Genomic DNA, 111,465 nt, shown 5'->3' with positions numbered 1-111,465 from the left:
TGCCTTTCATCCCACCAAGTTTCTGTGATTCCCACCAGATCATACCCTCCTATTCCCAGGAGAGCTTCAAGCTCTTCCTGCTTATTATCAATTATTATCATTATTGCAATGCTGTTTTGTATTCAAGATGTTTTGGTGACTACAGTAGTATTTCTTAGGTGTTTTATATGCACAGAAAGGTAAAATATATGCATATACTAAGACAAACATTTGACTTACTCATGTGACCTGACTTACATACAAATTCTTCTTAAGGGTATTCTCAGGAGGGGAACTTGTCCATAACCCAGGGACTACCTGTATTCACATTTTTTTTCACTTTCATGGGGTACCTGCACCCCTGATCCCCACAAATGTGGGGGGCTGACTATACAACTTACATACAAATTTGACTTAAAGATGAACTGGGGACTGCCTGTACTTATCTAAATGGCGCTGGCTTCAGCACTAGGGGTGTTCCTTGCAATGGAGACCTTTAAGATGGGAGAAATTGAGGCTGGCAATTGAAATTTTCTCCTTCTACCTCTGATACTTTTGGGGTGTTTTGTGCAAAGTGTCAGTGAGATGCTTATTATAACACCCAAATCATATGGTGCACAGTATATTGTTCTGCCTATAATTAGCTTTATTATTATTACATTGAATTTATATTGGACCTTTTCTTCTCTTGTGAGGAACCCAGCCTGGTTTACATAGCTCCATTTTATCATCACAACAATAACCCTGTGAAGTAGGTTAGACTGAGAGTGAGTGACTGGCCGAAAATCAAAACATTAGTTCTGCAGCTCAGATTCATGAATTGCAGATGTCCAAAGACATTCCATGAGAAGCATGTGGCTAAAATTATATATGAGTATTTACAGAAGCTCTAGAGGAATGGGAACCTAATATTTCCAAAGAGATAAATATTCATTGAGAGAGAAGATCAACCAATTCCAAATCTATAAAAATGGAATTTGGTAATGAGAAAATGCCAATCATTTTCTGGCTATTTGGAAAGAGCTAATGTATCAAAAGAAATGCAATGACCATTTCAGCTGAGAACTGCTGCAAAATGGCTAAATTTAGCTATTTCCATAGTGACTTGTGCACACAGAATTTAAATCTGAAGCTGAAAGAGGGCAGTTACCGTCGCTCAAGGGACCAGGGGGTCAGCATTCCCCAGAGAGGTCTTCACGCCTGCAACCTGCTTTGAGTAGCTGTTCCAGCTGTCTCTGAGAAAAGGCATCTCTGTTCCAGAAAATAAGATATACCTTGGAACGAGGCTGGCTAAATGCAGTGAAGCTCAGTCCCTTCCTGTCATCCACAGCCAGAGCTTGAACAAAAGATGCTACATCTCTCCCGAGATTCTGGGCAATCTTGTGGCCATAATATTCAGGGGCACTAAGGACTGCCGGGCTGCACCAGAGGACAGCTGATGGGGTGGAGGGTGTTGAAGAAAGAGGCAGGTGGTTTTAAAAAGGGATTCTTCCTTGTGGTGTGCAAGTTCATCTTGGTATTGCTTCAGGTATGTGTGCTTTATAGTATTGTTTCAGGAAGACCTCTGGTTCTTCCTAAAGGCTTCGGCAAATGGGGCGGCATAAAAATGTTTTAATAAATAAATATTGGGAAGCAGTGCCTTTCTCAAACTGCTTTTAACTCTCTTTACATGGATGGGTTGGATCCAAAGGCCTAAGTCCAGATGAGGCCCCTGTTGAGGGACTGCTAATTGTTGCTAACAGTCCCTTCAGTTCATCTCTATGTCTCCTTCCACTTTCCAGCGAACCCCTCAACCCTCTAAAGCAGATTTGCAGGGGAACCTTTTTATTTTCCCATTATGTTAATGTTTAATTGGTTTTAATGTGGGTTTTATTATATTGGAAGCATTGGATACTGTGCTCTATTTTGTTTCTGTTGCTTTTATTGTAAAACTGTCCCAAGACACTAGTAGTTGAACAGGATATAAAAGCTTTAAATAAATAAATAAACTGTTCAAGGGAGAGCATGGAAGGAAAAAGTCCTGTTGCCCCAGCACACTCTGATGATATTTCCCTGGTTACAATCCTATGATTTCTTTGTTTAGATTTTTTAACGTATTTAATTATATGCATTCATTTAAGCATGTATTTATATAAAAACTGAAAGGCAAGGCTCCGTAGAAAGAACCATGATGTACAAATAAGCAGCATTAAGAGAGGACAAGTTTTCCTGGCTCCATGGAAGCAAATATATTGAATACATGCATCATCTTTACTGTTCTGAGACGGCTGTCATAGTTGTGAGGCAGGGGTGTTCAAGGACCCATCCACCCTAAGGAGGCCCACAAGAGGCAGCCTATTCTGGAAATAAATACAGCGTGTGCAACAGAACTAGATACAAAGGCTCTTCTGCTTGCTTCTGTTTCTAATGATATGGTTCTTGGTTGAGGCAAAAGTTTAATCCATTTGGCAAGCCACTGTGGTGTTGTGGTTACGGTACTAAACTAGGACCCAGGAGCCTGGTTTCTAGCTCTCGTTCAGTCATAAAGCTCACTGGGCAATTTTGAGGTAGCCGCTGACTCTTCCCCAAGCCTACCTCATAGGGCCGTTGTTCATGGTCCTTCTCTCCCTTTTATCTTCACACAACCTTGGATTCCTTGGAGTACAGGTAGGATGTGAATGTAACCAAGAAACGAATAGGTCCAGATTCATTAAACCAAGTTTTGGAATTTGGGACGCAGGCCTGGGAATAAGGGCAAGCAGAACTAAAAATCCGATTTCAGTCTTCCTTCATCCTGCTAGCGTGTTTTCCCAGAAAAGCCCCCTACACCTGTGGCCACACCCTGCACTTCCACTCGTGACTCTAGAGTTGCCAAATTCTCCCCCCCCCCAAGCCCACCATTTCAGTAGTGTGCCCTTATGTGAGGATTCTGCCTTAGAAGTGCTTTGGCTCCTACAAAGGAGCCTTGTAGCGCCGTAGACATGCCATCTGGCAGTGGGCCAGCTCTGAAGTGACGGACAGGGCAGACATGAGACCCCAGCCTTCAAGCTCTCAGGCTGAGTGATGCTTTAATGAACACACGAAAGAAAGGACAGGGAAAGGCACTTCATGTCTGTGCAGTGACTGGCAGGCTTGTTTTCAGACAGAAAGCACCAGTAGATCACGGTTTGGCCTCTTGCCACTAGAATCATAAGCATCAGAGCAGACATGGGGGGAAATGGATTAGCCGCCATCTTGTCAGTGTTTCTCATGGGCCATTTGTGTTCACTGTAGTCTACGCACAGTCTAGACGGTTCTATTTTCATCCCATTGTTTTGATCCTTTCCTGTGATGAAGGAGTTTATGCTATTGTGAGGAATACCTTTTTATATGGATGCTATCTTTTTCCTTTTTTCTAATTTCATTCAGACACCCCTACTGCCACTGTGCAGGCAAGGCAGCCTCTTTTGGGTCTACTGGTGGCAGCAGTGGATGTGGGAGAAACATCCATATCTCAACGGCTCTGCTTCAGCCTTACCAAGGGGAAAATCAGAACAAAGAATCCATGCCTCCATGCCCAAAGCCTTGGTCTGGTGACCTAATTACATTTAATCCTGACAGAGTTTCCAGATTCATTGGCCTAAGGGGACAAATCATCTTGGATCAGCAGCATGTACTCTATAAAACAAAAACCACCCTCTCTCACACACACACTTAAGAAAACTTAGGGTGCAGTCATGTGACCTTCCAGGATTATCTGGAAAGTCACAGGCTTATTTGGAATCCAATATCCTACAGTCTGCCCCACCTCACTTTACCTGGAAAACCAAAAAATGTCCATCTAGACAGAACATATAGCATAAGGCGCAGTGGCAGCAGAAACTGCTGCCACCACACCTGATGCCACGCATAGGATGTATGCTGCCTGTGGAGGCTTACATGCACTGAGGGCAGGAGACACAGGATTGTGCCCTAAAGATGCAATCCTGCACATGTTTTAGACAGAAAAATGCTGTATTGCCTGTGGCGTGCCAGGAATTGCAGGCACTTTTTCTGTCTAAACATGCCTAGATTGAGACCTAAATTGCTGTAAAACTGAAAGGAGGGAGGAAAAGAGAAATCTCAGTGATATATTTAGATGGAAGAAAACAAAGAAGGGTTAACAAGAACATTAAATAATTACAATATAAAATAGATTTGGCTACTATAGCAACACAGAACACTTGGTTACAAAAGCAATTTCCATGAGGGCTTGACTGCAGGCAGGTATTCAGTGGTCGGAACTACACCTGACTCTGAAAGCCTCTGCTGCCTCCTCATTCCTGATACTGTTTGGGGCCCAGTTTGTACTCTGGGTGAAAGCAGTTGTGGTACCGACTCACCTTTCTGCACTACACTTTCCCACATCATTTGTCATTTCTAGTCTGTGGAGTCATTTCCAGTTCACGTCTATCAGGACTTTAAAACCAATGCCTGTTGGTCCACAGTAGCACAGCAAGTTCATAGAAGGTTACATTACACCTATCAAGTAATCCCTACATTCAGGGCTGGATTTCCAAAGGTGGGATTTCTGGATGCTCTGGGAGTTACAGGGGCAGAACTACCTGTCTCTTTTGAAAAAAGACCAGGTTTAGAGTTTGACACAAGGTAGCCTTTTCCCATAATTACAACCCTGAGTCTTCCCTCAACTTGGAAGGTGATCTTAAAATGCTTCAACCAAACTGTCCATTCTTTTTTCTTTTAGATATGATGACTCAACTGAAGGTTCCGCTTTTGCTCGGCTTCCTCTGCCACATAGCCTGTTTCCCCGTGTATGGCTTTCCTGCTGAGTCTGGAACGGAGTTCAGGTCGGCTTTCTCGGTTGCTAGAACCAGCAGCATGGAAGGAAGCACTGAAATGGTGATCACATTTGACAAAGTCTACGTGAACATTGGGGGTGACTTTGACCCCAAAGCTGGGTTGTTTCGATGTCGTATCCCCGGAGCCTATTACTTCTCCTTCACAGTTGGAAAATACCCCAAGAAAAACTTATCAGTCATGCTGATGAGAAACAAGAATGAGGTTCAAGCAATTGTATATGATGAACACCACCGTAAAGAGCGGAAGGTAGCCAGCCAGAGTGCCATGTTACAGTTGGACTATGGAGACACGGTCTGGCTACGCTTACATGGGGATCCCAAGTATGCGCTCTACAGCAATGTGGGTCCCTATACAACTTTCAATGGATACCTCATCTATCCAGACACATCCAGCTATTTTCAAAATACCGTTGGCTCCCAGGATCTAGGAGAACCTTCAGGGCCTCCTCCTCCTCGTGTGATTCAGCAACTTTCCATCAACCAGAACGAAGTCTCTGAGAGACACCTGCTTTCTGACCAACCAAGCAGATCACAGGATCCTCGCTCAGCATTTTCTGCTGCCCGTTCTGAAAGCCTCCTGGGGACAGATGAGAAGCAAACCCAGCACGAACCAATCACATTTGACACAGAGTTTGTAAACATTGGAAAAGATTTCAATGTCTCAAGTGGCATCTTCACATGTCGTGTCCCAGGTGCCTACTATTTTTCTTTCACCATTGGCAAGATGCCTTTCAAGACCATGTCTGTGAAACTGATGAAGAACCACAATGAAGTCCAAGCGATGATCTATGATGACAACCATTCCAAGAGGCGTGAGATGCAAAGCCAGAGCATTATGCTGCCTCTGCAGTCTGGCGATACCGTCTGGCTGTACAGCCACCAGCATGATGGCTATGGTGCCTATAGCAACCATGGCAAGTACATCACCTTCACTGGGTTCCTTGTCTATCCTGAGGCTAAGCCCAAACCACCCTCAGATGCCAACAAGTCTCCAGGGTCAAGGCTCTAAGCACAAATACAGAAAGAGCCTTAGAGGAGTCGAGATGCAGCAGACTCTGGTGCAAGTCCTGGACAGAGGTCATCCTTTACATGACAGTGTTAAGAGCATGCCATCATATGTCCAGTGCATTCCTTTCGCTGCACGCTTGTGTTCAACCTACAGAACCATTATTATTCTTCCCATTCATCCATAGAACGACCTTTGTGGGGTATGTGTGTTTCGTTCATTGTTGCTGTTCCATGTAAGCATAAAGCATGAGATAGTTTGGGGGAGTAGAAGCAATGGAATGAGATGTGAATAAAGGAATTGTGTCAGGAATGGAGCGTGGGGAAGGCTGCCCTCTCTACAAAGCACTTGGGAGTTGACAAGATCCTTTGCAAATGCAAACAAAAATTCCGAGAGAGGGGAAAATTGTAATGGAACACAAAATTCAATAAAGCCTGAGACAAAAGGTACTGGGTTTGCTTGTATGTTTGATGTGGTGGTATTCAATCTGTCTCACCCATTAGTTCAAGATAAAGGGTCATATTTGTTCTAGAACTATCAGTGATAAAAGAATGTTCAGCTGTTTGATCATCTGCATTTTAATCCATTAAAAAGCACTAATTTTATTTAAATAAATGTACGTGTTGTTAGTATCTCAGGATAAATAATGAAGGAAGTGTAAGTTAATAAACAAAAGCTGTCTACCATTAAGGGTCAAAAGGAACTATCTTTAATTTTCCCATGTTACCTACTTTGCTAAGGACTTCTCTGTGTGAGTCTTTTATTGTGTGCTCATAATCCCTCACTCATGGAAGTTTCACAATGTTGACATATTTCAGGGCCTCTCCCACATTTTCCAGGTATTTTCAGTTTTTCAGAGCACAAAAAGTCTGGTACAGTGGTACCTCGGCTCACAGACACCTCAGTTAACAACCAAATTGGGTCACGAACAGAAATTTCAGAAAAAAGTTGACTCAGGTCAAGAGCTCTGCATTAGGTGACGATCGCGAACGTGCCCATCTTCCCTGCGCAAGCGTGGTCATGCTTGGGGGGGGGGTGGCCACAATCGTGCTGTGGGGGGGGGGGGGAGATGGTTGCAATCGCAGTCACGCTCATGCAGGGAAGACGGGCATGATCACAGCCATCTCCCCCCCCCTCCCTGAGCACACCTGTGATCATGCCCGTCTCCCCTGCACGAGCGCGCTCGCGATCACAGCCATCTCCCCCTTGGGCATGAGCGCGGCCATCTCTGCCCCCCGCCCCCCGCACAATTGCTATCACACAATTGTGCTTTGGACTCTCCCTCCAAACAATAACCTCCCCCCCCCCACCTAGGTTAGTGTCCTCTACTGTACTTTGTTACTTTGCTCTTCTTCATTACTTTGTTTCAATTTTTTTGATTAAAAAATATTTACAAAATGGATTAACCTTATTTACATTGAACCTTATGGGGAAATTTGACTTGGCTCGTGACCAATTCAGGTAGCGACCAGAGTTGTGGAACGGATTAAGTTCATGAGCCGAGGTACCACTGTATCTCCTAAATACCACGATTATTCACTTGTGTATTTTCAAGCCTAGTATATTTTCATAATTCCACACTATACCACAATACCATCTTGTGCTGTGTACTATAAGTGCGTTTAGAAGGACAGAGAGGAAAACTGCCAGGAAAAAACAAAAAAACAAAAAACTCCCATGAAGGACACTGTGATCCTCCCATGAAAATAACGGAAGCAACAGCCTCGAGAAAGCAGGAGGCTACCTGCCTCACTTAGAGAAGCCCTAACTTAACTCACCAAAGTAAAATCATTCTGAAAAAACAATTAAATCTCTCTCTCTCTCTCTCTCTCTCTCTCTCTCTCTCTCTCTCTCTCTCTCTCTGTGTGTGTGTGTGTGTGTGTGTGTGTGTGTGTGTGTGTGTGGTTCACATGATAGTCTCTTGGTAGTAGCAGTCTTCAGCAGTGAGGTTATGTGCTTCCAAAGGAATAATAGACTTTGGAGGTGAATATATACTTTCTATAATTAATAGAATCATAGACTACTAGGGTTGGAAGTGGCCAGAGGGCCATCAGTTCCAACCCCCTGCTCAGTGCAGGACTCCAAGTTAAACTATCCCTCTCACATGGCTCTCCAGTTGTAGCCTGAATGCATCTAGTGTGGAAGGACCCACAAGCTCCCTAGGAAAGTGGTTCCATTGTTGTACTGTTCTGACAGTCAGAAAGTTCTCCCTGATGTTCAGCCAGAACCTGGCTTCCTGTGACTTGAACCTGTTACTCTGTGTCCTGCACTCCGAGATACCAGGAAGAGAGCTAAATCCACCTCTGTGTGACAACCTTTCAAGTACTCAAAGAGTGCTATCATAGCATCCCTCAGTCTCAAGCCTACACAAGCCCAGTTATTTCAGTCTCTTCCCACAGGGTTTTGTTTCCAGTCCCCTGATCATACTTGTTGCCTTCCTCTGAACCCTTTCCACCTTGCCTGCATCTTTCTTAAGCTGCAGTGCCCAGCCCTGGACGCGATACTCCAGATGAGGCCTGTGCTGAGTAGAGGGGAACTAGTACTTCACATGATATGGAAGTGATACTTCTATTAATGCAAACTAAAATACAGTTTGCTCTTTTTGCAGCTACATAGAATTATAGAATAGTAGAGTTGGAAAGGGCCAGAGGCCCACTGGGTCCAGCACCCTGCTCGGTACAGGACTCCAAGTTGAACTATTCCTCTCAGATGGCTCTCCAGTTGCATCTTGAATGCCTCTAGTGTGGGAGAGCCCATACCCTCCTGGGGTAATTGGTTCCATTGTTCTACTGCTCTAACAGTCAGGAAACCTTTCCTGATGTCTAGCCGGAATCTGGCTTTCTGTAACTTGTGCCTGTTATTCCGTGTCCTGCACTCTGCCCACCACTTCATTCCATTCCACTACTGGGCAGTCCTATTGTGGTTGCCTGTAGTAATTGAAAAGGACAGACCTTGTCAGGTTCCTCTACAGTGTATATATTTCTGCTGCCAGCATCCAGTGTTGTCCAGTGCTTAGATGATGGGACTGCTATGTCCGACACCCTTCCATTAATCAGCATATTTTATTCAACCCAAAGTTGCATTGTCTTGGTAAGAACTTGGATATTTTAGCACAGACATCTCTTAAAATTCAGTTCCGTGTGAAAACAAGCAATGAATGATTTAGTTAAAAGGTAAGAGTCATATGAAGGCATTTCTTGGTTCAGATTATACACATGTTTACATATTCATGTTTTAAAATAGCTATCAAAGATTATAGCAGGTTTCTGGCTAAACATATGCAACAGCCTAGCCTCATGTATTTATGAGCTACATCAGCTAATTCCATGCAGACGTCCAATCTAAAGGCACCTTCTTAATGATACATTCCAAGCTGAGGTCCCACAAGGGACTGATACCACACACAGTTATGATGCCCACAGCTCAGTTCTTATCACACAAAGCATTTCCTGCTCCTGCATGCTGCCAAGCAAGCTGCCGTGCATATGAGATCGGTTAAAGCAGTGGGGAGAGGAGAACACATTTTAAACAGGCTAACCCCTGCCCCTTCCTTCAAATTTCTAGGGTGATAAACATAGCGGAGCTCATCCTTGTGTGATGAAGTGGAGTTTCCAGTATATTTGCAACATGTCTGCCTATTACAGGAAGAAACACTGACCTGGAAAGAATCCCAGTGGATCTTTCAATCTAGCCTCTTTTCTGAACATCCTATACTTACTATAAGAACGGTTCACCAATGCAATGATTGTTTACCTAGCAGGAAGCTTTCACAAAAATGATGGACAAGTGCTAGTTAAGGCATCTTTGGCACTTGACCAGCGTTTTCTCAAAAGCTTCCTGCTAACATGGATCTACTTCTTTGTAATTTTCACTACATGTCAAACCACCATGTCTTCTCCAGCACCAGCTGCTGAGTAGGGCCAGCAGCATGTAGCACCATTTTAATCTGAACCACAATCCTAGTGTTCCAACGAGAAAAGTAAAATACTACCCGGGCTGCATATCCTATAGCGAAAGCAGTGACAGAATTCCTAGAGGTTTACCAATGAGCTAACTAGTAGTCATATAAACCCAAAAAGTATAGCTAAGAGGTTCCTAAAACACTCGTTTTCTTTAACAGGAAACAGGAAAGGTGGCATTTCTGGGCACATTCCTAGGTAATACTACAGACATTCAGAAAAGGACTTTTGCATACAAAACTGCATATCACGGAGTCGTAGGGCCAAGATCTGTCCTCTATGCATGTCTTTGGGTCGTGACTAGGCTGGATCGATACAACTTCTTCAGTGCACTGATATAGACAGGTATTTCCTGCCAGGGCCTGGAGGCTAGAAGCTGAATGGAATCCATAGATTCCTTGGGACAGAATTGTTTGCAGAGTTCATGGGTTATTTCAATGACCAACTGAGAGAAAAGGTTGATCCAGAGGTTTTTTTCTAGACCTTGGATGGAGCGAACCTGATAAGCACAGTAAACAGTGGTGAAGATGAGCTGCTCAAATTCCTTTGCAGTCAGAGGAGTGTCTGACTGAGAGAGATAGTCCAGGTGCTCTTCAATTCCTGTTGGATTCTTGGGAATCTCATGCTGAAGGATCCAGAGTAACCGCTTTGCAGGACGCAGGGAGGCCAACTCCTCATCCTGAATCTTGATTGTCTCATTGGCCATAATTTCAATCCCTCCCCAAAGTAACTGAAAAATAATGATTAGAAACATGAATGTCAGTTCATTTTCCCCCTCTTCAGGCTTCATATTTTGGGATGAAAATTAAATTTTATGCAGGGTAGATCAGCTAGTGACCAAGAGCATAGAAACTGACTTCAGCTGTAGCATGTAGCTTGAATCACCTAGATTGTGTTAGACTGTTTCTAGAACCATGTGAAATTTTATTTTTAAAAAGCATACATAAAACTCTTTGGACGCTCCTGTTCGTAGCACTCTACAATCTAGTTAAGGTTAATGGGAATAAGAAAATCCCCTTTGGACCAGAGGTTGGACTAAATAAACATTAGTTGCATTCTAACCCTGTGATTCTGTGACTGCCACCGATCCACCCTCATCCCAACCTGGTCTGCAGGTATGTTACTCATTGTTACACACACTTTGGACCTCTAGGCTTTCCACTGTGTCAGTTGTCAACCTATGCTTGACAACTGAACTATAGATAGAGCAATGGGTCAAAGTGATAATGTTGCTGCATGTGAGACAGGATTTACCCCTTTGTATAATTATTTAATGCTACATCCTTCTGCTCTTGGAAAGATTGTGTTCCTGTATTTCCATTTCCAGCTTTCAAACAGAGAGCTCTGGTATGGGCTACATTAAACTCAGGAGCAGGAGCAGGGACTGGTGTAGCTGGTGACACCCAGCAAGGGCACACTTCCAAAATTCCTGTAAAGTTATTCCTCATTTTCCCCATTGCATCTGCTTGCTCACCTTGGCTTTGCTCTGATCCAGACAATGGTGGTGGTGTACCAGAGGAGCAGTAGATGCCACTGCCTCCTGGCACTCTCTGCCTTACGAGCACACATAGAACCAGTGAATCAGAGAAGAACACAATTGGAAGGGGGCAGGGGGCCATGTGGTGACAACCGCAAGAAAGAGGAGCAAAGGCAGCCGCTGATGGCAATGCCGGTGAGCAGGCAGACCCGCTGAGGAGAGGGGTCCAAGGAGGGCGCCTTGCCAAAGGACCCTTCGAAACCGGGAGCCGGGACTGGGTAAACTCATGAGCATTCAGTGAAGACTGCACCTCCTTAAAACAGCTGGTGGGCATAGACCCAAAAATGGATGGTGGCCAAATATCAAGACAGAATGGTTCCGCTCAGCCTCGCTTAGTTTGAGAGAGAGAGTCAGACACACGGGGTGTGTGCTTGTATGAGTGAACAGTGATTTGAGGATTAGACTGGCACCCACTCAGCCCTGCAGAGCGCCGGGTGTCTTTGAGCCAGTCACTCACTCCCAGCCTACGCCGCCTCCCAGGTTTGCTGTGAGGATTAAATGAAGAGGAGAAGGACTGTGTAAGCTGCACTGGGTCTCTTGCAGGAAAAAAGAGGGGGCGATACATACATACATACAATTTATTGAACTTCTGTAACTCCCAGTAGCCAAAGCTTTACAGCAATCCATTAAAATACAATATAATACAATTATATTATATTATAAATAAAATAAGCTGAGTTTGGGCAAGCTTTCCTGGCTGGTTTATGAAACCAATAATGACCTTCTGGGCAGGGTATAAATATACTTAATAAGTACGATTTTAATCTTTATTTAAAAGAGTAATAGAAAGTCCAGTTCTGAAGGATGAAATACTGGAGCCAAACTAGTACGCAGTAAACAGTAATTTTTATCGTAGTAGCCCAGTAATGAATGTGTTCACTTTCAGTCATTGAACCCCCATGATTTGCCTGCTGTTCAGATCCTTTCCTTTTCTAAAGCAGGGCCAGCTATTTCAGTCTAATAGGCAAAACAGCCAAAGGGTGCCATCTTGTGGACCATTCTTTAGAGGAAATGAAGGCAGAGTGTCTCTGGTGTTCCATTTATCCTATCAGAAACTTCCGTGTCTGAGTGGAAGTAAAGGTGAATGGTGGGCAGGGGAATCTGTAGGTCTAAACATCTGGAGGGCCACAGTTCCTATCATCCCTTTGCATTGGCTCATCTGGCTAGGGCTGATGGGCATTATAGGCCATTGGAGAGCCTCAAGTTGCCCAGCCCTTCCAGAGAATACTTGGCATATTTGCCTCAAGCCTGCAGGGACCTTCCACTGCTGCCCCACCAGGATACTTGGCAATCATCTTCACATTTAGCTCAGTGCCTTTCCAGGGACCCACGTGGCTGAATGAGGAGGGTCCTCAAACACAGCAGAGCGGATCTATCTTAGTTTAAAGTGAGTAAAGAGCCAAGCCCATTCCCCAGCCATAAGACCATTGCATCTGGAGTCTACAATTACCTGATGACACCTCTTTGTCCTCCTGCCCCCCACAAAATCACTCATAGGGGCAGCTGCACATCAGAGGTTGGAACTGCCATGGTACAGGTAGCATGGATTGGACGGACAGCTGGGCCTCTGCACAGGGCAACTCTACGCCAAAGGGCTCTATTGGGTTCCCCGAGTCATTTCTGGTGTTATTGCTTTGTCTTAAATTACCTCTAATAGGATGTCTGCATTCTCCCTCTTGTTCACATCTGCAAGATCACCGAAATGTTGCTCATCTGCAAAACATTAATGGAAAATAACAACAACCCTAATCAGCTACCAAGTTTTTATAAGCAATATTTGTTTCACCCATTGCCTTTCACATACATCGCTGTGTCTATTTTATTGTTTGAGGGCTTTCTAGACACTGACATGGGGTGAAAATCACAGTTACAGCACTTTCACTGTAACATTTTAAGCAATGGTGCAATCCATTAAGATTGCACAGACCAAAGGAACAATACTTTTCCTTGTTTACTTGCAATGAGGTATAATTCTTTTTCAGTTTACAAGAGGTGAGCGTCCTGCCAAGGACAGTTCATTTTGGAGGGCATTCATTCAGGGGGTCATCACAAATCAGAGACCACTTGATGGCCCGTCACAGCAAAATCCTTTCTGTAGGCATTCTGTCTTCCTCAGCTCCCTAAGTAGAAAGCAGAAACTGACAGAACTGAGCAAATGAGTCAGGACTTCACACAAGAACGAACGTCTCTTTCTGCTGGCAGCCTCATTAGCCAATGCTCCAATACGACCGTCAGCAGCACCCTCCATAGGCAGACCAAGGCCTGTTTCAGTGTGTGGGAGCTACAGGCAAGATGGTTTTGGGCCTGACCTTCTCTGAGAACTCAAGGAAACCCTTAGCCGAGATTCACACAGGCACAGATACAGCTACCAGGGCTTACTGCAGTGACTGCAGAAAGTATCTGGAAGTTTGCTGAAAGGGAAGCAGTGTGTTTTATGGTCCAGCAGTTGCCCAGATTCACGCTCTTGCATGTTGTTTCCACTGTCTGTGTTCAATTCTATCAACAGCTTCTTCGGTCTTTTATTTTTATTATATGGAAATTCTTCTTTAGCCAGTTCAGTGGTTAATATTCTTGCTCTGTGTTTGTATGTCTTTGTTACAACCCACAAGCTAAAACAATTCAGTTGCATGAGTATAGACATAGCTACTTAGAAGATATCTAGGTTTTGCCAGCTTCTTGTATAATTGTTCCCAATTTTGCCACCATAAATGGAGTGGCATCTTCCTGTTTCTTATTTCCTTGTTACTTTTATATCCTGCTATTTCCTCTAAGGAAGCTAAAGCAGCAAACATGATCCTCCTCTTTCCTGTTTTATCCTCACAACATCCCTGTAAGGTTGGTTAGTCTAAAGACCAGTGATTGGCCCAAAGGTACCCAGTAATTTTTGTGGCCAGGTGGGGATTTGAACACAAGTTTCCCCAGGCATAGCGCAGCAATCTAAGCACTCGACCACACTGGCACCGTCCAAAATATTCCATGTCATCACATTCAGAAACAAGGATCCAGCATGGCTCCTTGGGAGATCAAATGCAGATAGCAGCCCATGCAAATATACTGGCTACTGATGGAGTCAAAGAGCAAGTGGGAGCTCCTGATCCAAGTTTTTCCATTTCTGGTACAGAGCTTGAAATGAAAATTCAGGATACTTAATTCACAGCTGAGAGTGCAAGTTATGCTTGGTGGGGAAAAGGACTTTTTGAACAAAGCTTTAGATCTGCCAGGTGCCTGTAATAAATATTCTGCAACAGTTCTGATTGTAAACAGCTTGCAGAGTTCCATTCCAAAGTAATTCTCCCCAATGAAGCAAAGTAAAGCTCACAGGAGTTGCTTTGAGAATTAAGAGAGTGCACATTTTTGCTCAGGGAAGCCTGTGCCTCCACCCAGGTTGCAGGCTCTTTGATCAATACCAGATGTCTGAGATTCCGGATTAAGCTTATTTTGGGCCTGCATTTATTTTTCCTTAATACATAGTCCAGCGTGACTTGTGGGACCAAAAAAGTATGATATAAATATTCTAATAAAGTAAGGTAAAATGAAAACATCTCATGCTTTACTAGGCTTGTCCACACAACTTTCAAACACCTTTTTGAAAAATGGATCTGCAAACAGCAGGCACTGCAAGGTATTTCATTGCATTTAACAGCTGAATGGCAGATGAAAATGGATTTCAAAATTTCTTGCACTGTGACCCTTGTAGAGGAGCAAGAGCCCCACATTCATACAGGAACTGGCAAAACTGTACCTACTTCCAAATATTTATCTCATAAACTCTGTCATATTGCCACCATCCATTCACAATCATTCTTCTGAGAGACTGATCTCAAGCCAACTGCAGGTAAAATTTAGTTAAACCTCTACACATTTTTTACAGATGCATAAATACACCCTGTGGAACTCTATGACAAGGCTTCAAGGTGGCTAGGTGGAGGGGATGCAGTGGATGTGATTTACCTGGATTTCAGCAAGGCCCTTGGCAAAGTGCTGCATGATAGCCTGGTTGAGAAATGGAGGAGTTTTGGGATAGACTGATGCACTGTCTAATGGATCTGGGCATGGTTGACAAACCGAAAGCAGAGGGTAACTATTAGTTGGGAATCACTGGGATGGTGGTCGGTGATGAGTGAAGCAGTGGCCAGAAGGGTGAACACTGCCCTAGGATGGGGATAAGGGGAGAAAAGCAGTGACAACTGAGTTTTGGTGGGAAAGGACATCCTTTTACTACTCTATTTTAAACTGAGCTGGAGAACTGTCAGTTCAGTGATTTTACAATGTTAATTAGGTGTATCCAGTCCTTCCACAACAGTGCAAACAAATACATAGTACGCTGGTCTATATTTAAAGGTGCAGAACAAAAGTTTAATACAGACTTCTTTACAGATCCTTTCAAGCCACATTCCTGTTAAGTGTGAGAATATAATTTTTAACTTCATCCATGAGCTTTTAAAAAGTAAGTTTATGGCAAAAACAGTCATTAGATGATGGTCACATGGAAAATGGGATTAATCTCAAGCCATTTCAGTTTTTAAATATGTATAGCATATATATTTAAGTAATTTGATTAATTTACTCAATTTCTGTGCTGCCCAACAGCTGAAGCACTGATTATAGATTTTATAATATTAAACTACGTTTTTAAAAACTTGGATCTATGCTAAAATTGTAGTTCTTGTTTTAAAACATTTATATACACATGTGCACATGTCATGCAGCACTATCTTATAAACGTTTTCTCATTCCACTGTGACTTCTTATGCATGTGATGGCAGTCTTAGCTGGAAATCCCTTAATTTAGTCTTCCCCACGCCTGTGCACACCAGATGTTTTGGAGACAATCCTCAGCAACTGGCCATGCTGACTGGGACTGATGGGCATTGAAGCCCAAAACACCTGGAGGGCACCAGGTTGGTGAAAGGTGCTTTAACTAGAGAACTCGTCATGTTTTAAATGACAAGTGACGAAATCTGAAATAGGAAAGCTTGACCAAACAGAGTTGTTGCTTCTGTAATGGCCAGCCTTCCCTTGAGACTGAGGCTCCTGACCCAAGCCTCTGGTGCTTTAAACTTTACAGAAACAGATATCCAGAGAGACAGACCTGGAGGGATTCCAGGCAGAAGGTGTAAGCACATTGTGCAAAAGAAAGATAATTTGATTCGATGACTAATATTTTTAGCAGGTGGTGAGCTGTGGAATACAGTCTTGAACTGATAAGGTTTCTATCATGGGAAAGAGATATTATTCCATTGGCCCTGCAGCAGGGACTGGAAAGCACCACGCTTTCATGGCTGCGTCTCTTGCTCTGCAAAATATGGCATTCTTTGGTTTTCTCTCACAGGGTCAAGCTGGATAGCTGCTCAGTATGTTACTTCAAGCACCACAGGTTTCTTTCTTTTTAATTGTCAGTAACCAGCACAGGAGGATTTTCATCAGGACCTGGGGGGGGGGGTTAGCCCTGCCCTCCCTGCTGTAAGCCTGATAAACATCTGTAGCAATTGGGGAAGAGACAGTTAACTTTCCCCACTGCCGCCTTTCAAAAGTCCCCTCCTCCCCTTCCAGTAGGACTAGCCCCAGAAGGCAAGCACCTCCTGGCACTCATGGAAACTTCCTTCTGTGTGGGTGCAGGGGATTTTGGCCAGGATTAACCTCCTGGGGCTGGCAAAGGTGTCCCCTGCAGCTGAGCACAGTGATTACTGTGATTACTCTGGTTCCCTGACAGTTCTAAAAATGCTGTTTTGGGGACTGGAAAATGGATGCAAATTTAATGGCAGGCAAGCAAATTTAGGGGAAATCTATAAAAAAAGAATGTTCAGAGAACAGCAGCTCTAACTGCTCCAACGAAGTACGACTTCTTTACTAGTGCCCAATATTCCACTCTCCCCATTCGGATTTGGTCCGAAAGACCAAGGAAAAGTGTGGGTGCGTGGAGGATAAATTATAAGCAAGCACAAATTGACACACTGTAGAATATCATTACTGATCGCAAAGCACGTCAGTTCAGGCGTCAGTCTTGGCTTCCAGTTTCCTGGCTTTTGGAAGTTTGGTCCAACATGAGCTAGCTTTAATCTGGTCTTTTAAACTAGCAGGGTTTTTGAAAATTGAAATCTCTCTCCCTCACACACAGTTGCACAGGGGGAGAGAAGGAGAGTGGGAGAAAGAGAGCGAGAGAAAGAGAGACAGACTAGCCCTCAGAAATTATTAAGTCCAAAACTATGCAGCCACTGTTAATAGAGCAGGAATGGAATGGGGAGCAAACCCATTAGAAGTAGTGCATGGAAACAAAACATACTGTTTCCAAAATACATATCTCGTGAGGCATCTGCTCTTGACAGATTTCTCAGATCTACCAGCTTCGTATTAAGACTACTGGAAAATTCCCAGATGATGCTAACAAACCATTAATTCTAGGAGAGGAAAAAGTTGTGCTGAAGCGTCCTGCACAAGTAGATGTTTATGCTGAATGTTAAACAAGATAAGCCACTGTCACCAATGGGTTCTCCAAGAAAGCACACAAAAAAGCCACTTGCAGCTCCTGGTATGCATGTGCGTGCGTGTGTGCATTTAAAAATAGGCAATGGCAAAAATTAACCTCCTTTTCCTAGAGTTGTTATTTTTCCTCTGTGTCATTTACAGCTGTGCAAGAGGCAGAAAAGCCAGAGGCGTTAATTCTCCTAATACTAAAACTCCATGTTGGGAAAAACTTCTTCTGTTAAACTTGGTCATGAAAATGGGAAAAGCATAGATCCTCCATTATGAAAGCAAAAAGGGTGCCTTTGCAAAATGCGGATTTCGTCCCCTTCCTTGCTTCTGTTAACATTGGTGGGGTCCGTTTGGCACAAGTCTATAGTATCTTAAACTCTGCATATATGGGAAAATGTTAGTAAATGCAGCATCTCTGCCAATGGTCACTTGCCAAACCTTTCTCATCTCAGCTGTGACTGATTGCACAGCAACCCCTTCTTAGGGTTTACCCCGTATCTTTAGTCTGGAATGAAACTCCCTTTAGGCACAAAATATTTGTAGATTTACAGCCAGCCTCTCTTGCTGAACAACTACACGAACAATGACAGGAATGCCTTGGCTATGTACTGCAAAGCTCCCTTTCCCAGCACAGGCGGGCATCCTACCTGTCTGTCCCCAGGATCCTGTAAACAGACTGAGAGCCAGAGCTGCCCACAGACAGGTTCCCAAGCTCAGCTGGAAAATCGGGGCCATGCCTGGGAGCAGCCGTATCCCTTCTGCGGATAAACACATGGGGTGAAACTGATGTTGTTTACTTCAGCCTCTTTCCCTCCTCTCCTTTCAGTCCCAGAAGTCAGTGCTGGAAGAGTTTCCTCCCTCCAATTCCATCCCTGGAAAGGGCTTGCAGTTGAATTTCCAATTCCTAAAAGGTAGTTTTCATCTTTTTTTCCAAAAATAAAAAAGAAGAAGAAGAGGAAGAAAAAGAAGAACTTGAAGCCTTCAGCTCAGAAACTCAAAGAATTTTGCCAATGCAAGTCCAGTTTATTTCCTCTTGGAGCACTAGGCTGTTCCTTATTCTGTTCTTGGCACACCCTTGTAAGCCTCTCTGTTGTTTCTTTGTCTTCTCCCCCAAAAGGCTGCTAGCTTCGTTGCTCTTTAAAAGGAAGAAACATGCTTCTAAAAGCCAGGGAGTAAAAATATGTATGGACATAAACTGGGCCTCCTTTAAAGGACAATTGATGCCATCTGAAGACAATGGAGCAGACAACTGCTAGTTTGGCTTCGCTTCAGTCCTGCAACAGAAAGCTTTCCAGCATTGGAATGGAAGAGCAACTCTTACATGCCGGAGGAGGGTGGAGTTGGCAGATCTCTGCAGGCACCGCATAACTAGGGAAAAGAAAGGTCACTTCTCTAGGGCTTCTGCATCAGTCTAAAGGGGGAGGCTTTGGATAGACCTTTTGAACCACCCCCCACCCCAACGCTTTCCATTAGCCAATTCTCTCTGCACTGGGCAACCACTGCTAAGGTGTTGATATACTGCTGCCAAACCTATTATGATTGCAAACCCCCTTCATTCCCCAAATTTGGCTTCAAGTGACTTTTTTTAAAGCATCTAAAATTATCTCCAGCTTGAATAATAAAATGATTGGCTAGTTGCTGTCTGCTGGTAAAAGAGGACAGTGTCCTTTGCCCAGAATGGAAATATCTAAGCGACAGTTGTATTCAACATTTCCAAAATATAGTATCCAGCATTTTTCCTTTTCTGATTTCCAGCAGTCCTAATGCAGCTGCAGGTTCAACAATCAAACAGCCTGTAGAGCTTAATTTGACTATCTGGAAACCTCTTCTGGCACCCTATTTCATTATGGGACTCTGCACACATATATACTCTGACTGTAGCATTGGGTCAGATATTTCTCCCTTCCTCCACCCAAATCCTGATTTTTCATATTTTTCCCTGAAAAGGAGAACTGGGAATCTCAAAACCTTGCACCATCCTTGTGATCTTTTGATTAATTGCATAAAGAGATCACACTAATATGGATTCAACATTGTTATAATCAGAGGGAGCATCCATAGGAATTTTCTATGTCATTCCCCCTACTGTCCCTTAATTTCTTGCAAAAGAGGTTAATGGGAGAATCATGGTCTATGATTCTGTGGAATGGAGACTTGATATGTGACTTTGCCCACTCTGAGAAAAACAATGTTTCGGGAATAACACAGGCACCTATCATTTTTCTTCTCTTTGCCAGCATAAAAAGCCAGGCACTTGGGCTTCTATGGTAATTCAGAAAGTCAAGTCCATATCAGTACAGAAATTGAACTGCCTTTCTTTGTATTTTAAAAATTTGGCAAGAATATTTTCTGGAAGAATGCATCTGGTAGAGTGCGCCTCTTTCTCATTGTAGCTAAGGATGTTCTCTTCACTCCCTCTCGTTCATTTACACATAAGCATGTATTTGCAAACACCTACAAAAACAATCACATACTGCAGCCCAACAGTACCATTACCCACTCTACCTTTTCACCAGCTTAAGGAGTCATTTTCAGTACTGAAGCCTTTAGCCTGAATTCTTTCCCCTTTTTCACTATTAAAAGCAGTAATAGAGGTGAAGCAATGAACTGCTCACATTTAACAGTGAACTGACCCAAGATTTACCTCAACTTGGCATGTGCTATTTTTGATCTCAAGCTAAATTTGACTTGTTGTCAGACCACGCCAGTTTGCCACTGAATTGTGGCAATAAACAGCCTTTTTCTTCTCTGGCACCCTGCAGAATTAGCAACACCCTGCGGATATGGCCTCCGGGCCCCTGAATTTGCTTACCTCTACTTTAAACCTACATAACCTTCTGAAAACCAAGTGCCTAGGGCTTGTGTTTGCACTTAAATCCAGTCTAAGAATTCATGCTTGTCTGAAAAAAGGAAGCAACTTTATTATAATGAAGTAGGATTCAGAAAGTGAATGCAGCTTCTTTAGAGAAGATTATGGACTCTTTCAGTCATTCATCAGAGTAAGTAGGGAATGCACATCAAAGTCAAAGGTGCATATTCACTGTAAAGAAAATAGCAAATGCTCCATATGAATTGCAAAAAAGGAAAATATTTGGGAAGAGTCTCCCAACCCACTTCCTCAGAGACAAAGCTTCCAGCATTCTGTGACTGATTATCTCCACATATGGCCAATTCAAGTTGCTCAGGCCTCTTCACTGAGCTTTGGCATAGCCTCCGTTGAGACTTAGGAATCCCACAAACTGCTACAGTTTTCTGAATAATGATTATTAATGATGGCAAAACGTAAGCATCTGGATTCCAGACATTGCCCTGGGCTCAGACCCTGGAGAAAGGAATCTATTGCTGGAAGGGCTCTGCAGTTACCTGATCATGTTCCCTTCTCTTTCCTCATACATAAAACTAAATACTAATCAAAGTGAACATGTCTCACTTCTGCATAGCATTCAGCCTGGGTGCTATCTTTTTTTTAGCAATAGAAGTGCAACTAGAACACCTGTTTCACAAGCCATACTGCTCCACTTTTAAGAAGCAGTCTTCTTTATATCCCACACCCACTGAGTAATAAAGCCATACGTTTGTGGGCACATTTGCTGCATATGGCACAAATTTCATGTGAACAGATGGATGCAGGGGGAGGATGTTGGGAATGTATCAACTTGGTGGTCCACTGCATTTCTCACAAGCACACAAACAGTGATGGGCAAGAGGGGCTATCCCGGCCAGTATTCCACCTGCAACAGTGGTTGATTCTGCTTCAAGACACACACACAAACCCATCACCCAATTCTCTGAAACAATGCACAGGTCAAAGGTGAAACTGGAAATCCTGTTGCTGTTGTTTTTAAATCAGCTCCTAGAACGACAGCTCTTGACACTGTGCAGAGTGCTCCATAATTCAAGGCCGGGGCTCTTAATATGTGAGAAGCAAGACCTGTGCACTGGTGCCCACAGCTGCTGCTGCGGCTGAGGCAGGGTGCTTGGCCAGCATCGGGGCCTTGGCCAGGGCCTTGAACAAGGAGGCATCACCAAAGAGCTGGAGCCAGGCTGTGGTCACACTGAGACACCAGAGGAACTAGTGCTCCCAGTCTGAGCCATGGTGCCTGTTCCGGCACACTGGGCACCCTGGCTCAGACTGGGCACCCTGGAGGGATTGTCTAGAGCAGAGGTCAGCAACCCGCTGCTCCAGAGCCACATGTGGCTCTTTCATCCCTCTGCTGCGGCTCTGTGGCTCAAAATATGCGTCACAACCACCAGTGTGTGACACCCGCCGGCACGCGATTTATTAAGCTTTTCGACCTCCGGTAGGCCAACCATGGATAAATCCAAGAAAAGAAAAGTTTCAGAAGAAAACAGAACGTTTAATGGTATGTGGGCAGATTCATTTGCTTTCACTGCTGACGAGACTGGTTTACCAGTATGCTTAATATGTTTTTGTTGCATGCAGAAATAAAAATTTGCTTTCTCTGTAGCAGTTCATTGATTTCATAAATGCGACACACTAGTTTTTTTATACATAGCATAAAGGTAAAAAACGATATATGCGGTGTTATCTTCATTTTAGATGTCAAAAGCGTTGTGGCTCCCAGTGTTTTCTTTTCTGTGGGAAATGGATGGCTCTTTGACTGTTCAAGGCTGCCGACCCCTGGTCTAGAGGGATTGCTGCAAAGAAGCTGCATCCATCGGTGATCCTGCCACAGCTGCTGATTGCGGTTGAAGCTCCTTGTCTGCCTGGAACCCTTAGCCTGGTGTCAGGATGTAAGGACCCCACTCCACTGGCCAGGACCTGAAAATCTCACTGTGCCCGTTTCTGGGAGTACAAGAGACCAGTTGATAGAACTCTAGTTCCCACTCCATCCTTTTCATAGTCCTAAGAAAATAAAGGTAGGAGACGGCTTTATCCTCCATTATTTTGTGCATGCACACTTAAACAGCAGCAAAATAGAGCAGTTCAGGCAGAGACGAGAGAGGCAGATTTTATCCTTTCAGTGGTTCGTCACAAGACAAGAAGTGTGCCATTAAAGTAACTGTATTTTAAGTATATCACTTTCTAGTTGAGAGTCGGCTGTGCCATCCAAAAACTACAGTGATGTTCTATTGCCCTGCACAAAGCATCTAGTTCAGGAGTGTGTATAATAGTGATGCTCTCTATAACTACTCTTTGCTTTATTAACAATGCATTTAAATTGCAAGCATACCCTGTTTATCCTTTACAGTAATATTTCATTAATAAATGTATAAAACCACATTTTAAAATTTTCATTGCCTATTTCCATTGAGCTGGAATCAATTACCATATTTTACATATAACTCCAAAAGATAAAAAGGTAAAGGTTTCCCCTTGACGTTAAGTCCAGTCATGCCTGACTCTAGGGGACGGTGCTCATCTCTGTTTCCTAGCCGAGGGAGCCAGCGTTTGTCCGCAGACAGTCTCCATGGTCATGTGGCCGGCATGACTAAACACCGAAGTGCACGGAACTGTTAGCTTCCCACCAAAGTGGTACCTTTTTATCTACTTGCATTTGCATGCTTTCAAACTGCAAGGTTGGCAGGAGACGGGACGGAGCAACAGGAACTCACCCAGTTGTGCAGACTCGAACCGGCAACCTTTAGATCAACCAGCCCAGCAGCACAGCAGTTTAAACCACTGTGCCACCTGCATCCCCTTACATATAACTCAGAATAGTGCAAATTCAAATAATGTAGCCACTGCATAGGAATCGTTATCCACACTAATCAAGACCTACATGCATTGCTTACCCTAGCAAGTGGGCCACGCCATCCAGAGCTGGTTGTTCTAGCCTCCTGAGTGGTCAGCTGTTGCCCTCCACAGCGTGGCTGCTGCCTGACAGCCATCTCAGAGAGAGGATGCTTCAAGCACCCTCATATGGCCACTCCCAAGATGGCCACCTCATGCTCATTCAATGGAATGCTTCCCCGTCTTGCTTGCCCAGCTAGAGACATGTGCTTATGCAAGCTATCAAGCAAGCACAACTGGCTAGGGAATATTATTTAAGATACCCAAACCACCTATGAGGCTCAATGTTTGCAAACAGTTAATAGTCTACCTCTCGTTTTCCACTAATCCAGGTGAGGTAGTGGCTGTGCTGAACCGGTGCTTGGCCGAGGTAAGGGAATGGATGAGGGCCAACAAACTGAAACTCAACCCAGACAAGACGGAGGTCCTGTTGGTTGGCGGATCGGGCTTCAGAGAGGGTGGATTTGACCTGGTCCTGAATGGTGCAACACTCCCTCTTAGGGACAAGGTCCGCAGCTTGGGAGTACTCCTCGACCCGGAGCTTTCTTTGGAAGCTCAGGTGACAGCAGTGGCGAGGAGCACCTTCCTTCAGCTTTGGCTGATTAATCAGCTGCGCCCCTACCTGGAGTACGACTGCCTGGCGACGGTGACACACGCGCTGGTGACTTCCCGCCTAGACTTCTGTAACACGCTTTACATGGGGCTTCCCCTGAAGACGGTCCGAACACTTCAATTGGTGCAAAATAGAGCTGCCAGGTTGCTGACGGGGACGGGGCGTTATGCTCACATGACTCCAGTCCTCCGTCAGCTTCACTGGCTTCCCATTGAAGCCCGGGCCCAATTCAAGGTGTTGGTTATGACCTATAAAGCCCTAAACGGCTTGGGTCCTGGCTACCTGAACGAGCGCTTACGTCCGTATATGCCCGACCGCCCCTTGAGATCTGCGGGAGAGTCCCTTCTCCGGGAACCCTCCATGAAAGAAATTAGGAGAGTACGTACTCGAAGGAGGACTTTCTATGCGGTGGCACCCAACCTATGGAATTCACTCCCCAAAGAGGTCCGCCTGGCACCGTCGTTACTGGTTTTTCGGCGCCAGGTAAAGACCTTTTTATTTAAACATCATTTTAATTGTTAAAATATATGATCTGGCCAGGGCAACTTCCTCTTCCTTCTCTTTCCTCCTCCTATATTCTTTATTTGCTTATTTTATACTGTTAATTTTAATTTTATATTATTGTATCTCAGTGTATTTTTGTATTTATTGGTAATTTATTATGTTCTATTGTATTTCAATGTATCTTATTGTGTTGTAAGCCACCCCGAGGCTTCGGCAAGGGGCAGCATAGAAATGTTATAATAATAATAATAATAATAATAATAATAATAATAATAGTCTCAAAGCATAGAAAATCTCCTTCCTTTTGTTTCGCTCCTGAAGAGAAGCTGAATCCACCACTCTCACAGTGCTCATTTTCTTCTGTTTATATCTTTCTCATCTTCCGTTGCTAACGCATGTTACCTTGAATCTCCAAAGCTCTTCCACAAACCCGATGACTTAAGGACATGCTAAAAAATCACTTAGAGATTAATTTCACTTTATGCTCTTTTCACAACCCTAAAATCTGCATTTCCTCCATGTACCAGGCAGAGAAGATTTTATTGATATTTTATTATATATAAATACTGAGATCAAACAGGAAGGCAACGACTCAGGAATGTTTCCAGTTTTGTCTCCCTCCTACCACTATTTAACATCTTCTTTCTTCTCTCCTGTGTCTAACTTCAATGTTTCTGGAGCTTGCCGAAAGGCAGGGAAAGTCTCCCAGGGACTATTCAGATCGAATTTGCGGAACTCCTGTGCCAGCTCCAAAGGCTCCGCCACCACACGCTTCACTTCATCATCATACCTGACCTGAAAGGGGCAAAGAGTACTAATGTGAGCAAAAAATTATACATGTCAGCTCCAACAAAGTACCTTAGATTTTAAGTCATTTTTGTTTCTCCCACACAGGCAGGTTAGTTACCATCCCACTATCATACCAAAATCCTCTTGACCAATACAATGAATGTATCCCTCTCATCAGAACCAAAGCCTTACTGTCACCTAGAGGAATGTTTCTCCTCTTTATCCTCATCCTCAACTTCATGCTATTTTAATAAAGCATATATAATACTTAAATTAGGACTGCAGTATTAAAAGTCAAAGCACAATGTTCTAGAAGCCAGCAAATGAGCAAGTAGGGAGCAAGAAGAGAGACTAGAAACAGCAATTGTGTGGACTTCTGGAAGATCCAAGGAAGACTGATAAGACATACATAGGGTGTCTCAATTCAAAGTCTTCTCTCCTTGCAGTTCATCTGGTTAACAGCAAACTACAGTTGACCATCTCTGGATAGCACAACAAACTATAGTTTGCCACTGATCAGGATAGGAATTCTTATGTCCTCTCCCTGGGTGTAGAGGAAGCGATAATGTGAGCAAGCCCAATGCTCCTCACACTCAGCAAACTGACATGTGCCATTCCATCTGAATGCACCAGGCACAATTCATTTCTTGGCCAAGAAGTGACTGCTGAGTTTATCTGCAGATAGTTTCAAGCCAACTCTGCAAACAGCAGTTGTGTCTATGCCCAGCTATTAATTGGATTCCTTCTGTCCACCTCCCTACCCAGCAAGTCCTCCTCACTAACTCTGCCTTCCTCACACTGAACTTTTTTCCATCAGGAAAACAAAGACAGGCTTTGATTTGTAATTGACTAAAAACCTTTATACCACATTCCATTACTGATCTATTCAGAAGTAAGTTCCACTGAGTTCAGTGAGACTTACTTCTACCTATAGGCATAGCATAGGATTGGAACCTTTAAGAATGCCCCTAGTTATGGGACAGATTTTAAATCTGTATTTCTTTATATTTAACACAAGCATAGTAAAATTACACATGGAAAGCACTAAGGATGCGCAAGGAATATGACGTGAGCGAAAATCTGATGAAGTTCCATAACTCAACCCCCTGGATTCTACTCTGAAAGCTCTGTGCTGGCACCAATTCACTAAAAAAAATGAAAAGATTCTGTATAAAATACAGCTACTTTGCACAAATCAAAACATGGAAACCATGTGGTCCCAAGTGTGATGTGTGCAAAATCAGCCAATCTATGCAAAGTGGAACAAGAAACAAACATGCACCTAATACAATTTCCCCAAAATGGGATGCTGTTTGGGGAATATATAAACAGGGAATATATAAAATGAGATGTTGTTTGGTGGTATATAAACATTTTCAATAAATAAATTGCGCTAGGACAGTGTGCTTTTGGGGTTCTAATTTGTACAAATCAACTAATTTCGTGCAATTTCTTTAGCATTTTTAAGAAATGTGTACACTACGGCCTGCTTTAGAGACCTAAGTCTGCAAAAGAACCCTGACTCAGTTTGCTTTTGAAGGCAATCTCCTTTCTCATTTTCATTCACAGGAAAAATGTGAATATGTCTCCTACAAGACATATGTACATCATCTTAAAAACAAAACATTTCTCTCCATTCAGAAATATTTTTACTAATATACAAATTTAAAATTAGCTATCAACCAAAATCAATGACCAGTTAAATTTTCTCTAACTTGCTTGCAGCCCTCATGCAATAGTTGCCTTGTTCATGTCCTCCAAGGACTTTCAAATGAAACCGGACAATGTTGCAGTGTACTGTCTAGGCTGAAAAATATTTTTTCATTCAAGTGAGCTTCTGGTATTTGAGAGCAGTTGTGTTAGCCTCACAGGACAATCCCATCCTCCTGCAATAACAACAAGACCAATGCTTTATTTACCCAACTGCTTCTTCAGAGGAAAATTCTACATTCCCGGGCAGGTAATAGGTTATGCTTCTACTGTAAGCAGCAACTAGGCCTAACAAATCATGTCCTATAGATAAGTGAAGTTGGTCACCAGCACAACATAGGGTCAGGCTGCAGGTTTTGTGGTTAGGTTCCATCAAGTTGCCTCCGACTTATGGCACCCCTATGAATGAGGATCCTCTGAAATGTCCTGTCCTTGACAGCCCTGCTCAGCTCTTGTAAAATCAAGGCTGTGGTCTTCCTCATGGAGTCAATCCAGCTCATAGTTGCTCTTCCATTTCTACCATCAATTCTCCCCAGCACTATTGCCTTCTCAGCAAGTCTTGCCTTCTCATCATGTATCCAAAGTATGACAGCTTCAATTCATCATTTTTGCTTCCAAGCTAACAAAGAGCAAATGATAAAAATAAAAGGGGCACCAGGATGAGCAGGTTAATTCAGGTAGAGCTCCACTGTACTCCTGGGCAGAGCAATTTCTCCTCATTCTCTGTAGTGCACACCAAGGCTTTCTCAAGGTACAGACAGAAAGATTAAGCTTCAACGTACTCAAACAGGGAAGTGATTTGCATTTGGTGGATTATTTTTCACCTGGACTGTCCAAGTGTTGATTCCTTCCTTGGGACAAGTGGAATGCCAGAATGGCTCACCTCTCCAGGAACAGAGAGCCAAAGTAATTAGCTCACTATTTGTTTGGTGACCTCCCACCTTTCTATAAGCCAATTCCCACCCCCTCCTCTCTTGAGGGTCCTACACAAGAAACAGGCTGTTTGGGTAGAAATCATCCAGGAAGCCCCATCTAGACGGTGTGGTATGTTGGTTAAAGGGTTGGAATAGAGGCCTGATGGATTTCGGTTCTAGACCCCACTTGGCCATGAAGTAACTCCCAGTCCAGCCCACCTCACAGGGATGTGATGGTGAGAATAAGCTGCCGTGTAAGCTGCCCTGGGTTCCTCACATGAGATAAAATGGTGAGATAGAGTGCAATGTAATAATAATCATAGCAGTAGCTGTAATAGTAGTCTAATAGACCAAACTTCTCAGCCATAATTGAAATCAAGAATCTAACCCCTTGGCTCCTCCTGATCTCACTAGATCTTTTCTCTCAATCTTCTATCCAATTCATTCCTTGATGCCGAGAAACTAAATAGCAATAGCCGTTAAGACTCAGGAGTCTAGAGGGAAAGCAATCAACCACCTTCTGGCCTCTAACAGATGATCCCAGATTTACAAAAAGACATAGAAAGTCACCCACAGATGTAAGAGAAAATGACTTCAGTCCACATTGCCTCTCTTCTGGGCATCTTAATTGTTCTTCGAGACGTCTGACCAAGGCCTTGGTACCCAACTTTCTTACAAGACAAATCACTATCTCTCAATAATGATTTTGGGCAAGCCTATTTTTGTTAATTCATCCTTTCTCTCTTCCATCACCTAATCCTTGCATCCTTCAAGATCCCACTCGGGATGTTTCATTAGACCCGAAAGCTCTGATGGGCCCTTCTTCTGAACATCTGTGGACAATCTTCCTTGACAGCTAACCTGGAAAATGGTGCTCTTTGTCATGCTTATTTCTATCAGGAAGGTTAGGTGGGGGTTCAAGGGCCTCGCTGGCCGAAAATAACTATTTCGTTTCATGACAACAGGCTTGTATTCTATACAAATCCATCGCTCATAGTCAAGACCAGTTTGACCAAAGGAGTGAGAAGATTGTCCTGTCAAACTTTTCCCAAATCCAGTTCACTCCAAAGAGAAACTCTGACATTATCATCAGGTTCTTCCTATTTGCCTTTGGTCCAGAGGAATGCAGATAGCATGTCTGTATCTTCATCCATGTTTCCAAGATTTTGAAGTCACTAGCTCCACCAAATGGTTTCTCTCCAAATGATGGGTCTCCAGACAGACAGCAAGGAATTCCTTCTCTCATATTTGTTCCTTAGCCCCACTTGATCAATGACTTTACTGTTGCATGTTATACTGTTGTTCTAGGAGTTATTCTTGCCACTGAGGCTGTGTCCTGCATGTGGGATAAGCCTCCTACTCAAAGGAGACATCAAACTTACTGACCCTTTTTTCAAACAGAAGAGAGGAGGTTGAGCTCTGCCTGTATGCCAGAATAAAAGATCATGGCTCGTTCTGGTTTCCATTCTCCTGAATACAGTACCCCGGCTGCAAAGCTATGAAAGGACTCTGCAGTTATCTGTCTAGCTTTTACAGATGTTCATACCTCCACATATCCAGAGAGGGGGAAGTCCTTCCGGAAGGGGTGGCCTTCAAACCCATAGTCTGTGAGGATTCGCCTCAGATCAGGGTGGTTAGCAAAGAAAACTCCATACATGTCCCAGACCTAGAGGTGTGGGAATCAAATCAGTAGATGGTTAAGACTGAATACACCTGGCTCATTGGTCTGTGATGTAGAAAATGACCTCTTAAATGAAGCACAGTGGATTCATTGCTAGGCTGGGGGTGAAGAATACCTATAGGCAATAAGTGGGGCTCAACTCACAAGTGGCTGAGATTTGGGACAGAGTCAGTCATTAGCTTAAGTAACATTTCCAGCAATAACAGCGACAGAGCACTTTCCAAGCCAAGTATGAAGAATCTCAGGATTAGCAGTTGCTTCAACCGATCAACTTCTGTTGGTAAAAGTGACTTCCAAGTTACACAGAATACATGTTGAGATGGGAACTGGATACCTTCCCACTGTGACAAAGAGTCCTTAACCTGAAAGTTAAAGTTAATGTTACAATCTGTCCCGATAAAAGAACCAGGGTGGATGGTGAGGCTGAGGGCAGGTGGCACCCAAGTGTGGCTCTGACAACTCTTCAGGCCTGCTTTCTACTCCTCCACATTGCATGTGTCAGTTCCTCCAGTAATAACTGTATTGTTATACCTTCCTGGTCTAGATAGGCTAAAGCAAAAGATGTATATGAAACAGGCTGAGAAAAAATAATTACTTGTTAAGTTCCACAGTGTATCCTTACGTTTTTAAAATGCTCACTTGGACAAGCTGGAGATTTTTAGATTCTGGATCAAGTTAACATAGTGCAGATTGGGGTAGATTGGACTACACTGTATTTAATCAACAAATTACGAACACAAATTATTCAAGTATATTCCTGTTAGCAAGAATTTATACACCATTTTACAAAAACATGGGGAGGAAAGAGCACTGACCAATTTCTAGAAGGTCCACGAGTCTTCTCTAGCTGCAAGGGCCAGAACGCAAGCTCTGCAAATAAGATGCCCGCACAGAAAAATGCCAGAACCAGGGGGACCTTTTAAATAATGCTAACCACTGGAATTTGGCTCATCTCAAATGAGATCATGCACTCTCATTCTGTTTGGAAAGGAAACCAACTCTTCCCCTCATCCTAAATGTCAGCATCTCTGGTGCTTACCTCTCTTTCATACCAGTTTGCTGCATTGTAAATTGGAAAGGCCGAATCCAGAGGCGTCAATTCATCAGTATAGGTTTTCACACGAATTCGGGAGTTGTACCTTAGGGAAAGGAGATTGTAGATAATCTAAGGAGAAAATAAATAAATGGTTAAAAACAGAAATAGTTTGTCTCAGTTTTAAAAGGAAAGTTTTAAGGCAATTACCACTACACCATATTACAGCTACAGTATTTTTATTTTTTCAGTAAAAATCAGTCTTCCTTACTCATTATACACCTCATCTCCTCAAAAAATTTAAACCAGTCGGCAGTGAGAAAAAATAGTAAACATTCTGTAGCACCATTCAGAAGAAAAAAATAAAAGCTTGTATCATATTTGTTATTCTGCTCTGAAAGCTATCTAGTCAAAATTTCTCAATTTTAAACCATCTGATCAAATTTTGAGTGGCAGCACCATAGCCTGGAAGGAAAAAAAATGAAGAGAACAACATCTTCTTAGAGATTATAAAAATCATTTATTATTACATCCAGTGAGATCCTGGTATGAAACCGTTGTTCAGGGATGATATAACTTTTTAAAAACCCCAAAATAAGATTATAATGCAATCCTATGCATAGTTAATCAGATGTAAATATATACACTCAAGGCCAATCAAGCATACCAAAGAAATTCATATCCTGCCTTTCCTAATGAAGGAAGACAACTAGTAACTCCCAGTGTTAGATCTTTGTGTATAATCTAATAATACAAATTAAGTCATATACAAGATAATGGTTTAAATAATTCAGACAAGATTTCTTTATTATGTAACAAATAATTTGGCATCTGTCTTCCTCCCAGGGAAAGGAAGTGTGGCACCGGCCTGTTTTCCCATGCTGGGTTTCATCTGGCAGGCTTCTTTTCAGACGATTTGCTTGTTGGAACTGGAGCAAGTATTTCCCCCCTCAATTAAGAGCACTCCCCTTTCATATTCCAGTCTAATTATGCCTTTCCTCTCCTCTCTTGGCTAGCCCTGATAAAAGGCTGCAGAAGGTTTGGCTCCTCTGTCAGAGGCTGGATGTGCTAACACTGCGGACCTGGCTCCCCCACCACGAGGCATTCCTTGGGAACCCTACGTGGCAGCAAGCGTGCCATTTAAGCAGGACAGTGTTACAGTTTGCATTGTACTGCTGTCTAATGTATCCTGTCATTCCCTTCTGTTTTTGCAAAAGCTCTTCTGTTAATAAGCACTATTTTCTTCTAAGTTAGTTAGGACATGCCTGAGCTTTCTGACCAAGGACTCAGAGAGAGGCTTTTCTCTCCCCATATGGCCCAGCCAGTTAGAAACACTGTCAAGGTATTTGAACTGGACTTTAGAAGGACAGACATACTGCATAATGCAGTTTGAGTAATCTCCAGCTCTGGTACAGGAAGATGCTTAGATGCTAACTATTTTCTTCACTGAAGATATGGATTATGAATGCTCAGAACATACTGAACAGTGGTATGATTAAAACTACAGGCTATTTAATTATGAAAACTAATTCATTCACCAACTTCTAAGAAAAAAGCGCATACAATGAGAATCCTGGAAAGTGGAAGCTAATCAAAAGTACATTCTAAAAGTGGTGCAATCATAAAACTATTATGTGAGCTTCATATTATCCCTGAAACATTGAAAGCAGCCATGACAGCCAGTGTGGTGTACAGGTTAAGAGTGTTGGACCAGGACTCAGGCAGTCTGGGTTCTAGTCCCTACTCAGCCATGGAGCCAGCTGGGTGACTTTGGGCCAGTCAGACTCTCGGCTAACAGGGTTGTTGTTGTGAAGATAAGACTGAAAACAGCAGCAGGAAAATGATTAAACTGCTTTAAATTCTTTAAAAAAAGAAAAAAGCAGGCCACACATCCAATACATACATACACACACACACCATGTGATGCACTGCCCCAAAAAACAGAAGAGAGCCAGTGCTTACTGTTTTGAGTTTTCACAAAGTGATGCCTTGCACTGTATCCTAGACTCACTGTTTTGCTCCAGCTGAAGAAAACTTCGGACAGTGGAAGGAGAAATAAAAGGGGTTTTCAGAATCTTGACAATAGAGGGAGTGAGGGAGAATAAACAAAGCCTACAGTGTAGTATTCTGAGACAAAAAGGCATAAGCTATGAAACAAGCTGTCTGCCTAGGTATGCCAAAGATGGAGGGAATAAGTGTATTTTACTGTGGTGATTGCTCCTACTGATATTAAGGAAGATACCTAGGGCAGTACCCAACCTTCTTGGTCTGTTTATGCTACTGATGTAATACCAGCGTAAGTAACCAAAACAGCCTGCACTGGTGCAATGAGTTTGCTGGGTAAACCCATCAGACCAACTTTTAGTATTGCCAGTAGAGATTACTTATGCCAGCAGCACTTCAGTAGTATAAGCAGAGCAGTGGTTGGGTATTGCCTCTAGGAATATGGAATGGCCATTAAATAACAAATCCCAAACTCTCCTCTTTTCCTCTTTCATACTGAAGCCATATATATTCATGAAAGGTCTTTAAACAGTGGAACAAGCTATGTGTACTGATTGTGTTTCTCTCTAGGCTGTCTTTGTTTTTAAGCTGCCTTTAAGGGTGGAACCTCAATGCATCTGTCAAAGAAGCCTGTGATAGTGTATCCAGAAAAACTACAAACCCCTATCTTGGCAGATGGGATGTAACACCAGCTTAAATTAAGCAAATAAGCAAATGTTACACTGATTAAACCTCTTTAAGCTAGAGGAGAATTTGAACTGCTATAATTAGGTTGACCTATTAAGACATTTATATCACTGAGTATTGTAACATGACCTCTGCTAAAAGAAAAGCAGAAATAATTCAGCTGGATCGGAAAGGGCTGTCAACTGCATCTAGCAGGGTCATGCGGGCAAAATATAGATTTCGTGCTGTCAAATGAATGCCTTTTCAGTTATATTTAGAAGCAGCTCTTCTTAGCATCTTACAACACCTTCTGAAAAAAGGAACTGCGCTTCCCCCAGACAACTCTCAACGATGATCAAGGAACTTTTTTGTTTGTTTCTCACTAAACAAATACCACTAACATGGCACCTTGCACAATGTTAAGCATGATACCTATTCCTGGAACAATGACTACACAGAACTGCAGAAAGAAAGCTAGGACAGCATGCTTGGCACAACCATTAAGAGACATGAAAATTCAGAAATGGCACACTAGAGGCCAGCAAGCATAACCAGAGAGAGAGAGACAGCCAGCATGAGAAGATGCTAGAGGGCTATCTCACTGTTTTGCTTAGCCATTTTGATCTTGGGAGGAGTGGCAAACTCTTTATAGAGTATCTTGAAGAACAACTCCTACCTCAAAGCGGTACTGTCGAGAAGGAACATCAATTGCTGTCAGATCAGCTAAGGATTTGAACTGGGCAGTTGTGTGGTCTTTCAGAAAGCTGAGAACTGGAATTATCCCATCTGGGTGGATTAAGATTTCCAGCTCATTGAAACATGTCACCTGATAGGGAGAAAAATAGTACTATGTTGAAAAGATTGTCATCATTAAAATTTGCAATCCTGAGAACATTGATATGTCTTTAACTCCCAATCAAATCAATGGAACAATTTCCAAAGAATGTGTTTAACATGGAAAGAGGTTCAAATGAAAAAGCCTCATGGTACGTAACAATGAAGAAAGGTACTTTCTGTCATCCTTCCAGCTCAGCCTAGCACACATTACTTTCCAAAAGAGTTCTGATACTTCCTACTATAGCTTTAAGACAAAATTATATGGTTAGTAGGAACCCACCTGGACTTGTTGAACATACTTGGGTAGAATCTCGGCCACATATTCTCCAAAAGCACTCAGTTGCTTCTGTGTCACATCATCCTTTGGCCTAACAGTGGCTAAAAAGGAAGTCATAGTAGTAACTTATAGAAAGCCCAATGTCAGTGCACATCCAAAAGAAGCTCAATGCAAATCCAACTGTCTTTGAATCACCACAGGGATAAGAATGGTTTGTGACCAAAGCTGGCTCTTTTTAAATTCACACTACATATGTATCAAGAGGCCTTTGTTACCACCAACCAACCAAGCATAATTAATAACATTAGTACTGCATGAACTTTTTGCATCTCATTTTCCTCTGAACTGTTTACAATCCCAAACATGTCTGCAGTTGCAATTCAGGATAATATTTCATATTAGAAGCAGACTGTAGTCCATGAAAGCTTATGTGTTAAGCCTTTAAGGACCACCGTACTCTATACTGTTATTCCTAATGTGATGCACAGTCTTTTAGTACATCTACAAATTCTAGGAGGAAGAGAACAGAGTCAAAACCAGGAAAGAGACTACAATGCATTCAGAGAATCCCCATGTATATCAAACTCTCAATCACACTGTAATCCGGGTAAATACAAAAGTGCCCATCCAGCACAGCACTATAAACATTATCATATGAGCAGCTAATTGTAATGTCTGCCTTTCCATATCTGAGCAGAATTTTATCAAGCATCTACTGCTGAACTGAAATCCAGAGAATCAGTAAAACTCTCATCCCTGAATGGAGATGCCAGAAGCCTCCAGCTTTTCACATTCTTTGAAGTCCACAGAAAGTAATATACTACTCCGTAAAGGTCACCTTCCTTCATCCTCAGTGGGATTTATTTCCAAGTAAACATTTTAAGGATTAAGCTATTCATCACACTAGAAAGAGATGTCAAAATAACTGCAGATATTAGACAGCATATGGCTACTTTACCAGTATTACTTTTCTGCTGAGGCTCTTTAAATGTCAAGCTGGCATTATGTCACTATTAGAAATATTAGTCCTGTAGGTTATCTCTACAGTATATATCTGACAAGTAACATAAAACTAGGTAAACTTTCAGTATCAGTAAAGCAGTTGACTCTAAACAGGTAACTCCTCACCCCATATCTCAAAATATTGTTGGATTACAAAGCACATGGCCATGGATTGGGGTGATGGGAATTGTAGTTCAACAACAAATGAGGAGCAAGGACTGGAAACCCGGTTCTAAATTAGGCTACCAGGAGTTTAAAAGTGAATGGAGCAGAATACCTAGAAAGTCCTCTCTAATATCCAACCCTGTGCTTTGCTAAAGCTAGGATTCTGGATTAGGTAGAACAGGGATGGGGAAAACTCCAGCCTGCCCACTCAACACAGTCCATGAGGGTTCCCCATCCAGCTCTCCAACTTCTTCCTCAGGCCCTGCCACCTCTCAAACAGCCCACTGAAGATAAGAGGTTTTTCCTACCCAAGGACAGGGCAGACTGGGGCAGAAGCTGTCCTGCTTACTTGTATGGCTTGCCTTATGTTCCCCATGTGAATAAATAGGTAAGTGTGCCCTGCTTACATCTGAGTAGACATGCTGATTGTGCTTATTTTGAGTAGACCTTGAAAGACTCACTGCTTGGGATATTACTTGAAAATGCTGCTGAGTGGGCGTGGGCGTGGGCATGGGCAAGCCTTGCCTGCTTTCTTGAGTAGGCTTAATATTGATCATAATCACATTTTAGCCCTACCAGCTTTGTTTTTGCCCAGCAGATGGCATGCGGCCCCCGACACCTTCCCCAGGTTTGAATTCAGCTCTTGGGCTGAAAAAGGTTCTTTGTGCTTGAGGCAGAACATAGCTTCGATCGAACAAAACTGCCATTCATTGTACTGTAAATGAGATGCTGGTCAAAGATGAAACAACTCAGACTTACGCTGAGTCTCAGCAGTAGTATTCCCTTCAAACCGAGCTTGCAGTAGCATTGCGGGACGGCCAGCTGCTATAAAGAAAGCAAAGGGTCTGTTAAATTGCTTGAATTTTATTGACGTATTTTCTTGCTAGGAAAGAGAGTTATCTTCTCCACAAAGAATGTCATTAAAATGTACTCAAATGATCAAAGTATTTCATCAAACTTTTTTCATAGAGTGACTGAGACGTCATTGGTATTTAAGTGGCCCAACTTGTGAACAGGACTCCAGTTATGGGATACATCATTATACATGCATGTGCAACAGGCATTTTCCTTTCCACTGCAGCCCCCAAATACCTTGCAGGTCCCCCAGTCCTCCAAGAAGATGCACTGGGGCTGCAGGGGGAAGAGCTATTTGGTTCACCAGAGATGTATGCTCCCATAACAAAAGGAAACCATTTGATGAAAGCCAAGATACTCTCATCTAGGATGATGAATTGAAACTGAGTGTTCCCTTAGTTTCTTCCTATCTGCCAGTCTCCTCTCAACAAGAAGTCACTGAGCAGACATGAGATTTATATTCAAGTGCCTCAAATATTCATCCAAACACTTGCTAAAATTCAGGCCTGCTTCAGATTTTACAAATTTCTAGTCACAAGGTATTTTCATGCAGGAGTTATTGTACTGACTGTAATGAACAATGTCTTCATATGTGTTATACATGAATTCCCAAGCAGATATCGTTTTTATGTAGCTATGTTTTAAGAATATGAGTCAGCTCTCTCAATACAAGAGAAAACTGCACTGAAAACTCACAAAGAAGCCATAGGATTTAAAACACATAGATTAAAAAAACAAAAACACTTGCAGCCCATACATTTATCTGAGATATGCAGAATCTAATCTAAACAGGGGGTTATCTCATGGAGGAAAATGCAGGAAGCTGAAAATCTTAGAACAAGATGATTAACAAAGCAGTGCCAAATTACTAAGGTTGTTGTCAAGTGCTGTCAAATGGTGTCCAACTTATGCTGACCCTATGAGTAAATGCTCTTAAAAATGTCCTATCCATGACAACCCTCTTCAGTTCTTGTAAATTCCAGGCATGATTATCTTCTCTGGGGAATTATGCCTTCTCATAACATGCCCAAAACATGACAGCCTCAGCTTTGTCAATTTTGCTTTTCAGAAAAGCTCTAGTTGATTTGATCTAGGACCTTCTTATTCATCTTTCTGTCAGTCCATGGTATTCACAAAGCTCTCCTGCAGCACTATGTTTCAAATGCATCGATTTTCCCACTGTCAGCTTTCTTCACTGTGCAGCTTTCATACGCATACATGGTGATCAGGAAAACAATAATGTGGAAGATCTCGGCCTTGGTCTCCAGTGAAAGGTCTTTACACTTGATAATCATTTCCGGTTCCTTTATTGCTGTCCTTCCAAGTCTCAATCTTCCTCGAATTTCTTGAATACAAGGGCGCATCCATAATACAAACTATTCTGCGCTATTGTAACCATCATGGCTTCACCCCGAGGATCTCGGGAATTGTCGTTCTGTGATGGCGCCGAGAAAACTCTGCCGATCCTTCCTGCATCGCCTCAAAGAACTACAGTTCCCAGGATTCCCTAGGAGAGGGTGAAAAGACGATATACCCACCGGCGACAACAGCGGGGACAACCCCTAGCTTGCAGAGGCAACGGACGCAGCTCCAACTGAATGAAGAAAGCTCGCCCGCTACTTCAAAGAAAGGAGCAGTCCAGATGTAAACTCACCTCTCAGCCCGGCGCGGGCAAGGCCCAGCGCAGCCGCCAACATCCTGCCCGCTCAGAATCCCAAAGCAGACCTGCGGGACTCACAAGGACACCAACCGGACTTCTGCCGCGCATGCGCGCCATTACGCCCTCTCCTATTGGCCCCACGTGACGGAACCATCGCGACTAGCTCCTCCAACCTGCCATCACAGAAAGCCAATCCGCACGCGAGCGATGGGGGCGGCAAAATGATCCGGAAATGAGGAGAGCGCGCGGGGATCGGGTGATCGGCCGCGGCAGCTTCCGGGAGCGCACTGACCAGAGTCGGGAAGTGCAGCCCCTTCTAGCATCTCCCTGACCCGTTCTCCGCGTAAAGTTCCGCGCCGGCGGAATGAAGGGAGGAGGAGCCGCCGCTGCAAGTAAGGCGCTGCTACCCGACGAGGCCGAGGCGTCTCGTTGCTCTGGGCTTGTTCCTGCCCGTTGCGGGGGCGGAAAGGATCGTTAGCCATCCGTCAGTGGGAGGGGCACCTCGGACTGACTAACGTCGGGAAGGGGCTTGGCTGCTCCGGAGCCGCCTCGGAAAGAGGCGCGTTTCGGGGCCCGGCTGATCATTAGCAGCCCGGCCCCGGGCAGCGTTTGAGCGGCTTCCAACCCGTGGATCTCGCGGCGCCTGGCTCTGCGTCGGATCGCTCTAGACCACGAGCCTGATTGCCTTTGCCCGGATGCCTGCGAGCGCAGCTGGCCTTCGGCTGCTTGACGAAGGCAGGAGAAGCACGAAGAGAACGTGTGGAGCCGCGTGTTTCGACCTGCCATCGCTGTGCCGTCGCTGTAGCCCCGCACATACTTCCCCGCAGCGGAGGACTGCGGGCGAGCGTCATTCCAGCCCTCATAGACACGCCCCCGAGGGCGGTCCGAAAATGCAGGCAGCTGTATCGGACCGTAGCAGCAAACCAGTTCGAGTAGTGTTCATCTCCGCCGGGCATGGGGCTTTAATAAAATGATTCAGTCGCAATTGTCTGTTCAAGACCAAGCCACCCAAAAATACACTGCATTACAGCAGGGAGCAATATAGTGTTATGGGGAAAATCGATTCTCCACAAGCTATTGTGAGGATTGAACTCAGAAGGAATAGGGAATTCTGAGAGGTGTGGTAGTGGCAGATGATGACAGTGCCACTACCTCTCTGCTAGAAGGAAAGCACTAGTGCTGTGTACCTGTGAAATCTGACTCCGTCTGCTTCCCTGGTGATAAATCCTATTGAATTTTTGGTCTTGCTTGTGAGTAGCCATGCAGTGGATCGTGCTGTCTGCTCTGCCCAAGATTTTGCACAGATATCCCTTATTCTAACCCGGGGGGTGAGGGGGAGGGCTTCATGCACCATAGGAAGCAAATGTGTATTTTTAAAATGCGTATTCATGACAGGTGGGCACAACCTATCACAGCTTCCCCAATGTGGGTATACAATTTGATATATCTTTCAAAATGTAGTCTTATTAAATGTGTCGTGCATTCACCACATACACATGCAGACCACAAAACTTCATAATTTTTGTGTCCAGGAGACTATTTGAGTTGGTGAATGTAAACATAACTAAGTCTAAGTTAGACTGGATTGACTAGTAAGGATTACTGACTGGATTCCCAGTAAGTAATCTATCATATGCATCTGTACATATGCATGTATTTAGGGAGGAAAAGCCTTAAGATTCCTGTGAATAATACCATAAGGCATACAAAGTTCTTTTTAAGAAGGCATTTTTGAGGCTAACTGAATTCCATTGATTCCTGTTGGAATATATTTTTAGTATGCTTCTTGCCAGTGCTAGTTCAAAGGTCTTGAGAACCCTTGAATAAGTCCCTACTGAGTCTGCCTTCTCACTGAGTCCTCTTCCTTCTCATTCTCAGCATTGCTACCACTTGTTTACTTAATGGATGGAAAGCTAGTTACCAACTATATGGTAGCATATATTGCTCCTCCTCACCACTGCCAGAATGAGAGGCAGGTGAATGAACTTGTAGTGGTGAAGAGGAGGAACAACTCCAGGGGCTTCTTATCATTGCGCCCTTGCTGATGTGAAGTGAATTGACCCCGACTGTCCCTGTTGCCAGCTTCTTGTTTTCTGCAACATCTAACAGTCAGTGATCGCCCATTTGAGAACTGGTCCAAGTTCTGAGATCTTAGAAACTTAGTGCGCTATGTCAGATACAGCATATGGGAATGATTCTGCGGTGGTGCTGGATGCAAAAAACTGGCAAGAGTTCAGTAACACACACCAGTAAGTAAGTATTCTGTGCAATCATCTGACTTGCTACATGATCACACATTGGTGACTCAGGATCTGTGCCTTTTTATATTTAATTCTAAAAGCCTGCAGCTTGATTGCTTTTGATGAGATGCAGTAGAGCACAAATGTGTAATACAGAATTGCTCATGTGTTGCTGTATTTCAGATTGCTGGAGGTCAAGTCAAAGCAACACCATGGACTCACTTGAGGAGCCTGGAGGTTCTTCAACAGAGGAAACTGGAAATTCTTCAACCGACGAGAACTACTTTGTGAATTATACTTTCACTGATCGTTCTCATTCAGGCCGTGTGGCCCAGGGAATTATGAAGTTGTGCCTAGAGGATGAACTTTTTGCTGATGTCACCATCTCAGTAGAAGGCAAAGAATTCCAGCTGCACCGGCTAGTGCTCTCAGCTCAGAGCTGCTTCTTTCGTTCTATGTTCACTTCCAACCTGAAAGAGGCTCATAACCGAGTGATTGAGTTGCAAGATGTTAGTGAGAGTGTGTTTCAGCTCTTGGTGGACTATATTTATCATGGAACTGTAAAGTTGAGGGCAGAAGACTTGCAGGAGACTTACGAGGTAGCAGATATGTACCAACTGACTGCCCTCTTTGAGGAGTGCTCCCGTTTCCTAGCTCGAACTGTGCAAGTGCGAAACTGTTTGCAGATCATGTGGTTGGCTGATCAGCACAGTGATGTGGAACTTTACACAGCAGCCAAGCACTGTGCCAAGTCATACTTATCACAACTTCAGGAAACAGAGGAGTTTCTCCACCTTCCTCTCCGTCTCCTGACAGATATTGTCTCAGGTAGGTAGAATAGTCCCTAGAACAGCTTCCCAACTGCAGGTTTTTCACAATAATGTGGGCTATCTAAGTTCATCCACATAGGCCTCTTGCCTGTTCCAAACCTTGCTTGCTTGAACTGAGAAAAGGGCTGCTATGACCAAATTTCGGGGCTTCCTGCCTAGGGAGGTTCAGTTTGCCTACCCCTTAGCTTCAAGCACAGCATTTAAGGAAGACCTTTGGAGGAAACATTCCCTATTTAGAATGTACTCTTCTGTCAGTTTTTTTAAATGCTGTTTTTAATTGTTTTTGTTTGCTGACTTAATATTTCTTGGTTTACTGCATTTTATTGTAACTTAGTTTATTGTCAGCCACCTTGAACTGCATGGGGAATGCTGGGAGTTGTAGGAACTTTTCTGTCTAAATATGCATAGGATTGCTCCCTAAATTATTGTATGCTTGAAACATAAGACTAGGATGGGGATCTAATGGATTTTTCCTAAAAATACAAATTTTTCCAATACATTGAAAACCAAAAGGGAAAAAAAATAACTTATGTTAACAATCTGGCTGCTTTAGAAGCAATACAGAAGTATCCAGTATAAGATGTTTAATTAGATGTAAAGCAAGACTCCTGAGACAGCAACACATTCAAGAAACTTTAGTAATTACAGCCATGAATAAAGTGTCTGCCCACATGATAGCATTCATGGTTCTATGGAAGCTTGTGGCTTCGTGTTGTGCTGGCATAAGAGAACCTAGTTCAGTGGGATTCCCTGGAAAACCTGTTATACTAGCTAATGCCATTAGTGTGGTGTGACAGTTAAGAGTGAGGGACTGGAACTCAGTTGCATTTTTCCTTTAAGAAAATGCAACTAATTTTGTATTGCTCCTCAGAAGATGATCTATAGTCCTGGTCCCTGAGGAATCTTTTGAAATACTATCTTACTCAACTTAGTTGGGAGGAAAAAAATCTTAAATAAAAAATAAATTGAAGCGGCATGTTCTCTGAGGACAGGTGTTTCAAAGGAAAATTGTTGACAACTGCAGTAGTTGGTTTGCCTGCCAGCAGCCTGGATGCTGCTGGTGGTTCAGATTCCCCTTCCTCCTAAAGTTTGTTTAGCACACTCTCCAGAGCATTAGGGAACCATCTGAGCAAATTCAGGAGTGTGGCAAGGAGGAAGGGACAGTCCACCTATGCAACATTAGATTGACCTTTGCTGCTTGTGGATTTGGTGCAGGGGCAGCCAATGCAGAGCCACAGTCATTAATATCAAAACAAATGGTTGCTGTAAAAAGCAGTCACTAAGTCTTGAAGTTAAGAGGCTTTCCTGGAGTATCATGTTTAACCTTCAAAAGTTCATGGTAGTGAGATAGTATTAGTCTCCAAGATTGATACTCACTTTTCAAGTCCCTCTTTTCCAAAATCTCTGAATTAAGGCATAGCAACCTAAGACCCTCAGGTTCTTATATTTATATCCCACAGTTCTTCCTTTTGCAAGAACCTCATCTGTCCAGAACCTCCCACCAATCAGCTTCATGGGATGATCCTGGGTTGTACTATTATGCAAAAGAGAGGAGGTTTCCCTATTTACTTTCTCTGTGCCATACCTTGCCCTTTTTCCAAGCTAAACAATCTCAGAAGTTGTAACCTTTCCTCATAGGGAAGTTGCTCAGCCCCTTGATCATTTTAGTTGTTCTTTTCCCAACTCTGTAATAACCCTTTTTTAAGTGTGGTGAGCAGAATGGTACAGATTATTCCAAGTGCAGTTGCCTAAGGGCAGTATGAGATTGGCAGTTTTAGAGTCAATGTCCTTCCTAATTATGCTAATCATGGAGTTTGTCCTTTCCACAATTACATACTGGGTTAACATTTTCATCAAGCTGCCCATTACAACCCCAAAGCTCCTCTCTTGTTCAGTCACTGCTAGTTCAGATCCCATCAACTCAGTTTGGATTTTTTGCCCTGATGTGAACTTTACAATTGTTTATATTGAACTGCATTTGCTGTTTTGATGTCCATTATCTAAATTTTGAGAGATCCATTTTGAGCTTCTCACAGTTTCTTCTCGATGAGGGTTAATAATTTGGTGTCATCAACAAACCTGGCCACTTCACTGCATACGCCTAATTCCAGATGGTATATGAATAAATTGAAAAGTATTAGTCCCAGTGCAGATCCCTGTGCAACCCCAGTTTTTGTCCCTCTGTTCGGAGAATTTACCATTTATTTCTGCTCTTTGCTTTCTGTTTTTTAACCAGATTGATAAGAGGGTCTCCCCTCTTACTCCATGGCTGCTAAGTTTGCTCAGGAGTATTTGGGGAGAGACATTGTCAGATGTTCTATAGGAAATATGGAATGTCTGGGAGAGCATCCCAATCTAAGGGTGATGAGAGTTCAACTCTCGAAGGAGTAGATTTGACCTCCGAGACCCCCCTCCCAGACTTCCAGAAACATCCACAGAAGTTACTGCCAACTTTGGAAGAGGTAAAAAGGGGACAAAGTGCAGTGTGATTGGGAGAGGTTTTGGATCCAAATCCAAATATTTGTAATGGGAGGTAAATAATTAAGAAAAAGCCCTCCCTCTTGTCCATCCTCCTGGGCTTACACCAGTAAAACTTTGGCATTCTGTGGAGGTTCAAGCATTTGGAGCTCTCCATAGCAACAGGTAGGTTTGCTCTGTTAGTGTAGGGAAAATGTGTTGTCATTCTACAAAGCAGTACAATTAAAAGATAGTTGTAGTACAAATTGCATCACAGGAGGTTTCTCATCTTTCAGCTCAGCATTGGCCCGGACCTCCTTTCTTTGCTGAAAGGAAAAGTCAGTGGAACATATGTTTGTTTGGCTGAATGATGCTGAATTGATGGCTGAGTAAAATTTGCTTTGCATAACAAATGTGGTCAGGAGTGCAGAATGAACTGCATGGAGAAGTGGTAGTAATGGGGGGGGGGGGAGATGAGGTAAGAGGCAGCTGCAACTGGAAGTGGTGAGGAGCCTGGATGAGCAAAGCAAAGATTGGGCAGCCACCCCCTGATAATTACTTATTAGACTGAAATAAATTAAGGCACAGATGGTGGAGTTTCAGATCAAGGATCTCAATACAGCTCTAGAAAATGCATTCTGGATAGTTTAATTATCATCAGCTACAAGGGTAATTATGAGTTACGTGATTTGTACTATGTTATTTGTTTCTTGCATAGTATATCAAGAACTGTTTCGGGGCCAATTTTGAAATAATTGAATGCTTAGTCTGAAGAAAGCAAATGAAGCCTTCAGAATTTTTCTTTAAACTACAATTAATGTCAGCACTCCAATTTAAGCGGAAACTACACAAACTCTAGTACTGAATAATTTAAGATTTATCTGTTGCCTGGCCTATTTGACAACTTTTAGAAGTGAAATCTCTACTAACTGCTGTTGGCTTCTACAGTGATTTAGCTACCACACATGGGCTCAAACAGAGCAAGCTTTTGCGCAGAGACAAACAATGGATTTGTCCTGGATTGGATTTCTGTACTGAAAAGTAAATATTTTAACATTGTTTCTCACATGCGTGAACAGTCTATTATCTTGAATCTTTGATCCAATTTCTACATCTATTTTTTGTTATCACCAAAAAATAGACTGTTGATTTGATGGGTAAGTTTCACAGAATTTCAGAATTTGTGTCGCAACAGTACTTTTCTAAACATGGTCCTTAGAAAGCTATAATTTAATTAGAAAAGGAATTATAAAACTATTTCCAAGATCATCCAAGGTCAAAATGAAAGCTTTTGTTTGCCTTAACTGAAAATAGAAAGAAGGTAGTTTGGTCCTGTGAAGGTGAAATGACATTTCCCTGATAAAGCATGATCTTATTGGCTGGGCTTGATAGGTCACATTCTTACACCTTCCATGTTCATCTGTAGTCTAGGAACAATAATGTACAATGATTGCCCAGGTAAACCTGATGACTTGTGGGGAAAAGAGTGTTTTCTGTGCCAATAACTTGGATACTTCACTATTTTTCTCTCTGCAACTTTGCAGATGGAGTACCATGCTCCCAGAATCCAACAGCTGCCATAGAAACCTGGATTAGCTTCAATAAAGAAGAACGTGCAGGTTTCTCAGAGCTACTGCAATCAAGTTTAAAGGTATATAAATAATTTTAGCTTAAGAAAAAAAGCATGTTTTGACTAATAAGGTCATTTATCCAATTCAGTGCCAGTCACTAAAGGAGTTCATCAAGGATGTTTACTTTCTCCCCATCTTTTAAATCTTTTTTAATGACATTCGTGAGTTTGTAAGAGGTGACTGTTATATTTCAGTTAGAGTTGGACCAAATAACATTTCAATTCTCCTTTATGCAGATGATGCCATTTTTATTTCCCATGGCCAGGTGACTGTTAAGGCAATTTAGTCACTACGGCCAAAATGAACAGCTCTCTATTAATTACCACATATAGTGGCATTTGGTAAACCTAGGCAAGTCTGTAAATGGAAAATGGATGGGAATACTTTAAAACAACCCCCTTCTGTCAAGTATCTTGAGATTTTATTTCAGCAGTCAGGGGCATGGTCCCTCCAAGTACAAACCAGTGCCTTGCTAACTGAAAAAATTCTTAATGGATTGCTACATTTTCATTGCACTAAAGGGGCAAGTTAGTGCAGCCAACTTTAGAACTCTATAGGGTTACGGTCTTGCCACAATTATTATATGGGCCCCCCATTGTGGGCAATAGGCAATTTAGATCTAATTGAAAGGGCCCAAACACATTTTATGTAGTCTTTTCTCTGTCCCAGTTTCTACTAAACTGGCAAGAGTTCACACTGAGCTGGGACTGATGTCTGTAAAAGTTGCAACTCTTAGATTCTCTCTCTTTTGTCTTTGCAGAGGTGGTGGGGGGTAATTTTAAGCAAACATCTGAATTTGTACCATCTGCAAGTGAAGAAATGGGCCCTACCTCCTGGAAACAAAATAGTTCTTCTGTGATTCCAAGTGTGAGGCTCTCTACATGCTTCTTACTGTCTCTGGACTATACAGAGCAAAGCTGGTTCTGCTGCAACATCTTAAAGATACTGAAATAGTCTCAAACAGCTAAAATTTCAAGTTGCCTTTCAAATAAAATATATAAGCATTTAGCCTCTTACTTTTTTAATCTCTGAAATATTTGATTATTTTCAATTAAAATGTGAACTGCTTTTGTGTAGGCAAAGCTGAATGTACCACCTTTGGCAGCCTGTACAGAACACATTCTCCTTCATAGTGGAAGACATAACCCTTTTTATTTTAGAATGTCACTTTTATTCTGATATTAGGAAAATACGTATCTTTCCTTTGCTAAGCTGGAAGGAAGATTATCTTTTGAAAAGATGTGTTTTTTATTAAGTGACTAAGAAATATGTAACTTTTAGAACTGTGAAATGTCTTGTTCTAGCCTTGCATTTGCAAGCAATGGCCAAGGCAACAATACATTTAATGTGAATTTGTAAAATGGCTGAGAGCTGCTTACTCTCTCTCCCTCACTCCCAAAGAGAAGGAACTAAGGGGAGACAAGATGGAAATGTATAAATTATGGTTGATGTGAAGTGGGTAATCCTAGAAATCAGTCACCCAGTTAAGCAGAGTGATGGGAGATCACAACAGATAAAAATACTTTTCATGCAGCATATAGATTACAGAAATTCCTACCACAGGTTTTTATTAAAGTAATTCTAGGCTGCCTTTCAGGGCAGGTAGGGATGATCTCCATTTTGGACAGTTTAAAAGGGAATTAGATTCATGGAGGAAAAGGCTACTAATAGCTATTCATTCTGATGGTTATATAATACATCTAATATTGGGGAGAGTATGTCCAATATTCTCCAATTGCTGGGGAATATGAGCAGGAGGGCACTATTGCAGTCATGCTTTGCTTGTGGGTCTCCCATAGACATTTGACTAGCTACTGTGGGAACTTAATGCTGCACTGGGAGAGGCTTTTTGGTCTGATGCAGCACAACTGAAAATATGGGGTGTCCTTTACGCTAAGAGAGCCAGTGTGATGGAGTAGTTAAGGACACAGGACTGGCACTCGGGCAGTCTGGGTGCTAATCCCCACTCAGGCTGGGCCCAGTTGGCTCCATGGCTCTCACACAGGGTTGGTGTTGGAGTAAGATGGAGAGCAAGAGAATGAGAGTTATGTAAGCCACTGTGAGTTCTTTATAAGGTAGGAAATAAATCAAATACATACAGTTCCTTGATCAGTGTCATTAGTATGAGATAAAATACTTAATAAAAATGTTGGTATTTCAACAACCATTTCTTAAATGGTTTGGGTATATTTGCATTTCATCTAGTGCCTCATCATGATGGACTTCAGACCCAGCCTGTGGACTGCAAATGGCCTAATATCTAATGGCAACTTAAGGGATGTAGGATAATTGAAACAGGTTATGAGTTGTAAAATCTCAAGCCTAATTTAATTTTGCCCTTTTTCTACAGTTTAGATTAGCATGCCTCCCCTTGATTGGATTTCTGTACAAGGACCTATCCAAGGCTAATGACAGTTCCTTTTATTTTGTAGGAAATCGGAGAGAATGTTCACATTTATCTGATTGGAAAGGAATCTTCTCGTACACATTCCCTTGCTGTCTCACTGCACTGTGCTGATGACGACTCCATCAGCATTAGTGGTCAGAACAGTTTGTGCCACCAAATCACCGCAGCTTGCAAGCACGGCAGTGATCTCTACGTTGTTGGAGGATCCATTCCACGACGCATGTGGAAATGCAACAACACCACGATAGACTGGGAATGGTGTGCCCCCCTGCCCCGTGACAGGCTCCAACACACTTTGGTTTCTGTGCCCAGCAAGGATGCAATCTACTCACTGGGTGGCAAGACATTGCAGGACATCCTCTCAAATGCCATCATATACTACAGAGTGAGAGACAATGTCTGGACAGAAACTAGCCAGCTTGAAGTAGCTGTGTCTGGGGCGGCAGGTGTAAATCTCAATGGCGTCATTTATTTGTTGGGCGGGGAGGAGAACGACCTTGACTTCTTTACCAAACCCTCTCGACTTATCCAGTGCTATGACACCAACACAGAGAAGTGCCATGTGAAGCCTTATGTGTTACCCTTTGCGGGGTGCATGCATGCTGCAGTGCACAAAGACCTGGTGTTCATAGTAGCAGAGGGAGACTCACTATTGTGCTATAACCCTCTGCTGGATAGTTTTACCCGGCTCTGTTTGCCAGATGCCTGGAGTGCAGTACCATCTCTTTGGAAAATTGCTAGTTGTAATGGTAACATCTTCATCTTTCGAGATCGCTACAAGAAGGGCGATGCCAACACCTTCAAACTCAATCCAGCCACTTCTGTGGTAACTATTACTAGTGGCCTCAAACTGCTGCTTACAAATTTACAGTTCGTGTTGGCCTGAGGGAAGAATTCTGTGCCAGGACAATAGCCATTCCATTATGCAGGTCAGACACATAGATCCCATAGGCTCCAGCTCCTTGAGCTAGATCACAAGTCTTCTAGAGAGTTTCCCCCCTCTCCCCACTTCTAACTCCTGCTCAGAAGCAGCATTATAGGTGCACCCCTGTTCTCAGTAACATTTAATTGGTACAATCTGAGAACTGTCTGGATTACTGTTAGCACTGAGGTCCCTTGCTGGTCAGCTTCTAGTGTCCCACAGTTGAGAGGCTTCTTAGGCCTAAACCCATCACCACCAGCAAGACTCTTATGTAAAGTAGTTGAACACTTACTACAATCTTCCAAGAGCTCCCGTGTTGCAGGTTATATGTAACTACAGCAATCCTTAAAACACCCCTTAGAGCTTCAATTACTAGACAGGTGATTTCTTGAGAAATTTACTTTCCCCATTAGACCTGCAGAAGACAACTCTTTAGTTAGAAATAATGAGGGTAACAGTTTTTTTTTAACTGTACCAGAAATAGAAGAGACCACTATTTACCACTGTACTGTTACCTGGCAGGAAAAGCAAAGCTCCCCTTGATACTATAAGCCTCCTGGGCTGCAAATGTGAATAAAGGCTTCTGCTGGAACAAAACTGTCATTTCAGAATTGCGTGTATTTGAGAGAGAAGCACTGCCAAGGGTGGTCCCATGCATGCACCCTGACAGCAATAGGCAGTGGCAGCAGAGGGGGCAGGTGAGACAAATGTGCTCACCTACTGGGCGGGGGGGGGGGGGAGAGAGCAGGGAGCTAATAGAACCTTTTAGCTATCAGCTTTTATTCTAATGCTGGAGGATGCTAATTGATTGGTAGCTGAAACAATGATGGTCCATTCCTAAACAGTAGGTTAGGAACCAGGTGTTTTCAAAGGGGTGCCTCGAGTGTACTGTGATGCTTTGTGCTCTCCTTCCTTGACTGCTGATGGCTCCTGCTCTCCCTCTGGTAGCTTTTGCGGTGCCTGTACAGGAATTCCAACATTTACACACTTATGAAAGTCCTCTAACAACTGAACTTGTTTACTGCGGATGATGATATGAGGACGGATCTTGGCAATGGCTTCTATTGCTTCTTGAGGCGTCCACTGGTGGAGCTGCAGAGGTAGAAAAGCCAAATTAAAAATGTGTCCCCTACAGGGGGAATGGACAAGCTTATGCCACACAATGGGGAAATGGTTAATGGGAAAGGGAACTTACTCTGTAATGCTTAATTCACTTGCACTTAAGTGAATCTAAACTGCATGTCTGCTAAAATTTGCCTTGACCTGAGTTCAGCTGGGTACTCAGCAGCTGTGTTTCTCTTCTGTTCCTGCAGTGGAAGCATGGCTTCTGTATTGCTTTCCATTAAGTCATAATAAGCAGAATTTATTTAGCTTGGGCTAGTTGCTTCAGCACAACCCAAACATTATTAGATGGTGAATGGATATAAGTCTAGAGCAACATCTTGTTCTCAAAACTAGACCTGCAAATAAGAAAAAGTGTACCACTGGCCAACTCAGTATTTTAGGGAGCAATTATGTTTCATTATTCCACTTTGCAAACAGTAAGGGGCTTGTAAGTACAAGCATTTCATTCACACTTGTTTGTCACTCTTGAAGAAACAGATTTCCAATCTATCCCAGTCTCAAGGAACCTGACTGTTAGTTATTTTCTGACACAATTAGTACTAAATAAAGTAGTACAGCCTTTTACATAATGCCAAAAAAGTTGTATTTCTTCATATTAGAGATAGGCAATTTTCATTTTTTCAGATGTTTTGGTCTACAACTGCCATGGCCACTATTAGTTATGCTAACTAGGACTGATGGGAGTTCAAGGCTAAAACAGCTGGAGGGCCATCTCTGCTTTGAGAACAGTGTGGCCGTCCTGGGAGAAATTTTGACATCTCTTACCCTGAACAAACATTCATGTACTTACTAGCTGCACTGCCACTTCAGCCGCAGGGGCCCTTCTTACCTGAATTAAGTAGGCTGCAACCATGGTGGCACTGCGAAAGCGGCCAGCTTTGCAGTGCACATAAACACTATGCCCACGTTCGCGATGCTTCAGTACAAACTCTACACCTTTGTGCAGGTTCTCCAAAGAGGGCACTCCAGTCAGATCCACAGTGCTAAGGCGCAGCTGTTCTACTCCCATTGCCTCCCATTCCTGCAGCCAATTCAGAAAATGAAATCAGCAATTAGGAGAAGAGGAGGAGAATGACAAAGAAGCCATCACTTTCTGGGGTTGGTAAAACTATCAGGCAAGATGCAGCTGCAAGTTACTAATTTAAACTAATGAATACTAAATGTAAGACAGGGTTGTAAAAAGAATAAGACTGGAATGTTAGGTAATAAGGCAATGTCACAAATAAAAGTTGCTATCTTTACCTGAAGTTAATCCCCAAAGACTTGCTCCTGTGTAAACATGCACAGATCAAGGTGTGCAGTTCTGACTGTGGTATACATTATGTTATATTGTATTCCTTCTCTCTCAAAAGAGATTGCATCTGTACTTAAGATTATCTGTTCCCTCCAGCTCCTGAGGTGCCTGTCAGTTGCATTGCACTGAAATTGGTGGGGGACTCACTTGTGGAGAACAACACAGGAAGCGAGTCTCATACTCTTCATTCATGGTGAGCACTCCTCGGACATTCTCCTCCTCTACCAGCTGCAGGAAGAACAGTCAAATCACTGCATGACCAATTTCCTTTATTATAAAATGTAGTGCATCCTCTCCCAATGGCTAACAGCAGTATTTTCATACTACCCATAAACATCTCTTTAAACTTACCTTGCAGTGGCATGGAGAATGTGATGGCAGGCCACCTATCCTGTTACTAGTAAGATTTTTACATAAATATAAATAAAGCATATTATGTGCTTAATAGGAACTCTAAATTCATTAATCTTACAACTTCTGTTCAGGTATTGAATGTCTCAATATCCAGTTCACAAAATGATTAATACAATTAATGGCTCAGCAGTAGTTTATTCTCACAGTAGTACAGCTGGGCAGTACAGGTTGCCTGTAGAAAGGCAGCCCCCCATACTTGCTTTGAACCTGAACTCAAAAGGGGCTTTGGCTTGCAGTCTTTTTCACCCTCACTGCTTAGCCTTTTATATGAACCAACAATGATTAGGGTGTCCTTTACAGTGTGCAATCACTCGGCTTCAAACAAGGTGTTTTACAAGGGACAAAGCATCCTCTTCTACCAGTAACTCACCCAAGCTTGTCCACTCTGCTGCTTCTATATGTTATTAATACAAGAAACCTGGAGTTGCTGCTTAATACCTTTTAATTGGTAATGCTTGGTGTGACCCATCTGGGAATACCCCAAAACAACCTCAGGAGGTTTAAAGGATCAGACTAGGAAGGCTTTCACACCTTAAGATCTTGGCAGGTTCATCATCTGAGTTCTTCCTAAAGACCTAGCAGTATCAACCAAAAGACACTTTGCAGCTATTTGATCATTACCTTTAGGTTTTTTATAAGAAAGAAGTGGGAAAACATGAGTTACAAATGCAAATCAAAGACATTAGGACCCATCATAAAATTGCATGTCTGAGGTAGGACAAATGTAAAAACCTGAAAGTATGTGACCACTCTAGTATTGATAAGCACACACTTCAACACACCCACATTTCCAACCCTGCACGGTCCAGCATCATTTCCACAAGATCACTTAATGAACTCAAATATTTTTGCTTGCCCTGCATCTTTTGAGCACAGCCTCATAGGCAGAAATCAAACTGAAGTTTTCTCCATCGTTTCTACCGTCCAATTAAAGATTTCACCGACTTGAACACTGCAACGTTATGCACGCATGCTAAGTAAGCCTCACCAACTTCAGTGGGGCCTGCTCGAGATCCCTTTGTAACGAAGTGCATAGGATTGCATCTTAAATCGCCGGAGAGCAGACTACCGTCCGGAGGAGCAAAAGGAGAAGGCAAGGCTTGCCCTCCGCAGTAAGTACGCCAAGTTACTTTCTCCTGGGTCAGCCCGGTGACCCGCGAAGCACGCATTGCAAGGAGAGGGCAGCCACCTTTTCACAGCAGAAACGGCGGCAACGACCACGGAGAGGCCGAAGGCCACGAACAGGGCGCGGAGTCCCCACCGACCGCCTTCCACGAGGCAGCCGTTGAGCCGGTCGGCTACGCGTCCCGTTACCTGACGGCACCGGCCCCGCAGCGGCAGCGCCCCCAGCAGCACGGCGTGGTCGATGCGGCTGAACCACGGCCGTTGCGAGCCCGGCAGCCGCTCCCTCACCAGGGTGTACAGAAGGGTCGGGTAGAAAAAGAGGCGCGCTGCGCCGGGGCCCAGCGCGGTGAGGACCACCATCAGGAAGTCGGACACCGCCTCACGGTATCCTCGCGGGGGGCGTGAAGGCCCGCCAGGACAGCTCATCCCAGGCACGAGTGAGGGGCCGCCGCCAGCATGTTGGCTGCGCGAACGAGCACCGTGGTTTAGAAAAGATGGAACTGGAAGGGCAGCGCCGGGGGCGGGAGGGAAACGCAACGAGCGCGCCCATTGGTACGCAGCGGGGGATTCTTTCTTCCGCCCGCGCGCCTTCCTCTGCTTTTGCGCCTGTCTCCAGCCCTTCAATGGTCTCTCCCGGAAGTTCCGCCATCTTGCGAAACCGGCCTGAGGCGGAGGGAGCTGAACGGGGCGCGGGCGTATCCCCCGGGGCAGGCGAGGGCGGTGGCCGCCAGGAGGAGCCCGGGAAGGGCAGGGAGGGGACAGCGCGCAGCAGACGGTGAGTGAGCCCCGTCCACCTTTGACTGAGTTTACATGACTGAGTTTTCCCCGTTGATTATGAGTCTTCTGCCTCTTTAAGTGGGCCTCGCTGGGACCTGAACCGCTTTCCTCTCCCTTGTCCGGTGGCGGCGAAGCCTCCCTGTCTGACCCTTTCCACGCCAGCCGCATTTGATATTGACGGGCCGCCTGGCTGGCGGGCTGAGTTCCTGGCGGGGGGGAGGGGGACAGCGTCTCGAGCCCAACCGGTGACTGTTCCAAATCCTGCAGGGCGGGGTGGGGGAGCGGTGAGTGCCGAAGGCTCTGACTCTCTCCAGCCAGGACCAGCGGTTGTCAAGCTATTGTCTTTCTCCTGTGTTCTGGGTTTCCTGGAAGAGTTCTTAGGCCAGACGCTTTGGGATTCGGGGGTGGCGGGAAGGACGCGAGATGGGCCACAGGGTTTCGGGGCAGCGCAAGTTCGCGTCGCCGCCATCCTAGGGCAAGGGGGTGGGGTTCATCTCCTGGACGCTGCTTAATTGCTGACGCGAAACGTTTGTGTCTCCTCCGTTAGAAAGGTCTGTAGTACCCGTAGGATACTCCAGTCCCATCCCCACCCGGGTAAATTAACCCTGGGCCGTGCCTTGCTGTAAAGTGATCTCGATTTATTGAGGGAATGCGGGGTATGTTCCTGGCCGTTTAATGGATTCAGAAAGAGGAGGAGGTCGGAATCTTCAGAAGATTGGCCACGTGATGTGGTTTAAATGACGATCCCCTCCCTGGCTCTTGTAAAACGCCTCGCTGGTTTAGTATCTTTAGCTCCTTTTTTTTTTTTTTTTGGCACCTTCGTTCAGTCGCTAGTGTGATACAAGTAACGAGATGTTGTGTTTTTAAGGGACACTAAGATAGTGAAGGAAAAATATGACATAGTAAACTTAGAAGTACGACAGTTAAGAGAATAGATCTTGAATTATAAATGGAGGAAACGGGCAGAGAGAATAAATATCAAACAATCAAAAAAGAAAATAGTGCTGTATCCAAGCATAGGCTGTTGAGGAGTTTTTACTTCTGGTTAGATAATGTGTACTCCTAAAAAAAACAAGCACTGTTCAGCCGGTGGCTGCCCTTAGTGAGATTGCTGCACAGTTTCTCTCTGTAAATTTGTAGGATACTGCTCTCAGAAAATGTTGCATGCCTGTACTGTTTCATCATTGGGTACTGATCCGCTATTGCAAGAACATGCTAGAACAGTTTCTCTTGATGCAGAAAGGGAGGTGTTGCTGGCAAACCATTTTCAGCATGGTTTTATGTAATCCAGACTTTAGTACTTTCAACCTGCTTAGAGCTTGAATATGCAGGAAGTTGTCAGAACTATTAACTGCATCACTTGCCTTTTAAAGTCACACGTATTTTATTTATTATATTGAGATCCCACCTTTCTCCCAGGGTGGGTACATGTGATTCCAAGGTGGTCACCTCTCTTAAGTTCAGGCCAGCTCCAGACCTGCTTAGCTTCATTGTAGTGGATGCCTTATGTGCTTCTAGACTGTAATCTGGGCCATAATACCTATAATTAATGATTAATGCATAATTGATTGTAAATAATGGTCATAATATGATTATGAATTACTTAATGTAATTCTTAATGTTTTATCTCTTGCCCTGCTGTGAGCACTATAGCGAAACTGGCTTGATTTGGACAATCACTAGGGGGAAAGCCACCATGGCTTACTTTCCCCTGTGATTGTGTAAACCTAGCCACTGAATATTAGAAACTAGTTGCTAAAGTGGGTAAGAATAGTGAACACAGAACTTGTATAACTGTTAAATCTGCTGTTTTGCATTTCTTCATTGCTCTTTCCTATACAGTTGTGGTAGCTGCTGCTTGCTCTGCCCCTGACTGCCAAACAGCAGCTTCTGAATTCTTTAGTGTGGCACCATCTTTTTTAAGGCAAGGGAAGTGTTAGCATAATGGAGGGGAAACAGTGGCATATGGAATTCCTTGAGAGACTGAATTAAGGACCGAAAGGGCTGGAATTGAGGTATAATAGGGCAATGGCTACAGTGCTCTTCACCCCAGTTCCTGTCCTCCTGTGATGAAGAGGAAATTGAATGCTTGGTTGAAAATGGGAAAGATGGCAAAAAGGTGGGTGCATGTTGGGAAGGGAAGTCTAAAGGAGGAGCAAAAGCTGGTTCCCTCAGAAGTTTCTATCAATAATGCTTGTGAGCACAAATTTTATTTTCTCCCATATAAATGAATGGCTAACACTCGCTCTTGTAGAAAAAGGCAACATTTATCACTCGATACATTGTTACAATATTGTGCAGACTTGGCTTCCCTGATAGGAAGGGAGTACAGTTCATTAGTGAGGACCTGCCTTCTACTCCCCTCCAAAATCATAGGCATTTAACTAGTTAATTACTATAGTGCTTTAGAGATGGATTTGCCTATTTCTTGTAGTGTGGAGATCAGATTTTATGGACCCTGTAAAAATAATTTTGTTTGTATTTTGCAGCAACATCTGTGCAAATCATATTCTTGTTACAGAATTGTTGTTACCTGTTTCAGTTTAATTCCCGGAGCCTTGCATTTTTCTGTGTTTTCTCAATATACTAGTTTCATCTCATAAGAAACTTTGCAGTGGAGAGAAGATGCTGAACTGGTTCAGACATCACACTAAATCAGAGTTTATTGTGGCAGGGACAATCTATGGTGAGCCTTTTGCCCTTCCCTACTACAGCATGTTTGGGGGAAGATGAAAAGCATTTACTTTTACTTCTGAGTAACTTAGCTTGTTTTGTTTAATAAACCTAACTGCTGTGGTTAATCTTAATTGTATTTGAAACAAGCAAACTTTTAGCTATGGGTTATAGAGCTGACTTGTTTCAATAAACGATAGTTTAGAGTTTGGACATAATGCCAAATTAAAAAATGGAGACCAAAATCCTTTCTGAGAAGTAAGACCTCAAGCTTCTTAGGTCTTTCCCATAATGATAAACCCATGAAGTAAATTCTGACATGTGTTAAAGATCTATCAGCCTGTTAGGATTGGGTTTGTGGGGAGGAAATACAGCATTGTAGTGGCTTGATCATAAGACTGGTTAATCTGAGAAGGTGTTGCTGGGGGATTTCTACCCTGTAGCCTTTGGAGTATCACAAGACTCTTATCATGTCTCATGATATTTCACATCTATATAGAACCTCTGGGTTCTATCTTAAGATTATGTCACCAATATGCAACTCTATCTTCTTATCCATCAACCTGTCCCAGGGAGGCAGCAGAACTCCCAAATGGATACTTGAAAGCAGTTTTGGAATGGATTAGAAGAAACAAAATGAAGTGTAATCCAGATAGGATGAAAATGTTTTGGGTAAGGAATTCTGTTGGTCTTCATAGAGTAGGACGGGTGTCTTCAGGGGGTCCAGGCACCATTTTTACTGTACCTTCCATGAGCGCCACAAAAAGGAAGATAAAAATAAAATGGCTGTTATGGAGTTCCAAAATGGCCAAAAGTAGTTTGCAGCTTCAGGCACCATTTTTTAGAGGAAACATAACAATATTTTGAATAACTTTCAAATTTCAAGGGGTGGTGGGAAGTGTAGTGAGAACCTTATTTACATTTCTTAAATCAAGATGTCAGCTGAAATAAAGTTAGGGTTTGCTTTTTCATATTTTGCCATGCAGTTCTCAAACATGCATGCAAAATGTGTATATTACTAAAACATTAGAAAATACAGTGGTGCCTTGGTTCATGAATGATTCTGTTCATGAACAGTTCAGTTCGCGAACAGAAAGTTTGACAAAATTTTGCCTTCGTTTGTGAATGCCGCATCAGGTGATGACCATGATCATGGCCATCTTCTGCTTGCTTGGGCTGCAGCAGAAGCCCAAGATGACGCCGAACCACACGCCAAAAGAGAGAGCATGAAACAAGGGAGAGCCATGAGGGCGTGCTTGCCTCGGTCAAGGCCTTCCTGGCTCCTCGCTGCTGCCCCGCTCCCAAGCCAGAAGAAGGTCACCTTGCAGGCGCTCACCCGGCTCTGAGACAGGGAGCAGGAGTGGGAGGCCGGAGAGGCGAGGGACGGGGCCGCGACTGGCTGAGTGGGGTGTCTCCTGCCTCTCCCCACCACAGGGGGAAGAAGCATGGTGGCCACTTGACATCAGCGGCGGCTTGTCCTGAGAAGACTGCGGCAGAGGCGCGGGAGCCACGGCCCTGCTTCAGCTCCGCCTCGGCCCATCCGCCCCCAGGCTCGCCGAGGCAGCAGCCACTTGGCCCACAGCTCGGGGACATGGCTCATATTTTTGTGCTTAAAAAATTACATATTTATTTATAACTTTTATATGCTATCCTTTATGTATAATATAAAGTTATGGTTCAGAATGGATTAACTTTATTTACATTGAACCTTACTGGGAAATTTGACTGGGCTCGTGACCAGAATCATGGAATGAATTAAGTTCGTGAACCGAGATACCACTGCATTATTTGGAGGGAAATTCTTGCAAAAGAGCCATATAAGGACAAAGTGGGTACAAAAAGTTTATATAGTAGGATAAATGCCTGCAAAGCTGTACACAAATGTTTGTACAGACTTCTTTTGAAAAAATGACCAGCTGATGTGGTATTGAGCTGATGTAAATATAAGACTGGAAAAATAAACTGAAGGAAACCACCATTGTCATATCATTCATTCCTAGTAATAGTTTCCCAAAGCAATTTTCATAACATATTGATCTTTAAAGAGATTGAAAATACTATTGTCAACAAAATAATAATGGGGTGACTTTTCCTGTTGCTTCCCAAATGGCGTGAAGACAAAATACTATTTGCTTGCCAGGTGGATTTGATTTAAATCACTAGTCAGTAGGACTGGATTTAAATTATGGTTTTCTACATAATTTGCACACATGCCTTCCCTACCTGTAGGTAGAGAAACTTCATTAAAACATTCCCAAATTGGGTCTGTTTTACAGCCTGCTGCCATTATAAATTTTCTTCTCTAGGGAAGAAATAATATGGTAAACCTCAGGCTGTACACAAAAAGATCTGAAGACTTGTGGAGTATTCTGCTTAAAAGGGTTCATTTTCATTTTTACAGCTTGCTCTTCCCTCCTCATGCTTAGCTTCTTGTGCAGATCTATTCCCTAATCTTCTAGACATTGAATGTTTTGAAAATTAGCACTGAAGAGGTAAGGGGTTGATTCTGTGTACATAGATTTGCAAGGAACAATGGGATTAAGGTCATTTTCGCATCTCTAAGTCTATTTTGTAACATTTTTGCTGTGAGAAAGAGGCATGTAATCTCTGCAAACACAAATTCAGTTTAGAGAACTGAAAACCAAGCATCTGTTATATCTTATAGATAAATAAATTGTCTAATCTTATAGAATCTTCTGGAAGAGTATGACATTATGAATGGATTAATGGAATTCATTTATCAAAAATTTGGTGTACATGAAAATATAGACTCATGCTATGTAATTATAAACAATTAAAATATTGGGATTTAAATAAAAAAATCTGTTTTTTTAATAATTGATTTTTATCCATCATGCTTGCTTGGATTTTATTGAAAAGATGCATATTTTGCACCTAAACCATGCACTCTAGTTTCAAACCTGTGGTTTATAGATAGACTAAGATCATAATGGTGTGCACCAGGGTTTGGAAGCTATATTGTTGGGAATCCAGCAACAACTGAAAAACCATAGCTTCCCCACCCCTGTTATACAAATTTATCTGGGAATAATTCTCTTTGAGCTTGATGAGACATACTTTTGAGGAAGCAGATAGAATTGTGCTGCAGCATACATCTACATCAAGGAAGTGTTCTGGAACATGTACATTTTCCCCCTGTTTCCCCAAAGTATCTGTTAAGTAAAGTTCATAAGGGACAGGACAATGTGGTATAATATGGTTAAGTATGATTGTTTCTGGTGGTCTGTGTAACTAATTGAAGGACTTTATTTTTAGTGTGTGTGTGTTGAGAATATGCTAAAAACATATTAAATGGATGCAAAGTAAAATTTAATGCATCTGCTATTCAGTATGGGTTGTACTTGGAAAATATTTACTTAATATTTGTAATGTCATTTCTTTGTGTGTTTCATTTTATTTCTTTGTAACAAGCAGGAACTCCTGATCCTTTGAATTGTACCCAAAATAACACTAGGAGTGTAAGGGATGGCGTAGTTCCACTAACAGTTGTGCAAGCACTAGTGGAACTTTTAGCACCAGCAACGTTTAATGAGTTTGGGAAGTGCTGATACAATGTCTTGCACATTTAGAATCTCAGTTTTGGATTTGACGTGCAAGGATGAAAATGAGGCTTCTGTACCTGATACAAGAAGCTTCATACTAGTGGAACTAAAGTATATGCACATGCATATTCAGTGATGCTTCTAATTTATTTTTTTATTTTTCGATTTATATCCTGCCTTTTTCCTCAAAGGGCTCAAGGCAGCTTACATCATTCTCCTCCTCCATCTTATCCCCACAACAACAACCCTGTGATGCAGGTTGGGCTGACAGTCTGTGACTGGCCCAAAGTCACCCAGTTGACTCCACGGCTGAGCGGGGACTAGAACCCAGATCGTCTGAGTCCCAGGCCCATGCTCTTAACCACTATACCACACTGGCTCTCTACTCTGCCTTTGGGAAACACCAAGTTTCACTCTTATCTTTTTCCATTATCTCACTTTTTAAGCAGAATTATTTCTGAAATCTTAAATGTGTGTACATTTTAGCTTTGGAAAATGGTTTGCTCTGCAGTCCAAACTGGGTAGTGGAATCATTTTACTATATTGGTTTCTGTATTCCTGGTGTACAAAACCATATACCAAGAGGTACAGTTAGTTTTCAAATAGAAACTTCCCCAAACGTCTCCTGTTTGTTTCTTTGGGTTATTTATTTATTTATTTATAAAATTTGTATGCCGTCCATTACTTGTGTCTCTGGACAGCTTACAACATAAATCACAATAAAATAGATATTTCTAACCTGTCCATTTCAGTTTGTCTCTGGACGGCTTACAATATAAAACATCTAATAAATACAGCATAATAACACACGACTAAGGATCAGAACATAATTGACATATTTAAACTTTAAAATATCGGGTAAATAAAAAGGTCTTGACCTGGCACCAAAAAGCATATAATGTCGGCGCCGGGCATTGCACAATTAAAAAGCAGTTGAGATGGTAATACTCTCCACAGCTCAGTATTTGCAAATGTTTAAAAGCCTACTGCTGTTCATCTTTTTCTTTTCTTATAGTGCCAAATATATTGATGCTAATATGTACCCCAAATATAGATAAGAATAACAGTAATTTATTTATTTATTTATTTCACAGTGAGCAAGTGTGTGGGCCAAGAAGAAAAGGGTTAACTCCTGCTTTTCAAGAAGGCAGGGCTATTTCCATCAAAGTTGTGCCCACATGAAGAAGATGAACTCACGCCCATTCTTGGCTGTGCCTCCTGCAGAACAGCAGGGTTAATTGTTGGCTGCCAGATTGTTTGGGAGCATAGTTCTTTTTTCTTTTTCTATAATCGGTTCTCCCTCAGTGCTGCTGCCACCATTCCTTGCTCCCCCCCCCCACCCACCCACCCCAAAACCTTAGGCTGTTATCTCATTAAAAAGTACTGTTGTGGAGGGAGCAGTTGTATTTTAGAAACTTCCCGTAGGAGCCCACCCTCAGTGTGTTGCATTTGGACTTAGGGAGTGCTTCATACTCGTGGTTCTACTGGGTGTCTCAATATTTTCTCTTGTCTTCTCATAATACTGTTAGTTCTGCCAGTGCACACAGGGATCTGGCCTGGCAAGACTTCCTGGACTTGCCATTACAGATGCCTCATCTTTATAGAGTTGCTGACAAGCAATCTCATATCCCTCCTTCGAATATGACAAGTAAAATTATGTGTGGGCAGGTGGAATGTACCTCAGTGAGGAGGAGGAAAACTTTACATTAGCAACAGCAGCTGTAATCATGTTGGGCTCAGCAAAGTTTGATAGAAGGTGCTGTTCTATTTTCCTTTGGTGCTTCAAAGGGGTTGTGGGAAGCTGTTTCAGGCTTCCTAGTAACAGGCAGACTAGCCTGGACTCAAGCAGATATCCTGCACTTACACAAGGAGAAGGAATGGGAGCAAAGCAGTAATGCAGTCATAAATGAAAGCAAGTAGATGCAACTTTTTTTCAACTAGCAGTTCTTCCTCCTCTATGTCCCTTGCTATTTCCACTTTGCCCTCTAGTTACCAAAAGGGAGGGAAGATGGTAAAAAGGAGCATGTGCCCCCATGCTCTGCTGTGCATAAGAGAGCACCTCTCCTTCTGCCCCAGGCCTCTACCACTAATCCTATATCAAAGGAGCCAGGGTGATAAACATCATCAGGAAAGCTGATCTCCTTTTGGCATAGGGTAGCCTTTGGGTTCTCCAACATGATCTGTCTCCTGCCCTCTGCCCCACTCCCATCTTTTCCCCAACAATCCTCAGGACACCCCACAACCCCCCTGCCCCGCCCCCCACTGTCTTGATTGCCTGCTGGCAAACTTCCCCAGTAGATGCCCAGATGGGCACCTTCAGGAAAATGTCTAGCAGGATGCACTCCCTCCATCCCTGGCATGGGTGTCTATGCTGATGCCCTCCCTGTACCTCTCTTTTCTTGTGGGAGGGACTGACAGCATGTGTGAGTCCTGTGTACATGTAGACCTCAAGGAAGGCAGTGCAGGTGTGTATGCATTGGTGGGTGTGCTTGTACACAGGCACTGCTCTCACTGTGTGGCAGCAGTGAAGAGGGTCTCTGCAGTGCTAGAAAGTAGGCAGTTGCTTCATGGAGCACCCCCCCCCCCAAAAAAAAACCCAACCAGGAACAGCTGGCTACAGGTATACCCATGGGAATAAGGCCATTGAAGGGAAAGGAAGGCAGATTAGGCAGGAGCAGCGCATGCTGTGATTGATTTCTAGTTGCAGGGGCTGATGGAATACATGCAGCTATTTGCAGGGAAGAAATATGGAAACCATGCACACATAGAAATCGTGTGAATGTATGAATATAGGATATAAGGCCACGCTGTTACAGCACAGCATTGTTTAGTATTATGTGTTGAACATACCCATAGTGATGTCCAGTACATGGAATAAGAGTGTTTTCCTAAATAACACATAGCTTGAGATCCATTTAAGGTATAAACACTTAAGCAGGGATCAACCAATTAAACAAAATAGAAAAATCTCATATTCCATTCCTGCTTAAGACCCCTTGCTCCATGTTTATTCACTGATAATAAATATTTATAAACATGGATCATGGGCCAGAAAAATTGATCAACTGTGTTTCCAATGGCAAAGGAAACTCTGAAACTGTAGAAGTGGCAGGGCCAAACCTTGATTCTAACATATCAACAAATATTGTAATTGCAACTATTGCCATCCTGCCATAACAGGTGAATTGTATCTGGTCTACCAAGCCAGGAATAACGAGAACCCATTCTTAGCACCCACTGTTTGATCCAAGTTAAAATTAACTTATCTGTCCAAGTCTACCACAGAAACATTTTCTTACCAATTTTAAATCTGGCTGCACATAGAATCCATGAGCAAATGGACTAAATGTAATTGTCACCATATTATATGCCACAGATCTCTAACCACCATAACTATGGGAGGAGCTCTATCCTTTTTAATGAACAAAGATCTTAATGTCAACCATTTATACAGAATCAAAGTAGGAAGATTTCCAGACTGGTCAAGGTAAAAAGTCTAAGTGGAAAAGATCAAAATTTTGTACAGATCAATAAATAGGCCTGATGATATAAAGCAACATTTGGAAAGCCAAATCCACCTTGTTTAACTGGAAGTTACATCCTTTCAAGGATGTGCATATTAATTAGAGTCCCTCCACCCAAAAAAAAGTAACAGAATATTGTGTTTTTTAAAATATTTGGGGTATATTTAAATAAATCCTATGAATAACATAAACAATCCAAGGATTGATTGATTGATTGATTTATATTGCAATTTATATCCTGCCTTTTTCCTACAAAGGGCTCAAGGCAGCTTACATCATTCTCCTCCTCCATCTTATCCCCACAACAACAACCCTGTGAGGTAGGTTGGGCTGAAAGTCTGTGACTGGCCCAAAGTCACCCAGTTGGCTCCATGGCTGAGCAGGGAATAGAACCCAGATCCTCTGAGTCCCAGCTCCATGCTCTTAACCACTACACCACACTGGCTCTCTAGTGTTCATCTTAAATGTGTTTAATTTACCCCAATCAACTTTAAAGATGCCCATCTATATCCCATAAGATCTTATTAATCAACTAGTTCAAATTAGCTTGATCATATGAAATATGTCTCTGAGAATAAGTGTTCCAGAAAGAGGTAAACATTTGAACATAATCAAAATTGCTAATTAGCTAATGCACTATGAAAAATATACAATTTCCGGTCAGCATCAGTTCATATTTTGACCAGTGAACTGTATTGCCAGATGAATTAGCAAAAGTAATAACTGCATCAAAGCTGGAACAATTGCCTGGAGCTTCAAGATAAAAAATAACAGATCTTCAGGATAAGGGATTGTTTTAATTCTATACAATCACATACAAAACCATGACTGTATTCTGGTTGATAGCACACAGTAGAGGTTCCAAACATAAAGAGGACATCCCTGTCTCATACCTCTTTCAAGTGGGAAAAAAGCTGAAAAGAGACTTACTGATCATACTTGAACATGTCCAGGAGTCATCTACGATACAGTTTCTGCAACACTTAAGCATATCTTTGGGCATACAAAACAAGAACTTTTTTCATGTGAATGGATGACAAACATTTTGGACATTATAACCTCTATGAGCATATTAAGGAGCCCTACTTTCATGAGCTTTGCACTCCTCCAGAGCTTGATGATCACAGCCATCAGTAAAGTGGCCCAAGCACAGTTCCAGTCCATGAGCCCATAATGGTTTCTCTTCAGACTTCAGTATAAAATTATAGTTTGCCAGCTCTCTCTCTCGCTGGTGACACCAGAAAAACATGTCACAAGGCAGTCATCCAAAGCAGTGGTTTTCAACCAACAGTCCGCAGACTGGCACCAGTCCACAGGAGATTTCCTGGCAGTCCATGGGGAGGCCACATCGCACTCACTGCAGACCAGTACAGGGGCTGGCTGTGCTCTACCACCTCTTCCTTGGTTGGCATTGTGTTTGCAGGGGATGCACTGGTGCTGCCAGGAGGAGCAGGGAGGAGAGACAGCACAGTGGGAGACGGCTGGGAGCCATGCTGTGCCAATTTCAGTATTTTGTTTTAGTTGGCATTTTTTGTTGCTTGGTTTCGGGTTTTGTTTTGTTTTTTGGTTTGGTTTTGTGGTTTTTGGGTGGGGGCTAGTGTGTTTGGAAAGTAATACACAGAATACTGTATTATGTGTATAGTGCTTTTTGTTTCTGCCTCAGCAGTCCCTAAGGTGGTTTTCCTGGTTTTGCCCAGTCCCCAGCTGTGGAAAGGTTAAAAACCACTGATCTAGAGGATCCAGATTCTCTAGATCCAGGATCTAGTCCAGATCCAAGTGATGATGGATGTCGGGTTGATGAGTTGGACAAGACACTGTCTCAAAGGGTTCACACAGAGCTCTTGGCCACAGGAGAAGAAAACATACTGCATCATTTAGCTGGACATGAAGGCCATGCATTTTGCTCTTCTAGCTTTTCAGAATTGTGTCGGAACACTTCCTGATACACATGGAGAGTGTGACCTCCAAAAGCCCATGCGATTCTTGTTAGAACTATTCTTCATATAGAACTTTTTTAATTTGGCTATTTCAGATAACAAAGTGCATTTTATGAAAATGACACTATTTTTTCTTTCTTTTTCGCCTTCCATAACTATGTATTTGGAGTTAGTCTTTTTTATTCTTTCCGCCCAGTCTGAGTATATTTTTTTCCCTGCAGCCTAAAGCATAATTGTTTCTTGATTGCTGCCATACAATTGCTTGATTGTTGAAGCTAAGATTGGGCTAATACAATCTGGGTCAAAGCAAAGGCTGACTGGTGGGTACATGAAGGGATTTTGGTCCTATGTAAAATGTGATACTTTACACTGCATCCCTGGCAAACGTTAAAGTATGTGGATTTGTTGCTTTCCATATGCAGTAGTCCTTCATATAGTTCATAGCCACAACAGTAGCTATAGAATTTGAACTGATTTTTCTTTAAAATTATACAGTCCTGAAGATGTGTTCATTACTTTCTTAGGCACCTGGGTGCACTTACTGGCGGATGTCTTGGAATATTTTTTCTAGAAATGCTGCATTCACTCACATTCTGGTTATTTGGATAGCAGGTATTTAAATTTAGGATCAAGGTTTATGAAGAGGTCAGCCTGATTGCTTAAGGCTGCCATCTTACCCTGGAACCCACTTGCTATAATAACCCCAGCCTATCATTTAAAAAAGTTTTCCTAGAACATGATTTCCAATAAATGTCTCAGGCTTTACATACCTTGATTCTGCTCATTTCCACATTTCTGCTTGTGTTTCTTGCTGTCTGTTCCGCAGGAGAACAAGAAAGCATGCAGGTTCATGGACATATTGATGTGTAACAACCACTTCATACTACCTATTTGTCTCCTTATTAGCTCTTCATTTTACTGTTATTCAGCTATTTGTCATTTCTTTATTTCTAAATTAACTTGTGCATGTGTTAACAAGAAGCATAAATTGCATTAATGTTTGACCCCTTTTGTCTACTTGCATGTTACATTTCTCCTAAACATGAGATCTGTGGCACCAAAGCTGAGCTGTCTAAAACAACCTCAGTGCTTTTTATCTTTTGCCAATACAGAGTAGCAAGGTCATCTTTATCTTAATATACCACCCCATTCCCATAAATTCATTCTTCTGGATTGTGTCTGAATTTATATGCCTTGTGCCTTTTTTGTGAATTTAACTACTATCAGAGCAACTGCATAAGATGTGTGTCCTGGTGTTTGCCCATTTTCCATGGTGTCCATCTGCCTTTGAAATTTTGCACCTGGATGAACTTAATACTTCCTTCCTATTAAGAATCTCTTGCAGCTGTTCATAATATCTCAGTTATCTTGGTTATATTAATTGTACATTTTTCTCACAAAATATATTTTGCTTGAATGATTTTTCAGAAAAAGGTTTAAGTGCATTCCAATGCTGTCTGCTCATTCTGAATGAATTAGGGGCCATGTTAGTTACTAGTTTCTTTCAGCAACCCTGTATGGGTAAAGCGGTTGGCTCTCTGTTCCCCCCTCAGAGAATGAAGCTGAAGTTGTTCATTGGTACAGATTAAGCATATTGGTTAATAGAATGACTCACTTTGAGTTCACTTTGCATTTTAACCAGCACTTCCAGTCTCAGTTGGTGTCTATATGGGTACATTTTATGATGCAAAACTTGTTCAAGAGAAAAGGAATAATGTTTGTATGGAAAATTCTAGTCTCTGTATCCAAAGGGGAAATCATATTAATCTACTGCAGTGAAAACAACATGTCTTGTGTCACCATAAAAAGAAACAAATTTATTCTGGCATAAACACTGTTGAAATGCATTATGATCCATGAAAGCATACACCAGAATAAATTTGTTAGTCTTTAAGGTGCCACAAGACTCAGTTTCTGATATTGCTGTTGAACTGTGAATGTAACTTGCTGACAAAGTACCTGGTTTATGTTAGGCCAAAGGTTTAAACTTCGAAAAAGAATGGATATTTTTAATGGGTGATTTGCCCTCTGAGCTGTAGTTAGGCCTTAGAGAAGCCAGAATACAAATCCTATATTAGTGATCTTTCTGCCTCCAGTGACTTAAGTGAAAAGGGCTCATTCTGGATGCAGTAACTGTGGAAAGTAAATATTGAATGTTCACCTACTGTGATTCTGCATCCACCATTTCATAGTTTGTTAATTTATAATATAATTTGAGCTACATTTATTCACAATTAGGCTGCTTATTCCATATCTGTTTACATTTGTATTTTACCCTATTCTTGAGGCTTTTGCCAGTTTCCACAGATATTTATAATTTTGCACAGGAGAAGGAAAAAGAACAGAAGAAACAGACAATTCCATAAATAACTGCAAGATAGGATTCTTGGCACTGAATGGTACAATGGAACTGAAAGTTAGGATGGAGTCTGTGCTGAGAAAAAGGGACATCAAGACCTCATCTGCTCTGAGTTCTCTTGGCTGTTGGATGGGCACATGCTAACCTTTCTCACTTTGGGTAGCTGATGCTTTAGGATGAATGTTTTCACATTGACTCACAAGACACAGGGTTTGTTCTGCTATAAACTTCTCCACTACATATATGATTGGTTCCTGTCATTTTATTGTAAAAATGTGTGTGTGTAACAACATAAGATCCATGGTAGATTAGACTATGATCCATCTAGTATGGCATTCTGTTCATACAGCACGCAGCCATGTCCACCCAATTAGGACATGAATACAGGAGCAACTTCCCAGTCAAGTTACCCAGCAACGTTCATACATATAGGCATGGTGCTTCTGATGCTGGAAGCACATATAGCCATCAAGAGTAGTAGCCATTAATAGTCTTCTCCATGAATTTGTCTAACCCCCTTTAAAGCCATCCAGTTGGTGACCATTATTACATCTTGTGGTAGTGAATTTCATTGTTCAGCTATGTGCTGTTTTCCTGTCATCTTTTTGCTGACATTCAAACTGACTCTCAAATTCTTGTACAGGTTTAATGACCATGAATCAGTATACAAGACATTACTACTATACATTAGACCAAGTTTGAAGATGCTGATTGGGCTGGATCCCTTCTCAAACCTTCCCAGTGCCTTAGTTCTATCTCCTGAGTATGCCTGTTTACTGCTATCCTGTCTCCAGTTCTGTCTGTCTATCCCCCAGTCCCTGGTATTGCCAGACAATGAAAGCATGCACTGTCACAGTGATCACATGGAGTTGCTAACAAATTCATGTAACGGTTCCCCTATATCTTGAGAAAGGATTTATACAGTTTCAAGTCCTCATGAATAGCACACATCTTTCTTTGGTTTCCTTCTTGCCATGTTATCCTCTCTGTGCTTTGGCAACTTCACATGCTAGATAGGTATATCTTGGGTATTTGCTGTGCATCCCTTTCTCTTATCAAAGTTCATGCACAATTGGTCAACATGTATTTATAGCCCTAACACCACATCACAATTTTCACTTACATACTGCTGTCCTTGGTACAGGTAGTTAAAGGGTATGTGTAGGCAGAAAGTATGTATGTGTTTGGTGTTGAGAGAAGTTTCTTGGTCAACAGAGGAGTAGAACCAACAGTTTGAGAGAGCAGAACTAATGAAGTTTATTTCTGCCCCTGAAGAAAGAAGCCCCTTCAATATTGCTTTTGCCAAGAGTAGATTTTTGAGATTATCCAAGCTGGAAGTATCAGCTAAAAAGAAAATGAAAGAAAGAAAAAGAGAACAGTATGCCACCCTTTTCCATTTCTCCAAGATGGAGCAGCTATTGGGGGTATCCTTTCTACTTATTTAAAAATATTTCTGTGCCATCTGTCATGTCAAAACAGGATCTACAACAATAATAACTATATTATACAAATATCAATAGATATACAAAAATAACCCACACATGCTAAAATATAACCAGTAATCATGAGCTGTAATTAAGAATGACAGGCACCTCAAATAATCATACAATGAATTCATCAGAATACGCTCAAGCTACGTTCCTACATAGGAAATGTAACCCTGTCCAGAAGAGGCAAACTGCCTAGTTCTATAACACAAAGGCCCTAGGGTCTCTGTCTTGCCACCATTCAGTCTCAATGTATTGTCCCCCATGCAGCCTGCCACCACATCCATATATTGGACCTCTCTGATCCAAAAATAACAAGCAAAGTGCTGGGTACACTTGATCTCAACAGTTCCATATAGATTTGAATAGCAATGGAGAGAAAGTGATAACTTTGTACTCCTGGCAAAATTGCTAGGGCAGCAAAAATAATCATTCCATACTATGAACCACTGTATAACACTTCCCTGCTACCAGACAGAACTATATGATACCACAGTCAATAATATCAAAAACAACTGAGAGATCAAGCAAAAGTAAGAGGCATGCACACCTACATCTTTCTTTTGAGAAAGGTCTTGCTCAGTTTGACCAAAGTTGATTCAGTACCAGTAGCAGGTCTGAACCCAGATTGAAATAGTATTATCTTATGCTTACACACGTTTTTGGGCTGCCAAGGATACTGGGCAAAGAGTTGCCTGTGCTGCTGTTTTAAGCCTTGTATCTCTTTAGCCACTTTAACAAGCGGCTGAATTACTGAATGTAAAAGTTGGAACTGTGAAACTGTACACTACTGCAGACAGATTTGCCTCAGCTGGTTTGTTGTGGGAGGTCTGTGCATTGTTTTTAGACATTTCAGTCTCATAGTTAATACATCATGGAGAATCATGCGTTTGCTTTCCATTTTCTTGTAACGTTCAGAATAAGGCTCTGGCTACAGCTAAGCAATTTTCTACTTTGTATGTAACCACCAAAATACAAATAATTGACATGCCTACTTTTCCATTTTGTGAGTTAATACATTGAGTGCCAGTAGCTGCCTTGAATACACTTTTTTTTAGAAAGAAAGCAGAGTACAAATAAATGCACCCTAAGTTTTGTATTTAGAATGCTACATTTTTAACACCAGCTGATGACTTAAACTCTTGAAAAACTGTGTGCAATGTGTATTAGAAAAAGTATCAGAACAAGTGATCCAAGCAAACTTTTCAAATGAAGTAGGCTTCATTTCCAGTGAAGCCTACTTCATGATTCCTTTGTCAAGCAGTTGATCCTTAAACTTATTTTTTTTTAGTAAATTCAAGATACTGAACCTTACACTTGAAGAAATTAACACTTTCCTTCCACTGCAACAAAGTATGTTAACTTGAGAAGATGTTAGATAAGTTTACTTAATTAAACAATTGTTGCTCATTAATAACATGAAAAGAAGGTGCTGAATGAGACCAAACTGACCAGTCATATATGTAGGAGGCCTACAGGCCAGGACATGAGAGCAATAATCTTTTCCTGCTGTTGTTTCTAAGCAACTGGAATTCAAAGGCATTCTGCCTCTGGTCCTGGAAATAGCATATTGCCACCATGACTAATTGCTATTGATAAATTTATCACTATTTATCTTCACATGTTTTGGTAGCAAATTCCATAGATAATTTATATGCTGTTTGGAGGGGGGGCACGTCTTTTTGTCCTGTATCTCCGGTCACCTCTGCTGAGTGGCCTCTGGAATCTTACAATATTAGACAGAGAAAAGACTTACCTCATCGTTCGCCATAGCATTCATAATTTGTATAAACTTCTGCTAATAACCATCTTTATTAGACTAAAAGCCTCCAAACATAACTTGTGATTGTAGTGCCATTAGTCCAGCCCACTGTACATTTTAGTTCTCTGTTTTCTCATCTTCTGCATAGAGCAAGGGTGTGCAACCTGTGGCCTTCTTGTTGGATTACCAGCTCCTAACCATTGACCATACTAGCAGGAGTTGAGAGAAGTTGGAGTCAAACAGCATCTGGAAAGGCACAGGTTGCCTGACCCTAACATAGAGCTAATATTTACCATATTGAAGTCGGATCATTGCTGGTAGTCCTAGAAAAGAAAAGGTAATATGAATACAGTTTTTCTTCCAGAACTTGTTACTACAGTAGTAAATGTAATCCATCCTGTTTGTCAGGCACTTAACTAGTAAGACAAGCCAGGGAACTAAAAGAGAAGCATAGAAGAGGCTAGCAGATGAACAAGCACATCTGAACAAAATGAAAATTAGTGCACTCAACAGATATGAGAGCTGATATCAAGGTTAGTACAGAATTACCTAAGTTTTGAATGAGCTTGAGCTTGATGTGAAAGAAAATGCCTCAAAATCTGCACGATCCTATAGCTAGACAGAAAAAAACCTCTAGGATTACACCCTAAGTGGTTTAATCCTTTTATTGTTGCTTCGTTGTTGATAGCTATGATTCTTTTTTAATACAGTTAAGCATCTCTTTGAGGGTCATACGGAAGCTGGAGATGGATGCAAGACGCACATGGCTAAAATTGCCAAAATCCTATTCACTGAAATAATCTGTGGTATACCTTTTACTTCCTGGACCTATGTTGTGTTTGTCTTTACCTTCAAAATATGTAGGAAAGGGCAGTTCATTTGCTATGGGATGGTAAAGGGCAAAGATGGTCTGAACACTCAGTAGTAGATGTGGAAACATTACCAAATATAATCAGTATTTTAAAGGTGGTAAGCCTGGAATCTGATGTACAATTTGTGTTAGGGTTGTAAAGCTTGAATGTGAAATAAACCTATATGAATATGGGAAAAATCAGTTTGGAAAAGATGAAGAACTTTGGCAAAATATCAGGATCTGAGACATTGGAACATAAGGATGTTGAAACTGACAATTTCTTATTTAATTGTGCACTTCTATGAAAAATTCTGCTAATAAATTCATATTTCGTAATATTTAGAAATGGACTTCTCAGGCCAGGATTGTCTGAATCCTCAATTCTTTTCATATGTGAATTTGGAAGCCTTGCAGATATTTTCCTTTGGAACATGTCTATAGATATAAATTCAGTACTGAAGTAAAGACTTGTTCTATCCAGCAATTGGAATCTGGCCCAGAAGCAAATAGCAAACATGTCATCTAGATACATATAATCATATTGCACCATCTCACAAAATTAACTTGCCTCCTATTAGGAACTCACGATATCTTTGAAACGGACATCATTATACTATCTAAAGGAATATTTAAGGCCTCATACAAACACCTTTTGGATAGAAAGCTTGATTGGAAGCTATGAAGCTAGTTTGTGTTCCTTCTGCTCTATTGCACACAACTATCTTCATGGATCTGACACAGTGTTTATCTGACAGTGCACTCAGTACTGCTTCGCCAGGGAAAATTGCACAAAACAAGCCCAGTGCATCAGCATTTTTATTGTGTACTGAGCTGAGTTCTCTTCACATGGTCACATCCCCTTTTTAATCCTGGTCCCCATGTTCCTTTCCCAGTCCAGCCTGTTTTTGTGGTGTCTGTTGCCGGTCTCACCCAAGCTTGCGTTCTTGTGGTTTGAGTGTTTTTGTGTGGATCAGTGTGTTAAGACCTGCAGAACTTAAGTGGTGGTGTTCAATTGGTTCGACAGGGCAGTGATCTAGCATTAGTGGTTTGTGGTAAGCAGAGAAGTGATGGCTGCTTTTAAGTTGGATTTCCTCCCAGAAATGATGGTGGATCATTGCTCCTTGAATGCCAATCCTATGTAAGTATTTTGTTTTCATAGTTAATCTACATTGATGCTGATTGCTTTGAATTTGTTGTTTTGAAGGTGATTGGTGGTGGTGGGATTTGCTTAATGTCCTGTATTAAAGAACCAAACCAGGAATGAAGACCCTAGAGTTAACTTGTGAAAGCGAGCCATAATATTCTTAGAGTTTACACATTTTGATCCAGAACTATTAAGGGTAGTAGCCAAAATATTGCATCCATCATCAGATCCTGTTCCACATGGGCTAATTTTAGAGTGGGATACTTAAGAGACAACTAAATAGAAATTCTGCACTATATTGGATATATCTCTGCTGTTTAGACAGGAATGCTATAGGCACCTGTTCGTAAAATTTTATCACTTGAGATTTGTAACTATAACATTTTTAGCATGGTAGATATTGCAGTTTTACATATGAATTTTTTCTTTGTGAAAAGGAACCTTAATATAGGTCAAACACAACAATAAAAATGACTGACCAAAATTAAATGCTACTAATATATTTAGCTATAATGCGTTCTTCAAATGTGCATGATTTTCTGTTGAGGTACTAGCTTCATCGGAATAAACTGGTTTCAGGTAAGTGCGGGACTGCATTAAGCATTTATTTGATTTTTATCTAGGAGGATCCACAAGGTGCTTTACATAAAACATAATTACGTAAGGACTGCCTCTGCTCCTTCCAACACATAACATTGGATTGGGATAACAATGAAATATCCATAATAGAAGGTGACTGCTTTTCAGAGCTGTTTTGCCATCAACATGCCTTGTGGTTTATGGCACACAGTAAAATAGATCCATACCCAGGGATCTTGCAGTATCTATAATTATGACAATTAGAAGTGTCAGAGATGACAAAAGGAAGGGCCCTAGTTGGAAACAGGATTAAACTGGAGAAGAACTTGTTTCGGTTACATGTACTTTGGATTTGTTATAGTGGGGCATGGGGTTACATTCCCATTACCATCTTCATCCGAAAAACATTGGTTCTGAGTTTGTTACCCAACAAGTGAAAGACATTTCTGGCCCACCTCAGCAAAAAATCCTCACACATAAGCCTTTCCTGAACTATCTACACTTTACTTTCACTATCTCTTCACTATGTCACTGTCACAGTGTGAAAATAAGAGCCAAATGTATTACCTAAATAAACATTTAGGATCAGGAGTGAATTAGGTTCATATAACCAACAAAACTCCCACACATACACCCTTTCATGACAATAAACAAGGGCAAGTTATTTTCTCTTAACTGATTGTTCAGCTTCAGATTAATTCAACTGGATAAAACATTTTTCTTTTGTAAATTTTAGGGCAGCTTATAGCACAAACAAGACAAATAAAATCTGAAATTAAAAATGCATGAAACACATTCATGCTAGATGAACCATACGGGAAGTACAGCAATGAAATAAAATATTTCCTCAACTTCAAAGCCATATTGAAGTAGCCCAGCTCCTTTTTTGAACAATCCTTAAAGAATGAAAGAGTTATATCTCTTAGGGAATGAGTAGTATACCATTAAGGTTAATGCAGAAATGCTTTTATTACATCCTATTGTAGTCCTAATCTTAAAGATGGTGATTTGAAATGCATCTTAAAGGGTATGGGGAGATAGTGTATAACAAAGAACTTTTCTAGGTGACTAAATACTTAAGTGCTGTTTAGCTTCAATTCTAAACTCCCCCCCCCAGGCTTTCATTCAGGGGTTAATGTGAAGTTTCAGTTATCTAAGATGTGTTTCAGTTATTTCATTTATGTCCTTCCTTTCCTCAAAGGGAGCATTGTTCCCCCCCACCCCCATTTTATCCTTATGACAAATCTGTGAGGTTTATTAGGTTAAGAGTTGACAAATGGCCCAACATCACCCGGAACATTTCACGGTCAAGGGTGGGTGTGAACTAAGCTCTTCCCAGTAATCCAATGCTTTTAGATGAAATTTTATTCCCTTGAAAAATAGCTAACCTAACTTGTTCAGATATTCCTTGATTCTAAGTGATCTCACTGTTCTCTTCTTTTAGGTATGGAATTCTGGGTAATTGAGATTTGAGGTACTATGGAGAACAATAAGTGCCATGATTCTCAAGTGATACTATCAGAGTACATACATCATAGAAATGGAATCTCAATTGAGGACTGTCTACAAACAGGGAATGAACACTTTATACAAAATCTAAATTTGATCATTTCTTTAAGAAGAACTTTCTTCTTGTTATTAGTGGATGAAAGTTGTGGATGCCTTGAGGTGGCAGCAGTCAAGTTAAATATGTATCCACACTGGCTACTTTCCTACAGCAACAACCGTGGCAACCTAGCATACAACTCCACAAAATTTACTAGCTATCAGCAATTTCAAAATTACCAATCTTGTCTGATTTACAATAACATTTTAGTGGAAGCATGAAAGGGGAACAATTCTTGTTTTATTTCAGTATGCCATCCTTTGAAAATAACCCCCACAGTGATGTACTGTGTTTAAAAGTAGTCTTACCACTGAAACTATGATTACCCTCAGGAGTGTGACAGCTAGAGCCCCAGTGGTAGAGGGGGAGATTCTTCAATAACCTCCTCCTTCGTTGACCAGATGTGCATGATCATCACAGCCCACCATGGCTTACAGTATATGCCAGTGACCATTCTGAATACTCAGACTGGGGAAGGAGGGGAGCTATCATGGTTTGTTGTGCCATCCAAACTTGGATGGCTGGGGTCATTTTTAGGGCTATTTGAGGTTTGTTTAATCCTCAGACAACTGCTGCTGCCTGGATTTGGATGACCTGACAAACCATGGGAGTTGAGTATTCAGAATGGCCACCAGAATGCACCTCAAGCCGGCATGAATTAAATAAGCAACAGTGAGCTGCAATGATTGTGCAAACTGGCTGAGTATATTTTTCTGGATTAGAGTTGCTGGCAATTCACTGTGGTCAAGCCACTTCATTTGTATACCAATGTTCTGCCAGCTTACCAGTAACTCAAGGTGGTTCATAACAAGTAAAATGACAAAAATAGTGCCAATAGTATAATACATAAAATTACTCTCTTGATGCAATGTAATGTTTCACTTTTGTAATATTGAACCTGCCTTGTACAAAGCGGGAATGAGCAATGCTTGCCACATAACTATCAATAAAGATCTTCTGTATCTCACAGGAAATCTTGCTCCTCATAGAGGTGGAAGCCAGATAGACTTGCTCTAGATGCACAATGCAAGGCCACAATATACACTTGGCTTTGTAATTAGTAAGAAAACTTTGGCAGGCCATACAGGGTCTGTAATCCAGATGCCTAAATCTTTGAAATTATCAGCCTTTCCAGTATAGTTCCTTGTGGTTTTGGACTACAGCACTTGCCATCCTTAACCACTGGTCATGCTGCCTGGAGGTCATGAGAGTTGTAATCCAAAATATGTGTTAGACACCAAATCAAGGAAGCTGAGCTCAACATTAAGTCTGTACCAGAAGTAACATCTGCTTGGATGCAGTCAGTGTGTTTATATAGATTTCCATAAGTGGGAGAACCTGGAAGTTTCAATGAATACGTAGTTCACAGTTTGTGTTTCACTACTCTGAACAGTCTATCTTCCTTTCTCTGAAATGGAATGAATATCCAAAAGATTGCACATCAGTCATTTACTGCCTGTTATTTGACTTTATTTGATCTTCCATGAAGCCAAGAATGCCATTGTGCCAGTTTCTCCTCACTCCACCAGCCTTTGCACAGATCCAGAAGGTTGGGGATCCTTCTGTAGTACCATGCTGTGTGGTTCTGGGGGCTGCAGAGGAAAAGATAATTGATCTACAAAAATAATTGTTCCTTCCCATTACTCCAGCAGGAAACCGCAGGTAGATTACAGTTATCTCCATGAACAAAAGAAGCTCTTCCATCCATGGAGGCAGAACTCTGGATTAAACTCTTTGTTTCACAGTAGCTAACTTGCTTTGTTGTTAGCATAAGTATCAAACCTGTTGATAGTGGCAATATTTTTATTGTTGTTCTGTGGAAGTTAATGCTTTGAAAATATTTGCCTGTTTGACCAGACCTTTGAATTTGTTGGGTTAACTGCTATATTCTTTATTCCCAAAACAACCAATCAGTCTGGGTTTGAACATCAGGCTCAGCTGTCTGCAAAGTAGCCAGTCATGGGTTGCAGTGTAAAAGTGGTAGTGGTGGATGTCCTGCAGGCTTTCTCCAGCTTGCCTCACTTGTTTATTAACCTACCAGCTGTCATTTGAATCAGCAACCTCATATTTTAAATGGTATGAAGTAAGAGTCTCATAATGAATTTGAGGGGAGAGATATGGTATGGAGAAATTCCCTTCTGTTGTAGTAAAAGCCAGTATGATAGAGCTTAGGAAATTGCAGTTTGGAGATACATGCTAAATTTTTACTCTAGCCATGGGTGCTTTACCCAGAGCCTTCTAGATGTTTTAGATTACAACTACCACCATCCTAAACATTCACCATGCTGGAAGAGGATTATGGGCAATTAAGTTCAAAATGCTGGAGGGAAGGAGTTGCCTACCCATGTTTTTACTAGTTAAGTTCTCTATTTTTTTTTCTCAAGCAATTAGTATTTAGGTTAGCGATTTACCTTGCATCCTAAAAATTCTCCCCATCCCAACAATTGTAATTTCAAAGTGGCCAGATCTTATTGTATGCAGATCTTACTGTCTTATTGTATTGTATATTCTCACCTTCAAACAGGAATGCTTCTGTTCAGGTTTTCATCTAACCATAGCATTTTCTGGTCTCCATCTACCCCATTCCCCAACAGATGTGTGGTATTTTGTAACTACTAAGCATGCAAGGTCCTTGTTCATGTTACTTTTTTAAGGATTTGTCTTTTAGATTTCCTTTGCAAAGATATTTTTGTGAACTCTGGGGTTATTACAGTCTTTGGGGTTCACACACAAACATGTTGATGCCTCCTTTCTTATATCTTAGAGGCCCTAGGCAGAGGCTCCATTTCTGTCAGTATATACCACCCGATTACTGTTGGAGGGAGTGGTAATATTGCATTGATGTGGGTGAAAATTTTCAGTTTCATAAGTTCCTTTGTAGTAATGAATTATCATGCCAATTTTAAATATAATATTAACTTTCCCGGTTTCAAATCTGTAGTTAATACTTTCAAACATGTAGTTTTCAAGTGATTATATATACCAACTACATGAGGGAGTATATATATGTCAGTGAAATAGATACATGTCTCAGAGTAAATGGAACAAATAAATAGTGATAAATATAATAAGTGAAAAATAAAGCACTGGACAATTTTCTATCACCAGTTGTCAGCATGGGATGCACAGTTCGTCCTCCTCTGCTCTAGGGCATCAGAAAATTTTCCAATGGAAATTAGTCTAAAAATGATCAAATACAGAAGACAAAATTATCTGGTGATGTGGACTTTCTGGAAAAATTCCTATGCAAATTAGACTAACCAGTTCACCAGATACTTTTGTTTTCTGTGTTTGATCTTTTTTTTCCTACTAAGAGCAATAGTTGGTAAGTATACCAACTTTTTAGCTATGCATTGTAAGCTCAGTTTATTTTTTGCAATAAAGGTTATTCCTTATGCAAGACCTTATTGTTCTATTCCAAGAAATTAAATTTTCTGGAGGAGAAAACTGCAAAAGCTACATCTAGAAGAAAACAGGTAGCCATCAGACAAGTTCAGCTAGTCTTTATTTAAATCACGGCTTGTTGCCCTACCCAGGGTATGGTTTGCCTGGCAGACAGTCAAGCAAACCATGGTATTTTTTTAATTTCCTGAACTGATAATTTCCCTCCTCCCAGCCCCTCCCTCTTTCTCATCCTTTTGTGACTGGAGTACTGGCATGTAAAGAGACTGATACTTTTGGCCACTCTTGCTCACTGAAAACAACCTGTGAATGTTTCATGATTCAGCATTTCCATGGAACAATGAGCCCTGAAGGAAAAAGTGTGAGTTAAATCCCATAGTTATCTGTTAGTTCCAGTTTGGCTTATAATGACCCACAATTCAACAAACTGTGGTTAACCCATGTTTTTCCCGTATGTGTGAATCAAGTCATTGTCTCCCCCGCCCCACCCCACAAACTCGCTTTTCACTGAACAAAGTGTCTGTGTGTGTGTAATATTTCAAATGCCTCAGATCAGCAAGTTACTTTTTTACACATTCAGGTTTCAGCATTCTTTTAATATATTGGAAAAACCTTGATCAGGACACAGTAAAGGAGGACACTTACCAGATGTTTCTCATTGACTTGTGCAGCTCAAAGAAAATGAATGGCACACTGGATCATCCTGACCAGCCAGACATAGATGCCATTAAGATGTTTGTGGGCCAGGTCCCACGGAGTTGGTCTGAAAAAGATTTGCGAGAACTATTTGAACAGTATGGTGCTGTCTATGAAATTAATGTCCTGCGGGACAGGAGCCAAAACCCTCCTCAGAGCAAAGGTGAGAGCCTTTTTTTACTCCCAATGGAAAGTTTCAGTTCTGAGAGTATTGTGTATCTTATTCAGAAGTTTATTTTGTTTGAGGCTCTCTTGCCTTTATCTGTGGGTCAAGAGAACACATGATCTCTATATTTGGAATGTTAGCAAGAAAACATAGTGTCAACCCCAGATTGAGGAAAGGCTACATTGGGTGCCTTACTAGGATTATTCTTCATATGTAGAAGCAAACTTCAGCTTTCCATTGAATTGACAGAGCGCATCATCCAACCTTGGTCTCTGAGTTACTTCTGCACCTGTGTTTCTGAGCACATGTTTGCTTTATTCAATTATTTCTAACTTTACAGTTCAAAAATATTATGTGTAAGATGGCTCTTATTCTTGGCATAGTTCACATAAAGTTATACCATTTGGATATCTTCTTCTGGATAAGATTCACAAACAATTTGTATTGTCTTAAATCTAGAGGAACACCTTCAACATGACTGGTAACTCTTTTATCACACTTTGTCTTGAAACATGAAATAAGGCTTCTAAAGAATTGCTGGAAATGTATGGACTCTTCATCCACTCCAGTATTGAGTTGCTAATTTGAACAGGAGTTAAGATTGTATGGAAAAGCATACATATGAGTAACTAAAGCATAGCATTTCTTGAGCAAAGAATGAGGTGCATGAGCAGTTTACTTACAATAGCAGAGGAGATTTTACTGGTTATATATTCTAAATAAACTAAGGTCTAATCTGCACATGAGTAGAATGAGATATCAAGAATCTGAGATAGAGTAGACTGTCCATTAAAAAAAATCTGTGTTCTCTCAGGGGAGCACCTTGCCATCTGGGAAAAAAAATCAATATATTGAGGACTGTGTTATGTTTTCTGCTTACAGGGTGGTTGAGTTGTTTGACTTAACTGGGGAATCTAGCATTCAAAAAAGTCATTTCACTTATACATTCTGTCATCTCATTCTGTGATGGGTAAACTAAACCCAACTGAAGTGCATATTTCAGACATGAAGGTTAATTTTAATTGATCCTATCCAGTAGTATCTCCCTGTTAAGCTTGGTTTTATATATGGCTAGGTGTCACATGAAGGGTAGCACCCCATGAAGGGTAGCACTTATACAAAGTGGACTGGAACATGTTTAGTATAGTTAAGATACTAAAACATTTGTTTTAGTAGGAACCTCATCCTTAACAGGTTCAGATTTCATTTAGTAAGACTTTCCAATCTATACTTTCAGTTATCCTGTACCTTGTGCTGGAGAGATGGTTATTATGTTAAGCATAACAACTTGTTTGCTTTTTAGGGTGCTGTTTTGTTACATTTTATACCCGTAAAGCTGCACTAGAAGCACAGAATGCTCTTCATAATATGAAGATCCTCCCAGGGGTAAGGCAAAAGCATTCTTTCTTTTCTTTGTTCTTTCGGCTTACTCACATGAATCTATACTCTAGGTAACATATTTTCCATGTTGGGATATGCAAAATCTTTGGGTTCAGCTGACAAATGTTGATTTCTTTTTCTTCTGAATTAGTTTAAGTAGTATTATAAATTTCCTTCTACAACAGCTTTCAGATGAGTGGAGTTATTTTATAAAGGAATGCTATAGGTACTTTGTTCTAGAGATTTGACTTGTTTCTTCCCTGGTCCTAATTACTTTATTGTCACAGATGCACCACCCCATCCAAATGAAGCCAGCTGACAGTGAAAAGAATAATGGTAAGTGCATGCAAAACAGACTTTCTTTGATCAAGATCAGTATATTATTTCGAAAGTACCCTTGCTCTGACTTAAACAATAGCCAAGGGTTTCTATATGACCAAACTGCCCCCAAACTCCAATGCTACTTCAACATAGTTGCTATTACCCTTCACTTCAGAAGAGCTAAGAGGATAGCAAAGAACTGAACTCTTTCTGTTGAAGGGCCATTTCCCCCCCCCCTTTTTTTTTTGGACAGAAAAAAACAAATACAATCGCAACAACAATAATATAACATAACAAGAACACAATAATTAAAAAGAATAAATGAAAGAGTGCACCCACCCCGGAAACCAATATTACCATCATACACATACTATAACAATTAATAATATATAATATACTTCAGTTATACCCATATCCCCTCCAAAATTCATATAATCTTGATTGGGTTTACAGCCTTTGCCTTCTATCAGTACTGCTTTTACAAAATCTTCCCAGATTTCATTATATTCACTTGCTTTCATTAACCCTTTTTAATTTTTATTTCTGCTGTCAGTTTATCATTAATTACCATATTCCATATTTCATTATACCATTCATGCCTTTGCAAAACCCAATTTGTTGAAGAAGGGCCATTGACCAGTAACCAGGCTCAATGACTGACTAAGATTAAGAATTATTTTCAGTTGCACCCATTGTCTAATTATTGACCTGGGTGTAGAGTTTCATTCATTTCACTTGAGGGAAAAGCTGTTTCTGTACTAAGGGCAAGGACAAAAGACTTGCTTCAATCCAATGGCCTCATTCCATTTCAGAGAAGTTTTTGATGTGACACTGCAAAGTGGATGGGCTTAAAGGCAATAGGAGCAGGACCAAAAGCAAAACCAAGTTCCTTCAAAAGCTAAAGCGCTTTCTGCTAGTAACTATGTCTTAGAAGTGGTCCAATCTTTTAGAATTGGGAATGGGGTGAATGAAAGCTATGAAACAACCGACAGGTGTTTGGAGAAAAGAAGATAGGGCTAGGAGTAGAGGGTATGGCCATCTGGGGAACCCTGGAGATTCAGGTTGGGATCTCAGCCAGGACTGGGCTGGGCCCGTGGGTCTGATCAAGAAGCACATTATGGAACAGATTTTGAACAAAACATTTTCAAATAGATCCAAAGGAGTAAAACAATGTATTTGCTTGCTCACTAGAAATTATTGCTATATCTATCGAGTATAGTAAATGACAATATTTTTTAAAAGTTTTGTTTACATGTTCAAGCTTATTGTGTGTTACATAAATTTCTCTTGTATTATTAAAACATTTTCTTATGAAATGAGAATATCAGCTGTAACATATGGTTACCCTTTTATTCATATCAACATTATATGGTGATACTTTGGAGCAGAGCAGTGTGTTCAGGCTTTGTGAGTTTGGTTTATATTGGAAATTCTGTTCTGCTGATGTAAATTTCACCTGTTGCAGGATAAATTAATCACATTTCTTAGAAGTGCATGTATTTAGTGTTTTTACATTATAGTCCACTTAGGCCTTTCATGTTCTGTAGACTTTTACTGGGTTGGATCCAGATTTAACCATGTGTAACTCAGCTGGTGGAAGTGTTTTTTCCCTGTTCTCCCCACAGAGCTCCTCTGGCCCCCTGAATATGCAATACAGATGCTTGGTGGACATTGTTGAATGGAGTGTGCTGTAGTATGAGCAGGGAGGAAGGTTTTTTGCAGTGATCATGCAAGCTAGATCAATATGTAATAATTCCTGTCATCTTTATTACAAAGTACATGTACATGTTCTTTAATATAGAGACAATTTATTCAAGAGTGAGTTGATATATTTTTAGTATATAGCTTTAGAAATTCCTTGTACTCTGGTTTAGGTAATTTTATTGGATAAATATGATGGATGGCAGTAGAACAACCTGTAGACAACTTGGGGCAATCACTTTTCCTTAATCTTATCACTTCTGTCAGGAAAGTAAAAACATAAAGTCTCTTTATTTTATACATTTATTCCAACTTTGTAGATAAAAGCAACTTCCTTTTCTGTTTTATTCTTCCTTCCCTTAGCAGTGGAAGATAGGAAACTATTCATTGGGATGATCTCAAAGAAGTGCAATGAAAATGATATCAGAGTGATGTTTTCCTCCTTTGGACAAATTGAAGAATGCAGAATTCTCCGGGGTCCTGATGGCCTAAGCCGAGGTAGGCATAGAGGGATCTGATCTGCAAGTACCAATTTCCCTTCTAAGGATCGCTCATGTTCTCATTCTCAATCTCTCTCTCTGCCCCCACCTCCTTGGAAAGTGTTTGAAATCAGCAATATGCCCTCCTCACTTTTTATTTTCTATTGCTTGGTAACCCTGATACATGAAATTTATTCTGTTCTGTTCACAGGTTGTGCTTTTGTGACTTTCACAACAAGAGCTATGGCGCAAACAGCAATCAAAGCAATGCATCAAGCACAGACCATGGAGGTAAGATGTGTCATTTTGAGTGATGGGCAGGGGGAGAGATACTTGCAGACCTTATAGTTGGAAAGAGCAGATGATTTTGTGTTTGCAGCCCAATATCAGACTGTATTTATCTGATTGTGGTGTTGGCGTTCCTTGGTTTGAACCACAACATCTGGCATGTGCACCCTGCTTCAGTTTGAGAAAAAGGGGATAAGAGATTGCAAAACATAGGAATAACAGCCAAATCGTAATTTTGAAGATACTTGAAAGGTATTGTAGTGATGCATAAAGTTTATGTGAATTATATTGCAGGGATGCTCTTCTCCCATCGTAGTGAAATTTGCAGATACCCAGAAGGATAAAGAACAGAAGCGAATTGCACAGCAGCTCCAGCAACAGATGCAACAGATCAGTGCTGCCTCTGTTTGGGGAAACCTGGCTGGACTGAACACACTTGGACCCCAGTACTTAGCAGTGAGTTTATTTGTCATTATTTATGCCCCAATAATTTATGAACAAGTATAACTTGTAGTACAAATATCATGCTGAGGGTCTGTTCCAAAACTCTGGATTAGTTCTAATTTTACTTGGCTATATTGTTGAACTGAATTGTTACTACTTAAAAGCATTCACATACTTACAACAGTAATGAGGAACTGGCCATGCTTTTTGGAGGTTTTCATTCATAGCATAAATAAGGAAAATGTTGTTTTCTAACATTTAGTATGCTACCAATTTGTGTGTGGTGTTCACTGTTGTGTGGGGCATTTTGTTTACAGTTACACTATTAGTAGCACACTAGCCATGATTTGAGGGATAATATTTATCCTGGAGTTCTACACGCAGGTCAGATTTTCCCCTTTAAAAGTCATTCTTACTGAGGTCTTTGGAAATGCCAATGCTTTGTGTGTAGCTTGGCTTGGTGATGTGTGAGCAGTGGGAACTCTGCTTGTGACGGCATTCTGGCTGTGGTGTAGTGCAGTGTCTCCCAGAATTGGAGCCAGCCCTCATTCTCACTCTTGTTCTGTTTTTGGTGTAATGTCTAGCTTTATTTACAGCTCCTTCAGCAGACAGCAGCTGCCTCCTCTGGGAATCTGAACACACTGGGCAATCTTCATCCCATGGGAGGTGAGTTTGTTTCTCCCTCTACTATTTAGTTTCTGAAAATTGCTACAATAAAAGTGAAAGAGAATCAATCATGGAAGGTTCTTAACAGAACATAGTACAGTATACTAATGTAAGCCAAGATTAATCTTGGTTTCCTGTAAATGACAGTGTAAAAGAAAATCTTCTGAAAATGATTTAGATAAAGTAGGAGATCAGGTGACTATCTAACTTGTGTTCACTATTCTGATACATACTTGATGTGTATCAGTTTTAGAATCACTCTCTCATTGTCACAGCAAACTTTAATAATGCATTCTTCAGCCATGGGTATTGGCTAGCATAAGCCATATCCCTAAACAGTGAAAAGACACTGAACTTTCTGCTTTTCTCCACCCAAATTGAAGAGCAGTACAGCCTAGGAAGCACCACCACCAACATCTGTTACCACAAATGATAGCTGCAACAGCTGGGTACAGAGAGTCAGGGAAGATCAGTCCAGAGGTAATATTTGCTTATAGCTGCATCCTTCAGAAGGTTCCCCTACTTCTCCAGAAAATTCTGTATTTATTGTGTATCTTAAGGTGCGGTGTCTTTTCTGGAGAGTGTTTAATGTTCAGGCCAGTGTATAATATACATATGTGCTTCATACGGTAGGCATTCTTAAGGAAAAATATAATATTACATGAATGGAGTTCAGGTCACACAAGGGTACATTCATTCATTCATTCATTCATTCATTTATTTATTTATTTAAACATTTATTAAAACATTTCATTCCTCTTGCCTTCCCATGTCCCCAAAATCTACTCCAGCATATTCATCCTCCAGTGCTAGGGGTTGCACTGATGAAAGTCTTTTCTGTTGGCAGAAGGGTTAATCTGATACCAGCTATAACTTCTTAATATCTTCTGCAGTAGAACAACAAACAACTATACATGTTTCCCTCAGAACAATATCAAGGCATATTGTCATTGATTTTAGAGTCCAGGTATATCTCTGCTTTTTATTTTTATCTCTTTACAAGAAATGCACTTTTTAAAGGAAAGAGAATATCTTAGTTATTAGAAAAATAACAGTAAATCTAATCCTTTCCCATTTGTTAACATTCATGTAATTTATCATAGTTTCAATTTATAAACTTTTTCTTTGAAAGGGAAACTGTGAAGTAGTGGTAATGGAGAAAAAGCTAAAGTTGAAAAGGCAAGATCATTTATAAAATAAGATGTGATAAACTGAGTATATGTGTTATATATGAGAAACTGAATTCAGGACAGAAGGTAACTAACCAATTACTAATATCAGTACAGTAAAGGGGGAGGGGGGAATACCCCTGTTCAGTGGTATTAAAGAGCTGTTAGGAGATATTTGTGCTGAGACTGAAGGCCCATTTCTCTTTGTGGTCATCATTGTCTTATTAATATCATTACTATTATTTCATTTCTATACAATTTAATAGCTGAAGCTCTCTGGGTACTTTCCAGATGGATACAACATAATAAAACACCATAATGTTTTTTCTAAAATGCAAAAATTTAAAAACAATGTAAGAGCTAAAACAGTGTTTGATACAGACCCAATCAAGCCATTAAATATCCTGGATGTCAAAATGCTTCAGCATAGAGTGCTATCTTACTCAAAGAAAGGCTTCAGATGTTGATCATAATGTCTAGGCCAATTTGCTTTGGGAGAAGCACTCTGTCAGGTATTGCAATGCAAATCCGTGTAAGGTTTTATAAGACTAATCAAATAAAATCTTGATTTGGACTTAGAAGCATGTAGTCAGCCAGTGCTTGGGCCAGAACTGTTCCAGTTATTAGTCTCACTGCCATGTTTCACACAAGCTGCAGCTTCTGAGCAGTCTTCATAGGCAGCCTCACATAGAATGCATTGCAGCAATCTAATTTAGAGATTACTAGAGCCGAGATTACAGGAATCAGGCTGTCCCTGTCTAGAATGGGGTGTAACAAGGCCACTATCTGAAGCTGGTAGAAAACACTTTGGTTCACTGAGACCTCTGAGGACAAAGCAGCTGCTCCTTCAAGGGGCATGAAACCCATCCAGAACAAGTTGAACATCATCTGAGGAACTACCCCACTAACAGCTTCTTTTGTCTGAAGTGAGGTTCAGTTTCTTAGCTCTCATCCAATCCAATGTTGCAGCTAGGTCTAGAATCCTCAGAGCCTCACTTGCTGAAGATGAAGAGGAAAAGCAAAGCCGCCCGTCATCAGCAATACTGATGGCAATATACGTAATAAAATAACAATTTAATGTAGATGTTGAATAGCTCGGGGGGACAAAAATGATCCATGAGGAACTTCCTGCTGGAGAATCCAGAGGGCTGTGCTTTAGTCCATCACCCTCTAGAGCCATCCATCTAAGTAGAAGGGGAACCACTGCAGTGAGTTCTCTTCTCTGAAAGATCAGTCACCCCAGAGGATGCCACGGTTAGTGGTATCAAAGGCTTTCAGGAGTAATCAGCAGGGTCATGCTCCCTGTCTCTCTTCTGGCATAGGTTATCACATGGAGCAGCCAGAGCTGCTCTGTGACAAAATCTGGCCTTGAACCCCAACTGAACTAGATCCAGCTAATAATCTCATACAAGATTGCCTGGAGCTGATTGTTGCTACCAGCTCAGGGAGCTTGCCCAGGAAAGGAACAGTTACCACTGGTCCAAAAGGTGCTAAGATCTTCCAAGTCCAGAGAGGATTTATTATCCTCTCCTTAAACTAATAGCTGGTTCTTGCTGTTTATGGAAATAAGGCAGAGGGAAAGTAAAAACTCCTGTAATATGGGGGTTCAGTTAACTACTTCCTCATATTGATAATCATGGAGTTGAAAACACAATATTTAGTTAGGTTTTAATCGTGTTTGTTTGAAGCATTCTTACCATGCACTCTAGCCAACCAAATCTTCCAGAAGAGTTTATGTAAGATAAGTAACAAGCAAGAAAGACTAGACGTAGACTTACAATCTAAAAGACATGTCAAAAAGGGGAAGAGGGGGAGGGAAGAAAAAACATGCCAACTCAGACACTATTTCTTAATAGTACAAAATTCTTATAACATCCATATGGGATGGAAACGGTTCAGGAAGAAAAGAGACTAGATAGCTAGTCTCTCACGGGCATCTCTCACCCTGCAAATAAATATAAAGTATAGGTTCTTTGCAGAAGAACTCATGATACTCCCAAACAGCTTACCAGTTTTACCATGGCTTGTTCTCCCCATTCTTCTCCCTCAGTCCTCTAGCAGGCTCCACCACAGATCCCAGTGCTTTTTGCACCGGTACCGCTCTCTTGTAACAATCCCTTCTAATTAACTGGTCTTCTGTTTTTTTCCCCAGAACCTCAAAAATACACAGATAGGGTTATTAAAAAATAATGCTCTAAAAATTTCACAACTGTGTTCATAATTCTGAACTATTATGATTGGTCTTTTGCAGCATCTTTCTCTCAGATATCTAAAAAGTGTAGTCTTGGTTGGTGCATTTCTTTGTATTTACAGAGGTCAAAAGGAGCAGCGAAGTGGAGTAAGTAACTTACACTTACATGAAAACTGAGAATGTGACTTTGCATATAGCCTAATTTGGGTTCAGTTGCCATGGTCCAATTGAGAGTTGTCAGTTGAAAAGGGCTGATAAAGGGTAGAGGTGGTGGTGGGGAAGTAACAAAAGAAGGTGCACTACAAGCAGGTGGGGAGAATTAACAGTCAGTATTTCCCCCTTAGCAATGTAATCCTCTTGATTTTAGATGTTGAACTGAAACTTCTCAGATACCATCTATTCACAATTCATAATTCCTTCCCACCCCAACCCTGCTTTTCACAGCTCCTTTTTAGAACACTTACTATTCTGTTTTCCCAGCAATTCAAAAAAAATTACAGATATGTATACATATTTAATTGCTAAGAAGTAGATGGAGGAGAAATAGGTGCACCTGTAGCAATTGTTCTGTTACAGCAGGTGTGCAAACTTCTTTTGGATTTACTGCCCTGCCATTAAATTGATGGAAACTTCCTCTCCATTTATTTTCCAGCCATTATATTTGTGTACATTTTCTGGTCCAAAAAACTGTGCAAATATTCTTTTAAAAACCTGCAGGTGGCAGAACAGGATGGACCAAATGGGGCACCAACACTAGCGGTACTTGCTTTCCCCCATCTACTGGGGCGTAATTCAGCCACCTTCTCATAGCTTTTCTTAGAACTATCAGTGAACCACAGTAATATCAGCAGTAAGCACCCACAAAAAGTGGTGGGGGATTAAATACACCAAGTGTTGAAAAGGTAGGGGCACTTTGAAGTGTCAGTTCGTCAATTCCACCACATACACACTTTCAGCACACTTTCCTTTGCAGCTTTCCTCCTTTTCCAGTGCTGTTCAGTTGACAACTAAACAACTGGTCACTGGCAACTGTGATGAATTGGCCTATATGCAGTCTCACTTCACCAGTTTCCTTGTATGTCAACACTCCTGGATGCACCAGGAAGACAAGACTATATCTATGAGTGCACACATGCAGAAAGAAAATAATAAAAAATTATGAACACATTTGTGTAATTTTTAGACACGGTTTTTAAAAAGAGCAGCAAACCACTTACAGTTGCTGCAAAGTGCCACCTGAGCATTGCTGGAGGGACGGTCACTGAAAATAGTACGGCTGTAATTCCAAGAAGTACCAAGGTTTTTCGCTGCTCTTGCTGAGCAGCTTGCTGGCCAATCTTCATTATGAAATTGCTGTCACATGTTTGCTTTCCCAGGTGAGAATATCTGGAAGTGTTTCTTCTACTATCAGGAGCCACAGGGGCTTGACTATCATGTTTCATTTTTTTATCCAAAAGTATCTAAATGGAGATGCTGCTAGATCCACCAGTGACCTAATGGTTAATTCTAAAGGAGCAGTCCCACTATGCATTGATCGATTGATGTGTTGCAGGGTTGAATGCGATGCAGTTACAGAACTTAGCTGCATTAGCAGCTGCAGCAAGCGCAGCTCAGAGTACACCAAGTGGTACAACTGCACTCAATTCTTCCAACAGCCCTTTAAGTGTGCTCACAAGTTCAGGTAAGAGCCATTTCTTGATATAATAAATGTTGTGAGCATATGTCTCTTGTTTCAACAAGATGAACCTGAATGTGTGATTCTGCTTACAGACAAGGTGCACCTTGTAAACCTTGCAAAGACACACTGTATTGGTTGCCTCTGCAGCTGGAGTGGAGGGGCACAAAAACAGCCATGCATGGTCTGCAGTCCACACATTGCCCACCCATATCTTAAGGCCATTTCACACATGACAATAGAGGCAGCAGCCCATGATTTAGTTATTAAATCATAAATTGACATAATTAGAACAATCCTGTGCCTACGCTGGTGACCCAATTTGTTGCAGTAGTAAGACAAGTTTTGCCTCTCTCCTAAGTTGCCTGTTTGTTGTGTGTAAATAGAAGTTAAAAGAATATGCACTGTCCCATTTTAACTTAACATTTCATTGTGCTAAAAGTATAATGCTAGGGTATGGCAAGGACCGGTACTCAAGAACTTGTTCTGTAGGTCATGATCAGCCACTGAGCCATCAACCTTTCTGAGATGGTAAACTAGAACAAATATTAGAGCATACTGTGTCCTGGTATGAATTCTTGTCAAATTTGTTTGCTTCATACAGGTATTGATAGATTCACTTGCCAGCTCACCAGAGGCAAGTGCCACATTATTTATTATTTCATTTCTGTACTGCCCCACCACCAAAGTGCTCTGAACAGTTTAATCTCTGGCAAGCAGAATATCCGACATCATACAGATTCCTGCCACAAACCTCTTAATTTCACTGTAGCTTCCAGGCAGGTAAGAAGCAGCAAGAGTTTTTCTAAGCAGTAGGAAAGACTACTCTTGTTTCTTACCTGCCACATATCAGACACAAATCAAGGGATACAATTGCCTATCTCCAAAGACATTGTGCATATCAGAGAAATGCAGGGGAGGAGATTAATGGTGATCTTAGTTAATTGCTAGCTAGTAAACTAGTCTAACTTCTATGGACTTTTGCCTTTGCATTTGGATTCAAGGCATTGATGAAGCAGGGTTTCAGAGTTCCATACAATAAAGTGAAATGTTATTAATTCTGAATATTCTGGAGTCACACAGATAAAATCACAAGCATACACTCCTGGGGAATTACTAAATGTTAATCTTTGTATTTTCAAGAAATCTCAGCATGCTTTGTTCTAACCATTAATACAGCATCTTTTTCTGAGCATTTTGGAGAAGGTGGTAAGGTATGTGATACTGTTGGAAGCTGTAATTGGTGTTTAACTGTCATTTTAATAGCAGGTTCATCGCCCAGTTCCAGTAGCAGCTCCTCTGTTAACCCAATGGCTTCTCTTGGGGCACTTCAAACCTTGGCAGGGGCTACTGCAGGCCTCAATGTTGGCTCTTTAGCAGGTAAGTTCTGTATAAAATGAAAATAATGCCACCCAAAATGAACCACCTCTTTTGCCTGGTCCAAAGTTGTGATTCAGCTTGCCTTGATAATAAAGTATGTCTTGAAAAAGGGTTGATTAATGGATACTTATTTTTTTCTACATAGGAATGGCAGCGTTAAATGGTGGGCTAGGCAGTGGTGGCCTTTCAAATGGCACAGGGAGCACGATGGAGGCCTTAACTCAGGCCTACTCCGGGATCCAGCAGTATGCCGCTGCTGCACTGCCCACACTCTACAACCAGAGTCTGTTAACGCAGCAGAGTATTGGTGCAGCAGGAAGTCAAAAGGAAGGTAGGTGGGAGGCTGTGGTGGGACAATTTGGTTTTGAAGAGGTGAGGCATGAGCCCTGTACATGCTGCTGTACAGAGAACATTGTCTTCCAGAGACCTAACATCATAGAAGCCATGGAACAAAAACTCTGTTAAAATACCAGTCCTTTCCCCCTCTGGCCACATTTATAAACTGTTTCTGTTGGGTTTTGGCTACTGGCAAACATCCAGGCACTATTCTGTGCCTTCCCCTGGGCAAAGAAATGCTTTTCATTTTGAAGCCCTTGGACATTTCACTGGTATCACCTGGTATTCACTGGTATCACCTAGTCGCTGGCCAGGGCGACTTATTTTATATTGTTAATTTGTTTTATATTTTTAATGTATTATATTTTAATTTATGTTGTGAGCCGCCCCGAGGCTTCAGCGAATGGGGCGGCATAGAAATGTTTTTAATAAAATAAATAAATATTTCACCTTTGGAACAATCCTTAAATATACCTGATTCAGGAGAAAAGAGATTGTGGCTTTTGTATAGCATTTCTAAGTGTTCAAAGCATTTCATATTTCCTTAAAATGAATAACAGCAATGTAAGTTGGAAAGCTATTATTATTGTTATATTGCAGATTTCTTGGAGTGGGTCTGAACTGACAGAATAGTAGTTTGCCTAAGGAAAACCACTAAATTTATAGCTAATCTATGATTTGAACTGGAAATGTTGTGCCTCCCAGATCATATTGTCAACCACAGTTAAACCAGACCTGAACTGTTCAAAAGATGGAGAAGTGCTAGTTGGACATTTAAAAGCAACACAGTCATTTTGGCAAGGAGAAGATATAGTCCCCTCCATTTTTGGCGTACCTACTTTTGCTATGTTTTTCCCTTTTCAGTTTGCTGCTCAGCAAGTAGTCTCTGACAACGCTGCACAAATTAGTCTACATGACCTTGTTAATTTCCGTGCATGTTATTTATTCTACTTCACTGCTCCCCTTGACAGCTGAAACATGTAAAGAATTTAAACAAGCTAGACTACACATGCTGGATAGCCATGAAAGTCCACTTGTAAAAAACTAACAATAACAATAATACACAATTGTGCCATTTTTGGGGACAAAAAGTAGCTTTATAAGGGTGGAAAACAAGTGACAATCTTTCCAAAGTCCCACCTATGTGTCAGTGGAGGGTCATTGGTGTCAGCAAAGGTCACAGTTGAAAAAGTGACGGAATTTTGCTACTTCTGCCAAGCAGCTCAACTAGCATATCACCACAACCTTTGATAGAATTGCTCTTCTAGATTCAGCCAATACAGTAACCCATCATCAATTAAACAACCCCTAAAACAAGCCATGGATTGTCAGAGTGGTTTGTTGCTGTAAAATAAACCATGTGAACTGTGGCTTAACTCTGGTTAACCCAGTACCAGTCACTGGGAATTATATCATAAGGTGGGATATAAACAAACATAAAAACACAAAGGCAAACTGTGGTTTGTCTGCATGGCTGGGTTTGAAGAACTTGGTAACCATGGTTTACCAACATCCCATACTCAATTTATATTTAACCTCTGAGTGTGGTTTATTGTGTAGTCTGAACCCAGAGAGCCAGTGTGGTGTAGTGTTTAAGAGCATGGGACTGGGACTCTGGGTTCTAGTCCCCACTCAGCCATGGAGCCAACTGGGTGACTTTGGGCCAGTCACAGACTCTCAGCCCAACCTACCTCACAGGGTTGTTGTTGTGGGGATAAGATGGAGGAGGAGATAAAAGCTGCCTTGACCCCTTTGTAGGAAAAAGGCAGGATATAAATCAAAAAATAAACAAACCCCAGACATTATCTTTCAGGATTCCTTTCTCTATTGCATTTAGACTATTTCCTTTCTGCTGAACACAGGATTTAAATATCAATTTTGAGAAGACTCGTTTTTAAACAATCTATTAGATACAGCTTTCTAGAAGAAAGCAGGCAGCTTTTTCTCTGAAATAGCATTTAAGTTTAATTATTCTTGGTAGTTTATAGAATGAGTTCCAGTTCTGTGGAATGGAATGAGTTTATCTCTGTTTTTATTCTCTGTATTAAGACCCAAGGAGTTGTGCTTTCATTACATTTTATTCTAAATGAATGTTTAAAGGTCCAGAAGGAGCCAATCTGTTCATCTACCACCTCCCCCAGGAATTTGGGGACCAAGACCTTCTGCAGATGTTCATGCCTTTTGGGAATGTCGTCTCTGCCAAGGTTTTCATTGATAAGCAGACCAATCTGAGCAAATGTTTTGGTATGTTCAGTTAAGTCATTTTACTTATTTGTTTTGCAGAATGGGGAATAGAAACAGTAAACCAGTTCAGAGAGGGAGAGGGCTTTTCTCAGAAAATGTGCTGAGGAGGAGAACCTTGAAAATAGCAGAGGAGTTATAGTTGTTTAGCACACTCATATGTGCCAAAATGTTGATGCCCTTCTAAAAAAAGAGACACTCTTTAAGAAAAACCCTCAAATGAAATAAAAGTAACCTTTTGAGTGTACAGTTCTTAAGAACAGGAGTCCTGGCATGCCATGAACCTTACTAGAGTAACTTGAGCAGCTTGTATCATAATGTGCTCCTTAGTGAGGTCGAAATGATAGAGCTTGTATATGTTGTGAGTTCCCCTCTTTATGAAGGAATAAAAAATATAACTAGACTCGTTTTCTTCTGCTTTTTGGCATTCATCAGTTAACTGAGAAGTTTGGTCACAAAGGCAAGCCTGTGCAGCTCAAAACTCATCAAGTGGAATGCAACTTGCCAGATGTATGTCTTGACCTGGCACATGCTTGACAACAGTTGATTCCCCATCCTAGCCACCAGTATTAAACATAAACATTGTGTGACCATAAATGATAGTGACTGAGAAATTTCTACAGGGTCTTAGCACTAACTGTGATTCTTACCTGCTTTGTTGTTGTTAGTCACAAAATAATGTCTGACCCATCGCGACCCCATGGACTACATTCCTCCAGCCCTTCCTGTCCTCTACCATCCCCTGGAGTCCACTTAAGCTCACACTGACTGCTTCAGTGACTCCATCTAGCCACCTCATTCTCTGCCATTCCCTTCTACTTTTGCCATCAATCATTCCCAGGGTCTTCTCCAGTGAGTCCTTCCTTCTCATTAGGTGGCCAAAGTATTTGAGTTTCATCTTCAGTATCTGGCCTTCTAAAGAGTAGTCAGGGTTGATCTCCTCTAGGACTGACCAGTTTGATCACCTTGCAGTCCAAGGGACTCACAGGCGTCTCCTCCAGCACCAAAATTCAAAGGCCTCAATTCTTCAGCGCTCAGCCTTCCTTATGGTCCAGCTTTCACAGCCATACATTGCAACTGGGAAAATCATAGCCTTGACTATACACACTTTTGTCAGTAGGGTGATGTCTCTGCTTTTTAGTATGCTGTCTAGATGTGCCATAGCTTTCCTCCCAAGGAGCAAGCGTCTTACAATTTCTTGGCTGCAGTCCCTGTCTGCAGTGATCTTGGAGCCCAGGAAAATAAAATCTGTCACTACTTCCGTCTCTTCCCCTTCTCTTTGGCAGGAAGTTATAGGACCAGATGCCATGATCTTAGTTTTCTTGATGTTCAGTTTCAAGCCAACTTTTGTGCTCTCCTCCTCCACCCGCATCAAGAGGCTCTTTAGTTCCTCTTCACTTTCTGCCATGAGAGTGGTATCATCTGCATATCTAGCCCTGCCTTTCTCATGATGTGTTCTGCATTAAGTTAAATAGGCAGGGCGACAGTATACAGCCTTGCTGAACTCCTTTCTCAATTTTGAACCAATCAGTGGTTCCGTGTCCAGTTCTCACTGTGCTTCTTGACCTGCATAGAGGTTTCTCAAGAGACAAATAAGATGGTCTGGTACTCCCATCTCTTTAAGGACTTGCCACAATTTGTTGTGATCCACACAATCAAAGGCTTTAGCATAGTCAATGAAGCAGAAGTAGGTGTTTTTCTGGAACTCCCTAGCTTTCTCCATGATCCAGCGTATGTTGGCAATTTGATCTCTAGTTCCTCTCCCTCTTTGAAATCCTGCCTGTACTTCTGGTAGTTCTCGGTCCACATACAGCTGGAGTCTAGCTTGTAGGATTTTGAGCATCACTTTGCTAGCATGTGAAATGAGTGCAATGGTGCGGTAGTTTGACCATTCTTTGGCATTGCCCTTCTTTTGGATCAGAATGTAAACTGACCTTTTCCAATCCTGTGGCCACTGTTGAGTTTTCCAAATTTGCTGGCATATTGAGTGTAACACTTTTACTGCATTGTCTTTTAAGATTTTGAATAGCTCAGCTGGAATACTGTCTCCTCCACTAGCTTTGTTGTTGCTCAGACTTCACATTCCAGGATGTCTGACTCGAGGTCAGTGCCCACCCCATCGTGGTTATCAGGGACACTAAGCTCTTTCTTGTATAGTTCTTCTGTGTAATCTTGCCACCTCTTCTTATTCTGTTCTGCCTCTGTTAGGTCCCTGCCATTTTGGTCCTTTATTACGCCCATCTTTGCATGAAACGTTCCCTACATATCTCCAATTTTCTTGAAGAGATCTCTGGTCCTCCCTATTCTATTGTTTTCTTCTATTTCTTTGCACTGTTCATTTAAGAAGGTGTTCTTATCTCTTCTAGCTATTCTCTGGAATTCTGCATTCAGTTGGGTGTATCTTTCTCTTTCTCCCTTGTCTTTCGCTTCCCTTCTTCCCTCAGCTATTTGTAAAGCTTCCTCAGACAGACATTTTGCTTTCTTGCATTTCTTTTTCTTTGGGATGGTTTTAGTTGCTGCCTCTTGCCTCCGTCCATAGTTCTTCAGGCACTCTATCAGATCTAATTCCTTAATCTATTTGTCACCTCTACTGTATATTCATCAGGGATATGATTTAGGTCATACCTGAGTGGCCTAGTGCTTTTCCCTACTTTCTTCAACTTAAGCCTAAATTTTGCAACAAGAAGCTCATGATCTGAGCCACAGTCAGCTCCTGGTCTAGTTTTTACTGACTGTATACAGCTTCACCATCTTTGGCTGCAGAGCACAGAGTCAATCTGATTTCTGTGTTGACCGTCTAGTGATGTCCATGTGTAGAGTCGTCTCTTGGGTTGTTGGAAAAGAGTGTTTGCTATGACCATCGTATTCTCTTGACAAAATTCTACCAGCCTGTGCCCTGCTTCATTTTGTACTCCAAGGCCAAACTTGCCTGTTATTCCAGTTATCTTTTGGCTTCCTACTTTACCATTCCAATCCCCCATGATGATCAGGACATTATTTTTTGGTGTTAATTCTAGAAGGTGTTGTAGGCCTTCACAGAACCCGTCAACTTCATCCTCTTCAGCACCAGTGGTTGGGGCATAGACTTGGACTACTGTGCTATCGAATGGTTTGCCTTGGATTGGAACTGAGATCATTCTGTCATTTTGGAGATTGTATCCCAGTACTGCTTTTCCTACTCCTTTATTGACTTGAAGGCTACTTCATTTCTTCTGAGGGATTCTTGCCCACAGTAGTATACCTGATGGTCATCTGAATTAAATTCACCCATTCCTGTCCATTTTAGTTCACTGATTCCTAAGATGTTGATGTTCAGTCTTGTCATCTCTTGTTTGAGCACATCCAGCTTGCCTTGATTCATGGATCTTACATTCCAGGTTCCTATGGAGTATAGATCTTTGCAGCATCGGACTCTCCTTTCACCACCAGATACATCAGCAACTGAGTGTCCTTTCGGCTTTCTGGCGCTACTAGTACTAGCCCTCTGCTCTTCCCCAGTAGCATATTGGACACCTTCCGACCTGAGGGGCTCATCTTCTGGAGTCACATCTTTTTGCCTTTTGGTACTGTCCATGGGGTTTTCTTGACAAAGATACTGGAGTGGGTTGCCATTTCCTTCTCCAGTGGATCACGTTTTGTCAGAGCTCTCTGCTATGACCTGTCCGTCTTGGGTGATCCTGCACAGCATGGCTCATAGCTTCATTGAGCTACACAAGCCCCTTCGCCACGACAAGGCAGTGATCCATGAAGGGGCTTATCTGCCTACTTGCAATAAATTAAGTACCCAGTTTCCTTTCTTTATACCAATCTAGACAGCTTTGCCACAATGGCTTATTTGTAGAGTTTACTTTATCCTACATGGCTTTTGTGGGGTCAGATGATACTGATACTCTCTGCTGGTTAGCATAACATACTCTGTCAGAATTAATTACAAAAGGAATTACTTCCTAACTGGTACATTATTCATTTAACAAGACAATTAACAGATCTAGTGGGAAATTTATCCAAGTTAACCTCTTGATTATGCTAATGTCAGAATTTCCTTGCTGTCAGGCTGGCTAGAGAAATAAGTATCTTCCTAATTTTGGCACATTCAACACAGTTTCTAGGCAAACAACAAAAATAGAAGACTTCTGGAGCCCCTGTTCAGTATACAGAGGCTCCATAAGCCTGTGCTTAGTTTGGTAGATCACAAACACTGCAGACCTGCTGTTTGGTAAAAAGAGTATGGGCCAGTATTTTTCCCTTCACTGTAATGCTTAGCAGGGCATAACCTTAGACTGGAGTTTTCTTTGCAGACATTTTAGTGATGGTCACTTCCCTCTTTCATCCCCTAGTTTCTGTGTCTCTACTGAATCCATTTATGCATAGTGTCTTTCCAGTCACTTGTCAGTATGCTGCTGTTTGTATTAGCTTAATATAAACTCAGTTTTGGATATGACATGCATTTTATTTATTAGCACACATTCTAGTGATAAGTAAATTTGTATAATTTATAAAATTTCAGCTATTGGTTCAGAGAATACACAAAGATGTTTAGAATGCTAAACCACACAAACAATGGATTGTATTCTCTTGCATAATCAGAAAGCTATTGCTGCTTGTACAAGACAAGCCCATCTTATTTTGCAGATTTCTCCATCCCGCTGCAGCCATTCCACACCGTTCCAGATGAAGGTTTTGCAGAGCAGTAGGGAGCTTTAGTGAGGAGAGCAGGAAAGTACCATTTCATGAGCAGAGTTTTGCTTGTTAGTCTGACCTGCCATGCATGGTGTTTTACCTTGGCATTAAGCTTCTCAGCTCCTACCACCCTCTAGGAGAATCTTATGCCTTCTCCCCACAAAAGATAGCAGATAACTTTTCAAGGAGGGACCCCATGAAGGACAGATTCTTTTAGGAAAGCTCACACACCCCTACCTTTGTCTAGATAAAGAAATTACAATTCATGTTCTAACCCATAGTATTGGCAATGTTGCTTGCCACTCTCTTATGATCTAACTGTTTAGTTGTTATCTATGTGCCCACAACTCCTGTTTAGCACTATCTCACTCTGTGTGCATGTGGTGGGGGTGGGAGGTGGATTTATAAACACTGATCCATTTTGCCACTCTGGGAGCAGAATTTTAAAATTGACAACATCTTCCTATTTCCTGCAAAGTATCAATTTGTTAAATTTCAAAACGGACAAGTTGTTTATACCACCTGGTATTGTATTTCTGTACTGTTGTCTTTTTTTACATGATGCAACTGAATGTAACAATATATGTAATGAGCCTGAGTCTGTTCATATGGTTTAGATATTGCAAATGCGTTGACTGGTAGCTTTTCAAGCAATCCAGCCATTTCTATATTTACACTTGCCAACATTTTAGATTTTCAGTTTAATTGGCACATGGCATCATGGTTCATTCCTCAGCACAATACCCTGCCAGGTCACTGACCATTGGTCTTTGAGGACCAGCTTGCTAGGATATGGTCACCATCCTTGGTTGCAGTGACCTCAGAAACACTGCTTTGAACTTGGTATGATTTCCCTTCTGTTTAGTTATAACTCAGTTAGTGTCCTTCCCCACATATGGAACCAGTTTTACAGTGCAATCAGAGGCTGGTACTGGAAGTACTGCAGCTGAGGATAAGACACCCCTATTTATTTTATTATTCCTACATTTAACTCATTCCATATCATGGGATAACTGGCAACCTCCAGCTCACATTCTGTAATTTACACATAAGTAAGCCTACCAACTTGTTCTTGTAAGACATTGTCACAAAGTGCCTAGTCTAAAACATGCTCACATGTCAGCTTCCTACCTTGTATGAGTTGTTTTAATAAAATAGAACATGCCCAGAGCACAGAAGTACCCCAGAATATCCATAGAAATAGCTGTGTAGGGTACTTTTGTGCCCCAGACAATAGGCCCTCTAAAAAGGAAACTTCAATACAGATCATACTGGTCTTTTTTAAAATCTAAGATTCTTAGTTAAAACCACTAGCAATAAGAATTAAAATCCATTGAGGAAAGATTGCACTATGTTTTTTTAAAGTTAGTAGGCAAAATCATTGCTATAAGGCTAAAAAGTCAATTGACCAAATATTGTTGTGTATATTTCCTTCTTTGCACAACCTCAGGAAGGATTAAATCTTGAATTGTCTGTATGTGTTGATAGCTGAAAGCAGATTTTATGTTAATTAAATTCTGAAGGAAAATTTCAGCCAGAGCAAAGTCTTTTCAAGTGCAGTTTTGTTTTGTTTTGTTTTGTTTTTTGGCCTGAGCACTTTCATCTAGGGTATAAAATTATCCCACATGCCCTAGTGCTGGGTTTTTTTAAATGCAGGAAATTAAACTTGCCAATTAAAGAATACATTTGCACCCATAGGCTGTATGGACATGTTTCTTCCATTTCTTTGTATCATCATATAGGGGAGACAGTGGCCTCACATATTTTTTTTAACGTCAGCCATGTTATAAATTTAAACTATGGTTGTGTCAGTAGTTCACATAGTTTATATCTGCAGTACAAATGTAAAACACTAATGATGATGTCAAACTAAACATACTGCTGCTAGTACTTTCATGCTGCTCTGATCTTTCTCACATATTTTAACTTTTCTTTTTCTTAGGTTTTGTAAGTTATGACAATCCAGTCTCTGCACAGGCTGCCATCCAGTCAATGAATGGATTTCAGATTGGCATGAAACGACTGAAAGTACAGCTCAAGCGCTCTAAGAATGACAGCAAGCCATACTGAGCGCCCCTCCCCTTTGGAACTGGAGTGAGAAGGATCTTCTGGTAAGTTGGGGAGGAGTGCGCATAGTGATTCAGAAACTCTTTAAGGCTGTATTTTTACAGTCACAGAAGCTGATTGATGTCATTCTATCTGGCACCTCTTCCCCTGAAGACTCGGCTGCAGCCTCTACTGGGAATTCTTCGGATGGAGGACAAGTTTGTGCTTTTGTTTCCAGTGTTTTACTTTGGAGTTTAGGTGCCATATCGCTTTTTTTTAAAGTTTGCTGTGTTTGTAACCAGTGTGTTTTGAGAAGGACCAATGCCAGCCACCTTGGGGAGGAAAGGAAAACAGCAGATGCAATTGGAACTGACACTGCATGACTTAGACATGAGGAAGAGGAGAAAGAACTTGCCAGAACCCAAGTGATATTCATGAAAAGCGGGGAGTGAGATGATCTAGTTCCAAACCACTTGGTGGCTGGTTAGTAAATAGACCCTACAAAACCTTGCCAAACTCTCATTTTCCCAGATTTACTTAGCTAATGCCTTATGTGAGGACTTCGTACAGAATAATTCACTAGTGCAGGAGAAAAGTAGCTGGGCAAAAATATTCATGTGTTGAAGGAAAACTGCAGTGATGAGAATGCTACAGTACATCTCTGTAGTGTAGTGAGTCTGGCTGCAGCATAAAAATGAACTAACAACATTTTTTGATCAAACATTTACAGTCCAGCCAGAGCAGCAATTTAAAAATTAGGCACAGCCAAACCAGTCAATTTAATGCAGATGTCTTAACTTATGATCTGCTGTAAATTCTATTGTATTTTGCAGATTTTCTGTATTGCTTCTTACTGTACATAAAGATGCAACTAGAATCAGTACTCATAAAGTACAGCTTAAACCCTCCTTAGTACTAAACTGACAGATGGCTTGTAAATAAGTTCACATTGCTCTGATTTCTGGCATTCTGCTCTTTTGCACACTTTCTGCATGTGAGTGTCCAGAATAATACAGTCCCAAAGGACTTTTTTCTTACTTTTTTCATCCAAACTACCGTTATGCTACATTGCAGTTTTCCTTTGAATGCATGTGCCATTGTAAAGCATTAAGGTACATGCAAAAGGCTGAACCTGCACACAATCTTGATCCTGCCTTTATATTGTTTGTAGTCCAATACACAGTTACTCAACAGTGAAATTTATTCCCTTGGTAATACACACCTGCTTTTTTGCATGTGTGTTTGCCAATGTGTTAAAGGAATTTTTGTGCACACTGACAACATGAGTCTAACAAGATGTTTTAACTTTCTGGCCTGAGCAGTGGCAAGGTCGATAAAGAATATAACCCTAGAATCACAAAAGCCATCTCTGTTCATGGGGAAATTTACAGCATTATGCAGAGATTCAATATACTCTTACTTCCACAGTATATACTCTTTCCCATATCATCATGCTTTTTCACAGTACACCAGTCAACTCACAGGTTTTGTGCTTGGAAATTAGGTATTTAGGGGGAGAAGGAAACAGATTAAAATAACATTAGCTTTCAATTCATTCCCATCAGGAAGAGCCACACAATTCATCAAGCTTTAAATGCTATTTCAGAAGTTCTGGGCATAATAAAGCTTAGTAGGAGAATCCAACATGACCAGGGACTGGGTCCCCTGGTCTGTTAAACCTCAGAAGTATAAATTGTGTAAGGCCATCCATCTCAGGCCATGTGAAATTTTTGGATGAATTTGGAAGTTTGGTTGTCACAAACGTATCTGTAATCTTGCTGGGTGGCATTATATAAACTTTTAACTGTCAGTATTATACGCATACATAGCAGTGGCAAAAAGACTGAACAGTCAGGCTGCCAAATTTCCCATTTATGCTGGCATATGGTATCCTTCTGTGTTGAATATTTAGGTCTATTCAGAAGCATATGCATACACTTAGGTGAACTGTATACACTGAATTTTGTGCACTAGGAAAAGTTGTGTCCTGATATTCTGAGGGGGGAAAAGTGTTGGAGTGTTGAGGCTTCCAGAGTTGTCATGGGATTTTTTTTTATAAATAATATACTTTTCAGGAAAAAAATGGTCATGGTTGGGAGCAGCTGCTCCAGGTGCAACCTGATATAGCCAAGAATGTTGTTTCTATTTTTATAGAAGTTTTATACTGCTCTAGGATGGAGAATATTTATTATCTAAATTATTTCACTGGAAATGACCAGGGTTTGCATAATCCTGAATGTGATTGTGTTACACATACATACAACAATGTACATGATTGAAACTACTGACTTTTTGGTGGCCTGTTTGCAGATGGACAAACTGCTAAATAGGAAAAGAATTAATGCTGTGAACTAGTGGAGGGGGAAAGCTGTGCTCAAGTTTCTCTATAGTCACTCCTCCCAGTACCTCCTCTGTCCCCTTCCTCCTCTCCTAGTTCCTTGTTTGTTTCTCCTTTGGCCACCCATTTTGTCTTCTCTGAATAATGTGTTCTGTCACTCTTTATTTAATGGTCATAATTTTCATAACCTATCTGTACACTCTCATTATGGCCCCCATGAATTAAATCATCATCCACTGAATTAACAAGATAACAGCTATAATATTTTCAAAGAAGTATGAATCATGTGAGTGAATGTCCTTATCCCAAGTGATGCTGTTACTAAAGTACAAATATCCATGTTAAAGTCCAAAAATCAAACATTTGGAATATATTGGTAAAGTTCTTGTGCCTTCAGTGCTGCTTCTCTGAGTTACTTTAGCTGGAATACTTGAACCAAACTATGCCTTTCTCCTCAGTTCCACTTGATCTATTGATCTGGCTATGCATGTTTTTCAGATCACATAATAAATTAATTATCTGGGGTAGGTTCTCTAATGGAAAAAGATATATATCTAACATGTCACACTGCTTTCCAGTCTTGATCCAATCTGTCATGTGTGTTGTTTTTCTGCTTAATTTATTCCTTCCCCACCTTCCCTTTCTAGTTTTGAGCTGTTACTTTGGCAGGAAGCCCTGGATATTATCATGTGTTCTGTCCTTCTGAAACAAATCAGATTGGTCATCTGTGTTTAGACCAGTGCAACAAATAGATCATATTGAAAAGCATACTGATTAGTTGTGCTGTATCAAAATAGCTATACATCAAATTATATTTAACCATGAACATAATTTTAGGTGCATTTTAGATTAAAATAGAATAGAATTGAGTCTTCAAATATATGGAGACATCAGACTGGAATGAATAAAGAAAAACATGTTATACTAAAAAGTATTGCATGCAGGCAGTATTCATGAGGCAAATAATAGAAGTATCACTTTCCAAAAAAGCCTTATTTTTATAAAAAATAAGAAAAGATAGACTCTTGTCAGTTGCTGATGGATTTGCTGTATGAGCATATGGATTTTCTTTGTGACTCTTTCACCTGTGAGTGTGCCTTGCTGATGCTTGTGAATGTGTGGATTTGCTGGTGCAAGAGAGATTCTGTCTGGTATACTTCATATTAGGAATGAAAGTCCCAACAATACTGTTTGTTAGCCTGACATAGTTAACTTCTGTAAACTTCTCATTCCCTCATTAAATGCACTGGGTTTGATCCACAGTCTGCCCCCACCAGTGGGAACACTCCCCAAGTGAAGTTCATCTCAGGACATGCCAGTTGGAAGGCAGTTTTTGCCAATCCCTCTTCCTTCCACAGGCTCCAATGACACCTTCACTGTTCCAGGGTGCGGGAGGTATAGGGGACTGTAGGAGGAGTGTAATAAGTAAAGATAACTTCGTTGCCTGCTTGGACAGCAGAAATGTTCCTCTCTTATCAGAAGGCCTCTCCTGATAAGAGCCCTTCTGTCTGTGGAACAGACTTTGGGTCTGAGCCAATGTTTTCTCAACCAAAGCAATGTTCAAATCAACTATAGTAGCATAGCCTAATACTTGTCAAAATAAATAACAGGTCATGATCCATTTAGAATAGGATAGCACGGGAGGACGTTATAGGGTCACTGACTGTAAATATAATTGTTAAAACAGGATGTCAGGAAGTACCTTTGAGAGCAAATGGAAGAGAATTTAGGGTAGATCTAAGTACATTTTCCCCAGTAATCACATGCTGCCTCAGTTTTTTGTGTACACCATCTCATTAACAGATTGCATAAATGTATTTGTCCTTGCAAATTATGTCTTTTGTGTTATGCCCTCTATTAGAGATTCTGTCAGCTCTAAAAATCTCTCTCGAGTTGTTTTGGACAAAATACCTTCCATTCAAGCTGGCAACAGTGACTGTAGAACTTCTGAGAGTCCAGAATTCCTCCTCACAAAATCAGGGAGCAGGATTTATTTATGGAAAGAGTTGCAAAAAGTTTATTTGCAGGTATCATAGTAAAAAGGGCTCAGCTAAGGCAAGTCCTACTTGCTGTCAAGTCTTAATTCCTTCCTATTTCATAGGGGTTTCAGTTCCACCTTATGCCACTTTTTTGGTTCTCCTTGTTTCCTAAAGAATAACTGAAACAAAGAGGATGGATTACTTGGGCTGCAACTGCCTAAGCAGGAAAAAAGAAAGTATCTCAAGTATCAATCCCCCAGTGATTCTTTGTCTCCCGTCTCTGAGAAACTGAACCTCCCTGGAACTACATTTTACGGAGTCAGGTTCCAGTGAAGGGAGCTAACTGTGTTGTCTTCCTTGAGCAGAGGTAGAAGGAACACTGGCTCAGGGCTGTGATGAAAGCATAGCCACTATGTGCCACTGTGCCATAGTCCCTTCTGTAGCCAGTGTCTAAAGGGAATCCTAGGTCTCTGCTTCAATTTGATTTCCAGCAGTTGTTCTCATTTATTCAGAGTCTTACACACTTCACTTTTTACTTGTTCATTGTCGGCATGTGCTGCCCTCCCCTGTCAACTCCCCTCCCCGAGAGGTCTCATTGTACAGTGCCCATTCCTGTTCTCTCTCTCTCTCTCTCTCTCTCTGTTTGGATGTACTGCTCTGTGTAACTCAGTGGGTCTCCTTCTTTCTGGTTTGTTTTTTTTTCTAGATTCCTGCCGTTTGTTCATCGTTGTGCCTAAAGCATGTCGATGTGGCGTTCAAGTACATCGTCCAAATCCTTGTCTCTTCAGCTTCTCTGATGCTTGAACTCTCACCTTTTGACCTTGTGTTGACTTTTGATGCTGATGTGTATTTTTATTATGTTTGTTTCTTCTTTCTTTTTTCTTTAATCTTTTTTTCTTTTTTTCTTTTTTTGTGCTGCCAAATTGGTTTTGCTAGAAAGACTGCTGAAGGGGAATATTTAAACTTGCATTTGAATATAAAAGAATTCTATTTTTCTAGAACTTCGTAAGATAACCACTTGATTTTGTGATTCTGATTCTTTGTAATTGTCTTCAGAGCAGCCTTGCTAGCATACCTTGTGGAGTATTTGTATTTCTGTGAACATACAGCCAATCACTTTCTAGGCTTAGTTTTTTCTGTGTGCTTAGTTTTAAAACAAATCTTTGAAGGAAAAAGTAAAACGATGCAACTTAAAACTTTCAGGAGGCTTCTGGTCACACTTTGCTGAATCTACTTTCTGTGCTTGAGGAGACAGCATGTATTCTTTGACTTGAGTAGCCTCAGCAGAAAACACTTGAACTACACTTTCTCCTGATTGTAGCTGCATTTTTGCCCTGGCACTTACTGCTTTTTCCTTCCTGTGTGATTATCAGCCTTTGTCTGCAGTGAAAGTTTAATCAAAGTTGGTGTTGTATTTTGTTAAACCCTAGCATGCTTAGTTTTTTGTAACTACAATCTCCTCAGCAAAATGTGAGATTTTGTTTGTTTTTTTCCTTTAAAAACTCAAATAATGCCCTTGTAAACGTTTTGCATGTTTCCTGCTGTGTTCTTCACAATCTTGTATATATACACCCTTCACCTCTGTTTTCTATAGTTTGTGCAAAAACTGAGCAATTTAATAGGTTTCAAAGCTGTCCTTTTTGGGATGCCAGACTTGTGGTCATATGTCACGTCAGGACATCTCCTGTGCATTTAGACTGCTCTACACAGTATCTACACCTTGCTCTATCATCACAGCTATGGAAAGGTCTCAGGGGGCTTGATTGCACTGTTCTGGTGGTGGTAGTGGTGATGGTGGCAGCAGGGATAGAAGTTCAACAGAAAGATGTGGGATGTTTGCAGTAATATTGCTTCTAAGATCCATTGGAGCTCCAACTCCTTTGGAGTAGCCTTAATTTGTACCACTTGTTTAATATGTGGCTTGCTTTGTGAGATTTAACAGCATCAAATCTCAGTGGATTGAAGCACGATTGCTCTCCAGTCTTTACACTTGAAGTAGCATGTTCTGTATATCCCATAGAAGGAACCTGTAATCCTAGACACAAAACTGCTGGCTCTTTCTCCAAGTGACAAGCACAATATAACAGCCTATTAGCTGTTACCTAACAGGGTACCAACCCCGGCTCCTTTTCTCAGGGGCCTTAGCTGGGGATCTCCTCAATGGAGACTTTTTTTTTTAGTTTTTGTTCTTAAATTGGGTAAGGAGTCATGCAGTTTTTCTTTTTTCTTCCTTCCCCCTTTCTTTTCCTCCCCCCTCCCCCCCCCATTGCTTTCTGGCCTGATGAAGAAATAGGACAGATTATCCTTCTTTGGGAGACATGCTTCAGCCTTGCTGCATGTATAACCTACTGTAGAAGCTGAGACTTTAGTACTGGGTTTAGCAGCACCTGCAAGAAATTCCTGTAGTAGGTGCCAAATCACAAGGAGCAAAGAAGTAGGGAAGCTAGGATGGAACTTCAACGAGAAGGAGGAGTGTGAAGCAAAACATATGAAGAGTTAGGGGTGTATAAGAGACCTATCTAGGCCATATAGAATGTTAGTTTGTTCTACTGGGGACAAAAAAGCCCCCACCCTATTTTTGGGTGGGTAATATTTCTCCATGCTTGGTAGATAAATATGCATTAGGTAGCTTTTCCTCAGCTTTGAGATGATCACCTTTTGAGGGTGAACGTTGCTTGAAAAGGGATATGGCTGTATTATCTGGGGGTACAGCTGTGAGATGGTTGCTCATAGGCTTACAGTCACAATGCACAGGGATGTCTGATGGCAGGGAGGCCGAGACCCTGCAATGTATTGATTAATTTTGCCAATACATTTCTTTACAATGTGCGTACAGTTTCATGAGGAACTCTGGAGAATCCTGTGGAAAAAAGTCTCTGGAGAAAACCAAAATGCCAAACATTGGATGTTCCTTTTCTTTCTTCTTTCCTTTCTTTCTTTGGTTGTTTTAATTATTCTGTGGTGGTTTTAATGAATTTGAGACAGTAAAGCAGCAGCTGCCTTTTATTTCTGGCTGCTTTTTGTGAATAATTTAAAAAAAAAAGAAAATTTACATTTTGGAAACAAACCTGTGGGCTTTTTTATTGGTACAAACATTGTATTTAACACTAGGGGTTTTGTACAGTTTTTTGCCTTTTCTACTAGAAAACAATGTAAAGTGATTCACAAATGTGACAAGAAAACAAATTGCCACTATGACCAAATGTAGAGTCTGTTCTGCAGTAACAGGATTTAATCAACTCAAAGTCGTGATTCTGTTGTAGCAATGCTTTTCTTTATCTTGTTTGAGCTGTTCCTTTTTTCTTGTTTGGTTTGCAAAACAAAATGTCTTTTTTGTGTGAAATTGTGTTGTACTCTGTAGAAAATTATGGATTTTTCTTTAATGGTTTAAAAAAATAACAGAAGCACATGTTGCTTTTCTGATCACGGAGTTTGTGTAGTGGATTTAAAAATGAAAGTTTTGTTACAAGTTTGGAACAAGCAAATATGTATTATGGAATTTTCTTCCTTTTGTGTGTGATTTCTTTTTGTCCCACTGGGGAACTTAAAGCTGTTTTAATTGCACAGACACACAGACAAGAAGTCATTTTGTATATGCCAAGTGTGGTACCTCCCTTTGTTTATTTGCTATTAAACTGTTTGAGAAGAATTTTTCTGTGTCAGCCTTGTACTTATACATGACCAGTATGTGGGTACATTAATATTAGAAAGTGAGAGAAGGACAGATCTAAACATAGCAGAAGATAAAGTCTTCCTTGTGAGACAAATGCCTTGGTGCTTATGATATATCTTCCGTTCTGTGGTTTGAGTGCATTCCCCATCCCTCTTGCTTTAAATTAATCCCTTAGAGCCCTTTCTACCCTTTTCAGGTTTAGTTTCTATCTGGAAAGATAAGTTGGCAAGTGAAGAATGTATTCATGTGGGGTTTCTCTAGAAATACATCAAAGCTAGTACTTCCAGTGTGATCATATATTTGAAAAGATTGCTCAGTAAGTAGGGATATTTGATCAGTATACAGTACATATGATACTAGATATAGATGCATGTTCTCTTTCACACACAATTTTACCCTGTTTTGTCTACTTCCAGTAAGATAAGACTTAGAAACATAGAAACGGAGTGAGTCAGAAGGGGCCTCCTGGGCTATTTAGTCTGACCCCTGGCTCCAGCCGGCTCCACTCATGACATGCCTACCATGTGCATTTTTATGTTTTCAGTCCTTTGATCTATAACCATGAAGCTCAGCATTCTATATTATAATAACGCCCACTCAAAGCCACAAGCAAGTTCATAAACAAGTAGCAATATTCTTTCTAAAGTGATCTAACAGAAACAGGTATAAAGTCTTTTAAATACAGGCACTGCCCCACTGACTATCTTGCCAGTAGTCATTGCTACATCCATTCTGTAAGTATATAATAATTCTAAAATCATTTTATACTAAAGACCATGCTAATATCAATAACACTAACTTCCATAGATAAATCTTGCATCAAATGAAGCTGTGATTTCATGGACTGAATCTTTTCTTTTTGAGTAATTTCATGATTTTATTCCTATGATCTTACAGTTCGCATGAGAACATCTCTGACAAATATGTAGAGTAAAATGTCCCAACTATTTCGGTACTCTGGTTCTCCAGGTATTCTATGTCCTTTAGTTAATGAGACAAATAGAATTGCTCACAATATCACAGTGCTTGTTTTCCTGTTTGAGCCAAAGGGTATACATAGCCCAAGACATTGTCTCTGGCAATAGCCACATTCTGGGTATGGATGTACAGTAAATCAGTATAATGGCACTGTGATTTTTGCTTTGATCTCTTTCATAATTCCTAATTCATATCTTTCAGTGTCACAGCAAGCCAAGATGCTGCTTTCTGCTATAACCCTATTTTTATTGAGTATATACAACTAATTCGTAGCCATCAGTATATGTGTATAAATTAGATTATCCATCCTACAAGTGAGCAATTCTGATTTAGAATTAATTTGTCAGGTCTGGCAACATCTTGCATTTTTATTGTGCTGCTTCAAAATACTATGACATCCTTAATTTACTGCACATAGTTGTCTTTTATAAAAATCCTCTTCAGTACTCTGGAAAGTATATTCTGCCATATCAAGCATAGTTGACTCGGTTAAAAGAAAATGACTTGAATAAGATCATGAGGATTAGACAGAAATTCATTTAGAAGCCAGCTGTGGTATAACTTTTAATACCCTGAAGGAAAATATGATTAAGATGAGATGCAACCGTGTTTTTCTTATAGTGAGGGTATTTATGCATTATTAATTTTCAACCTGCTTGGATCAGCATCTTTAAAAGACTTTAGAAATGTTTTAATCAGTGTCATGAATTAGGACTGCAAGAAGGTGAATCGTGGCTCCTACACAGCAGGGTTCTATATCACAAAACTGAGCAGAAAAATTGACAGCAGAAAAATCGACCATTTAAAAGTGAGTAGAAGATGGAGGAAGCAACTGAATTGACCAGCTTGTCCATCAGTGAGAGATGGTTGTAAAAGCATCAGGTCCATAGAATGCTGATGCCAAGATGAAACTGTGGTGCTGATATAAACTTCATATTAGAAACATGAATTATGCTATACAGAAATAAATAAAAAAATTGTGCAGTGCAGTGCATTCCCTGTTGTTTTTTTCTTGACTACTTGCTTTAAAAATCCAGCCAAATGTCAGATATGCCAAGCAACCCCTATAGGTGGTAAACAAAACTGGCACTTTACACTCTGAAGACTATAATCCCTAGTTCTTCAAAGGTTCTTGCTGTAGAGTTGGGAAATTGGAGGTCTTTTGTCCCTGCCTCAGAACATGAAAAAAACCCTGTTTTCACAGGAGCCTGAAGCTAGTGCAGTTTAGAAGACTAGAAGAATGCCTTGGAATTTAGATTGGACTGAACTATTATGCTGCTAAATCATAGAAACACAATTTAGCTGCTGTGTTCAGAACATTTTTGCATCTAACTTAGTACTGTTTCTAAGAGTGGCAGTGCCTCACTTCAAATGGGTCTTTGTCAGCTATGCTTATAGTTGCCAGGGAAATGAATTTGAGACCTTTTGTATTTAAAGCATGCATATTGGCTGCTAAGGTATGGCCCTTTTCAAAGTTTCTGGTATCTGCTATCACTTGCAAATGGCCATATTGCATTGCATCTCAGTCCTGTATATGTAACAAAATGAAATGGTGTGATGGACCATAACACATCAATGTGCAGCTCTCACTTTTGAATGACTCACATATGAAGAGTTCCCTGCCCCAGCAAGCTACAAGTGTTCTCCCCTGTACTCTGTGATGGTGTACATTTTGCTATCTAATTCTGCATGTATAATACAGAGCCAAGTCTAAATTATTTTCAAAGGAAATGGTATCTAAAAAGGAGAGTACTGTGTTGCCCTCCCCTCCCCTCCCCTCCCCTGTCCTTGTGAACAGGCCACCAGAATTTTGCTCCCCTAGGCAGGACGCACTTACTCTAGCTGATCACTGGTCAGCAACTGAAGAATATAAAAATGGCAATAATTTCACTAACAAAAACAGTTATGACCCCAATTAAAGAATTCAATTTCTGACAGGTTGCCTTATGCATTGCCCTTCTAAAGGCTTGTTTCCCATTTCATTCCTAATCTGTTGGATCTTTAGTTTACAGTTTCTAGTACTCTGCCTGATTTCACCAGGTTTAAAGATAGAGTAGGAAAGCTCTCTCCAAATGACTCCCCCTGTTTCACGTTTACAACTCTGAATATTGAAGCAGGGCCATGTGAACTGGAATTTGGGAATGGCTTGGGATGATGAGAAGAAATGTGGAAATGCCTTGAGCCACAGCAATGTAAAATGAGAAGCTGCACTTCAGCAGCTGTTCCTCCTGCTCCCAAACTATTGTTGCCAAGAGACTGTCTGCTTTCCTCTGTCATTCTTTGCACCATT

General features: G+C 41.3%; 6 protein-coding genes across 25 annotated transcripts; 3 read left to right on the top strand and 3 right to left on the bottom strand.

Annotated features, from left to right (window-relative positions):
• Nucleotides 1-4,683: 4,683 nt before the first annotated feature.
• C1QTNF4 (C1q and TNF related 4) lies at nucleotides 4,684-5,898 on the top strand. Its single transcript, XM_044436972.1, has one exon. The coding sequence runs from the start codon at nucleotides 4,684-4,686 to the stop codon at nucleotides 5,803-5,805; it is 1,122 nt and encodes a 373-aa protein (XP_044292907.1). The 3' UTR covers nucleotides 5,806-5,898.
• Nucleotides 5,899-8,845: 2,947 nt separating this feature from the next.
• Nucleotides 8,846-19,133, bottom strand: FAM180B (family with sequence similarity 180 member B). The gene is made up of 3 exons (XM_044436493.1): nucleotides 18,420-19,133; nucleotides 12,947-13,011; nucleotides 8,846-10,491 (listed from the first exon to the last, which is right to left on the bottom strand). Exons 1-3 carry the CDS (start codon nucleotides 18,544-18,546, stop codon nucleotides 10,039-10,041), a joined length of 645 nt encoding a protein of 214 aa, XP_044292428.1. The 5' UTR covers nucleotides 18,547-19,133; the 3' UTR covers nucleotides 8,846-10,038.
• Nucleotides 19,134-25,181: 6,048 nt separating this feature from the next.
• NDUFS3 (NADH:ubiquinone oxidoreductase core subunit S3) lies at nucleotides 25,182-38,340 on the bottom strand. 2 transcript variants are annotated; one of them, XM_044436140.1, is made up of 7 exons: nucleotides 38,232-38,340; nucleotides 36,482-36,547; nucleotides 34,559-34,656; nucleotides 34,118-34,267; nucleotides 30,778-30,903; nucleotides 29,604-29,723; nucleotides 25,182-25,439 (listed from the first exon to the last, which is right to left on the bottom strand). In XM_044436140.1, exons 1-7 carry the CDS (start codon nucleotides 38,272-38,274, stop codon nucleotides 25,272-25,274), a joined length of 771 nt encoding a protein of 256 aa, XP_044292075.1. In that variant the 5' UTR covers nucleotides 38,275-38,340; the 3' UTR covers nucleotides 25,182-25,271. The 2 variants fall into 2 exon arrangements, with proteins under 2 accessions (XP_044292075.1, XP_044292078.1); XM_044436143.1 differs by having other exon boundaries at nucleotides 36,482-36,544; nucleotides 38,232-38,332.
• An 88-nt stretch (nucleotides 38,341-38,428) lies between these two features.
• KBTBD4 (kelch repeat and BTB domain containing 4) lies at nucleotides 38,429-49,321 on the top strand. Of its 2 annotated transcripts, none has more exons than XM_044436118.1 (4): nucleotides 38,429-38,629; nucleotides 40,661-41,305; nucleotides 45,309-45,415; nucleotides 47,828-49,321. In XM_044436118.1, exons 1-4 carry the CDS (start codon nucleotides 38,602-38,604, stop codon nucleotides 48,686-48,688), a joined length of 1,641 nt encoding a protein of 546 aa, XP_044292053.1. In that variant the 5' UTR covers nucleotides 38,429-38,601; the 3' UTR covers nucleotides 48,689-49,321. The 2 variants fall into 2 exon arrangements, with proteins under 2 accessions (XP_044292053.1, XP_044292054.1); XM_044436119.1 differs by lacking the exon at nucleotides 38,429-38,629 and adding an exon at nucleotides 38,904-39,487.
• A 161-nt stretch (nucleotides 49,322-49,482) lies between these two features.
• Nucleotides 49,483-53,194, bottom strand: PTPMT1 (protein tyrosine phosphatase mitochondrial 1). Its single transcript, XM_044436144.1, has 4 exons — nucleotides 52,872-53,194; nucleotides 51,291-51,371; nucleotides 50,679-50,870; nucleotides 49,483-49,816 (listed from the first exon to the last, which is right to left on the bottom strand). The coding sequence occupies exons 1-4, from the start codon at nucleotides 53,106-53,108 to the stop codon at nucleotides 49,574-49,576; spliced, it is 753 nt and encodes a 250-aa protein (XP_044292079.1). The 5' UTR covers nucleotides 53,109-53,194; the 3' UTR covers nucleotides 49,483-49,573.
• Nucleotides 53,195-53,325: 131 nt separating this feature from the next.
• CELF1 (CUGBP Elav-like family member 1) lies at nucleotides 53,326-108,173 on the top strand. 18 transcript variants are annotated; one of them, XM_044436135.1, is made up of 16 exons: nucleotides 64,788-71,101; nucleotides 71,475-72,755; nucleotides 74,785-74,798; nucleotides 79,020-79,207; nucleotides 80,514-80,596; nucleotides 80,878-80,926; nucleotides 82,976-83,110; nucleotides 83,303-83,382; nucleotides 83,674-83,835; nucleotides 84,408-84,489; nucleotides 89,402-89,530; nucleotides 90,129-90,161; nucleotides 90,791-90,904; nucleotides 91,050-91,235; nucleotides 93,341-93,484; nucleotides 100,104-108,173. In XM_044436135.1, exons 4-16 carry the CDS (start codon nucleotides 79,030-79,032, stop codon nucleotides 100,229-100,231), a joined length of 1,503 nt encoding a protein of 500 aa, XP_044292070.1. In that variant the 5' UTR covers nucleotides 64,788-71,101; nucleotides 71,475-72,755; nucleotides 74,785-74,798; nucleotides 79,020-79,029; the 3' UTR covers nucleotides 100,232-108,173. The 18 variants fall into 18 exon arrangements, with proteins under 18 accessions (XP_044292072.1, XP_044292060.1, XP_044292070.1 ...); XM_044436123.1 differs by lacking the exon at nucleotides 74,785-74,798 and adding an exon at nucleotides 71,173-71,297 and having other exon boundaries at nucleotides 72,642-72,755; XM_044436124.1 differs by lacking the exon at nucleotides 74,785-74,798 and having other exon boundaries at nucleotides 64,788-71,297; nucleotides 72,642-72,755; nucleotides 100,104-100,272; nucleotides 105,231-108,173.
• Nucleotides 108,174-111,465: the final 3,292 nt, after the last annotated feature.

Source organism: Varanus komodoensis, unplaced genomic scaffold (genome assembly GCF_004798865.1).
Source record: "Varanus komodoensis strain SLA01 unplaced genomic scaffold, ASM479886v1 scaffold3, whole genome shotgun sequence".
In the NCBI taxonomy this organism is placed as follows: Eukaryota; Metazoa; Chordata; class Lepidosauria; order Squamata; family Varanidae; genus Varanus; species Varanus komodoensis.
This window is presented reverse-complemented; position numbering and strand designations above follow the sequence as displayed.

Bases quoted from the DNA above. Each gene is read 5' to 3' on its own strand.
- C1QTNF4 (XM_044436972.1), top strand. From the start codon at position 4,684: ATGATGACTCAACTGAAGGTTCCGCTTTTGCTCGGCTTCCTCTGCCAC.
- KBTBD4 (XM_044436118.1), top strand. From the start codon at position 38,602: ATGAAGGGAGGAGGAGCCGCCGCTGCAA. The intron at 38,630-40,660 runs GTAAGGCGCTGC...GCTGTATTTCAG, and splicing joins AGGAGGAGCCGCCGCTGCAA to ATTGCTGGAGGTCAAGTCAA. The intron at 41,306-45,308 runs GTAGGTAGAATA...GCAACTTTGCAG, and splicing joins CCTGACAGATATTGTCTCAG to ATGGAGTACCATGCTCCCAG.
- FAM180B (XM_044436493.1), bottom strand. From the start codon at position 18,546: ATGTGTTTATCCGCAGAAGGGATACGGCTGCTCCCAGGCATGGCCCCG. The intron at 13,012-18,419 runs GTAGGATGCCCG...AATGTTTTGCAG, and splicing joins AGGATCCTGGGGACAGACAG to ATGAGCAACATTTCGGTGAT. The intron at 10,492-12,946 runs GTAATTTAAGAC...ATTATTTTTCAG, and splicing joins ATGCAGACATCCTATTAGAG to TTACTTTGGGGAGGGATTGA.
- PTPMT1 (XM_044436144.1), bottom strand. From the start codon at position 53,108: ATGAGCTGTCCTGGCGGGCCTTCACGCCCCCCGCGAGGATACCGTGAG. The intron at 50,871-51,290 runs GTGAGTCCCCCA...AATTGGCTGCAG, and splicing joins TCCTGTGTTGTTCTCCACAA to GAATGGGAGGCAATGGGAGT. The intron at 49,817-50,678 runs GTAAGAAGGGCC...CTACCTCTGCAG, and splicing joins TTGCAGCCTACTTAATTCAG to CTCCACCAGTGGACGCCTCA.
- CELF1 (XM_044436125.1), top strand. From the start codon at position 72,685: ATGGCTGCTTTTAAGTTGGATTTCCTCCCAGAAATGATGGTGGATCAT. The intron at 72,756-79,019 runs GTAAGTATTTTG...TGACTTGTGCAG, and splicing joins TCCTTGAATGCCAATCCTAT to CTCAAAGAAAATGAATGGCA. The intron at 89,531-90,128 runs GTAAGAGCCATT...TGCTTCATACAG, and splicing joins AAGTGTGCTCACAAGTTCAG to GTATTGATAGATTCACTTGC.
- NDUFS3 (XM_044436140.1), bottom strand. From the start codon at position 38,274: ATGTTGGCGGCTGCGCTGGGCCTTGCCCGCGCCGGGCTGAGAG. The intron at 36,548-38,231 runs GTGAGTTTACAT...CTTTCTTTATAG, and splicing joins TGCCCGCGCCGGGCTGAGAG to CAGCTGGCCGTCCCGCAATG. The intron at 25,440-29,603 runs GTATGAACATCT...TGCCCCTTTCAG, and splicing joins CCCTCTCTGGATATGTGGAG to GTCAGGTATGATGATGAAGT.